At 40.6% G+C, this 113,768-nt stretch overlaps 4 protein-coding genes and 1 non-coding gene across 11 annotated transcripts in view; 4 read left to right on the top strand and 1 right to left on the bottom strand.

The window, feature by feature from the left end:
• Window positions 1-13,017, top strand: part of usp43b (ubiquitin specific peptidase 43b) — an 86,726-nt gene extending 73,709 nt beyond the window's left edge. The window contains exons 9-16 of the mRNA XM_016675478.1: window positions 757-860; window positions 5,181-5,258; window positions 5,358-5,487; window positions 6,116-6,458; window positions 6,875-7,033; window positions 7,130-7,318; window positions 8,430-9,524; window positions 10,595-13,017. Coding sequence (XP_016530964.1) covers window positions 757-860; window positions 5,181-5,258; window positions 5,358-5,487; window positions 6,116-6,458; window positions 6,875-7,033; window positions 7,130-7,318; window positions 8,430-9,524; window positions 10,595-10,605 — 2,109 coding nt within the window. The 3' untranslated portion in view covers window positions 10,606-13,017. The remainder of the gene's footprint in view (window positions 1-756; window positions 861-5,180; window positions 5,259-5,357; window positions 5,488-6,115; window positions 6,459-6,874; window positions 7,034-7,129; window positions 7,319-8,429; window positions 9,525-10,594) is intronic.
• A 4,062-nt stretch (window positions 13,018-17,079) lies between these two features.
• On the top strand, window positions 17,080-51,216 carry grb2b (growth factor receptor-bound protein 2b). The gene is made up of 6 exons (XM_007560306.2): window positions 17,080-17,278; window positions 20,220-20,465; window positions 38,859-38,956; window positions 45,150-45,272; window positions 45,674-45,842; window positions 48,963-51,216. Exons 2-6 carry the CDS (start codon window positions 20,388-20,390, stop codon window positions 49,146-49,148), a joined length of 654 nt encoding a protein of 217 aa, XP_007560368.1. The 5' UTR covers window positions 17,080-17,278; window positions 20,220-20,387; the 3' UTR covers window positions 49,149-51,216.
• A 5,282-nt stretch (window positions 51,217-56,498) lies between these two features.
• Window positions 56,499-56,580, bottom strand: trnas-aga (transfer RNA serine (anticodon AGA)). The gene has a single exon. It is a non-coding gene; the product is annotated as a tRNA-Ser (tRNA).
• A 1,812-nt stretch (window positions 56,581-58,392) lies between these two features.
• Window positions 58,393-83,230, top strand: LOC103143675 (nucleosome-remodeling factor subunit BPTF-like). 6 transcript variants are annotated; one of them, XM_016675471.1, is made up of 32 exons: window positions 58,393-59,148; window positions 60,033-60,855; window positions 62,282-62,502; window positions 63,888-64,055; window positions 64,152-64,313; window positions 65,488-65,700; window positions 65,808-65,887; window positions 66,534-66,877; window positions 66,974-67,105; window positions 67,193-67,322; window positions 67,808-67,943; window positions 68,034-68,273; window positions 68,344-69,835; window positions 69,927-70,051; window positions 70,594-70,722; window positions 70,847-70,997; window positions 71,127-71,250; window positions 72,003-72,255; window positions 72,685-72,837; window positions 73,134-73,267; window positions 73,370-73,454; window positions 73,538-73,758; window positions 74,442-75,555; window positions 75,650-76,968; window positions 77,075-77,157; window positions 77,993-78,218; window positions 78,299-78,759; window positions 78,846-79,022; window positions 79,282-79,474; window positions 79,764-79,848; window positions 79,923-80,109; window positions 82,414-83,230. In XM_016675471.1, exons 1-32 carry the CDS (start codon window positions 58,653-58,655, stop codon window positions 82,451-82,453), a joined length of 9,897 nt encoding a protein of 3,298 aa, XP_016530957.1. In that variant the 5' UTR covers window positions 58,393-58,652; the 3' UTR covers window positions 82,454-83,230. The 6 variants fall into 6 exon arrangements, with proteins under 6 accessions (XP_016530957.1, XP_016530959.1, XP_016530958.1 ...); XM_016675473.1 differs by having other exon boundaries at window positions 58,653-59,148; window positions 64,155-64,313; XM_016675472.1 differs by having other exon boundaries at window positions 58,653-59,148; window positions 73,137-73,267.
• Window positions 83,231-84,102: 872 nt separating this feature from the next.
• LOC103143674 (importin subunit alpha-1-like) lies at window positions 84,103-88,684 on the top strand. Of its 2 annotated transcripts, none has more exons than XM_016675436.1 (11): window positions 84,103-84,212; window positions 84,440-84,555; window positions 84,639-84,779; window positions 85,399-85,487; window positions 85,579-85,847; window positions 85,943-86,028; window positions 86,822-87,085; window positions 87,176-87,409; window positions 87,954-88,136; window positions 88,220-88,369; window positions 88,450-88,684. In XM_016675436.1, the coding sequence occupies exons 2-11, from the start codon at window positions 84,499-84,501 to the stop codon at window positions 88,537-88,539; spliced, it is 1,563 nt and encodes a 520-aa protein (XP_016530922.1). In that variant the 5' UTR covers window positions 84,103-84,212; window positions 84,440-84,498; the 3' UTR covers window positions 88,540-88,684. The 2 variants fall into 2 exon arrangements, with proteins under 2 accessions (XP_016530922.1, XP_007560363.1); XM_007560301.2 differs by having other exon boundaries at window positions 85,943-86,037.
• The last annotated feature ends 25,084 nt before the right edge of the window (window positions 88,685-113,768 follow it).

Below are 113,768 nucleotides of genomic sequence, written 5' to 3'. Positions count from 1 at the left end.
ATGCTAATTTTTTGAAGAGAAGGTCTGTGAAGTTATCAGGCATAGTTTCCTTTTGGTTGTAGGAAGATGTCAGCTTGTTTAAGGCTTTCAGCAGTTTCTTCATCCAAATGTCAGCTTTAATGTGGAGCTAGCTTGTTTGAGCCTCCAGGTTGCATCTCATTAGCTGCTTTGGTGATTAAGCTAATTCTACTTGAATTAGCTTACTCACCATCAAACACCTACAACTTATTGATTTCGATTCTGTTGCCCAAGTGACGGAAAATCCAAAAGTTTTGTCCATTGAAGGAGCTAAATTTGAGATGTACTAAACTGCTAACATTAGCTAAAGCTGAACATAGGCTAGGATGCTGACAAAGCAGTGTCCTGAATCAGCATTAGCTTAAAGTTTTAGCTGTTTTTAAAGCGTAGACATTTTAATATTTATTACTATAGCATTGTATTTCACACAGTTTTTATTTGGAGTTATTTTGAGAAGCTAATGTCAGCTAACGCAAGCGGTTGTCCTCCTATCACTTCCTGTGTTTTCCACTATGTCATTTCCTCCAGTGATAATGCTGATGCGGGGAAAAAAGTGTTTCCATTTTATTTTACGACTTCCTCCTAGTGCAAAAAACTTTTTATTGATAAACATGAGCTTTGTTTCCTTTCATTGTCGTATTTTCCATTTGCGCTACTGAAACGCAGCTATCGTGTTGTGGGAAGCAGAAAAGCAAAGCTTTTTGGTGTGCTGACCGTGTGTTTGTTGTGTTCTTTCAGAATATCAGAGTGCTTTTCAACATCCGCGTGGTGGGAGGATCCACATTCCACAACTACCTGTCGCCTCAGGACGGGCGACCGCTGTACCACCCCGCCGTCGACAGGTGAGAGTTTGAAACCGCATGATGCGCCATAGAGCTGGATGTCCGGACATGCTCCTGCGTTTTGTCCAGCGTGTTGACTCGAGTTTTCAGTTATCTGCCAGAGCGGATCAGAGTGGCATGTCATATCTGCTGTGAATCGCTGGGTGTTGATTAGCTTCCTGCTGAATCTGTGTTGCAACATGTACTCAATCCCCTCATGCTGTTTTTTTTATTTTTATTTTTAAAACAATTTTCCATAAAACTTAAGTGATTGTGGTGTAGTTTTGTAATATTCTCTTTCCTTTACTGTTCACTGCGTAATATGCAAAAGATGCTTAATGTTAAAAAGATATATGTGATTTGTCTGTTTATAAGAAATTAAACAATTTATTTGCATATGAAGTGCTATACATTGTTCACCTGTTCATTAGAAAACTCAGTAAATTTTCTCATATTTACTGAGTTTTCTCTCCAATCTGAAAGAAGTATAGTGTTTTAAACTACTACTCTTCCTGTGCTTGTTCAGTCAAAACCAAGACTAAGGTCAAAGGTCAGAGGGAAAAAATCCCATCAAAATTCAGCGCTGCAATGACATGACCAAACTTTTTTTTTTAAACCAACTACATGTAATATAATCAGCCTAAAGTGAAATTAGAATATCTTGTCTAATTTGACATAGTCTCTCTTTACATCTACCAAACCCCCCACTCTGACTTTTTGCGTCTCCGCTGCGATTGTGAAATAAGTTGCAGCGTCGTTTCTTCACAAATGCAAATTCGACGGCTCACGGTGGCAGAAAGGGAGTTGCTGATTTTTTTGGCGTCATCTTGAAAGAACTTCCATTTGTGCAGCTCAAGAAGAGTTCATTCACCCGCTGAATGGCACTGATGGGAGCAGAAGCTTTCAGGATCTTTTGAAATGCAAATGCGTCGCACGTGGTATCCTAGAAATCCATGTGATGACAGCGTTGGAGCCCGAGATGCTGTCCCCGAGTAAACCCAAATAATGTGTTGGGAGAATGGAGAAAATCACCGATGATGTTTTAGTCTACTTTGGTCTTTTTCTGCAGCATTACGTGCTGTAAAATGTGAATGTTGGAGATGTAATTTATCTTATGTTACTCATGTCAGGGAGTCACTATGCTGCAACTCACCACTAGTTGTGTAAAAGTTTGATCCTGAAGCTAAAAAGAGTTTGGCTGAAATGCAGTTAAAAATGAAAAAATAATATTATTGTGAATTCTTTCTCTTTTGCACACACAGTAAATTAAACATAATATCATTCAGCTATTTATACTTTTTAGGCTAATTATTTTCTGTTTTGTTCATCTACGAAATGTTTTTAGTGTATTTCAATCAGTAAAAATGATTGCAACAAAATTTCTTTGAAATGGTTCAGAAAGTGAAATTCAGAATTGCAAAAATAACGGAAAATAAATAAGAAATTATGACGTCGCTCAGAGCATAGAATTAGACTGAATAGATCTGCCCTTATGGATCAGGCCACTGATACCCAATTCATAATTCTTTTCCACATTGAGACCGATACAGATATTGATATCGTATCGGAGCATCTCTAGTTAGTCAGATGAACTGCTGTGACGTCCATCCCTTATCCACGTTCCATCACTTCCTAGTTCTATCTGGAGTCCCAAGACCTTTGCCAACTTTACTGAAACATTAATGAAGAGAAAAACAAGAACAGCTCTGTTTCCCAAGTCTTGCGTAGAGCTCAGTTGTTGATATGTGCTGCTGTCACGTTTTCTTTACAGGATGATTTCAGGTTTTCCATCCGGAGATGGTCTGACGTTTGTCCGCTCTACTCAGATTGTCGCCTCCACTGACCAGCCGTGCCCGCTGCATATTTCAGTGCTTCCAGACTCTTGTCTCGCGCCTTTATTAAACAGCCGTTGCATCACATAACACCATGGTGTTCTTCACTCTGAATGTAGAGTACCTTCATGGATTATTTACAATTTCCTGCTGTAGCATTCCGGTTTTCTTAATCCGAATTATGTTTTCTGAAAAACAATTAGTTATTCTGTAACCAATAAAAAATGTAAAATTGTTCCCAACTATTTGAGTTTTTAGAGTATTTTCAAACTGAATTGCAGCAGAGAGTTTCTAGTTTAAAAAAAAACACAAACTGCTCTAAGAAGTAATGCTGCACACAGATGGAATATTGTATTTAAGTTGCTGGTTGTGTCGCTGGAAAAGATATATGTGTGAATGTTATGTATAGAGTGGATTTTAGATCCAATCAAGCTTTATTTCTGAAGCACTTTAATATACCGCCCAAGGACCAAAACACTGCATATTAACAACAGACATTAAAAAAATGAAAGGAAATAAAACCTTAAAATTATTCTGGGGTTGTAACTACAGAGTCGTTGCATTAAATCCTCGTCTGTCTGTTTGTTTCTACGTTTTTCAGTGCACATTAACTGTTGTTTTTAGTAACTCATTCCGCCTTTCAATTGGCCCTCGAGGACAAAAAGTTTGAGTTGAATACAAATGTGAAAATCAGACTGATTAAACAGGTGTAGAAGCAGCCGCGCAGTAAAAACATAAACTTGGAAGGAAAAGTCAGAGCAGATAGACGAGTTTTAAAGCTGCAGTGTGTAATTTTTATTTTTTTTAAAAAAAGTTTTATTTGTTACAATTCTCATTATATTACAACAGTATCTTGAAAAAAGGAGCTTGGAAAAAAAAATCAAGCTCCTCTGTCTTCTTCCTGCACTAAATGCAGACATTCACCACTCAGTTAGAGACAACCAATCAGAGCCAGGAGGCGGGTCTCAGTGCTGTCAATCATGCTCATGCTGCAGCAAAACAACACAGCCTGTCACAAATGCTAAGGCTAGTTAGCATAGCCATAAATGACAGCGGATGAGCGGTTTTCCTGGAACATTAAGTTGCTTCACCGCTACTAGCTCATTTAGCAGTGCATTCACGAGGAGGATTGACAGCATTGAGACACTCCTCCTGGCTCTGATTGGTTGTTTTTGACCTGGAGCAGCACATTAATTCAGGAGCACAGGGAGAAGGCGTAAAAGATTGATCTTTTCCCAGATCGTCTGTCTCATATTAGACTTTTACTACATTATGACAATTTTAACAAATATAGAAAATATTTTCTCTAAAAGTTACATACTGTAGCTTTAAGAGCTCATTTAAAAACAGATGGAGAAGAAACTATCAAGAGTCGTTCTACATCTTGTATCGTTAAAACCTTTTCAAACATCTGATTCAATGTTGTTAGATCTTAAAACCAGATTAGAAACCCTCTAAAAAAAATATTCTGGCCATTAATTGAAGCTAGAGCCACATTTTTCCTAAGGATTTTAGAATGGAATGATTGGCATTTTAATGTGCAAAGATGTGTGGGATCTGTAGCTGTTTTTGGGGGTAGGCTAACTGCATGGTGACAACGCCTGAGAGCAGACTGATAAAGATACCAAGACTAAAATGTCCTAAAGTGGAGAAAAATCTTTAAAAACATCAAAGAAGTAGGAGCAGAACCTGCAGGCTTTAAACGAGCAACAATCTTTGGTAAAAAGGAACCGAGTCACAGACTCCGAGTGGGCAAAAAGTCATTCATGTCCGACAGTCCGAGTCCCGTCAAACAGTCAGAACCTGGAAGAAAAGAAACGTCCCTGATAGTTTTCTACTTTTGTCAAATTATTTGTTATTATCATTGTTATTCTTGGCTGAATATGTTTTATTTACATTGAGTTTGCGGCTAACGCAGGTGACGGATCCCGCTTCTTCTTACATTTTTCAAATTCTTTTCTTGTTTTTATATCGACGTATTCTGGTCCAGAATGCAGAGCTGTAACATTACTGACACCTAGTGGTTAAAAAGCGTTAATACATTACAGAGCCTGTCACCAATTTACAAAAAGATCTCAGTGGTTTCAGGTTCCTAATAATTTATTCAGAGGGTTTTTTGTTTTGTTTTTTTACCCTCCAGGATGAAATAATGATTAAATAAACAATTCAATAAATCTTGGAATCGTGAACTGAGTGGACAGGTGTGAACGTATTGTCTTTTTTTTTCTAATACACAAAACATTTCCACTAATAATAAGTTAAACGTCATAAGCAAGTTAGATTTCAACCTGATACTTTTTATAATATGACAGAGTAATTTTTTTTTTCTTTTTTCATTTTGAGAATAAAGTCATAGTATTAAAGAATAAAGTTGGTCTGGGATACTGAATCTCAGACCAACCTGTGTTTTCCTGGAACAAAAGCCAGAAAATTTGTTAGCCACATTTGATTAGTTGAAGCAATAAAAGGAAAAAAACTCTAGATCTGAACTGCTTCCTTCGTCCCTTAGGGCCCTGAAGCTGTGCGGTTCTGGAGGGCCTCCTCACGTGAAGCTCATCATCGAGTGGGAGCACAGAGTCAAAGACTGGTCAGTGCGTTTTCCTCTGTCCCTCTGTGATGCCTCGTTGCCTCGGTTTGTATGTTTTTCTCTTATGTTTTTTTTCTCGTTGGTGTTGCTGGGTGCCAGCCTGTTTGGTAACATTCATGAGGAAGTGGTGAAGGACGGAGACAGCGTACGAAACCTGCAGCAGCAGCACGTCCAGCAGTTCAGCTGCACCCTGGACGAGTGCTTCCAGCTCTACACCAAAGAGGAACAGGTGGAACTGGACTTAAAAGACACTCCACTGCAAAAACACTACATCTGACCAAGTTTTTCTTTCTTTTTTTTTTTTGTCCAGTTCCTAGTGTAAATATTGTAGTTCACTGAAAATAAGACAAAAGTAACTTTTCAGAAAGATTTAGGAGCTTGTTTTAAGTCAACAATTCCTTAATATTGATTTTAAATATCTACTAGTTCCACTGGCATTTTTTTACTTATAAATGGAGAAAAATGTCTGTCATAATTGAAAAAATTTGCTAGTGGAACTAGTACTTTATTTTTTTAAATCAATATTAAGGAATTATTGAATATAACCAAGTCTGTATCTTATTGAAAAGTTCTGAGCAAGTTAGTTTTGTTTCATTTAAAATGTAGTAAGATATTTCCTCTAGACTTACTTGGTAAGATTTTGTGTTTCTTGTTTTCCTTCTGCTTTACAATCATACACTGCTTTGTCTTGGTCTGTCTCCTGAAATAAACATTACATTTTGTGACTTGACGAAATGTCAACGCATTCAGCTGGAATGAGCACGTTTGATAAGCGTTGGCCTCTTGTGGATTTGCTTCGTCCAACTTGGTGATTTTTGTTTTCTCTCTCCGTCTTTCCGTGCCTCTCCTTCGATCAGCTCGCCCCAGATGACGCCTGGAAGTGCCCGTACTGCAAGCAGCTGCAGCAGGGCATGGTGAAGATGAGTCTCTGGACCCTGCCGGACATCCTCATCCTCCACCTGAAGCGCTTCAGGCAGGTGGGCGAGCGGCGGAACAAGCTCACCACCTTCGTGCATTTCCCCCTGGCGGGACTGGACATGACGCCCCACATGGTGAGCCGCAACAACGGCCCCCACCAGCGCCCTCTTCAGGCGGGCTGGAAGCACTGCAGGCAGCCCGACCTGGCTACTCCAGACTTCCTGTACGATCTCTACGCCGTCTGCAACCACCACGGAGGGATGCACGGTGGTCACTACACAGGTCTGGACTCCTTCTAGGGCTGAAACGAATAATCATGATTAATCGCATTAATCATGATTACCTGAGTTTATGTACTCCAGTTGACAATTAATCGATTACTAAATTAGTTTACGATTATTTCAACAGTTAATCATATTAATCATGATTAATGGCATTAATCCTGATAAATCTGATTAATCATTATCATTGGTATTAATTACGATTAATGTTATTAATCGTGATTAATTGGATGATCATGATTTTCTGCCTTTTTTGAGTTTGTTACTCCAGTTAATGATTAATTGATTACTCAATTAGTTTACGATTAATTCAAGAGTCGTATTAATCATGATTAATGGCATTAATATTAATATTACCTATTAATATTAATGGATAATATGATCCTATTATTAATATTCCTGTCGCTTTAATTGCAGCCTTTTGTCGAAACTCGGTCGACGGTCAGTGGTACAGTTACGACGACAGCACCGTAGAGCCTGTCCCGGAGGCCGAGGTCTGCACACGAGGAGCCTACATCCTCTTCTACCAGAAAAGAAGCACCATCCCCCCCTGGTCTGCCAGTTCCTCCCTCACTGGTCTGTTTCTCTTCTCAGTGGTTTTGTTGTTTGTTTGTTTTTTCATATTCTTCTATGTATGCAACAAAAAACAAACAATTTGGTGTTTCTGTTCAGGTTCCACCAGTTCATCCACCTCTGACCACTGGCTGGTCCGGCTGAACGGGGGAAGCAGCAGCGGCGGCGGCGGCGGCGGCAGCGCGGTCTCGGGGGTTCCCAGTCCGGCTCTTTTGGAAGCGGGATTTGCTCTGGAGTCTCCTGAGTTGCCGGTGTTTGGAGACGAACCCAACAGAGGAGTAGAAGGAAGTGAGTGTTTGTATTAAAAAGAATGAAAACTGCCTGCAGTAATTTATGTTGATGCCGTTTCACCGTTTTCCCGTGTTTAGGTGTCGGATGTGAACTCACCCTAAACCTCAAGCCACATTTGGACCAATTCGGTAGCTTTGGTAGTCCAGCTAAACTCAGAACACTCAGAATAAAATTACCTCATCTGCACCAAATTGTAACAATTGTAACAAGTTACAGACAGTGCACAAATATTTTTAGTCCCTAAACTTTTGTTTGGGTTTTTTAGTGGGTTTTTATGTGACTCACCAGCACCAAATATTGAATTTTATTGAACTGTTCCCTCAAAATTTCCTAATTGTTTTGTTTTTTTGCATTAAAATCACTGATGTTCTTTTGCTACTTTAGAATTTCACAATATTTTCCCCAGTAAATCCGTTCAAATATCTACATATGGAAGAAACAAAATGAAAGAAAAAATGACAAGCAGATTGGACACAAGCATTTTTATTCTCTAAATAACTTAAATATCTCGATTTTTGTTACTCGCCTTGTCAGTGACAGACTGTGATAAAGTGTAGAAGAAGTAAGAAACACTGCCACCTGCAGGTCAGAGTTAGCGGGTCTCAATTACCGAAATTAGCAATAAACTCTCTGTCATACATGGGAACTGTTGATTGAGTTGTGCTGTTATTTGAAGCACCAGATTTTAGTTTAAGTATTTTAGAGTGTGTCTTAAGCATCTAAAGACACATTGGCTGGACTTTGACTGAGCTATTCTAAAGCATTTTGTAGTTGTCTAATAGTACGGTTTAGATAACTCTCTAGCCTCTAACTTTTTTCTTTTTAAGCTTTAGCCTATATTTAGCTCATCATCAACTCCGACCAGCATCCAAAGAATGTGTATGTAATGTTTCATGGTGGTGTGTTCAAGGTGAAGAGCAGTGTTAGCATTTTGCCACACTTAACATTTCGCATGTAGACCCATTTTTATTCCAATTTTGCATTACTTTGTATCAGTGTATTTCATAAAATCATGGGAATACCTCTGCAAAGGACTGTAAGTGGTCAAATAATTTGAATATATCAGCTTTTTGTGAGCGCAGACCTGACATTTAATGTGTTTTTCTAGATGGCTCCCATCAGATGATGCGAGGTACTAAGGTTAGGAGCTTAAGCATGAGGTCACCTGCCAAACCCAAGGACGCTCTGAACAAAGTTCTTCCACTGCGTTGGTCTTTTGGGTCCAAAGACCGCATCAAGCACCCGGCACAAGTCCACCCTGGAGAGCTGGTGGAGTACCTGGAGTCTGGACGCCGGCCCAGATGTACCAAAGACCCCATCATCACACTGGTGGCCACCCCGCCACAGAGGAGAGTCCTTGACGTGGGACAGGACTGCAGCTCGCCCAGCGGCAGCAGTCTCAGCTGTACGGACAGGCTCAGCTGCGACGCTTGTTACTCTCCCAAAATCCCAGAGGGGCAAAGGCGAGCCTGTTTGGAAAGAAACACGGGCCAAGGATCTGATAACGAGGGAAACCTCCGTTCAAGAGATGATGATGGTTCGAGGCAAGGATCTTTGTCTAAGAGATTGAGAACTGACCAGGTCAGGGCTCTGGACTTCCACCTGCAGAGAGGCGGCATTCTGGGTGGCCATATAAGCCACAGCGCTCCTCCGAGCAGAGAGTCTACGCTTAGAAGAACCGCCGTTCAGGCGATCGGCCTCACCAGGGGCCAAAAAGACTTATCACAGATGATGGAAGGCAGGAGGAACCCAACAGGAGAAGAGGGTCAGAGCCAAGAAAATCTCCTGTCGTTTTTCAAGCCGGTTTTGACAAACAAAGACATTCCTAGGTCCCCAGGCAAGGAACAAGCGAGACAAATAAATGGCCACGAACGTCTGGGAAAACTGGCGAGCAGTAATTTAGCCAAGCTGTCGCTTTCCAACGGGACTCTTCCAGCGCCGGGCAGCAGCTTTCCCACCTGCGACGGCCATGGGTGCAAAGCCCAGCTGGTCAATGGAAAAGCTGTGAATCAGGAGCCAGTGGACATCCAGCGGGCTCACAGCTCCAGCAACATCCAGACCAAGCTGGACTTCACGTTTCGCAGATGTGCCTCCCTCCAGAGGAACGGGGAGGTGGGGATCCCTCAGGCGCACCGTGTCCTGCTGTCAGACAAGCCTGGCTACTCCACGCTGCAGCGGACGCGGTACAGCACCACCTCCCTGGGTAGGCAAAGGGGCTCCATGAACTCTGGCAAAGATGTGTGGGACGCCTCGAAGTAGATTCCTATTTAGTAATCTCACACTGAGAAATGATTAATCTGAGTAAATTTATTCTGTGGGGGGGCCAAATTGTTGACACCCCTGCTGTTAATATGGTGGTAGTGGCTAAGCTGGTATGGAGTTCGTCGTGTTGTAGATGGGTTGAATCCCTGCTACATCCGTCTCTTTATACCACTGTGACACCGTCTTCGCCCCAGGATAGCTGTGGCTACAATGTAGCTCACCACCATCTACGTGTCAATTACAAAACTTTGTCGATATTCAGCAAATGTCAAAAAAACACAATTTCACAATTGCCGCGTTTCCAGTAAATAAGAAATGCAACTTAAGTCTCACTTGAATAACTCTGTTAATAACAGTGTTATCGCGTTAACAGAGCCATCCTCCTCCTATGACTTCCTGTTGCCTCATTCGTCTTTTCCACCAGTAGTAACAAACGGTTGTCGATCGCATGACTCGGGCGATGCGAAAAAAGTTTTGTCCATTGTAGTTTTTGTGAAATACTCAAATTTTGATATGGCCAAAAAAACCTTTTTATTGAAAAACGTGAGGTTTTTTTTTCAAAATCGGCACGTTTCCATTCAGTGTATTTATTTTTGAAACTCCAATTTGATTGTAGTATAAAGAAGCTTTGGAGTCCTCGGACTTGAGAAACCACCGTGGCAGCAGGACAGTATTATTTTCTATTGCATTTGGGTTATAGAAACATATAACCCAAATGCATAAACATATATGTTTGTAGAAACATATGAGTGACATGTATGGGTATATGACTGACAGGTTCCAAATATGTGTGTAGGTGAAATGTTTTTCACCTGCCTGCTGTGTGTGTTAGCAGGATAGATGTGGGTCGTCTTTATCGCATGAGCCATTAGCTTAATGAGTAAGACCTTTGAGTAATATATTTACTGGAAGGCCTTTTCCACGTCTTTACTAACAGATTTGCCTGCATTTTTTATTTTTATTGTGACACTTATGAAACTTATGATTGTGTTTTTTTTTTTCCTACACCAGTGCCCATGTGACAGCCAAGAATGACAGCCAAACAAAAGGACCGCTCACCTGGTTTCCCAGAGAAGCGCCCCCTGTTGGAGGCATTGCTTACAGCAAACGACGTCTCTATTTTATTTTATTTTTTTCCTTTTTTAATTTAATCTTTTCATTGTACTGTTTTAGGTTCTTACCTGTGTGTGTCTTAAACTAAATCTATGCAGAGTTATTAAAAAGTCTGAGGGAAATTACTAGGTTATTTTTTCCCTCCACTCACTCTTTTCTGACACTGTTTACTGATTTTTTTTATCATTATTATTTTATGTTTTACTGTCTGTTTGAGTTAATCATCCACATTTGTGAAAATGAGAGCGATTTGTGAATGCTCTACGCTTGAACTTCCACGCGAACTCTCAGGAACGCAGGAAGTTGTTTTTCGATGAGTGCGGTTCGTATTGACGTTTAAGAAAGAGATATTTGCTCTACTGACAGGCCGGCTTATTAAAAGACTACAAAAAAGTACTAACACTGGTCTAAAAATTAAAACACTGGACAGAAATAGTTTGCTGTTAGAGAGTCCATTTTTAAAATGATTTATTTATCAAATTAATATATACATATATATTATTAATGCACTTCTTAAAATTATTTTATTCCTTTTGTTTTAACAGGCGACTAACCTGTCGGATGGCGTATGGAGGCGGTGGCACATGCTATTTTTTTAAGCGTTTGATACATGGAGATGTGGAAATTTACCCCATAAGCTGATCTCTTCCTGACTTCTGATGTTTTGTGGACGAATGCAGCGAGAATTTGTACGTTAGAAATTATTATATCAGAAACCAGCAAATGTAAAAAGAAAAACAAAAACTAATCTCGCATACATCTACCCCGTTTATTGATATGATGGAACTTTTTCACATTTTGTCACCTTTCATTGGAATTTTGTGTGTCGGAGCAACATAAAGTGGTGTCTTCGTTTTAAAGACATTTTTATTTTTATTTTTTATTTTTTTTGCCTTCACCTTTTAAAATGTTGCTCTTCCAGAATTAACCCACATGTGACACCAAATAAATGACCCTGTTCCTTCTGAAAATAAAGTCTCCCCCCACAGCCTGATGCTGCCCTCACCTGTGTGTCACAGATCTTAACTGACCAGAGCAACTTCTTCCACCCGTTTGACCCTGAGAGCAGCACTTTTCATGGCTTTTTTTTTTTTTTTTTTTTTTTAAACCATCAAATCCAGAGATCAACTACTTTTCCAAAAGCGGTTACCTGTAATAGATTTTATTTAGGAGTATTAGAGTAAAGATGACTAAATGTGGATTTAACATTTTTGAAAAATAAGTGTAAGCCATTTTCTGCCCCACTTCATTTTATGTTGCTCTCTCAAATAAAATCATTTTAAAAAATGTCTAAAATGTGACACAGTCTGGAAAAGTTCCAGGCATGTGAATACTTTTGCGATTTTTGCATAAGGTCCCATAAGTTGGTGTGATGATAGGAAAATAAACACACACACACACACTCATACAAAACTCATTACAAAGGCTTCCAGCGTAATCTCTCCATAAATATGCAAATGGATACGAGTTAGCTGATGGCTAAGAGATTCCCAGACAACCTGCAGAGCAATAAGAGAGAGATTTAATATTCAAACCCAGTTGTAAAGATGTAAATGTGTGAAATGCAGTGACATCCTGATTGTTTCTTACAAAATCTAACTATCACAAAGGACTGGATCCAGAAGCGGCCTTTGGAGGAGCTTTTTTTTTTCTGTTTGTGATTGAAAGAGGGAATTATTCTGTGTGCACAAATTCGTTCTGCAGCCGTAAAAGCAGGATAATCACGGTTCATCGGATTCTCATAACTTGTTGGGGGGAAGTTGTCGGTTAACCAGCTGCATTTGTAATGCACATCGTTCACAGTCTTCAGTCATAAATATTCTGTGTCTGTAAGGTTTTTTTTTTCTGTCAGGAGTGAAACTCAAAGGGAATATAACCACGGTTTAGACTAATTTTCAACCTGAATATTTTTCAATTTTTTGCTATTTTACGTGCTTCCTGAGCTTTCGTTTGCCACCGAGGAATATTAACGAGCGTCTCTGGCTGTTTGCGTTGTCGCACCGACGCTTTAGCAACAGTACAAAAAAGGAAGGATGCGATGAGATATTATTTCGGAAATTTGGTTAGATTATATTTTAGTAACTTTTTTGGGGAAAAAAAAAAAGTCTACATTTTGTACCTGATTTGTAACTGTGTAATTAAAGTACCAGACTAAAACTATATGTTTCACATGACTTCATATGGTCAGAATGTTACATGGAGGAAAGTGGGTTTAAATTTGGACACTGCACACACAATTGTTTGTGTTGGATCGTCCATTATGTGTGCAGTAATGCAAGTTTTAACGATTGCAAATTAAACACAGCCTTTCTCACAAATGTCTTCCGTGTAAGGTGTGATTTGTGATGCATGCTAATGTTTTTAACGTGAGCATAGAGTTTTATGCAACAAATATCTCTGTACTACATGCCTGTTAACCATTTTTCTAACTCTACCCAAAACGATCACAGTTGACAGGAAAAAATAACCCGACATAATCTGTGTATTGCCCGATTTAAGCAACAGATGCTGCCTATTTTTTTTCATTTTGCTGACTTTATACAACAGCCATGGTTTTTCAAACTGGTGGTAGGTTGTCTTTATTTGGACAATTATTTATGGGGTAAATTCAAATAAACTGTGATGTAGAGCAATGAAGTACCAACAGCCCAAAGGATTCACAAGAAACTGTAAAAGAGACGTACAGCAGAGAAACTGAAAGTAAACCCACTGTAACCATTTTCCAGATCCAAGTTCAAACATTTTATTTTGCCTTGTACCTCACTTCTTTTAGTCAGTGACGAAGCCTATTTTAAATTGATGTTTTTCAAGAACAGCATTTGTTTGCATCACTATAAAACACAGTGTCACAAAGACAGTTACCTAAAAAAAGAAGAAACAAATTGTTTTTTATTGTCATTTTTATCGTTATCACAATAGTACCATGAAATATCGCAATAAAATTCTTAAATCCATATTGTCCACCTATATCGCCTATGACGACACATTTTAAATCAGTCAGTCACCGCAGCGTTGCTGCATCTTGCATGTAATCTGGATGTAATCTGTTGGCACACCAGTAGATCCAGCTCAGCTCGAGACACAATCAAGAACAAAAGTACAGAACTTGGTTGCATTGTGAATTCCCACGGCGGTAAACGCACCGTTCTGTTATCCAAACAGCATTAGGCAGAAACAAACCGAGTCATGTAGCTGTTCCTTTAACTCCTTTTCTGTTCCGCCTCTTCAAGCACACCGCATCACATGTGTTCCCAGTCGGGCTGCTGATTCAGCTTTCAGTCAGCTCTTCTTTCACAGTCAGCCCTCATCCGCCCTCCACACACCACCAACAGACCGTGACGCATCTTACTTCACGGACATGTTCCAAAAAACAGATTTGTTGCCACCGTTAAGATAAGATTATTCTCATAAAACTTAAAGCTAGTTTGGAACACTTCAGGCTTAATATGTTGCGTTCAGTTATTAAATCTTATTATGGCGAACCTTAAGTTTAATAGTCATCTCTGAAGAGTTGTTGGCTAACCTTTTTACATGTGATGGCATCTGCAGTAGAGGAAGTTTGTCTTTATCTCCTGTGGTAAGGTTATACAGTTAGGTTACACAACAGAGCAATATCACACGTCAACCAACCACGTAGGGTGAGGTTTGCTGAAATTCTGGCATGGTTGTGACCTCGTAATGTACAGGACGGCATGTACACCATTATCTACTGTTCAAAAATGCAACATTAAAATGCAAGATGTTTTCTTTGAGATTCTCGCTGAATCTGGTTTGTGGAGGAGAACAAATCACTGGTAGAGTTTTCACAGGCTGCCAAATTACAGTTCACCGCTGAGCGTAGTTACTTTAATGGTCCTCCACTGTTAGATAAAACCATTTTTACTGTTGGGTGTATGAAATATTCATGCGATGAGTTGCAAAAGGCTTCCTAATTCTCACTGCCTAGCGCAACAAACCCACACGCTGTATGAGGAAATGCAGGATCACAAAGACGGTGTGGTTTATTCTTTCCCATTAGCCGCATTGCAGGAGCAAAATATCTGGATATGTATACAACCAGAACTCTCACTCAAGATTGTTTGAAGTGTCAGAGATGATTTTAACACTTAAAACATACGGTTTGAAAGGCAAATGTGTCCGTCATTGTGTTTAGACTCTGACAGACGGTGTTTCCTGAGGACACACGGCTGTTCAGTGGTGACAGATGGCTGTTTAGTGGCGAGTGTGGTTGGCCAAAGAAGTTCTTGCACAGCTAAAGTGACCGGGGTGGCATGTGTTACAGCATCTCTTTAGACCAATGTGAATGAGATGGAAGAAAGTTGTGTGGTGCTGCTTCCTCTTAAACCTACCCTACTGCAGCAAGAGCAAGACACAGTCTGCGGCACAACCTCTTTATCCAGCTACTGGTCTGACAAACACGTACATCAATTGAAATGTTGTCTGCATATATAGAACTGGACACCCTGAGAGACAATGTACCTTCCAAAATATTGATATAGATTTAGTCACTCACTTAACACTTATTCAAATGTAAGTATTGAGGTTTTTCTGACAGGTCAAAACATCCCTCTCCAACTAATTGTGAAGTAGTTGGAGAGGGTTATGCGATTTTCATTTTTTTTTAAATGGATGGAAATCTGAAAAATATGTTGGAGATATATAATGGGAGGCATTATGCAAAATTTAGTTTTGAGGCTTTATATTATGCTATTATGACATTCCCTCATCAAACACACACCTGGAGTGTTACTTTGATTCATTCATGCATGTTTAAGCCTAGAATCTCCCTTGTCAATCATTCAGGAGCCCCTAAACGCCCTCTTGGATCATTGGTATAGCTGAGTTTCTGCCCTCCATGGCACCCATCCCCCAGCATCCTCCCCACACAGCTCCTTCAGACTAGCAGCAGCAGCGATAACAACTGAAGATAACACAATGAGTTGATTGTGCTATAAAAGTGCCTTATTTTGCAGGGTGAAAAAAAAACAATGTATGATATTGTTGTTCTGGCTTCTAGTTCCATCCATCAGTTTTATGCTGGTTCCCAACCACCATCAACCAGGATGGTGTATTCATTACTGGTTGGGGTTAGAGTTAGGATGGCCTATGGCAAACTGCAAACAGGACCTGTTCCAGCTTTCCTAACATTCTGAATTTCTTCATTGCTACTAGCCCATAAGGGCCAGATTTGAGGAGTACATGACTACAAAATGTATTTTAAGCAAAAGTAGCTTCACAGCATTATATTTTTTACCCATACTTGAGTAAAAATATGTTAAAATAGTGATACTCTTACTTGAGAAGAATTTTTGGGTACTCTACCCACCTCTGGATTTAATGAAATCCATTTGTAGCGCACGCAATCAAGCAAAACAAAGACCCTCGTCAACATGAAGGAACCCCAACATTCCACTTGGGGGCAGCATTGTAAAGGTATTCCAACATTTCCTCTGTTCCAGACCAAAATTAAAAGCAGATGTGCAAAGAAAAAAATGAAAGCAATATAAGACGACCAAATATCCCTACAGCGATCAGATAACATATCATTAGACCCACTCAGTTCGCTTATTTTCTGACCGAGGCTATTAAAACATATTTGAAGCACACAAGAGAAAATTTCAGTGGCTCTCTTTGGAGTTAACTGGCAGAGAAAGTTGAGCCAAAGTGTAACCCACTGTAATTCCTTGTAATTTGACACAAACACATGTAATGTCTGCTGACTTCAACTTCAAACTTAAATAAATAATAACACAAACTACAATCAGTTTATATCATTTTTTTAATCAATTATATATATATATATATATATATATATATATATATATATATATATATAACATATATATATATATATATATATATATATATATATATATATATATATATATATATATATATATATATATATATATAAAAGCAGGTACGATTATTCTTTTTTCACTCGCAGTGCATCATATATTTCTACATGAACAAAGTAAGTGGGCGGGGCTAATACTTCTTCAGTCACGGTAATTGGTCAACAGTTTAGTTGCTGTCCAGGTGAGCCAATCAGATGAAACATAATGACAGTTGTTTCATCAGTGACAGTATTACAGGAAATATTAAGCAGTTAAGAATTGGAATAACTATATAATTACATAGAAAGCTTACAATTTAAAGATTTGATTAATGGTTTAAAAAGAATTAGGTATTTTAGGAATGTTTGACACACAAATTTTAATTATACTCGTTTATTATTTATTCAATGTAGATATCGCATAAAAACACATTTAAAAATGTCTTTGCTATTTAACTTATTTATTATTATTATTAAATTGTGACACTTTTATCCAACGACCCAATCATACAGATTGACAGGGAGGAGCTGAAAAGCAGTTAACTGCTCGACGGAAGGAAGCGGAAATAAACGTCGAAAACCTTATGCTACCAGCTAGCTTCGGGCTCACAGGACAGGGCTGTAAGCGACGTTGTACATACTGTGGGGGTATCTCTTAAGAGGAAGCTGGGAGAGCGTCAGACACAGCAAAGGTTTTTTTTTTTTGCTTTTTACTTGGGCAGCTTCGAAACGGAATACTACAAGTGGTAAGACACTCTTCTGTTTCTCCTGTTTACACAGACAAAACGTGTAGTCCGGTAATTTCTCGACGCTTAGTCAAGTTCGGCAGTGTTCTGAGCTAGCTGCGCCTCTACGCTAGCAACAACAGCTTGCGCTATGAAAAAAAGGTGTTTTCTTCCCTTTTCACGTTTGCCAGAATTTCCCCGGTAGGGGCCTAAGTTATTTGTTAATGTTTCGTTTTCTCGTCGTTTTCCCTTTCACCACATCTTCCATAAAAACGTCGTCGTCAGTTTGCCGCCGGTTGAATTAGATGGGAGTAAGTTTGAGAATCACATCGCAGTTATTGTTGCCCGACCGTTAGCCGGCATGCTAACTCTAACGTTCTAGAACAGTGGGCGCAGTCTATTCCCTGGAACGGAATCGATCTTTTCTTCTTCTTTTTTTTCTCATTTAGAGCCCCAAAAAGTCAAGAGGAAACGGTTCGTACGTGCCCTGTTGTCTAAAACGGGACAGACACCATCCTGCCCGAATTTATCCTCATGGCCTGGGAACCGAATGCTGATGGCGTTTGAAATTTTTGAGGGTATTTTAATGATCCGTTTCTCTGTCGAACCTCGGCTGCCAAACGTTTGTAACGGCACAACTAATGTTGCTGTGTTCGCTCCTTCCTGCTAAAATAGTTTTGCATACCGTTCTCACATCACGACATGGGTTGTTTTTATTTATTCCACGTTAAGAGTTATGGTTTGAACTCTGTTGCTTTTAACTGCTCGGTGACAGTTTGTCTGATATCTGCGTCCGCTTTAATGGACTTATTTGCACCAGAGCAGTATTAGTGGAAGCTCATCAAAACGCTACCCGAGGCGCACCGGGAAGACAACATAATAGGATAACGCACCTTTTATCCCCTAACTCGGGACAACTTTTAGGTTTAGTCACCATATCGTTCTCGGCTCTGTTTCACAATCAGCTGACCTTTTTTTTTTTTTTTTGGTTGTGTCTGGTGGTTTCTGCTCAGGAAATGGTGTATTAATTATCTCTGATTGTAGTAAAAATGTCGTACTTTTTTTCTTTTTTGACTGTTGACAACGGAAGTGGATGTCTAAAGCAAATCATAATTGGATGCAGCGATTGGAGGGACTTGTGGAAGAGTTCCCAATCACAAACAAGCTCTGACCTGCTGATTCTGTTTACAGGAGATTCCAATTTTGTCTTCCAAAGCTCACAAATCTCAACATTCTTCTTTTTGGTCGAGCCAGATCTTTTCCTAACTTGGTTGTGCATTAATTTGCCACAAAATATACATTTTACTGTAATTAATATTACATATCATTGCATATCTACACAGAACATGTGTGTTCTCTGCTTTGTGTCTGTAATCAAATATCATACATTAAACCTTGTTTCTGCAACAGATGTCAGTATTTAAATCACATTTTACAGAAAATTAGTGCAGTATTCATCAGATTTAGCCTCATTTTTACTTCCTTGCAAGCTGATTTAGTCAAAGTTTTTCTTGTTTTCCACACGTGAAAATGCAATATGAGTCAGATCACACGATTGTCTGCAACCGAAACTGTCTGACTTGATGTTTACTAGAAAAAAGAAGCGGTTTTTTTTTTTATTATTATTATTTTTGCTGTCGGTTGGATTAACCATTCCTTCATTTCCTGCAATCACGTAGGAATTTAAAGTGGCCTTTATGTCGAGCTTGATTATTAATAATTGATGTCTGGACTACAGCCAGCGTCACCCAGTGTGACAGAGAGAGAGAGAGATCTGAATCTGTTGCGTTGCTGCTTTTTCAGAGTTGGCATGATTTGCAAGATTAGACTTTTAGTTTCTGATTTAAAAATACCACTGTTCAAAAGCGAAATTATCTGGTTCTGTTCATCATAAGATTTCTTCTTTATTCTGAGTATTTTTTGCAGTTTTACTTAGAAATGTCTTGTCGATTACGTTTTCGAGGACTGTCGGATATTAGTGACCAAAACGACACTTAAAAACTAAAAAAGTGACGATGTGGGCATGAGGTCCTAATGGAACAACAATCTTCATTCAAAACATGCAGCATCAATTATTGATAATGTTATCCTTTCAGTTATAACAGCGATTATGGATACAAAGTGTCTTAGAATTTTTGGACACAGACCGAAGCAGAAAATCTGCTAAACTAACTAAATTTACTAATCACTTTCAAGTAAATGTGTCTTTATCTCTGAAAAATTCTCTATAGATTCATTTGTTTTCTTTCTTTCGAATAAAACTGGGTGTGTAGCAAGCTAATATTAGCCGGTTAAGCTATCAGCCTGTGGTAGTTGCTTAACAGAGATGCTGCTCAGTTTGCTAACTGTAGTCTTTTTAAAACTGCGTAATTTTAAAAGCTGTTATGTTTGCTCCTTTAGTTCCTTTTAGGTTTTTTTTTTCCTCTTCTTCAGCCAGCTGGCTGACGGTGTGCAGCAACGTGTGGGATGCGTCACACTTCAGTAGGAAACTCTTAACTCCCACCATTTCCGCTGGCATCTCATTTAAAGGAACAGTACATAATATAACGGACACATTCCCACAAAATATCGCTGAACCCGTTTTAATCTGGAGCTTCACTTCCTGGAGTGAAATTTAAATGTAAAATTTTTAACTAACAAGTTAGGTCTAGTGAAAGCTTGGGAGATGCGTCTCTTACCAACCGTAGCCACATTTGCACGCACATGGCTGCAGCAAATATGACAAGACGTCACTGTGAAGGATATGAAGGATAACAAAGGAGATGACTAACTGAAAATGTTTGATAACCAGCTGCTCTGAAATGTTCAGCCCAATCATAAAGGTCCACTTTTAATTTAATAGTTTCTCAAAATTTGGCTCCCATTTTTTCACCGCTGATGTTTCCTTATAACCACATGCCCTCGTGCAGTCACTCCGCAAAACAGAAATCTGAGCTGTACCTGCGCTGTCCTGTGTTTGCAGGTGCTGTCCTGTGACCTTTATGTAAGGTCAAAGCCCTACAGGAACGGGTCATCGACGGGAGGAGAGACTCGGAGAAAAGCTGACGACCACGGAGGCCAGGACAGCGCGTCGGTTGCCAAACAGAAGAGTAACCACAGCCGAGTTGTTTTGCTGCGAGTCACCAAGACCATGGAGGCCATCGCCAAATACGATTTTAAAGCTACTGCCGACGACGAGCTTAGTTTCAAACGCGGAGAGGTCCTCAAGGTAAGCGTCGGCTCGTTAGTTGGCTGATGAACAGACTTATGTATGTTAGGAGAACATAAAATGTTGGAGATGATTCACCTGGTTTTGTTTTGGATTTAAATGGAGGCTTGACAGCAGCGGTGTTCTGAGAAAAGCTGCACTGAAAAGAGAGAACATTCTCCCTTGTGCTGCTAATTCTAGCAACTTTCATGCAGGATAAGTTTTTTAAAAAATGGCTGGGGTTTCTATTAGATGAAAACGATCAATAAAATAGAAGGTAATTATTGTACAAAGGAAGCCAAATTGAAGTTTAGAGACTATTAACAATTTAAGGAGTTTTTCTGGATCTACTTAACAATTTATGCTTTCTGATGTATTTGTTCACAAAATAAGATTTAAGATTTCACTTGAATTCAGTTCTGAATCTCCTTTGCCATCTTTAAGGATCCTATTTTCTGTTCTTGGCTGTAAGTTTGATCAATTTTTCTCTCTGGAGAATCAACTGTTATCTGTAGTAAGGACAGAAATAAAAGGACTTCTGTTAAGCTTCCAATTGATTAAATTGGGTTAGCTTAAGAAGAACACATGTGAAAAGCCACTCAGCTCTGTGGGCTTTTAATGGAATCTGTCTGAACAACAAAATGCTTCTACAGGCAGCACTGGATTTACATTGATGCAGGAGGAGTTTGCTCATTGGTTTGGCTTTTACAGAAAATTATACACTTCAAACAATGTTAGATTTAAAATATTTTTATGTAACACTGGGCGTCGATTACTTTACTGTTCTTACAGGGGGATCAGTGCTGTTTCAGCAGAGAGTATTGGAAAGACTTCTTATCTCAGCAGGAGGCCTAAAAGCACAGAGAAAGTCAGCTTAGGAAACGCTGAGCCAAACAGGACTTCTACCATATTTGCCTAAGTGAAGAGAAAGCATTCTATTCCTCTTAAGTTTAACAGCTTATGTAAAACTGCTTCTTCTTTTGTTTAAATTTTTTTTCTAACTGTCCAAAAAGTTGACAGGGAATATCACCTTTTTTCTTTTTTTCTTTTTTCTTTTTTTGTTGTTGTTTCAGAATTGGACATTATGTATTAATTGGTTTCTGTGGAAATGTGATCAGTGATTACCAAGACTGTTTGGTCTTTTATGTCTTGTTGGAAAATAAATTGAAGTAAAAAAAAAAAATACAGTAAAAGGATATTTAAAGGGTGCACTGATAAATTGGCCTCAATTTTCTTAATTTTGTGTAATCTGATACCGGCTGTTGCTTACACAGGGTATCTGCACATCCTTAAAAATCTTGAATTGATCTATCTAAAATTAAGGCCTTAAAATATCTTAAATGTATTGAGAGAAAAAAGTTGGCCTTAAATATGTTAATCAGAAGTCTTAAAATTTGTTGTCAGAATTATGTAATTAATTTTATGTAGGTTCCTCCATTTTTGCAGGACTGTTGCGCAAAACAGTCAGACATCTTCACTAGGCGGTTGAGAATACTGCTTAGTAGCTGCTAATTTATTATGCGAGGTTAAAGCTAGCTAGCTTACTTCCATCCATCATAGGTAAAGGCAAATTTATCACCAGTTGGTGGACAATGACGTCTTAGCCATTGGACAACTCCTTATGCTAACCCATATCATTGATTTATTTGCAGTTTTGTGCATTCCAGTCGCAAAATGGGTCTCAAATTTTCTTCAGAAAGGTCTTAAATATGAGATGGTGAAATCTGCAGAAACACTGTACAGGAGAAACCTGCCTCATCCTTCAGACTTCATATTGCAAGTGTGCAGTTAACACATCCCAACTTGGCAACCCTATTGCTGTATTTTTTTATTATTTGTTTTTTTGTAATACAAAAAATCGGCATTGGTCAAAATTGGAACTGGCAGGTCAGGTTTTTGAAAAATCAGTGGTTGGCCAGAAAACTGCAGTCGGTGCACCCCTAGATATATATGTTGACAAAATGTGACAAAAGATGAAAACAATTTGGTTATTTTTGCTTTTTTCTTACTAGTTTGGAAACGCAAGTTTCCAAACACTTATAAAAAATACTTAGACTTTTTTGTTTTTACTTTTTATCTGTAGAAGTCAGCCAGATATTTGCAGAAAAATCCCTAACACTGACACACACTTTTAAAAAACCCATCACATTCAGAGCCATGGAGTTGCAGTATGTAGAGATTTTTTTCTTTCTATTTTTTTGAGCCTTTTTAGTGGGATGAGTGAGGATGTTTTAGAACTCCTTACTGTAGTTTCTATTCAGAAGAAACTTTTTTTTTTTTTTTTTTGAAGGTTGTCTCAGCTCATCTCTTCTGCCTTCAGTTTGGTCACGACTTGAGCTCACATAAAACATAGTCGGCATTAAAAGGGATGCTTGGTTTTTTTTTGTTTTTGTTTTTCTCCTCAAGTTTTTCTGGCTTCCAGTTTAGTAGCTTGATAATATGATAATCATATTAATAAAACGTATAACCATTTCCAACTTTGACTACTCCAAATAAAACTGTAATTTTGATTTGGACAAATCAAATTCCTCATGGAGAACTGACCACAGATGGGAACAGCACCAAGAAGTTGAGGTTCAGCCTTACACAGCCTTATGGCGTGTAAGGCCGTTTTTTCCTCCGAGACCGTCCACCCTGCGTCCTGTGGGTCCATCACCAGCGCTATCTGCTGATGCTAATACTAAACAGCTCCACTCCCAATACAAAGAGTGCCTCTCATAAGAGGACGACCCCGTGTTAAGGCTTTGCATGTATACAGCATCCCTTAATCTCACTCTATTTTCAGTATCACTCAGAGATGGTGGCTACGTTACTAACATGGGCTCTTATCTTGATGGTGCATAAATCGACCTTTTTCCACCCATGACGTAGAGGCTTAGCAGATATTCACTTTTACCAAAGACGTGGTGTCATTTGATCTTTACGTAGTTGCTTTTTTTTTTCTCTCTCTCTCTTTGCATTAGATGATCTTATGTAATTTTTGGTTTTTAAAGATTTAATTTATAGAAAATTGTGTTTCCATAGTTCAGAGTGATGTCAGCGAGCCCAGGGCTGCCATCTCTTGTTTTATTGATTTTATTTATTTATGGGTTTTGAATTCAGGTTAACACAATGATGAAATGTAAGTGTCAGGCAATTATTTATTTATTTTTTAATTACCAAAATAGTCATAATGTTACAAAAATAGAGTTGAAATGATACAAGAATAAAATCATAATATTAGCAGGATGAAGTAATTTTTTTGAAAACTCCATCACGAAAAATAAATTAATCATACAGGCTTTTCTCACCAAAACGACTTTTCTTGTAATTTTAAGACGTTCTGTTAAAATTTTGTCTTCATTCTGTTGACACCATAGCTACATTTTTGTAATTAAACAAAAACCCTCATAGTCTAAACAACACCTTCAAGTCTGTCGATTCTGTTTGTATTTGTGTACTGCATGTACTTTTTTTTTATTTTATTTTTTTTAAAGCACTGTTGCCTCACAGCAAGAAAACCTCCAGCTCAGCTCCCTTCAGAGCGCCCAGGTTCTTCCATCCATGCATACATTGTTTGTTTTCCGCATCTCTGCAACCAACCTAAAAGCTGGCTGTTCCTTTTAAAGCGAAAGAAGACACTATTTTCAAGCAGGAAATTAAAAATTGACATGAATTTTATTTTAATCTGTCTGATCTGATACTTTTCTCATCGTCAGTTTTGTCAAACGTTTAGCGTCATTCAGAGATTTATAGGTATTGGTAACGCTACCAGCTACATGTGTTAAAAGTTTATATTCACATCTGTGTTAAGGAAGTCCAGGTTCCCCACTAAACGGCAATCGTATTGCATTTCTTTCCCGTTTTACAATCATGACGTGTTGTTGGTGCGTATGCATACTGTATACAAAGCACATTTCCATCGTTATCTGTACACGACAGGCAGATCTGTTGAAAAACCCTTCCTGTTTTTTTTTTTTTTTTTTAATTTAATTTTATTTTTATCTCTTCAATCAGTTTTAGTCGATAGGTTGTTAAAACCAGCAGGTTTTCAATCTTGTTTCATTACGACGTTGTGCTAAACAACCTTGAAGACTTGCGTTAAATATTCTTACAGTGCAAAATGTAAAAGTTTAAGGCGTTCTGCCATTAGTTGAAGCAGAGTAGCTTGGTTTCACAAAATGACATCTCATCATGTGTGGACAAAAAGGGGAAGTTTCTTGCCTTTTGAGATCCTTTTTTTTTTTTTTTGGTCTTTCTGTGTAAGTGTCTGGTCTCGCTTGCAGATGTTTCCACAACTCATTTGCATGTTTGTATATTTAACCATTTTCTACCTTTCTCTGGGTTTAGGCCAAGTGGTTCAAGTTGCCTGTGTGTACACATTCAGTTGTAAATTACATAATATACCAACCTGCCATTATGAACATTTGAGGTCGACTTGAGCCAGATGTCTTTCCACATTACTGTCAATTTCATCCAAGGAGAACAAACTTAATCAAAATTTAGCTTTCTTTTTTCTTTTTGTTCATTTGCTGTGTGAGCAAATGGTTTTGGAGTCGCACAGAAACAAGCAAAGTGTAGGCCACAGTGACGTCTTGTCGTTGCCTTGAGCGTTGGACACTTGTTCTCATTTCCTCTTTAAATAAATAAAGATTAACAGCCTTTATAGCTGACCGAATTTGCTCCTATTAGCAGATCGCTGAACCATGCCCTGGCAGCATGTCTTACAATCCCTCTTTATCTGTACGGAACCCACTATTAGTTCATATCGTTATATAGGATCTGATGATGAAATGGGACATTAGTTGTTTTGTTTTGTTTTTTTCTTTTCTCGTGAAGCAGGGCTGAGGTGTGACTTGCCCGTGGACTGAAGGGTTTGTTCCTTCACTTCCTGTTTGTTCTATTTGGCACTATATCTGAACATAACACTTTTAATTGTGTGTTCATTCAAAAAAAAAAAAAAACAAGGAACAACCCCCCACCCACCAGTGACCTTTTTAGTTTTTTAACCTCCTACCTCCCAAACACACAAATGACCTTGGACTTAACGGTACAGGGATTGCCTGAGGAAGAGACAAAACATTTCGAAACACACTTTGAAAATATCCATGTAGGCATCGATCTAATCCTTAAACTTTAGAAACTGAACAAAATATGACTAGATTAGTGATTTTTCAGCTCTTATGCAGCAGAAATGGCAGTAGATTTATTTATTTATGTTTTTTGTACAGCTTTTAGGTCAGTGACCTGATCAGTACTTTAGATGTTTAAAAAAATCCTATGTTGTTAACAGCTTTCCAGTTCCCAAGAATCATCAGGGTCTTCCTAGAAGTGCTTGGCCTAAAAAAAAAACAAAAAACTTTAAACTTAATTAGCAATGGAGCTAGAGATTCTGAAACCAGGCTAATACAGGCATGCTAGAATAACTTATCTGACTGTAATCATTACTGAAACCTAAAGTGCATCGATGGGTTGTTGGAATATATATATTATGTCCCATTGAAACCTTCATGAAGGACATTGACCTGTTTGAGAAACCTGAGCCAGAGTCGGTGAAAATCTGAATTGCGTATTCGGTGTACCACGGCAACCCGTCGTCTGGTCCGTGTAAGCTCTTTGGCTTTGCTCCATTTTCAAGTATTACTGCTAAACCGTCGTCGATTTCTCCCATCTTTGTCTCGTTGCAGCTCAACAAGCTCTGGTTAATGCTACAGTTTCGCTGCTTTCACATCCTCCTCGATCTCTTTTTCTCTCTCTGTCTTCCAACCCCCAGCAGCTTCCTGTATCTAAAAGAAAACTCCCACCAACTTTACATGCACACTGTAGAAGTTGGTGGAGTTTCACATTGCAACGTTGTGTCTCTTGAAGCTCTTTCATAATCACTTCTTGGAGCCACAATTTACAAATCGGCGGTTATAGAATTACATTATTGATAATGATGGCGCTTAAGTCCATTGCGCTCCTAAGATCCCTGTTTTTGTTTTTTTAATGATTCATCTTTGCATGTTAATGCTTTGCATATTGATTTGACCTCTATTGTACTTGATGAGGAGTAACAGATCAGCGCTGCCTTGTATGTTTGGAATTTCTTTCGAAATCTTAGTCTAATTTAAGAAAGGTTTTTACTTTTTTTCTAAACTCTACAATTTCCCACTCTTTTGCTGAATACTCTTTTTAAATAAGTCGCATATTATGCTGTTTAAAATGGATCCTCAGATTCTGCAATTTCCATCTGTTTCAACACGCGAAGCAACAGCTGTAACGTTTTCCCGTCGCACTTTTGCACTAGAACGTTGCTTACTACTCTCCCAACCAATCAACTTTCACGTTGCTGCACATTTTTATCAGCAAAGAGACGGTTTGACGCATCAGCTGAGTTTCCCAGGGCTTGCTTTCTCTTATACAGAAATCCTGTTATCTTGCATAAAATAAAATTGCATCTTTTTTTGATAATTTCTTTTTTTTTTTTTTTTTTTTTTTTTTTTTTTGTCTTTTCGTTATTCTCTAGATTAGACCAGCTAAATGCCTGCCTGAATGATTCACTTTTAAAGCAGTACTGGGAACATGTAAAACCTCAAATATTAGCTTATTTTAGTAATGGCAGTGCTGTTTGTTTGAACCTTTTTCTGCCTTGTCTGTGTAGTGAAAGCATGAGCACAAAGTCAACACATAGCATGAACAATTGTGCATTTAAGCTTTTTTTTTTGCACCAGCAAATACCTACTACTAAGGCTAAATGGCTGCAAAGCCAGGCAACACTTCTTTTTGAGGTAAAATCTGTTAGCTGAAATTGCTAAAATGCTCTTTTTGGGTTTTTCCCCCCCGCTACATGTTTCTTTGTATCTGCTAAGACAAAGCAAGATTGAGTATATATTGTTGGGTTTGAGCTGTAAGTAGCCAAGTGGAAGATCTGTTAATCACTGAAAGATGACCAGCACAGAGTACATGTCCCCTACAAAAATAGGTTCTACACAGTACCTTCCAATAGTTTTCACACCCTTTGAACTGTCTCACTAGTTCTCGTTACAACCTCAGATTTCATGTCGTCAAGAAGTACAGCATAATTGGGAAGTAGAAGAACAGTTAGGTTTTTGCAAATTTCGTTCCCTGTTTAGTAAATTTTGTCTTTCTCTGTAGACTGTCACGTGTTCCCCAACGTAAAAACCAATGAACATACCAGAGACATCAGAGATAAAGTTGTGGAGAAGTTTAATGGGCTGGTTAGTGGTGGGGGAGTATTATCAGAAGCAGCCAAGAATTTGATAGTAGCAATAGAGGAGCGGCAAACATCCACACTACAGCAGGAACAGTCTGATAGCCATAGGGGTGCACCACTGAATACTCTGATTTCCTTTAATTTTGGATAATGGGCAATCATTTGATACTTGCATGTGTAGCCAATCTCATCTATTTCTGCAAAGGTCTGAAAGTAAGCCACTGTCCCCCTACACTTTGCAAAGAGAAAGGGCTGCTTTACACACCCACCCTCCAGGTAACGCATGCACCGTTAGACAACCGTACAAGCTTTGGCTTTTCATTCCATGAATCTGTTGGCACTAGAAGAAAGCCATAAGAAGTTCCCTTAGAAGTCCACCCACTAGACGCCAAACATGTGGAAGAACGCGCCCTGCTTTTCAACCTACTTGTAAAACATTATTGCTTTGTTTCCACTGCGCAGTACAGTATGGGTTGGTGCAGTTTGGTATGCCATTTTATGGTCCGACGTATTCAGAAGAGTGTTTCCACCAACAGTTGGAACTGGACAAATGTCCAACGTGGCATTATACTAGTGTGACTTTAAAAGTGATCCAGTAGTATGTCTCTTCTTGACGCAAGCAGTGATGGCTTTTCTGTTACTGAATCAACAGACTGACGCCAATAGCGTCACCCTAACTCTACCATTTAGAGTTGGGGTACTGTCTTATCTACTGTCTTCATACAGTAAAAAACACTGTATGAAGACAGCTTATTGTTAGTTATTGCCTTGGGCAATCTTTTCATTTTTTGGGTTCTAATTCAGGTTTTCTGTATAAGTTTTCTTGAATTACAATTGAAACGGATAAAATACCTTACCAAACCGCTTGGTGTAAATGAAGCAGATGTGTGGTAGAGAACTAAGCACTCCATGCCACTCTGAACACTCAAAGCCCATAAGAGACGCTTTTTCTTCCCCATAAATAGGACGGGTTGTCAGTGGATGCGAAGCTTGATTAAACTAAATGCAGCACAATCCTGGGAGAAAACCAGGTTGAGACTTCAAAAGACTTGATAAGGATGGAGGTTCCATGGAGGGTTACATCAAAGGACATTAATGGTTTGGAATTGTTTAGTCACAATTTAGACCTAAATCTAATAGCGAAACACGAGCAAAGCAGAAAAATTGACTTTTTGACGTTTTCCATCCAATCGGGCAGAACATGAGGGAGTTACGAAGAAGAATTGAGTGTGAGAAACATGATGCCTCTCCAGACTGGCAACTTTAACTGCAGCAAAAGGTGCTCTACAAAGCATTGACTCTTGTAAGAATATATTAATCACTATCCACTTGGGTCTATCATAAAATCCCACGAATATGCAATGAAAGCTTTCACAAAGCACAGGAAAACGGACTGAAATGCACAGGTTGGCTGTTCCTGACTGAAGTAAAAAAAAAAATAATAAAAAAAAAAACATAAAACATCTCATTGTTAGTCATTGCCTTGGGCAGTTTTTTCATTTTTTGTGTTGCAATTCAGGTTTTCTGTACAATTTAACTTTTTTTTTTCTTCTTTTTTTTTTTTAAATGTATAACCTGGGTTCACAGAAAGTTCCTCCACATCCTGTCATCGAGTTCTGCAGAAGCCTGTTAAGGACACGTCACTTGAAATAAGGCGTGTTGAGGCAGGAACACTCTTACACATGCAGTGAAGTTGTAATCAATTGAACATTTAAAGAACAAGACTGTTTCAGTGGGGAAAAAAATGAACTGCTGGTTTGCTGATGTGTAGAATGTTCATCAAAAAGTTAAGGGTGTGTCAATGAACAATAGAGGGTTACAGCAAAATGTTCTGTCAATTTCTAGTCACATGTTTCACTATGCAGAATAAACACTTTAGGTGCTTCAACACCAGCCCTGTTTAGTCTGCTTTAGTCAAACTCTAATTTGTCTAGAACTTGGTTGGGGAAGTTTGAATGTTCAATCAAACTCCGATGTGCCTAAAAACCTTGACGTTATCTCTGGCGAGGTTTGAATGCAAAAAAAAAGTAGGAATCAAACTGTAGTGCAGGGCATTCTGGGTAAATGCAACCAAAACGAACACGCGAGTCTTGCCCTAGCACAGAGGTTCTCAAACTGTGAGACGCCCCCTTTAGGGGCGTGGGGGGCGCTGTGCCATTGCAGGGGAGCGCGGGAAGCCGTCTGGATGAAAAAAAAACAAAAAAAAAAACATGAACACTGTATGCGCTGGGTTTTTACCTTAGAATGACCAACTCTGTTATTCCTCTGTCAATTTGATACAGTAGGGGCTTCCACACTTCCCATATGTGTCCTCTGTCACTTTTATCAGCAGTTAAAACTGTTAATCCGTTAACATGTCGCAACCTGTTTTTCCGAGTCGCCTTTAAATGCAACATGAGCACTACGATGCTCGCGCTGGGTTTACACCTGTGCGGCAGCGACAGAGACCTGCTGCTGCTGTGCAGAGATACTCATGTGTGTTAGAATCATGGCAGCAAAACACAAAGAACTTTTCAGTTTTCCCCAAACTAACAGACTGAGTTGAGTGAAGCTGTTGCAGGTAAAGTTAGCTAAAAGATGACTAGCTAGCTAATATCAATACAGCACCTTAAGCTTGTTAACAAGTAGCTTGTAGGCTAGTGGTGGTGTTGTCTGTTCAGCTACGATTCATTTTGTCCCCAAAAAAGTTGATTCCCCCTGTTCGTCTGGAGCCGGGGCTGAGTATTACAGGGAGTCTCTAAGAATCCACCCTCCACCCCCTCTTCGCTGACACACATCGTTCAACCAGGCAGCTATTTGTAAGCCATAGGGGGCCCCAGAAATAGTTTGGAAACCAGTGGGGGGACCCAGGAGAAAAAGTTTGGGAACCACTGCCCTAGCAGGAGAAATTGCCCATCTTGCAACCGCTTAAATCTTGACGCTGCTCCATTTTTGTTTTCATTTTGTGAAGATGGAAGTTGTCTTCAGAGGTTTTTTGTCGTTTCCTTGTCTGGTTCTTGGTGCAGCGCCACCACAGGCGAGGAGGAGAACAGGTCTTTCAAAGTGTTTGGTTTGTTAGACACAAAGAGAACAGCACCAACTGAGAATGTAACAAATGTTGCAATTTTGGTCCCCAATTAAACAGAGTTTAAAACCCCCTTAGAGGAATGCCCTCTCTTCTTTTCTTAACCTTTAGGTCCCTGAACTGATCACAATGTGGTTCTGTTTGCTTTGTGTTGCTCTTGCTTGCATTTTATTTGCATGTTGTGCCATCTCTTTTTTGCTTTTCTTTCCTCTTTCCTCAACAGTCTTTTTTTTCTCCCCCCCCCCCCCTGTACTTATCCCCTGAGTGTCAAACCAGAGAACTGTAATTAGGTCTCATCTCCATATCACTCCCTGCAGATGTGCCATGAAGACGTCAGCTGCTGTATTTAAAGATTAAATTATTCGCTCTGCATGTTCTTTACACACGTTTCCTTCCTTTTCCATCTAACGAGAACAGTCCAAACAGAGACTTGTTTAATGTGTTTTTTTTTATTTATTTATTTTTTTTCTTTCCCTTCATAGTTCGATTTACTAATCTGGCTAAAGTGGCCTATATTTTACCACATAAATGAAAGTAGAATGGTCCAGATTATGCAGATTTCAGATGCTAGCATTAAAGGCTTGTGGCGCTAAAACAACAGCTGTTTAGTAAAGCTGCACTTTGCATCTAACAGCTACAAGATTGGTGTTAATACCTTCTAAACCCAGCGGTTGCTCCAATACAAACACACTTGACATCGATTTAAGGTTGTGTTTTGTTTTTGTTTTTTTCCTCACTTCTCAATTTAGTGTAAAGTTCACCATTCGTTCCCTTGCTTCTAAAAGTGACCGTGTGTATAAATTGCCTCAAGCTGAACAAAGAACAGAACGATGGCTGTATTTAAGTTCCCCTGGAGAAAAGGTTGTATTCAGTTTGTTTTGGCCGTTTAGTTTAAAGGTGTAATGTTCGCTTTTTGAAGCTGTGACTTTGTGGTCTAACATGGCAGTGGTCCATTGTCGTCTTGTGTTTTTTTTAGATGCATCTCAACATTCATCCTAACACCTCCAGGTTATTTTAAATCGGCACACTAATGCTTCATCACCCATTTTGAAGACTTAATCCCACAGGCATCGTCTCTTGCTGTGCTGACTGGTGGCTGTTGTGGGCGTGAATCATTCAAAGATGTGAAGCTGTCACTGGGATCCTCACTGCTGTCTGTACATAAAAAAGAATCACTTTGTTGTTGTTTTATTACAATTGTTTGATGATGAAATCTCTTACTTCTTGCTAATCCACAGATCAACTGAAGATAAAATTCTACTTTCTGTCCTTAAAGCTGGTGTAATTTTTACTGAGCAAAAAAAAAAAAAAAAAAAGTTTTAATAGGGTGTTCATCTTTTTATTCATCTTGATTTCAATGTTAAGCTTGAGAAAATTAAGGTGTATAAAAACGTTTTAGGTCAATTCGTTTGTTGTTTACATGAGTCGAGTCGAGGTGGCGTTCCAGCATGGCAGCAGATTCATTCTTTTAATCCAAAATTCAAACTCCTAAGTAGTTGGCTGCTGAGTGCAAAGGTTGGGTCAAACAGGAGCTTAGCTTGTCTTCTATTGGTGCGCACGTTTTTATTGAGTTGTGGGCAGTTAGTGTGTCAAAATGCTACGCCACAATTTCCTGCAGGACTTCAGTTATACTTCTTTGTCAACGATGTGGTGCGAGTTGAGTTTAGGTTATGTTTAGGGTAAATTTCAGATTGAAAAATAAAAGGAAATCAAAACAAATTTCTTGTGAAGTTAGAAAATTGTGTGTGTGTGTGTGTGTGTGTGTGTGTGTGTGTGTGTGTGGTGGCTTTTTTTCCTGGCACTTCTGATTATAAAGCGTGAATCATAAACACTTGAGGTTTGTATAAATAGTGATAGGTGAGATGTTAGTTCATTCTCTCATGCAGTTCCAGTTGAAAAGGATGATGCTAGCTTTCCTGTTCTGTTTTGGATGTGGTTTTTTTTTTCTTTTCTTGCTTCTCCTTTTTTAAAAAATACTTTAATAGACAAATGGTTCCAGTCAGCCACAAAGATTTACTTTAAAAAGTGGCAATCAAGTAACTGTGTTCTCCAGTTATTATGCTAATGCTGCTTAGATAAAAAAAAAAACAATGAAAATAAATTTGACCTTGCACCATAGCTATACCTGACACCGTGAAATTGGCCTTTGTCTCTTTAAGAAGCTCCCACCCTTCCATAATTTCCTCATAACAATGCTTTGCTGTAATGCCGCTTCTTAGGAGCGTTGGACTGAGGAGTAGTTTGTATGACAGCTTAAGCAGACGCATACTTTCACCAGGTGTTTGCTTATTGCTGCTGGCGCTAGTCTGGAGTTAGCTGCCTGGGGGCGGAGCTTGTCTTTGGACTTAAGTTGTAAATTTTGCCACTTGTATTAGTGAGTATTTCGCAGTATGGAACCTTAAAGGATCATTTTAAATAAATGGGGATTTTTTCTTCCTTTCTTACACTGTCTATGCTTATTGTCAATCGCATTACATTCATAAAAAATCAGCATTGAATCGCTAGGCAATGAGAGATTCGCCTCTCTAGTCAGCCATGATGGCTTGTTGAGATTCATTAACGTTAAGTTCAGTTTTTAGGGACTTTTAAGGCATTTGTTAGCATCACTGCGCTAACAACTTTTAATCTTTCCTAACAAAAACAACAAAATGAATTTGATAGCTCAACATCAGCATTACTTTCTAAACACTGATGGCTGTATCTGGTAGCACCATATTGATTTTGCTTCAGCAAAATTATACAAGACATCAGCGTAAATATTTGAACTCCCATCGGTAACGACACAAGAAAAATGACGGACTAACATACGTATATCTGAATGATCGCTTGTCCATTTTCTTTTTGCTTACAATGAAGACAGAAGCATCTTCCAAAGCCTTTTTATTGGGAATTTTAAGATCCAAAATGAAAGCACTCTTAAGGCACCGTGGAAAAGGGAAAATGAACTAAAAAGCAACACTAATAAGCAGAGGTTTAGCCATAAACCTTTAGGGTCTGTTTTAAGATGATGCTGCTCAACACATAACCCACTGAAGAAACGGCTCTGACTGGAGCAAACGACTCGCTGCTCCTGCTGCTAATGTGTTCAGTTATCTTTGTCTGGTCCTTCCATTATTACATATCACACTGTTTTGTGACTCCAATTACCCGAATACAACTGTAAAAATTCGTATAGCAGCTGCAGTTCGACTTTACATATAAAAGTTGCAACTGCTGCGCCGTCTGAGTAAATGAACAAGCACTGCTTTATGGACATCAAGATTGCTTTATCGTGTGCAAACAGGCGACATAAGGAGCTTTGACGGGTCCATTAAACCCAGCGTTTTGGACGCGGTGCGCTTTGGACTGGAAGCTCCCAGTGAAGCTTTAGCTCATCTGTCTTGACGCTTGGACCTGACCTGCTGCAAAAGTCTGATTAATTCAAACTCAAGGTAATCCCTGCTCCTGGTTTGATTCAGGTTGTGCAGATGTTTCTTTTATCTCTGCAACTGCAACTTTTACGTTGAGTGCATCTCTGAGCAACATGTAGTTCTCCAACGCCTCATGACAGTTGCATGAGGTTGCCAGGAAGGACAAATATAGATCTGGTGTAATAGTCTTTTACTCGGCGCTCATATCCTGCCGAAATCTAAACAAACGCAGAGGTCCCTAACTCTTGCCGGGCAGAGAATAAACACGGGTCTATTGTAGGGTAAACTACAACAGCCACACACGTGTCACTGACCTCGCAACAGAAGGAGACAAAAGGAAGGAATCATTTTGTGCTGCAACTCTCTCTCCTTTCTTTCCCCATATCACTCAAAATTTGCTAAAGCCGAAAAAGATCAAACTGGTGTCTCTGCATGTGATTCATCAGATTATTCGAGTGAATATTTTCGCAGGACTTCCTGACTAATAAGTTCTACACTTGAGTCTGATGTGGCACATGCTCATGTTTGACACACACATGGGTTTGTGGCTAGAAATGCTATATTATTTTTAGATTGCAGGCTTCTGAGGGAAGGAGGAGGGGGGGGGACAGTGGCAGCTGTGGAGGAGATAATCCCTGGCCGAGACCTTAGCCTGTCAAAGTGAAACTCCTACAACTATTGTGCTTCAACCAGATTAAAAAGGACCCAAAAAAACTAAAAATCAGATGAGGGAATACACGAGTGAATGGAAGTGGTTGGGTTTAGAGCTCCCAAGTTCGTGCAAAACAAAAATCCAGTTCCTGTCTCTATTTTTATTTTTTTAAAGAAAGAAAAAAAGCCAACCTAGCAAATATTATTTCTCTTTTTTTTCCCTCCCTACCCCCATATGAACCTGCGTCACGGCTTTTTTTTTTTTTTTTTTTAAATGCATAAAGAAGTGGTCAGAAGTTTGTGCACTTTGCAAAATGCTCTGCATATGATCCCATCACGTACGGCGTAGAGCGAGCTGCTTTAGTGCAACTGGAACACAAGTTATATTTTACAACCTCCGTAGCAAGACTGGTGACGCAGAAGAACAAGTTTTTATGCAAACCTGTGCACACGCACGTCAACGGGAACTGCGCTGGTTTATGTAATGAGGTGAATTATTAACAAGTTCTATCAAAACGTAGAGGAAGCTTCCCAAAATTAGCCCAGCGCTTCAGGAACCGCTTGACAAAACTTCCTCAGCTGGTGGAAGATGATTACATCAAAAAACAAAACTTTGCCATATATGTCGAGTTCTGCAGTGTGTTGCTGTAGTAACTTCAGAAATATACTCCATGTAAATATTATTTAAAACTCCTCTAGTGTAGAATTTAGTGGGGTTTTTTGACAGACATTCCCCTTGGCTTTTACTGCATTCAGAATGCAGTAAAAACAGCCTTTGGTTTTCCCTCCTCAAGGTTGTAACTCCAACACATTTTAAGCCTAAAATATATGAAAATTATTCAAATATTCCACACATTTTCCTCTTTCTCAAGGCTGCCAAACCCCCCCGCTTCCTCTCTCAGGGAAGGCAGACTTCATGAAGAACCTGAATCTTTGGATTAGTTTCACTTCAGCATTCAGAGCTAAAGCCAGGCGGTCACTCGGAGCGTCACATGATGCTCATGACTGTGCGCTCCAGGCACTGGACTAGCCCTCAAGTTTAGCTTTACTGTACACAGGAGGACTTTTTTTTTCTTATAAAAGCTGGTAAATGTGCACCTTGGAAAATGATTTTGTTGCCAAAGCACAAAAACAAATGTTCTGACAAAATGTAGTGGCTCCCAAACGGGGACAGGACCTCACTTGAGGTCACAGATATGGATGTGTGGGGTCTTTGAGAACCTATTGAGAAAATAAACTAAATGCTAAAAATGGCAATGAGCAAACATGTGCATTTTCTAAACGGTGTGAAAGATATGTGAATAAATAAAGGCAACATATTGGCCCTTGATGCTGACTAGGTAAAAATTTTGGTTAGCTCAACCAAAAGTCAGGGTCACGAGCCTCATGCTTTTTTTTTCTATCAATTTAATAAAAAAAAAAATAAATAAATAAAAAAAAGCTCTAACCTGCTTATATTTTTTTTTAGCCTTTTATGATATGCAGAGGACAAGTTGGGAGGGAAAAATAGAAAACTGTTTGGATTTAACATTGTACACTGTTTAGTATCAGGACAGTGATTTACTTTTATAATAACTAGTTATTACTGCTATAAGTATATTAACATGGTTGGGATCGCAAACCTTAACAAAATGCTTTACCTGTGAATGTCACGTCTAACGGTGTTTACATGCAAAATGGCAAAGAAGCCAAACAACCAGCACCTGTCAAGGTTTAGCTATTTGTAGCGACCTGAATGAAGAGCCAACAGGCTCCTGTTAGATGAGATGCTTGTTTTGTAAAATAGTTTCTTACACTTCAGTTTAATTTTCATGCTTAAACACGTCATTGGAACTAACTTTGAGTCTTCAGGCAATAATAACTTCCACACCGAAGAGTAGGGTTAGTGCGACCTAGTAACTCTTACATATGTTGTTTGTGATTTATTTCTCTGCGACTTTTTGTTTTTTAGCTTTCTTTTACTTGCATGTGAAAATGTCTGTTTGGCTCAGACTGGACCAAAGTACCTGCCCCTATCCTATCTGGTACCTCTCTTTACATTCTAAATAGCCCCCCCCCCACCACTGCCAGTAAAGTCACTGTCTCGCGTGTAAATACGGACACATGTACTTTGACCCACTTCTGCTTATGGCTGATCTTTGGTTCTGGTCCAGGGCCACTCCCTCATCCTGTAATGCTGGTCTTATGCAGAATTAGCAGCTGGGGGAAGACCAGGGACAGCTGGCATTCTGAGGGGTCAAAGGAGCAAATAGACCACAGTCACTCGACGGCACATTAACCAATCCAACAGCTGGGATTGGCAAACCGTAGATTATGCATTTAAGAGGCAATAGAATGAGAAAATGGCAGATTTTTTTCCCCTTTAATATAATGTTTCTTTTTATTTTATCTTTCTTGTTCACCCTGTTACACTTCTGCTGTTATCAAAACAATGCATTGGCTTTATTTAGAAAAATCCCAGACCTCACACTCTGTCTCTTAACACGATAAGCAGTGAGTCTAATTAGGACAAAAAAAATGCATTCCTCCTCAGGGTTCATAGTCAGTTTTGGGAGAGAAAAAAAGGAATTTAAGTTCTGGATAAGAATTGAAGAAAAAAAAACTGAATACAGTTCTCTTTATTTTAGGGATGCACCGATATGAAAATTTGGACTGATATTGATATCCAATATAAATATTGCTTTTATGGCCAGTAATTACCTTTACTGTATAACTTTCACTACCCTTTTGACACTTTGGGGCAAAAAAAAAAGAAAAAAACAGTTCTGACTTCACCACTGCTTCTATGCTCCAGTTAAACTCCCCACAATCCTTTGCTGCATCACCAGCAGCAAAGGATTGTGTGTGCGTTCCATTTACCTTAAATTGCCCAAATTGGGAATATGAAAATAAATTTGCTTAATGGAAATGTGTGAATTTAAAAAATAAGTCTTCCTTTAGTATAAACTTTAGCACTTTTGGTTTGTTTGCTGTATCGAAAGTGTATTTCACAAAACTGTCATACCGTCTCTGCATCACACGAGTCACGTGATCAACAACCGGATGTTACTGCCGGCGGAAAAGACGAACATGACAGGAAGTGGTATGAAGACGATTGTGCAGTGATTTTATTTTATTTTTTCACGTCTTATCGCATGAAGAAACTTACTTCGCATACAATTTTAATTGCATTTTTTATTTTAAAAAAAAATGGCTACCGGCCGATGCCGATGTCACTGATATATCATGCAACCCTACTTTATTCCCTAAAAATTGTATCCCATTTTTCAATACATTTGTCTGTTTATGCCAACTTTTATTGAACCTCTTCTACTTTAAGTGGGAAAGTATAGAATTAAGACATGAAAATGTGTAAAAAGCCAGGGTTTTTTTCTTTTGGATTTTTATTTAGTGTAGTGGAAAATTCAGGAAAGCCAAGCTAATCCATCAAAATCTCTCAATGAGGTAACAGGAGCAGACAGACATCAGTTAAACATGTCGTTTAAACTTGCATGTGATTTTAGGGCCGTCTGTCGTCCCTGAAGATATCTGGATTCCTACATGCTACATTTGTCCATCTCACAGCCGTATTTCTCGAAGCCTCGTCTGGCACCTCGGTTCCTTCTGCTGTTTTTTTAAATTTTTTTTATTATTATTATTTTTCTTCTTTTTGTGTGTGTGTTTGGAAGGCTTTAGTAGCCGAGATGGAAAATGGAGCAAAGGGAAGGAGAAAATGTTAAATGCAAACTTGGCTCTGTAAACTGAAGCGACATAACATGGTTCGTGGAGGTTGCATCAAATGAATAAAACATTTCTTTTTCTGTTTTGCATTGTAAAAGGATAGCTTCCAGTGTTTCTCCCTGGACAGTTTGACAGACTCTGCTTTAAAAAAAAAAAAAAAAACTCGAGTAGCTTTTCCTCAAAAGTCCGTTTTTTGAAACAAATTTCTCCACTTCCTCCTTTCATCAGTTCAATTCAGTTGCCATATTGTCATGTCTAGCCTTCTGTTTATCCAGGTGAAGACAAAAATTTCTGTATCTAATTTTTTTTTTGCTTAGACAAGAGTTTGACTGACTTGTTTTTTTGTTTTGTTTTCCCCCTTTCTGTGCTTTCAGGTGTTAAATGAAGAGTGCGACCAGAACTGGTATAAGGCAGAACTAAATGGGAAAGATGGATTCATTCCCAAGAATTACATAGAGATGAAAGCCCATCCGTAAGTATTAAATGTAGCTGTTGTGTGTAAGAAGTGTCATTAATTTTCCCTTTTAAAGCGTTTATCAGAAAGAACCCTGCTGCATTTGGTTGATTGTAGATCTGGGTGACATTATATAAAAGGAACACATCAATATTTTCACCGTGATTTGTGGTGTTAATATTTTAAAATGCATTTTTAATCGTTGTTTTCAGCCATACAATGCGGTGGCTAACGGTGAATCAGACTTTGAAACTCCTTCCAGCCACAGACAAATGTGAAAAGTCCAGCAGTAAAAGTGTCTTCTAATCACTCTGATAAAGCTTATGGTGCAGTGTGGCTGCTCACTTTTTAAAATGGTATGTTAGCTTAGCAAAAGTATTGGCAAATAATGAGCTCTGTTTTGGAAAAATGCTAATCTGACTACTCGGTGTGTGTCCTCTGATGCTGAGCAGAGCCTTTTAAGAACTGGTTTTACACGTTGGACACAGCATTCATGTAGATTTAACATTGAGAAATCAATATTTATCAATCTGAGTTGAAGTGGAACAGGTAAAAAAAAAAAACAACATAGATTTGAATAAAATGTTTGCCATAGCAGCCAGTTTACTCACTCCTTGTTGACGGCATTAACAAGCCTCTTGAACCAACCCGTTTCTCCATTAATTTTTTTAATAGTAATAATTCTCAAAATATTAAAAGAACAGCCAAATCAGAGCTTTGCAATTTTGATGACACAGTGGGCCTAGTTTGTTTTTGTTTTTTTTCTCTTGCATGAGTCTCTTAAAAAGATCGATAGTTACTTTTATTTCTGCGTCTATGAAGGTAGCATCTCTGATTGTGAATGTTGTACTTTTTTCAGATAGTTTGATTATGCTTTTATTTTTTTTTAATTGTCACCATGATGCTGCATCTTGCTTTTCTTTTTTTTTATATGGAGAGTTTTCAAAATGCTTGATTAGTGACGGTGACTGATTGTTGCTTTGAGAATAATAATAGATGAAGATGGCTTGATGTGTGAATTTCTATTAAATATTGGCATCCGAAGCTGAAAATTCTACAAGACGTGCTTTAAGGAGCCAACCAGAGGTCCCTGATAGCTTTTGAGCATTTTACATGGCAACTTCCGAATGCAAGAAATTGGTAGCATTTGCTGTCGCATCAAATCATCAAAAACACACATCTGTTGATAAAAGCTTTACGTTTCGGACTAAGAACCAGTTGCATGTGAGGTATGGTTTGCCTGCAGCCTCTTCAGATAAATCTTGGCAGGATTCTTGGACACGTTTCCCTCTGGACCCACATTGAGTGCCAGATTACCTCTCTGTTTAATAATGTGCTCAGAGCCTCTTACACTTAATTGAATATTGACCTCACTGCATCGTTGCTGTGGTGCCGTCAGAAGTAACTTTGTAGAAGGATGGCTCTCACTCTGCTGGGCGTGTCCTCCTTTACTCTCTTATTTCTCTCTGTTCGTCGGTGCTGGTGGCCAGTTGTTGTCTTGGCAGTAAAATGCTTTTACCGCCACCCCTTGTATTTTACAGTAAGAAGAGCCTTGGTTCATTTGTTTATATGTAGCCTGAGATTTATCGCAACAAAATTGGATATGGTTGCTTTCTGTAGATGTATTGTTTGGTTTTTGATAAACATTTCTGGTTGAATTGTGTATTAATAATTTAACATGAACTCGAACGTTACAGCTAGACAAGAGCCGATAAGGGAGATTAATTGTTTTATTACTTTGGGTAAAAATATCATTATCAAAATATTTTAACAATAAAAATGTAATAAATCTTGTCACAGATGTAATGTCAATATTTTTTATTTATTTATTTATTTTATTGAACACGGCCAATAATGGTGTTAGCAGTTAAAAAAGACTTAAGAAAATATTTAAAAGCCACTTCAGACTGAAGTTGTCAGATCAAATTAGTCATTTTTTTAGATTAAATGGTAGGTTGTGTTAAGATTTTACATTGAAACACTGGATAAGTTGATTTTGCTTTTTCCACAAGACATCACATCTTGCTTTGCTAATATTACCTAGCTAAGTAGCAGAGCTTGGTTATTTAGCACTCTAATTAACATATTGTATTGCCCCGGATTTTTAGCCAATTTTACCTTTACCTTATGATTTTACCTTTATGTTAATAAAAGTAATGGCTGACATCCTGTAGATTCCAGCCTACAGACATGTTACAAGATCAGTTATGCTAGCTTGACTTTGACAACCTTAACATGCAGATGTGCTGCAGGATTTTGTGTGGTTTGGTTCAGAAAGAAGAAAAATAAAGGTGGCCTTCACCAACTCTGAAAATCCATCAGCAGCACAAGTGTTTAAATTAGCTAATCGACCTCCTCTGTATTCAGTCACTTATTAATCGCAGAATAAACATCAAACCAGAAAACATAATACTGTAGCAGACTGAATGTTCTCATGATAAACAGTGGAGCTGTTGTCAGTAGGGCTGTTGTAAACGAATATTTTAGTAATCGAGGTACTCGAATCATTCGAGGAATCGTTTCAGCCCTAGTTGTCAGTCACTTGCTATGAAAACAGGTCTCTGTGTAGCGTAGTCAGCAAAAACTTTGAGGAAACAAGAATAAGTGGTTTTGACTTGTTCATGGGTTTTTCTGTGTTATTTTCCCTTTGCTGTTGCACACTGCACTAAATTAATACCAACATCTCCAGTTTTCATTTTAACGGAATCAAGATATTTCCCCCTCCACTCCTAGAAGATGTCTTCATTTAACAGGAATTTGACAGGAAGTAGGTTGGAAATGGGAGAAGACGTGCGGCAAATGGCCTTAGACCGTGAACCGAACCCAGGACAACTGCGTTGATGTTGAGGAGTACAACCTCTGCTTATGGTGCGCTTCCTCTACCAGCTCAGCCACACAGCAGCCCTTTAAATATGAGAAATGAGATGTACCAGTGCGATAGAGTTTTGAAACAGGAAAGGGAGGAGCAGCTCCGCTCCAATCATCTTCAGAGCTTTTATCTGGCATTTAGATAAATGCCAAGTATATTTCTTGAGCTCTCTACTTCTGATCAGAAACTTTGATACGAAGAAGGGTGAGGGTACATGGTGAAATCTGAAATCTATGGCATAACTTTTTGCTACATTTACAGCTGCATTTCTTTTACTGTGCATCTGCACCAACTTTGCCCAATTTTTAAGTTTTGCTTCATCATTATTTTTTTTTGTCTTTCTTTGTCCATTTGGATGGTGAGGAATGTCCGCCATTTTGAAAAATCTGGAAAATATTCACAGTTTTTATGGTTCATAATATGAATATGCATTAATCATTGGAGATGCCCATTTTGAAAACTTGTTCAACAAAAAAATGTTTCAAGATCAAAAAATTATCAATAAGTCACTTCTTTTTTCTTTTTCTTTTATTTCTTAGAGGACAAAGGGGTTCCAATTATGTATTTGTTTTAACACTAAAACAAATTTTCCTGTGATCATGTTTTTTTATGTTTTGTTTTTTCTAATAGCAAACCCCTTGCAACAGCTGTGCCAACATATGCTCTTGTATCCACATGTGAAATATTAAATTATCTGCTCCACTACCTGTAAACATCAGCTGCATAAAGACGTGAACTTTCACTAGACCATTTTGTTAGATAATTATTCTTTGAAGTGACACCTTTTGAACCTCTGGCTCTGGTAGTTGTGCTCATGACCTGGCCTGATGTCTTTTGTTGTTGTTTTTTTTTGTTTGTTTGTTTGTTTTTAACCCTCAGTTTGTCTTGTGGAGTTTTCCAGTCGTATTAACAATCTGTTCCAAGTGTACCAGGCTTCCACACGGATCTATAGACATGCCTACACTGCTTTGCTGTGTAACAGAGCACAATGGTGTGATTCACCACCCAATCAGTCATGCCTGTCTGTAGACAGATCTTTGACCCTGCTGAACAATGATTGCGTTTTGTGACTCGTGAAAACTTGTGTGTGTGTGTGTGTAACCATAACAGTAGCATGTTGCCGATTGTAGTTCTGGTTTTAAACGTCTTTTCTTTTCTTTTTTTTTTTCCTTTTTTTAATTTCGGGTGCATTAATTGCTCTATCAGGGCCGATCTAACAGGGAAAGGGAGTATGTGCAGACTTTCTGTCCTGCCAAGTTGAGATGCAAAGTGGATTAAGAGTTGGCCAGTTCATCACTGATTCCCAGCGACGTTTGAGGGAGCCAGGATCCCAGCTTTTAGATGACGTCTGGTTATTTACACAAGTGTACAGACTTAACATGATTTGTCTTGGTCACAAATCTCAGAGCGGATCAATTCAGTTCACACCACTTTTAATGGCTTAAACCTGATTTAAGCAGAAATAATTATGTTGCTCAGCTCATTGCAGACCTTGAAGCATACAGGTTGTTCTGTTTTTAAATCTGCGAAGCCATAAAACTCACTTTGCCATTATCGTTACATAACTAGTCTGGCTGTGGGTGTGTTGAAGGACAGCTTCATTAGAACAGTCGGTGCTGGGCTGGTTAATGCTGTAGCTTTTCCAGCTATGCCTCAGACAGACATGCACATGTTTCCAATGGGAGGAAATCACTGATTCTTATCATTTGATTTAAGGCTGCAGCTAACGATTAATTAGTAATCAATTATTCTGACGATTATTCGATTAACCGGATTTATTTTTTAATTGAACATTTTGTAGGTTTTTCATTTAACCACATAAGCTTTTATTGTACAATATTAGAAATGCATTAAAAGATGCAAATAAGGACTTTCTTAAAAAATGAGAAAATGAACATTTTATTGCCTGAAATACAACAACATGGTATTGCTTTTGATGCGTGTTTGATTGTTTGATCATTTGTAGCAACGGATGCACCTGCAGCAAAAAAAAAAAAAAAAAAAAATTCTTTATTTTTTTTAATGGGTAGCAAAATGTACATAATAGACTTATAATTTGAACCAGGTGAAGCTAAAAAATGCCAGTTAAGTTCTGAGGAACACATTTCTAGACAAAGAAGGTTTTTCGTCTTAAGTGCAAAATGTATCTATTTTGACTGTTCTTTCAGCAAATTGCCGTTTTTGGAGTCTTTTTTTTTTCTCCATGTAATGTTTAATTGATTATTATTGACAATTGTTTCTATAATCGATGAATCATGATTCATTTGGGGGTTTTTTTTCCTCTAGTTTGATTGCATACATGTTACAACATGGTGGTGACATCAGTTCAGTTGAATTCTGTTTCAATTCATCACAAATGTCTCCTCAAGCTGCTTCCCTAAAATGTTGTAACCCAGATTCATAGTCATACATAGATTCCAAACCAATACTAGTTATAAAACGTTAAATTCAGTTTATCATGCCAGTTTGCCAGTGAAAAGTTTTTCTCCACCTGCATCAAGTCACTAATGTGTGAAAGAGCATGTAGAAATGGTAGACATTTAATTGAATCAACTTAATTGAATTAATCTTGATTAATCAATTATAGCAGTAATAGTTAACTGTCAAATTAATTGTATCCACTGATCTTATCTGCTTTTGAAAAGGTGTAAAGAAATCAGCCACAGGCTTGTTTGTGAGAAATGACTCAGGCCCATCCGTGGTTAACAATAGTCACCTCACTGTTGACAACTTAGCAACTGTGTTGCTATATTTAGCAACTTTTCAGACAGAAACAAATCGGTATCGTCCAGAATCGGAATCGGCAGGTCAGGCTTTTTGAAAATTGGTGGTTGGTCAGAAAAGTGCGATCGGTGCAGGCTTAAATTTCAGCAGTCCCTCCTACTCAGCATGACTTGGAGTTTGAGGAGATGGCAGACACATTCTCTGAGGGGGGAAAAATAAAATGCAGAAGCTTGTTCTACGCTAAAGAAGTAAATTATTGGCAGGTGTGGCTCCGTAAAGGAGTGAAACGCAGCTAAATACCCGAGCTTTGACACGAAACCGAACCAATGTGAAGCAAATGGACTCGTTTCCTGTTTGAACGTCAGCTCCTCCCATTTTTTTCTGCAGTATTTAAATCTTGGGTTTATGGCTTCCTACCTGTTGACCAGCAGGATTTTCTTACATTTTTTATCTCCAAAAATGGTCAGCCTGAAGCTAAATCTATTTGTTTGTATGCAGTCAAATTTCTACAGTACAGTGATGGAAGTGGCTTTCGATGACAGTAAAATAATAATATTTGCACCTTTTTCTTTTCTTTTTCTCTTTTTTTTTTTTTTTTTTTGGCATTTTCTTCTGCAGGTGGTTCTTCGGGAAGATTCCCCGCGCCAAAGCAGAGGAGATGCTAAACAAACAGAGGCACGACGGGGCTTTTCTCATCCGAGAGAGCGAGAGTGCGCCAGGAGACTTCTCCCTGTCGGTGAAGTGAGTAGAGCAAAGTCAAATGTCAGATGTCACACACATGGCAGATATGAGTCAGGGTTCAGTTTCCTCCGAACTCGGCTTTTATTTCCTGCTTCTAGCACTTTATATGTTGGGTCTAAGAACTTTATTTGGCGTGGCTGAGTCATTTCCTTAACCTGGCGGTGCCGCCATGATGTCACCGATGTTTCTTCGATTTGTTTTGAGTGCCAGACTTAAGACCTGTAATTACTTTCCAGACGCTTTTTCGAACCATCCAGGCAGATGATTAAAAACAAAAATTACTCTGTAGCATGCAGTGCATCTAAACACCACTGTGGGATAATTGGTTTTTGCTTCTTTCTTTATTTCCTTTTTTTTTTTTTTTCACCGTTTATAATTTTACACCCTTTATCTTTTTCCAGGTTTGGTAATGATGTCCAGCATTTCAAGGTCCTTCGTGACGGGGCTGGGAAGTACTTCCTCTGGGTGGTGAAGTTCAACTCGCTCAACGAGCTGGTGGATTACCACCGCACGACTTCAGTCTCCCGCAATCAACAAATCTTCCTGCGAGACATAGAGCAGATCACCCAGGTACGAAATGACACCCTGTGACGGTTTGACACCGTGTTAACAGTGTCAAACCGTTCTTGTATAGTGACGGAAACTAAACATTAGGTTTTTTGTTTTTTTTTTGTTTTTTAACCTTTTAACAGTGGTTAAAAGGTTTGCAGAGCATTCCTCATTTAACCACTAAGTCAGATTACATTGACATTTAGACATTTAATTAACTTGGTATAATTTATTTGCTTTGCAGAAGTATTTGTAACCTTAAATTTATAACTTTTTTTTCCCAGTGTGTTTTATAATTGTATTTTTTATTTATTTTTTTAAATTATTTTTATTGGATGGACCAAACATACAGGGCTGAATTGTGATATGGAAGGAAGTACAGATGCACCACTCCACTTTTTCTCCCTTCTGATACCGATATTTGATGTTTAGTATCGGCCGATACGATCCGATACAGCAAAACGTTTCTGAACTGACTGAGAACGTTTTATTTTTTAAACTCAAACATAAAGGTACTGAATTCCAAATTTATTTAATAATTCTGCGCCAGCACAGCACATTTAAATACACCAGCTGCTTCACAAGCTTGGTCAAACATGTAAAACCAACAACTTTACTTTGTTTAGTCAGTGCAATCAGGAGTAGAACAGCCAATGTAAAATGAATAATAAAGTGACACTGGCAGAAACAATAAGTTGACTACCTTTGGTCAAACTTGCAAAAATAAACTACAGCAAACCTTTGAAATTAGTCAGAAAGAAATTCTAAATATAATGTAAAGTAAATGATAAAGTATGATGTCGCTCAGAGCATAAAGCATAGAATTACACTGACTAGATCTGCCCTCACGGATCAGGCACAAATGTCACAATATACCACCTAGATATTTTTTTCAATATCTGGACTGATAAAGATATTAATATCGTATCGGTGCATCTCCAGAAGGAAAACGATACAGGGGCTTTGAATATTCTATACATATTTTAAATCTGAAAAGTGTGGAGCTTAAAACTGGACTTTATCTGCATCATTTTAACACCTACATGTGAAACCGTTTGTGGTTATTCTGACTGGCTCGTTGTTTAGTGTCGAACTTTGCCCCAGACTCAAGTTTTGTGCAGCCTGTTCTTGTTTTTCTTCCCATGCTCCTCCTGTGTTTAGCTCCATTAAGTCTCCCCACAGCGCCAACGTAAAGGTGGGAACGTCTTCCTCATGCCAAATGTTTCTCAGCTGAAAGTTCAGTTCCGGTCTCGTCTGTCGACGTCCATTTTTCATTTATCCTCATTTTTGTTACGGTCCTCACATCACACAAAGCCAGACTTCGTATGATGTTCTTTAAGCAACAGTTTTCTTCTTGTTCATCCTCGCAGTCAAACTAGATCATTAAATTCAAATGCCTTCCCACACTCCGGGTTGTTATTTAAAACATTTTCAAACAACATATTTTTCCCTCCATTTCACAATTAGACTTCCTGTGGGTCAGTAACACAAACGGCCAATAAAAAAAACACATTGAATTTGTGGTTGAGGCAGTGAAAAAAGTGCAAATACTTTTACTGGTTTAATGTCTTTTTTTGTGGCGTGTATGGTTTTACGTTTCTTTAATGATTTATTTAAAGTGTACTTATTGATAAAGGCCTGAGCCTCGTATATAAATATAAAAATGTATCTTCTGTGTATTGCGTATAGATTCATCCTTGAGAAAGAAACATCAGTCACGTACTGCACAGACCACAAGCCACAAAATGCTAGCAGCAAACAACTTACATGCACATGCTCTATATAAATCTTCATACACTGAGAATATATTTAAATTTGGTGAAGATCCTGGAGTATCTCTTTTTTATTTCTTCCAAAACAGTTGCTTTAGAAAAAAATGACAAATTGTTTTGCATCAGATTTCAAAGACGGTGCAGATTCTCCGACCAATCATATTTCGAAGCAGCGAGGGATTTTTTGCGTTCCGCCTAAATCTCTTTCACAGTTTGAACTCCTCCTCCGTAGTTTGAGGGTGACCTGCTTTAAAAAAAGGTGGGGGGCAGAAAACACCCCTGGAAATTTAGTGGCGGTTAGGTTGCAGGCTGCAAGTTTGAGGGCCAGCGGCAGGGGAAGACAGAGAGGAAGCAACTCAAACCACTCAGAAATGAAATGATGCTGCAGGTGAGACAAAAGGAAAGACTGAGTTCGTGTGTGTGTATATTAACAACTAACACACACACGTATATTGTGAGTAGGATGACAAAATCACACCTTTTTTTTTTTTCTTTTTAAACAAAAGTATAGAGGTTTTTTTGTTTTGTTTTTTTTAAACCGAGGGTGACTGCAGCCCATTTCATGTTCTTTGTTTCAGATTTGTTTTATTCGGTTCAGTTGCATATTATAGATTTCACATTAAATGTGAAAGAAGTCTTGAAATTATCTTGTTTGACATCAAAATTAGAGTTGCACTGATCCAATATTAATCTGTTTTGTTGCCAATATTGGACAAACATTGTAGATTGGTTGACGATGTGCCCGATCCATAAAGACAGATCTGTTTAGTCTAATTCTATGCTTCATGCTCTGAACAACGTCATGCTTTATTATTCTACATTATATTTAGAATTCCTAAATACTCTTTCTGAACCATTTGAAAAAGGATTTGGTTTTATATATTTCACCAAGGTAATTGACTTGTGGTTTTTGTCAGTTTCACTTTATTATTAATTTTACATTGGCTGTTCTACTCATAATTGCACTAAACAAAGTGAAAGTTGTTTTTACATGTTTGATCAAACTTATAAAAGTTTGTCCATATAAGTTGTTTGCTGCTAGCATTTTGTGGCTACTGGTGTATTTGAATGTGCTGTACTGGTGCAGAGTTATTAAATAAATCTGTGCTTCAGTACAGTTATGTCTGTGTTTTTAAAAAAACAAACATATATTTTTTTGTCAATTCAGAATTTTTTTTATTTTTATACCTAACCTTGTATCGGAAGTGGGGGGGAAAAAAGTGGATCGGTGCATCCCTGGTGAAACTTGTCTAAGTGTACTCTCTAGTTTTTGACTTGCTACACATTCAAACCGTCACTACAGAACCACCATCATGTTTCTCACGTTATTTTTCCATTTTCATTTAACGTCTCTCTCCTTCCTCTTCAGCACCCTACATACGTGCAAGCGCTCTTCGACTTTGACCCGCAGGAGGAAGGCGAGCTGGGCTTCAGACGGGGCGACTTCATCCAAGTCCTGGACAACTCCGACCCCAACTGGTGGAAAGGAGGCTGCCACGGCCAGACGGGCATGTTCCCCCGCAACTACGTCACGCCTGTCAATCGGAACATGTAAAAAAGAAAAAAAAAAGAAATGTCAGACCAACACAACAGCAACCATCACCACCATCATTATCATTGTTCTTGACCTCATCCACCCCGCCATCCAACCTGCAACCAACCCCCTGCCTTCTCCCCCTCCCCCTGCCCGGGCCATCCCATGGTGACCATAAAAAAAAAAATGAACACGAAGAAGGCAAAAAAACTGGAGAAAAAAAAAAGAGAGAGAGAGAAAACAGGAGTAGAGCTTCCGTAGGCGTAGCTACGTGGGCAGCAGCAGAGCGGAATCGACCTCTATCCGCGCCGAGAAGTTTGCCTCCCTGCTGAACGCCTCGGCGAGGACCGAACTGTCTGAGGGAAATCAAAAAGCAGGAGGGAGGGGGAAGAGAGAAAACAAAACAAACAAAAAAAAAACTTAACTAAAGCGTAGTGCACCAACCGTGAAGATAACCAAATGATTGAACCGCTCCCACAGCTGCTTCTGTCTTCTCAACTTCTTAACATTCTGCCTGTTTCCTTTTCTCCTTACTTCTTTGCCGCATGTTGTTTTGTTTTTTGGTTTTTTTAAAGATCACATCAAGGAATCTACCAATTAAAAATCGTAAGTCGTTTTGAAGAAAAATGGAGAAAAGACTAAAAAAAAAACTGTTTTAAATAATGTACAAAAAAAAAAGAGAGAAGCGAAGCCATCTACGACATCGCAGCTAGTTTCCACGTTCTAGACCGTCGGCATGTGAGCGTTGTGCGTCTGTCGGCTTTATAAATGAATCACGTATAGAGAAAGAATCCATTTTTTAAGAATATATATTATATATTTGTATGTTTGTCTGTTTTACCTCCACAATTTTTTTTTTCCATTTGTAAATTATGTTCAACCTTCTCGTTAGCTTAGATAAGACCTTAGTAGCTCTAGAATGTGATAATTGTCGACATTGATTTCCCTTTTTTTTTTTTTTTCTTCCCTTTTCTTTAACTTATCCGAGGTCGCTCGGATAGCGCCACACGACGTTTTTCTTAGGCTTTCAGAAAATTTCTTGGCTTTGTCATGCAAGTACAGTAAAGTTTAGTCCTCTGAAGGAGTTTGGTCTGGTCAGGAAGCTAACGGCGACCGGCAGCGGGAGCCAGCAGCGCTGGAAAAAGGCCGGCCACAACCTACGCTAACACACCGATCGCGAGCCACGCCGGGGTTTTTTCTGTTTCTTTGGGCAGTGAATGTAGCTGACCGCACCGACAGACAAATATGAGGGAAGCACGGTCGGAGAATCTGAACCATACAACCACCACAAGGGATTTCAACAAAAAAATAAATAAATAAAAAAAAGGAAACAAGACATGCTGAAGTAGTTAGTGTTGTCAATATTCATTTATAGAGAGTTTGAGAGAGTGGTCTATATGTACAGGTGGTTAACGGTCATATTCAGACACATTAAATGCATGCGTTAGCAGACACTCTCCTGCAAAGCAACGAAAGGGGCTGAGTTCAGATAATCGCGTCGTGAGACCTGCAGGTGGCAGATTCACACTTTGGAAAACTGAGATTTTTTTTTTTTTTTTTTTTTTTTTAATGCTAAAAGTTGAGAGATCAGCTGAAATAATGTAAACATTTTTTTTGTTTTTGTGTTTTTAATGTGGTGTGTGGTCAAGCACTTTTTTCTTTTTTCGAACATTCTTTTTTTTTGTCCGTTCCAGTGTGCGTTTTGATTTACTGTTTTGTGTTCACCTTATTTTCGTTTCTGTTTCTCGTTCTCTCTGGATAGTGCCTTTCTCTCTGGTGTTTGTGTCTCTGATCTGCTACTATGAGCCCCCTGTCCCCACCCTAAAAACACCACCACCACCACCACCTCTGCTCTGGATCTGTATTAATAATAAATGTAAATAATCCAAGATGTCCCATCTGATTTTAAAAAAGAAAAGAAAAAAAACAAACTCGGCCTCCTGTCCTCCTACATCAGCCCACCTTCACCTTCTTTGCCCTCACCATCAAGGAACTGTTGTCTCTTTCTCCTTGTCTTGCATAATGACACTGTTTTTGCTTTTTTTTTTATTTGCGTTTTTTGTTTTCAATTAATAAAATGCAATTATTAAAAAGGTTGTCTTTTATTTACTTTTTTTTTTACCAATAAAATTCTCCTGTTGCTAAAAGTAAAAATTAATTCCATATAACTACTCATTTAGCAAAAACCACCAAAAACCTTAGACACTTTGTTAGTCTAAAAGAAAGTCTAAATTAATTTTAACGTTGTAAATAATATGTCGCCTTAGCCATAGCATGAAGTATTCTGGTTTTGGAAGCAGCAACTTCACTGAAGTAAAAGAATAAACAATTTCTGAAATAGTTAAGATTCAGAATTTTATTGCTTTTCATTTTCTGCTCTTTTTTCCCCAATAGATGATACATAATTTTCCTTATATATCATTTAAAATGGCACCCAGTATGTGCCGATATTAAGCTAACCATCTGCCTTAGCTAGCCTGCAGTCCACTCCTTTCCAGTATAGTCCAGGGGTGGGCAACTCCAGGCCTGGAGGGCCGGTCTCCTGCAACTTTTAGATGCGTCTCTACTTCAACACACCTGAGTCAAATAATGAGGTCATTAGCAGGACTCTGGAGAACCTGATTGCACTTAGGAGGTGATTCAGCTGTTGGATTCAAGTGTGTTGGACCAGGGAGACATCCAAGACTTGCAGGACACTGGCCCTCGATGACCAGGATTGCCCACCCCTGGTATAGTCTGTAGTGATTGAAGTCGCTTCTGTGAAGGGAGTTATGTATTTTCCACCTTCCATATATACATATTACCATTTTATAGCACAATCAAGTAACTGCTAACTTCAATTGTTTATTATATGTACCAAAACATAACTTAAAAGAATTTTGACTTTGCAATATAGTCTCATCTGACTCTTTCAAATTAGCCTCTGTCTCTTTAAGGCCCTCCCACACCATCCAACATTGAGCGTTCATGATGCCGTTTACGACTGTATAGAAGCTCATTAGCTTACACAACTCTGCCCAAACGTATCAGATATTTCCCCTACTTTAGCGAAACTCTGGTAGAAAAGCTCATCTTTGAGTACATTTTATTTCCATTGGCTGGAAATAAAATGGAAATAAAACCTGATCTTAGCAAAGATCAGGTTCTTGTTTTTAAACTGAACCCTGAAGGATCAACACCACAGCAGGCTTTGACAACCAGGGGTTTCCCTAAAAGTCAGCGCAGGATGTTGATGCACTTACAAGCCTTAGTCTTACTTCGGGTATTACAGTATGCATCACTAAAGAATTTCATACGTCGAGGTAGAACTTGTACTTTTTTTTGTACTTTTTTTTTTTACCCCGTCACTCTATTCCTAAAAATTAGTGTAAGAATCAGGCTACAACCAATAAGGGTTTTTCTTGTGCCTCCTGATCCTGAGACTGAGATGATTCAACAGCAGATCAAAAGAGGAAGCTGAATTCTTTTTTTTTTTTTTTAAGTAGAAGGTTGCATTGCTCTACATGCTGCTTGTCGCTGCAACCCTGCAAGATGCACCAACCACCCGTCTGATGTTCCATATGCGTCACCTTTTTCTTCATAATCGGCGCTCAAGAGGTCAGATTCTGTTACATCAGTGCTGCTGTGCTCTTTGTGGGCCTCTCAACTGGAATTATTCAATGCGTTGTGGCTCTGAAATAATGCCATGCTGCCCGAGTGCATCTATTCATCTCTTTGACAATCAAATGGACGAAGTCATTCACACCGCGGCCTGTGCGATCGAGATGAAAGCCGATTTCTGTCCCGCGGCGTGTGTGTGAAATGATAAAACGCAAAGATGCCTTTACTAAAGTCTGAGGCTAAAGTAGCATTTCTGCCCCGGGGAGGAGGAAGGTGGGGAGGAGGGTTTGCCTCTGAAGTCTGACGACGCTGCCATATGGTGCCTGCTGTAGAAGTGGAGGGCAAGGCTTTAAAACCCCCTGCCCTCCATTCAGTCGTGACACGTTAAGATGATTTGAGGATTTGCAAGTTCCGAGTTTAGAAGATTATTATCACTATGTGAACCAGTGCACGTTTGTGCCATGGTTATGCGAGTTTTGTTTTTTTTTTGTTTTTCTTTTTCAAAACCACACAGTGGTTTCCATGTAGGATTTTTACATACCTTGAACTAGAAATTAACCCTTTCTTTGCTTTTTAATTCACTATCAGTACAAGCTACACTATTCTTTGAAGGTTTGTGAGGGTACATTTATACGGCAGGTCTTAAAGCTCAAAAGCGCAATTCTTCTTTTTTCTTTTTTTTTTTTGAGTGGTTGTTCAAACTACTGAATGATGCGACCACAATCGGACGCTGTTTGAATGGTTTGCAACCCGCATTGCCCAGAAGAGGAATGTAAGACGTCACACAGCAGCGCACCGTTTACAGAAGTAGAGATGGATTCAACCATACGTGGATTGATTTTACAGTTATTCAGAGCTGACAGTGTTGTCACAAGATCCTAACAAGAAGGAAGCTAATAAAAAGAACAACTATTATCAAATGACCTTTTGTGGAGCATTGACTGCACCTTTGGTGGGCAAGTCTGTTTAGTCGTGTACTCGGAACTAAGAGTGTGAAGTGTGATGCACTTCAGTGATACAGACGTCTTTCATAATTGTAATTTTCAGACATTGTTTATGTCCTGATTTACTGGATCAGACTTCTTCTAGACCAGAATTATGATGGGTGTCATAAAAGCCGGATTAAATGTGACATAACCATTCAGACTGCACGCTCTTTGAAAACTGATACATATCCGATTTAGTTCCACGTGTGGAAGTGGAACGGATCAGATTTTTTGGAGGTGAAAAGGTCAAAGTTGGGCTGTCCAGACTGACGTCAGAAAGTCAAATTCAAGTCTCTGTGACCGTAGCCTTTGAGAGCCTTTGAGAACAAATACCACCATCAATACCAAGGAACCCTTGTGGTAGGTGATGGCCACGGTCACTTGAAAAGGAGATTGAACTTCCTGGATTAAAAACTATTTCCCAAACCTGAAATATTTCAAAGAAGACTGTTCAATTCATTATCTGTAAGCAGCACAACTGCAATCGTGGCAGTCCATCGATAGAGAAATCCAGGAATTAATCCGAGCAGCAGAGGGACCCACGGTAAGTCTGCAAGAGAGCTGCAAAGATACTCAGCTCAGGTGGAAAGATTTGTTAACCACACAACTGTTAATTCCCACAAATCTGACTTTTATGGAACAGAGGTGGAAAGAAAGTCACAAGAAGTCCTGGTCAGATGAAACCATGATGAAACTGTTTGACCCACATGCAAAACACCTCAACCACACTGTGTTCCCACTGTGAAACATGGTGGCAACATCATACCGTGGAGGTACTTTGACAGGATAGGGGAGGTGGTTCAAGCTAGATGTGGGCCAATAGAAGGGAAATGCTCTGGACCGCAAAGGATTTGACATGGGAGGTTCAGAAACATACCCCAAAGGATTTGTCGTGAAAGTTGGCTTCACAAAGCATTGACTCTAAGAATCTATACACAAAGGGACGCCACCCTTGATTTTCATTTGTAAGCAATGTTGAAAGAGATAAACTTTGTTGACTTATGATTAAAATAACTTTTTTTTAAAAAAATCAGCTTTAAGGGTCATCGTAATGCCACCAAAGAACAAATTTTCTGCAGAACAATGACTGCTCTCACATTGAACCAGAAGTGCAACTGTAGCTGTCACCACACCCTGATCCTCTTGGAGCTGATTGGCAATGGTTTTCCCATCCCTAACCATCAGGAAAAAGGAGGATGGCTATGAGTCATGACCCAACGTAAATGATGGAACACTGAAAAAGAAAAAAAATTTGCATGGAAAAAACACAAAAATTCTCACAAGAGGATGTTAACATTTGCTTGGTTAAACATTCTCCAGTCTGTTTCTTGCCACACTGCTGTCAATAACAACACATGGGTAGACTGCAAGTGTGCCAGCCACGGGGGGGGGGGGACTTAAATCCCGCAATCACAAATCCATGCAAACAATAGACATGTCTGTAGAGGTGGAGGTGTTTGATACGCATTAAAGTTATCAGATCACTTGCTTGAGCTGCATGAGTGCATGCATTTATCTGGCACGCAAAGGTTGAGACTTTCCACGCCACTCCCCATCAGCCCCACAGGTACAGGTGATGAGCTGCGACTCTTACATCACGACATGTCTGACTGTGTTTGGACTGACATGAGGCCAGCTGTACTCAGTACAAAAGCTCCATTTAGGACACGCATTTTCCGGCTTAACCAGTCAAAACACTGCAGCGTGGTTCTTCATCTTATTAAATAAATCTTTATGCAAATTACATGTGTACTGCAAACATTGGATTTATTGTAGCCATGTCAGGGAGTGTTTTTGTGCCTGCTAAATATCCCAAATAAGCTTTACAGTCAGGAAGGAAAAGCCATTTACAGTACTTAGTCAAATAAAATTGGATATTGGATGCAGTTCACTTCCTGGAATTTCTTCTTTTTTTTTTTTTTTAGCCACATACAAATTTTAGTACTTCTATAATAATTTCTGAAATTAAAGTTTCTTCATCCAAGATACACTGAAGGTTTCTTCATCTCTGTTCAGTGATTTTGTGTTAGTATACTACTGCCACCTCCTGACATTTCTGCATAACTACAATTTTTTATTATTACGCAAAAACACTTTTATAAGTGTTGATTGCTTTCTGTTTGGATATATTTAAGATATAACGGATATCATTTTTCAATTTAAAATTTTTAGGATTATTTATTTTTATAATATTATTGCTATTTTATTGCTTTCCATTAAGAGAAGATATTTTTTCATTTACTGTAGAACTACCAGTGTTGATGAATGGTGAGTCTTTATTGACTTTGCACAAAGATCAGATATTGAGCATAATCGGTGCCGGTGCCAGCCAATTGTTGCCGATTTCCGAAGTAGCACATAATAGCATATTGGTAACCATTTTTGTTGGCGCTGCTGTTTCCTGTTGAGTCACATGACCGTCTTACGTATCCTGACGTAAGCTGTTAGGACTTGTTAGGAATTTTCGGAACATGAATTAGAAATTCCTTAGATTCTGTTTGGACTTTGTAGGGTTTGTTAGGGCCCTCAAACGTGGCTGTTTTATGCAACAGCGAAACGTGAAGCATTTTGAAGGTGCTTCCTAGTGGAGGCGCTATTTCGTCGTGTATTTGTTACAAAGGGACAGCACATTCCGCAACTGAAGAGGTTCATTTTCTTCTTTTTAGTCTAGTATAGGGAAATTAATCAGCAAACAGTAACCCGTGCAATAAAATATGTTTATTATGTTAAATCGTAATATAACAGTAGTATGAAAATTTCTTTCATAAACCAAAAAGAAAATGTTCGTTGTCGGCAGGATTCGAACCTGCGCGGGGAGACCCCAATGGATTTCTAGTCCATCGCCTTAACCACTCGGCCACGACAACACATGAATGAACGGTGTACATGTTCCTGTTGAATCGATAGTTAATTGAGTGATACATTCAATATTTGTATTATGTTCCATAAACAAATAAGATGTAATCGCACAAAGCTGTTGCGTTGCATAAGTTTAAGCTATACATAAGCAGTTCGTATCTTAACTTTTATCAAACCAAGTTCCACTTCTGATAGAAAATTTATTCAGTTAGCCTCTTGACAGTTCTAAATTATTGCGTTAAATACCAGATTGAAAAACATGTAAATACATTTAAGGTTACTGTGCGGTTTCATTTTATCATATTATTTTATTTCCGAAGCCTCTCTGTATTGTTTTTCAATAATCTATTCTCTCACACACATTCTTGTTATTCATACCCAACAATTGGGAAATAGAGGATATGATCAATTATCATTGTTGGTGCCAGATTGCTTCTCTGTTAGATCGCTGGTCACTTGTTACCAAGGCACCAAGATACTTACAGTATGTCAGAAACTGTTTACATATTGGGATTTTCATGCACAAAAGTCCTCCTTTCTTTGTTCTGAAAAAAAGAAACTATTCGGTGACTGTTAGGTTTACAGAAAAATTGAGATGCTGGATCAAGAACAATTATGGACACTAGAGTGAGGTTAGAATCTGGTTTATTTAATGGTTTGAAGATGGATGCAGGCAGTGTGTAGGCGGTCCAACGTGTGCTCTATAGAGGAGAGGTGATGGGCTAATATGCTTTCATTTGCAGAACATTAGTGGGGATCACAGAGGTAAGTTTCACTGTAGCGGATGAGATTGGGAGGTGCAGCTGGAAGTATGCACACCTGCAGAGAGAGAGAGAGATAGAAAAAAACCCACGCACACATATTTCTGCACACATCGGTGTGGAAGTGACAGTGAACTGGAGGACCAAAATGTCTCATTGATTGAGGAGCACAGAGCAGAATTTGCCAAGTAGTCCTTTTTTAGTATTTACAAAAGGCGCTTTGTGGTGCCGACCTGATGGTAAAAGTCTAAACTGTTTGTGTCCAGGATGTGTGGGGTCAGCAGAGATGTAAAATGCCCTTTTTTCTTACCCCAGACCTATGGTCCTCCTTATGAAGAGGAGAATATCTGTTTTCTGGATCGTCAGTGCAGTGTTTACCTCAAATAGGGAAGGTTAAATTGCTTTGTGACTCACTCACATGGAGCAGGAGATAAACGGACAGATTGGAACCTCAACTTTTTTCTTTTCTTTTTTTTTTATTTGCAGACATTGGTCAGTAATTCAAGAAAAAGAGCTGAGCCAAAAAGCTAAATTCTATATTTCCCTGTGTAATTTCATTCAATATGAATCACGACTGAAAGAAATATACTTGCTTTGTGTTGTTGCAAAATTTGACTTTCAAGAAGAAGAAAAAATAAGTAACAACCATCATTAACAGTATTAATGATGGCTAAAAATATTGTAGTAAAATATTTGAAATTAATTTATAAGCTTATTATATGTTTCTGATATAAATAAATCAACTTGACAGCAAATCATGACATACAGTGTGTTTTGTGTCTACACCGAATTATTTATGTTTGTTTTGTTTTATGAAATGATACAATAATGCACAATTGTGGTGTTCTGCCGCCACCTACATGAAAATACTTTAGAACTGGCGTCAGTAATCCAGCTTCCAAGATCCATTTATTATTATTTTTATTTATTTATTTATTGTAAATGCATCATGCCGTTAAACAAAACCAATGATGATGATGATGATGATGTAAATAACAATGTGAGAATATTTTAGTTACCGCTACATTGTTGCCACTGAGCAAGAAGCTGTATCCCCACGTGACACCTGTAGTGAGGCCCTGCTGTTTGTTCAGCCAGAGAGGCAGAGAAGAAAAATGGCGGCCCTAGGCGAACCTGAACGGGACGCCGGGCTAACGTTTTGAGCTTTCACATTCGAAGGGACACGGGGGCTTCGAGGTGTTGTGCCGATTCTGGGGTCCGCGCTCGTTCGGCTCCGTAGGGACACCGTTTTCGCTCGCATTCGCGTATGCCATTTGCACGCAAACCTTGGCATTCTAAAATAATAGATTTCGCCTATCATGAGAGGGAAAAGGGGCAGGCCGCCCAAACCGCTACAAACCGATGAGGCATCCCCAGCTGCAACCCGGGGTCTGCGACCCAGGAGGAACCTGAAGCCCAGGTTTAGAGACAGCGGGGATGAGGACGCCGAAAGCCCGACGAGGGAGCCCCCCAAAACGGCCAGAAAGAGGAAGGCGACGTCAACACGGGGCAGGGGACGAGGCAGAGGTGGCGGTGGAGGAAGAGGAGGCAGAGGTGGTCGCGGTGGAAGACGGACTGTTGTGTCCAAAACAGTGGTGTACGACGACCACGAGAGTGACGAGGAGGACGATGCTGTGAGTTTACGGTCGGAGGAGGACGAGTTTGTTGAGGAGGCACCTCAGTCCGAGGAAGACGAGGCCCTCAATGAGGAGTCTGACTGCCTGGAAGATGATGTGCTGGACGAGGAAGAGGATAATGCCAGCTTCTGCACAGAGAGTAGCTTTCGGAGCCAGAGCACTCACGCCAGCACTCCGGGTAATCACTGCTCACTGAACGGACCCTCGGCTCTGGAGGTCCCGTCTGGGTCAGAGCATGCAATAATAGGAGCTTGTGTACAGTGCAGGAAGCAGTAAGGTTATTGTTCAAAATGGAGAATGCACACTGTATGCAAACAGGCCGCATTGAAGCCACTGCAGGTGGATTGAAGCATCAACCGTATCAGTAGCCCGACCCGTTTCCGTCGCCTGACGTTATCGTGTAGTTCACATTCATTTCCAAAAAGAATCTGAGGGTCTCTGTAGCTTTAGCTGTCATAGCCGGAGCTAATAACTTAGCTTATAACAAGCTAATGTTAGCACTGAAGGTAGCTGTTGCCTACTGTGTGACAGCTATTAAAAAATAAAAACAAAAACACACTTCATATTTGCAGCCCACACTTTTCAAACCTTTGCTTGAAACAAGAACTTTAATTCTGTTTTGTTTAAATAGCCGTAAAGAAAACAAACACACACAGCTAACTAACACTAGCCTAGCTAGCATGCTTGTCATTTTCTTATACTTTGGCAGCTTTCCTTAGACAGAACAAGTTACTTTATTTGTTCGAGACTCTGGATAGTAATTACACCTAATGTCTTTGTAGTAAACCTGTCATTATAGAGAGGTTTAATTAGCGTTAATGTTGGCTAATTTGACAGCCACTGTGCTGTATGAGGATGAGGCAGCCTCATTAAGCTAATGATGAGCAACTTCAGCCATAGTAGCTCTTGTAGAAGCTTCCAGCTTTGTAGAGTTTGAAATGTCTTCAAAAGCATTTAAGTGATGAAATGTACTTTGTTTCAAGCAGTTTTTGAATAATTTCTTATGTTATTCTGCAATGATGTGTCAGTGTAATGAAATATTTTTTTCTTTTAATCCTGCAGGAAAGAAGAAGTTACGGGCTCCCCGTCCTCGCACTCCCATTCTGGAAGACAAGGAAATCCCTCCTCTTGAGCTTCCAGAGACCTCCGAGGATCTCTTGGTGCCCAGTGTGGAGCTGCTCAACATCAGCTCCATCTATGAGGTGCTGCGGAACTTCAGCTCGGTCCTGCGTCTCTCCCCATTCCGCTTCGAGGACTTCTGCGCCGCCTTAGTCGGCCAGGAGCAATGCACGTTGATAGCGGAGACGCACATCTCCCTGCTGAAGGCCATCCTGCGTGAGGAAGACTCCTCCAACACTACTTTTGGTCCTGCTGACCTGAAGGACAGCGTCAACTCTACTCTGTACTTTATTGACGGCATGACCTGGCCCGAGGTTTTGCGGGCGTACTGTGAAAGCGACAAAGAGTTCCACCATGTTTTGCCGTACCTGGAGACAGACGAATATCCGTGCGGTTCTCTCGAAAGCAAGGTTAAGGTGCTACAGTTCTTAGTGGACCAGTTCCTCACTACTAACATTGCCCGCGAGGAGCTCATGTCCGACGGCAGCATGCAGTACGACGACCACTGCCGTGTGTGCCACCGTCTGGGAGACTTGCTGTGTTGCGAGACGTGTTCTGCTGTCTACCACCTGGAGTGTGTTAAACCGCCGCTGGAAGAGGTTCCGGAGGATGAATGGCAGTGTGAGGTTTGCGTGGCACATAAGGTGCCTGGAGTCACGGACTGTGTGACCGAGGCACAGAAAAACAGGCCTTACATCCGCCAGGAGCCCATCGGATACGATCGCCACCAGAGGAAATACTGGTTCCTAAATCGAAGGATTGTTATGTGAGTTGGGGCAATCACCGCCTGTTTAGCTTATGTTTTTGGTGACATTCTCTGGTAATCCATATTTAGGTTCTTCAGATATACAGAGGTATTACAAGAGCTCAGCATTTTCTGCAAAGCATTCAAACACAAGAGAATGTGTTGGAAGCTTTTGAAGTTCTTAGAAACTCAGATCAACTGTATAATCAGAAGACAATAAAACTCTAAGAACTTCAAATTAGCAATCCATGACATCCTGTTTCCCTGGGAAACAGAGGTTAATTTCTTATTTCTGGTATCCGCTATGTTGGAACCATAATTATTTGTCCACTCTGGACAAACTGCAGGTAAAACAAACATCTCCAAAGCTCATTGTTAGGGAACCAAACCATGATTCCAATCAGTCATTACACACCAAACTATTGACAAGGAGTGAGGCTTGTTCTGGTAAAGGTAGGCAGTTTGCTAAAAGCTGCTGTTACTTTGACTTGAAATGTGTGTTTTGGACACACAAGAAGAAGATTAAACTAGGACATAGAAAGGTAAAAATGAGAAAATAGATGTCATGCTTACTGTTAGTAAAGGTGGACGGTTTGTGGTGCTATGAGACTATTTGTCTTTCAAAAGGTGTGGCAACCTTTCTTACAAAAACAAAATCTGATTAACTATTGCCTGTAAAACAAAAATGGGTTATCGCTGCTTTTTATTTATTTATTTTTTCTTTTGACATCAAGATTATGATCAAAAATTGATGGTAAAAAGGACAGGAAAAACAGTTCACCCAGACATGGTTCTCCCATGGCAATCCTAATACACTAACCTAAATCCAGACCCAAAATCCTTTGGACGTGAGAGCACAAGAAAAGACCTGGAATTGTTTTGAATAAATGTTCTCAAAGTAAGGGTTGGATTGTTCAAAACGTTTAGCTTTCTATGCATGGTTTTCAGGGCTGCACACCAATTTGTCCGTGTTTGTTCTTTATCGGCTGTTTTATCATATGAAGTTTGGAATCAAATAGATTTAGTTGAACACATCCCTGCGAAGAATGAGACAAAACCTATGGTGATGAGTTTAGACGCAACTATGTTTAAACTCATGTTGCTAATGTGCAGCTACGTTAGCTTTTTGCTGATGTGACTGCAAGTTGATTAGCTACAATTAGCTAGTAAGTAATTGTAGCTAATTATGTTATACATAATATGTACAGCGCTACATTAGCTTGTTATTATTTTATATATGTTTTATGTATGTCTGTACTGTTACAAAATTAGCCTGTACAAAGTCACTTAATCCATAAAATTTATATGGGGCAAGTAAAGCCTGGTGGCCCACCAGACTTATAATACACTGGGGTAAACCCTAGTAGACATCCATTGATATTTTGGCAGGGATCGAATATTTTCACAGATTAGACCCGTCCTAACATCCTCCATTGTCTCTTCCCAGTGAAGAAGATGGGGAGTGCGAGAAGAAAAAGATCTGGTACTACAGCAGCAAGGCACAGCTAGAGGAGCTCGTCGAGGGTCTGGACAAGGAGTACTGGGAGACGGACCTCCACGCCACCCTGGAGGAGATGAAGGAGGAAATGCACGCTCACATGGACATCACAGAGGATCTTACCAACCGAGCTCGTGGAAGCAACAAGGCCTACCTCACTGCCGTCAACGGTACGCCGTAAACCTGCTGCCCTCAGAACTCGAGGGGGAAAACACGTGGCACTGTTAAGCAAACGTTTGATTTGCTTGGGATTATGTCTGGCTCAAAACGTTTAGGGAAAGCACACATCTATGTGCTCCACCAGAGGTCTGAGGTATTTTATCAACGCCGGTGACAGTTGGGTGTTGCTCTTTGCGCTCCCTGACATAACGAGCAACTGTTTTCCACTCGGCCTTCCTCTAAGACGCTACAGTGGTTTGAAGACCTTTTCAGTTCTTAGCCAGCAGTTTCCGTTTATGTTTGGCTGCCCTATTATCTCTCTCTTTCAGCCAGACTTCCTTTGTGTGTCGCTACAACACTTAAATCTTGTCAGCAGTGAGATTTCTTGGCACCTTTGGCTTAAAGGAACACTTACGGGGGGTATCTTTCATTGTCTGAAGCGTGCGCCTGCTGCAGGCTGCTTCCTGGCATCAATCTCATGTGTTGATGCACATGATCATCCAGTAAAGTTTTTGGAAGGATAGGAGTAACAGAGTGACTTAACTCACTTTTGGTTTACTCATACGTACTCAGAGCCGCACCAGTCAGAGATCACATGGCTGATTTCAAATCCAAGATCTTTGTCAATATATGTTTTAGCTCATCGGGATTTATCTTGAACAATAAATCACTTTCAAAATATAGATTAGCTTCTGAGAAATGAGACTGGATTACAGAGCTGCCAGTCTGCGTTGATGAATAGCTACAAACCCAGTAAAAATTTAAGTTCATTACTCTGAACAACTGCAGCTGTAAAGGAGTCTCTTGAGACTATTTCTGTTCCTGCTAATAGCAATACTATTATTCCTACATTACATTACTACATATTACTGCCTCAAAGATCGCCTCTATGACAGATTGTGCTGAAACTACAGGGTGTACTTACTTTCAAAATAATTTTCACGAAACGGGAAAACTGCATCAGTTAAAATTTGATTCTGCAGGTTTTCAGCAATTTTCTTTTTTCAGTCTTTATGGAAAGTGAGCAAATGACAGCGTGCCGCTTTTAAATATTTCATTCCATTATGAACAAAGCGCAGTTTTCAGTTAAGATGGTCATTTTCAGGAACCGCATTACATGGTTTTCACCACGTAACAACGTAGGGATTAAAAGGAGGGAAGTAGATTAGTTGTCGTACATGGCAGATTATTGAAGTCCGAAAAGTCGATCAACAAAACATAATTTTGCTTCTAACGACGATGAACTAGTCGCAGTTTCAGACCGCCAACATGGATTTGATTTGCCCAACAGAAAACAATGCCATTTTTCAACAATTCCAATGATGCCTTCAAATGACATGGCCTGAAACGGTAATGGTGCTTCGGTTTCAGTCTAATTGCTTCTTTTCATCTGCAGAGGTGTCCGCGGAGCGTTTGAAGATCAGGCGAGAGGAGCAGGAGGCAAAGAAACGGACGGCGGAGGGGAAGAAGGGAGCAGAAGGGGACTCCGTAAACACGACCGAGCTCCCGACGCAGAAAAACAAAGCGGAGGACGGCGAGCCCACAGAAGACACTACTTCACAGGGTAAAATTAAAAAAAGAAGATAGAATATGCTCAACCAGTTTATGTTTTTCAAACAGGTTTTGAGTGAATCTGTGTCGATATGACTCCGTACCACAGCAGCTACCGCTCAGCCTCCTGCAGAGGAGAGATGCGTGTCCGATTCCTCCGCCTCCCAGGACGCAGCTGCACCCAACACTGAATCTCGAGAGCCAAACAATGAAACGGCCCAATCTGAGAACCACGAGGACTCCACTCAACTGGCAACAAAGGGACAGACAGGTACCCCCTCTTCACTGCCCCTGAGTCATTGTTTGTCCTAAAGTCAAGCTTTCACACCCTGCTCAGGGTTTTCCCCAGAAAACTTGCTAAACCTGGTTGTACGGGCGCTAGTCATCCAGCGGCCCACCATGTATTATCAGAAGACACTATTAACGAGACCTAAAGTCTTAAAAAATCCAAATGTTAGAATAAAACTAGTAATGCTTAGCCTGATGGGGATGAATGTAAAGCCTGGTGACCCGCCAGGCTTATAATACACAGCTTCCTGGCTGTTTGCACCTAAACATGTCATGATTTGTTTGGTAAACATAAATCTGCACATTTCTGAGGGACACTGGATGCTGCGTGTGTTGAGATGAGACCAAAATAGGGCGTCTATAAGTTTCATCACAATATTTTGTGATTCTGTTTTGATAACAATAAACCTGAGGATAACAATAACTATTTATTATTACTGCTTTTTGTGTTTGTGAGGCAGTAACGATAGAACAAAGTAATAGTGCCAAAGAAGTTTGATTTGATTTGTATCACTAAAGCTCACAAAGTAACTGCATTTAATCATATCTTCAAATTTGTTGAGCAGTGGAGAAGATTGTAAAACTAACAATCCCGACAATATCTACAGTTTTTTTAAAAAAAAACCATTATTAAGTGGAATTGATCAAATAGCGATATTTTTTTTTTTTTTTTATCGTGACAAGAAATTTATCGTGATAAATAAGATTTTTGTTTACAGATACCTCATAATCCATTTTATTTGTGGTTTTAGTTGTATGTAGGTTTTTATTTCAGTTTTATTTATTGTTTTGCTATGTTTTATTTTGGATATTTAAAATATCTTCCACTTCCAGGGTTAAGAGTTTGTTACAAAATGAAAGATTGTTAGTCTTTGAGAGGGCGAACTTGTATAATGTTTTCAGACATTATACTTTAAAATGGTCTGAAAACAACATGATTATCGTTTATCACAATAATTACTCGGACAATTTATCGTCCAGCAAAATCTGTTATTAAGTGTGTATTTCTGATCCTCAGCATGTTTGAATTGTAAAGATCGCTGGTAATCCTGATTATTTTTATTGTTTACCATAGCCTGTCACCTGCAGCTGGCTTTTTTAGAAAACCTGCTTTCACTGTTTCCTGTTTTCGGTTTTCTTTAATATAAATAATGTAGACGAGCAGCAGAAGTCGGAGTCCACATGCAAAGACGCAAAAGGTGATGAGTCGTCGTCACCGAGCCAGAACAAATCACAAGAGTGGCCGTGTCAGCCGGACGCACCCAGCGACGGGGACCCACTCTCTGCACCTGGGGGCCTCAAGAAGGTGGAGCCCCCCGACCTGGCCGACAGGTCCTCCAGATCCTCCTTTACTAGCCAGGATGGGACCGGTAAGCACAAATATGGAAAATGAAACATCGAGTCTGATTTGAGTTTCGGCTGTGTCGAATTGTTCTTGTCTTAACGATGTGAGGGCGACTCGACTTCTTTCTGCCAGAGGACTACAATGAAAGGATGAAGAAGGAGAGCGGAGCAGGACACGAACCGAGAAATCTAATACAAAAAGGCAACGAAGAGGTGAGGCGTCCTGGGGAATTCTTTTTGTTTGTTTTAAATTAAATATAGAAGCGTTAATTTGACATTTTTCTTGTACTTTAAAAAAAAAAATTTTATTTGTAATGATTGCAATATGTCTGTGGAACCAAGTCTGCTGTTATAAATTGAGCAAAGTTGTAGTAACAGCATCTGAATCATGCTGCCAGCCTTAAAGTGGAATAAGTCACGTGTAGAAACGAGCGGAGCACCGATTGCAGTTTTCTTGCTGATCACTGATTTTTAAAAACCTGCTGTTTTTGCCAATATGTTTTTTTTTTTACTAAGAAGTCACTCAATATAGCGACAAAGTTATATTGGACCGATTACAGTTTTCTGGCCGATCAATGATCTTTTAAAACTTGCCAATTCCAATTTCAGCCAATGCTGTTTTTTTTTTTTTTTTTTTTTTTGGTGTTTTTGTTTGAGAAGTTGTTAATAATGGTGACAAAGTTGGCACCAGTAGAGAGACTTCTGCTGAATATACACCTGCAGATGTCTGATTAGATCAGTGCATACGAACAGTTTCACATCGGCCGGTCTCCCAAAACGAAGGAAACTGGTGAAGATTCAACAGAAACTGAATCCTCCTGCTGATGAACTCCTAACACCCGTCCCGTCTCCGTTCCAGTCATCTCCCGCTGCCAACACGTCGCTCCTCACCTTCCTGAAAAGGGACCTGGCGGTGAATTTGGACAACCTGTTCAAGTTGGGTCAGGAGGGCAAATACAGGGTATACCAGAACCAGTACAGCACCAACACCTTGGCGCTCAACAAGCATCAGCACCGCGAGGACTACGACAAGAAGCGCCACCTCTCGCACAAGTTCAGCCTGACCACGGCGTCCGAGTTCAAGTGGAACGGCTCCATCCACGGGGCGCGGAGCCTGACGGTCGCCACGCTGCGCCTCACCATCATCCAGCTGGAAACCAACGTCCCCGGACCGTTCATGCACCCCAACTGGGCGTCGCACAGGTGCGTCCGGGTGGCTTTTTCTATTAAATACAGAGAAACGTGAATGTTTGTCTGTATTATGTCATTGAACGGTATGTTTTTCTTTTTTCTTTGTAGGACCAACTGGAACAAAGCAGTACAGATGTGCAGCAAGGCCAGGGAATTTGCTCTGGCCTTGGCCATCCTGGAGTGTGCAATCAAACCGGTCGTCATGCTGCCCGTCTGGAAGGACTCTCTCGGCCACACGAGGTAAAGGAGGAGCAAGGCTCAGCTGGGTGTTTCACTGATGCATGTCCTTGTCAACACTGTTTGTATGTTTCGCGTCGCGTCCTTCAGAATGCACCGGATGACTTCCATGGAGCGGGACGAGAAGGAGAAGGTGAAGAAACGAGAGAAAAAACTTGAGGATGAAGAGACTTTGCAGCAGGCGACGTGGGTGAAGTACACCATCCCCATCAAACACCAGGTAGAGTACGGAGATATTATTTGGCTTGGAAAGGAATTTATACGAAAACATGTTACACTTTTCAGACTTTTTTTGTGTGTCTGTGAGAAAGTTTAAAAACCGCATTTCTTTTTATGGAAATAACATCATATCCAGAGCAATAATTGATAAGACTGTACAAAAAAATATAAATATACATTTTGCATTCAAGATAAAAAAAACAAAAAAAACAAAATCATCTTCTTTGTCTGTAAATACCCAGAGCTCTTCAAGTGGCATAGTTTTAGTTTCACCTAGTTCAGGTTCAAATGTAATTGCACTTTAGGCAATAAAACCTATAAAAGAAGCTTAAGTGGTTAAATGAAAAATCTGCAGAATGTACCGTTTTCATCACAATAATTCATTACCAAAATAACAGTTAGTTGCAACCCTAATTCCATGCATACAGATCCTTGTTGCACATATAAATGTTTTCTAAAAAAGTGTTTGTTTGTTTTTCTTCTAAGGTGTGGAAGCAAAAAGGGGAAGAATACAGAGTAACAGGATATGGTGGTTGGATCTGGGTCAGTAAGACGCACGTGCCACGTTTCGTTCCAAAGCTGCCGGGGAACACAAACGTAAACTACCGCAAAGAAATGGAAGGTAAGGCAACTTCCTCCAAATGTGTCCGTTGTCCTCTGTCGTATGTTTTTACATTTGAGGATTACGCTGGTTTTTGATTTATTTATTCAGCTAAATCGAGAAAAGAAAGTGCAACACCTTCCATGAAGACAGAGGATTTAAAAGAAACTGAGAAGCAGGTTCCTGAGAGTGCAGAGGTCAAGGAGCAGGAACCCGACTCATTGTCCCAGGATGCATCTGTGGTTAATGGCAGCCAACCTCTCAGCAACAATGTAGAGGACATTTTTGTAAAAGATGAGCAAGCAAAGCCTGCTGGTGAAGAGGAGGAAAAAATGGATGTCGACAAGAAAGGTAAAAATCTGCAATTGTGAACGGGGTTTTAATTCTTTCGTCAGCTAACCTCTGAATCTCTTTGTCCAAGATGAAGTCGAAAGCAGCTGTCCTTCCCCGGCTACCGCAGCAAGGGAAACGTCGCAGGCACCGGAAGAACCCAAAACCGAGGAGATCCCCGCTAAAATCTTCTACGACGTCGTGAACGTCAGCGAGGGTTTCCAGCTGCGGACGGCCTACAAGAAGAAAGTAAAGCCGTCCAAACTGGACGGGCTGCTGGAGCGGCGGGTCAAGCAGTTCACCCTGGAGGAGAAGCAGAGACTCGAGCGGATGAGGCAGGCAGCCCTCTTGTCCAAGACGACGACCGCGAAACCCACCGCTGGCGTCAAGATGGAAGGAACAATGAACGCCAAGCAGCAGCCGGCTCTGTCCTCGAGCGTTAAAATGGAGGAGAAGGAAGAAAACCTACGAGGGCAAGATCCTGTCGTCAAAAAGCTCGACTTTGATGAGGAGAGCACGAACTCGAAGGCGGACGTCAAATCCGATTCCGCCGAGTCCGGCCAGAGTAACTTGGCCGAGGTGAAGGCCATTGACTCTCATAAGGAAGTGAACGGAGAACCGGAACTCAACAGCATCAACAGTCGTCTGCCGGAGACGATGGGGAACAACGAAATAACAAAGAGAATCGGAGAGAACGTCAAGAAGCGGGGGTACGACGAAGTGGATCAAAGCAGCGGACAAATGGACTCGGAAAGCAAAAGCAGTCTTTCACAAATCAACGGCAAAACCGTCTCTGCAGACTCCGTCTCTCCGGTCCAGGGCGACGCGTCGGAACCCGAGAAAGAGCCCGTCAAGTCTTTGATGAACGGGAACCTCTCACGAAACGATCTGTCCAGCGCAGCACACCTGCCACCTCCGAAAATCCCCAAATTGGAGAACCATCTTGAGGACAAGGCAGAGACTCTGAACAGTGGCGATTATTCAGCTGTAAAGAGTGAGGGGTCACTGCCTGTCAAGCTGGAATCGTCCAGTTCGTCTTTCCACAACAGTAGTACTACAGGCAATTGCTCATCTAGAGAGGATGTAAAGACCTCAATCACTAACGACTCCTCAAAGGAGCCTCAGAATTCTTCTATGCACGACACATCCAACAGCTCCAGTAAAACTCCCTCAGCAGAAAGTAGCTCGGTTTCCTCCGGTACCGTTTCTGCTACCCCCCAACTGGGCGTAGTGGCACCCGTCTCCCTGAGAAGAAAACCCAGCGACGCCAAAACCGCCGCGCCCGCCTCCACGACGACTGGTTCCATGACGATCAGTAAAGAATACTCCACAAGAGACAGGGTCAGACTCCTGCGGTTCTCCAGGTCCAAGAAGGCACGCTCTGGCACGGCGCTGCCGTCCTACCGCAAGTTTGTCACCAAGAGTAGCAAGAAGAGCATTTTTGTCCTGCCTAATGATGACCTGAAGAGGCTGGGGAGGAAGGCGGGCATCAAGGAAGTGCCCATCTTCAGCTACAATGCCAAGCCGGCCCCTGATATCTGGCCCTACCCTTCGCCTCGGCCCACCTTTGGGATCTCGTGGAGGTCGGTGACATGCACAGATTGTACAAGTCTTATCTTTCTTGCTTCGTAAACATTTATTTATGTAATATGCACACTTTTTTTTTTTTTTAAGATACCGTCTTCAGACAGTGAGGTCACTGGCAGGCGTTAGCTTGATGCTAAGGCTGCTGTGGGCCTGCCTCAGGTGGGACGACATGGCTGTGAAGCCTTCTGCTGCGGTGGGAACGACTCGGAAAGGTGAGAAAAATTCAGCATTTGCTTAGGGCTGAAATGATTAATCGGATTAATCATGATTAATCGATTACTGAAATAATCGTCAACTTAATTTAGTAACTAATTAATCGTTAACTGGAGTTTACAGACTCCAAAAAAAAAAGCCAGTTACTGAAAGAACAACACAAACAATGCAAAACATATCCATTTGCATTTAAGATATTTTAATTTTCAAACTTTTGCAATAGACATTTCTTTTCTGACATTAAAAAAATATCAGTTTATCATTACAGCTGCTTCGCTACAGTGATGAACTTCCTGTCATGTCAGTTTGGCAGACTGTTTCCTTTCACTGTAAATGTCTCATTTCAGTCTGTCAACAAGTTCTCAGTTGCATTTTTCTTCTTCATTTTTCTTTCTTTATTCAATTTTTATTCCAAATAATCCATTTTTTTAATGTTCGACTCCCTTAGAGCCGTAACTCGTCTAAACTAACGAGGCTTCTTGTCCAAAAGAAGACTTTCTCCTCATAAGTGACTTAAAACTAGGAACCGTTTTGTCTCTAGAAACTACAGACACAGACATAATCACGACAGAGATTATTCGACGGAGGGACGTCGGGCCCCATGGCATTCGCTCAGAGTACTGCATCAGGAAGATCATCTGCCCCATCGGAAACAGAGACACTCCCAAAGGTAGGAGGTTTTGGGGGGAATTAAGTACCACCAAATGTAGATTTTGAGAGTAATCTGGACAAAACGCACTATAAGAGAAATAATATAAGACAAACCAGAAGCATTTAACCCTTTCTGTGATTAGAAACTCCAACTCCTCAAAGGAAAGGTCTGCGCTCGAGTGCCTTGAGGCCTAAAAAGCAGGAGCCGGCCAAACAGACGGGGCCTATCGCCGTGGAGACGTGGGTCCCTGAGGAGGAGCTGGAGCTTTGGGAAATAAAAGCCTTCGCAGAGAGGTTAGAAACACACAATCCAAATTGTCAAAACTATGAATATATTTTTGGGTGAAGGAGTCATTTTCAAAAGGACTGTCTCTATCTACTCTGCATTTTTAATCTTTTTTTTTTTTTTTTTGGGTTTTCCAGAGTGGAAAGAGAGAAGTCGCAAGGCTTAGATCCATCCAAAACCGGCGGGACTCTGAAGACCGCAGAGGAAGTGAAGGCCCATTTGGAGAATCAGCTGAAGCAGGCCAGACTGGCGGCTCAGCAGGTGACGACATGACACAGCTACGGCTGCAAATTGAGACTGAACACTGCGTCTGTCAGCACTGTGTCTGCGCAGCCTTGGAAAATCTTAATGTGTCTAATATTAAGGTCTTAACATGTCTTAAAAGTCATTAAAGAGAAAAAAAAAAGTTAGCCTTAAATACTTTAATTGGAGGTCTTAAATTTGGTTGTGTTGGGACTATTTAATCTCAAATGGTCACTTTACTAAAGTAATAGACTCAGTCATTTTGTCCCAAAAGAGATTTTATTTATTTATTTGTTTGTTTGTTTGAATATTTATTTATTTATTTTGCCTAAATCATCATTTGGCAAAAAAAAGAAATGAGGTGTCACTATTTTACTTAGGTAACTACATATTAAATGTAGTTTGATTATTTTTTCTTTCAGTCATTTGCAGACATCTTCAATGCGTTCTGTGACTCTTGCGGCTACTGCTAACTAGCTGCTAATATAGCCTCCAAGGGTAAAGCTAGCTAGTTTATTTATGCCCATCATGGCGAAGTGCAAACTTATTGCTGGTTGACTGGACGATGTTCGTCCTGGCAACGGAAGTTAGCCAATGGCTAACACAGACAAGTTATTTATTTGCAATTTCCTTCTGTACGTTTCTGTCACGATCCAAGTCTTGAGCTCCATTCATAATGGTCTTTAAAAGTCTTAAATTTGAGATGGCGACACCTGCAGAAACCCTCATCGCCAATTTCTCCAGGTCTTAACTGGAAATGTTTTTTTCAGAAACGTCTCGAGCAGCAAAAACTCAGCACAACCGCCACTACTGCCACGACCACCACCACCAGCACAACCGCAGTCAGCGCTCCCAGTACACCGACCTCCACCGGCCAGAGGATGAGTCCGATGACACCTGGAGCCAAGATGGTCCTGGCCTCCAAACTGGGCTCCCCGGCTCCCTTCCAGCAGGACAAGAACTTCCACCAGTCCTTCGCTTCCTGGGTGAAGCAGGGCCAGAACAACAGCAGCAGCAGCTCAGGTAAGGAGTCATCTAGTATCATCGTCACAGACATTCATGTATGAGAGACGGAGTCACCAAAAAGTGTTGCTTTTCAAGCCCAACCATTCATACAACGTCTTGTCTCTTCTTTTTTTTTTTTTATAATCGTTCATCACATTCCATGTCACCAATCGAAACTGCCTTGCCAAAAAGATAATTTCATAACTCTCGGTGTCCACTTTCAGTCCTACGAAAATCAGCAATTTTGTGAATCTGACGTTAGATCCAAACCTGACGTAGGAACTGAAAAAGAACAAAAAGTAAAAATAAAAAATCGAACTTTTAAGCATTCTGCTCGTTCTTGCGGACTTGGACCTCACAGTGGACACCTCGGCTGAAGGTCGGCCGTCGCCGCGGCCCCTTTGTCCGGGTTACACGTGACTCCAGGTGGCGTGGTGTGTCTTGCAGCCTCGGCGGCCGGCAGCATTGTCGCCGCCTCAGAGCAAACCTTCCAGATCGCTGGCGGCCCAGTGACTGTGGCCGGCCACGTCCTCGCCGCCAAACTGCCGCTGCCTGCTAACAGCAAGATTGTCACACTCAATGTGCCTTCTACTCAAGGAGGTAGGGAGCATGAGCGCCATCCGCTTTGGCAAGGCCGGTGGGCTGCGATTGCCAAAACAGATGGGAAAATTGTCCTGTGGAAGGCCTAAATTTGTTTTACGTGTTGACCCTCAGCATGATGAGTAAATTGTCCCCTCGTGAGTCTGTACTGGTGGAAATGTGCATGCCAGTTCAAGAGTCTTAAAACCACATAGGTGTTTATGAAACACACAGACACACACACACGCAGAGCATGCCTTTACACATTTGTATATTAATCTGTGACGCTCCTCTGCTGACATGATGGATCTTGTCGGCAGGTGTAGTTCAACAGAAGGTTCTGGGCATCTTCCCCTCCGGACCTCCAGCAAACCTCCGGACGTACAGCACATTACATCCAACAACTGGGAACATCAACCTCAGAGCCGCGACCTCCAGCACCCAGCAAAAGGTCTTCTGGTTTCATCCGTTTTATTGTCATCCAATACGCAGAGTGTTTTTCTTGATAATCTTAAAGGTTGTTTTTTTTGTTTTTTTTTAATGTTTCTTCTAGGCCACAACAACAGTAAGCCAGACACCCGGTGCAACAGGGAACCAAATGACTTCAACGGTTCGAAATCCAACAGGAGCTCAGCAAGGTGACTTGTCAAAAATCTACTTTTTTTTTTTTTTTTACTTCTAAGCCATACAGAATCAATAAGTGTGTCAAATGTGATCCCAGGTCAGCCGACTGCAGTCCAGATGGGTCACACTCAGCCTGCAGTCACAGCCGCCCCCGGTACGCCTCCCGCTCCCAGAGCTGCAGGCCTGCCAGCCTCTTCGGGTCCAGTCGCCTCGACTCCCGGACAGCCCTCTGCTGGCTCCTCTCAGGCCCCGAGGCCACAGCAGGGCCAAGTAAAACTCACCATGGCTCAACTCATGCAGCTGACGCAGAGCGCACAGGTGAGTTTGTACTGTCTTTCCTGTCTGCTTATCTAAAAACGGAGCTGTCGCTCCCACTGTGAAGGAAAGTTAACCATGCATCATCCACTTAAAAAAACAAAACAAAACAAACAAAAAAAACTTAAATTATTTAGATGTGATGTTAAAAATGTTGAGTTTTTGCAAGATCTCAAGTTACAGATGTTTTCTGTAAGCCTTTAGTTGAAGGCTGGCAACTTTTTCCCAAGATGGCAACAGAAGCTTCTGGACTTCTTGTTTAGTCTTGGTTAAAACAATTTCTGTTATTTCAGGTGGATGAAATTATCCTAATGTCCAAGTAACTTGTGCAAAACAATAAAAAAAAAACCTTTATGAAATGTTTTGAATGTATATAATCTGTATGAATTCCTATTTTACACATGAACAATTGGTGGAGATTGCAAAAGTTGAGGTGGAGGTCATATGTTTCGATTCTGAAAGATTTGAGATGGGTGTGGGAACTTGGAACAGTAACTCTAGTAGGACTGACTGGCCTTGTAATTGTAATAGTGACTCCGGGGTGGCAGAAAATTTATCTTGGAGATCTTGGAAAAAGCGACTCGCTGTGGGGTTGGAGTCTCTAAACCTTTTTCTGGGCTCAGAAAGTTTGAAACTATGTCTTAATTTTCATTTGATATTGAGAATATTATTCTGACATTTTTCAGGGGGGGAACCCGGGTCTGACTGTGGTGATCCAGGGTCAAGGCCAGACCCAGGGACAGCTTCAGATCATCCCGCAGGGTGTTACGGTCATCCCCGGACCCGGTCAGCAGCTAATGCAGGCAGCCATGCCCAACGGACAGATCCAGCGCTTCCTCTTCACTCCCATGCCCCCATCGTCAGCCGTTTCGACTTCATCCCCCATGAACGCTACCCCTACAAAGCCCGCCACAACTCCAAGCCCTCAAACCCTAACATCTTCTCCTCCTCAAGTGCGAGCCGCAGCCCAAGTCCAGACGACTCCATCAGCCTTAGCCCAAACGCAAATGGCCGCGCCTCTTCCTGCCCCTACACACGTCGGGAGCCCCTCACCAAAGCCGAGCTGTGCCCCCAGCCCAGCTTCTGTTCCTGTCCAGAACCAAGTCACGTCCCCTGTGACGCCTACACCTCAGGCCTCTCCACGAGGACACATTACAGCTGCTTCATCCGTCCCCGCACAGGCACACACGTCTTCTCCGGTGCCTTCTTTAGCACAGCCTTCCACACAGGTGTTAACCCCCCCACCATCAGTTGTTGCACCCCCGCAAGTGGTGAGATCTGTCGGTGATTCTCCACAAAACCTCAACCCAAGTTATAAACCAGGCTTCTCCTCCACCCCCACACAAATCCAAGCCATCCCACAAACACCGATCTCCACCCTTACAGCAGGTTCACCTCCAGCACAAACCCAAACTGCAAGTTCCCCTCCCGTACCGGGACACACTGCCCTCCAAACCCAAGTCCAGTTCCAGCCCCAGTCTGTCTGCTCACCTCCAGGCTTGACCTCAACCCACCTCCAGATGCAGACCTCGAGTCCAGTGTCGGTCAGGCCAGCTGTCCAGGTTTCACCCCAGGTTCCCGTTTCCGCCTCGCTACCTTCGCCTGTCCAAATACCAACGCCGGCCCTGGCGCCCGTCTCTGCTCCCGTTATAGCTGTCGTGTCCACCCAGGTTTCCATCCCTTTCCCAGCAAAAGCTCCAACCCAAATACAGGCTGCGCCTTCTGCGCCCCTTCATGCAGCCATGGCAAGTGCTGTTGTCACACCGGTCACAGCCACGTCTACCATACCTTCAGTGCCAGGTAAAGAACCAAAATCCAACATGTCATTGTACTGTTTTCTTTTTTTTTTTTTTTAATATTCACTTCCCTTTGGGGTTTTTTTCTCCTTTTGTAGCTCTGATAGAACAGAGGGCAGCTCAGCCCAAAAACTGGACTCCATCATCGTCTTCTCAGGCTCCAGCTCAGGCCGCAACTCCAGTCACATCACCAGCCATGGCCTCCGTTCCTTCGTCTTCTCCCTCACTAGTCTCCATCCACTCGCCCATCGCTCCTTCGCCTCAGACGTCTCAGACTCCACACTCCCAAGTGCTGGTCCAGCATCCTACCATTGTATCTGTGCAGCAGGTGTCCCACGTGGCGGCGTCAGCGGTGCAGGTCAGCATGAAGGGGTTACCCGTTTCCTCCGTTGTGTCGGCCGTAAGGCCCGCGCAGATCCAGACCTGCGGACAAGTCCAGCAGATTCCACACCTCCAGCCTCAAGTTCAAGCTCCAATTCAGTCCCAGATCAGAGTTCAGTTCCAACCGCAGGCTCAAATACAACCACAAACGCAACAATCGCCACAACCCCTTACTCAGGTTCAGTCCCCCCCCATGCAGCTCCAGGCCAGGACGCAGCCTCAGTACCACCCCCAGGTTCAAGCTGCGTTTCAGACGCAACCTCAGCCGACGCAACAGCCTCTGATTCAGTCGCAGCCTCCGGCGCAACCTCAGGCCCAGACTCCGCTTCAGCCGCAGCAGATCCAAACCCAGCTCCACACCCAGGTCCAGATCCAGCAGCAGCAGCAAAACCAGATTCTCGCCCAAAGTCCGCAGAAACCCCACGTCCACGTTCAAACCCAGGTCCAAACGCAGCCTCAGTTTCAGGTGCAGTCGCCACCACCGACCCAAGTCCCCCAGCCACTGCAGGTCCAGCCCCACGGCCAGGTCCAAGCTAAGCTCCAGGTCCAGTTCCAGCCTCAGAGCCAGCCTCAAGTTCAAGCGCAGCCTCAGCTGCAGGTCCAGTCTCCCATCAGGCACCAACTCATCACAGTGTCGGGCCTCCAGCAGCCGGTGCAGCTGCTCTCCGCCCTGCCGCCTCATGTCGCCGCCCAGATCCAAGCCCAGATCCAAGCGCAGGCCCAGCAGCAGGGGGGCACGGTCCCCCAGCAAATCAAGCTGCAGCTGCCCATCCAGATCCAACAGGCAGGGGGCCAGATCCAAGCCCACCAGATCCAGAACATGGTGACCATACAGGCACCAGCGAGCATTCAGGAGCAGCTTCAGAGACTGCAGCAGCAGCAACAGCAGCAGCAACAGCAGCAGCAGCAGCAGCAGCAGCAACAGCAGCAGCAACAGCAACAACCACCAAAGAAGAAGAAACATAACGAGGCTAAAAGGGAACCCAAAGACCAGAACCTGCATGTCATTAGTCCTAAAGATGGCATTCAGAAACCGGTGAGACGCAGTGGCACAACAGTTATTCATGTTTTTTTCTGTATGAATGAACTCTCTCTCTAGATAAGTTGAAGGTTAATGGGATTTTTTTTTTTTTGCTTGTCAGATGGCAGTAAAGCAAAATGCTTCAGCAGAACAACTAAAACAAAGGAAGAGCCTGGCTGCAGCAGAGCGGGAGGAGAACCAGAGGTTGGAGCTCAAGTTATAAGCTAGATATCACTATTATTAATATAATACAACAATTAAAAAATACTTTATTCATCCCAAAGGGAAATGAAACTTTGCAACTCATATCCAACCCGATTACATTTACTCAAGTAACATTTTGGAAAAAAAATAAATAAATAAAACATTTAGTAGTAATTTTACTTTGCTGTACTTTGTACTTCTACTTGAGTAATTTTACTACGTGTCGCTGCTCTTGAGTGAAATTTCTGGATTCTTTTGCCCACTGTGAGAAACTTCACTGACTGAAGAACAAGCTTGCTTTTTTTTTTTTTTTTTTTGCAGTTTTTTTAATAGCTGGGGCTGAAATGATTAATTGGAGTAGTCATTGATTAATCGTGATTAATTGGTTATTGAAATAATCGTCAACTAATTTGGTAATCAATTAAACTTTAACTGGAGTAAAAAAAAAAGGCCATTTACTGGAAGAACAACATATTCAGAGCAATAATTAAGTCAAAACTGTACAGGAAATATATACATTTTCCATTGAAGATAAAAAAAACTTCTTTCTTTGTCTGTAACTGTGTTCTACCCAGAAGTGGCAGTTTTAGCTTCAAGTTCAAATGTTTTTGCATTTTAGGCAGAATAAAATGTTTATTTTTTAATTTAAAAAATGAATTATTTATTTGTATTTTTTTGCGTATTTTTAAATTGGAAAAATCTGCAGAATGTGGAATGTTTTCCTTATCCGATTGATCGTCATAACGTTTGATTTAAAAAAATAATTGTCAGCTGTAGTTCCACACAATTAAAACAGCAAAGCCACAGCTGAGGCGCTACCTTTCTCTCCCCTCAGAATGATCATGTGCAACCAGGTGATGAAGTTCATCCTGGACAAGATCGAGAAGGACGAGAAGCAGGCGGCGAAGAAAAGGAAGAAGGAGGAAGTGGTTGAGCAGAAGCGCTCCAAGCAGAACGCCACCAAGCTGACCGCTCTGCTGTACAAGCACAAAGAACAGCTGAAGGCCGAGATCCTGAAAAAGAGGGCGCTGCTGGACAAAGAGCTGCAGCTGCAAGTTCAGGTTAGTTTCCGGAACTAAACCGGGCCAGGATTTCTAGAAATTGCGATTCCAGACTCTTGAGAAGTGATTTGTCTTCCTAGGAGGAGCTGAGGCGGGACCTGGCCAGGCTGCACAGGGAAAAGGAGAAGGCGCGCGCCGCCATCACCCAGGCCGCCGCGGCGACCGTCAAGGCAGCCTCCTCCCACCCGTCGCACTCCTCCCACGGCTCCCACTCCTCCGCGTCCTCGTCCCACAAGCGGAAGCGGGAAGAGGAGCGGGACAAGGACAAAGGCAGGGACAGGGACAGGTACCACGAGAAGAACAAGAAGCGGGACAGGGAGAAGGACAGGGAGCGACACCGAGACCGGGACAAAGAACGGGAGCGCGACAAACACCGGGACAGAGATCGGGACAAGGAGAAGGAGCGGGATGGCGATGCGGAGCGGGATTCCGGCTCGCTGAAACACAAGAAGAAGAAGAAGAAGCTGTCTTCTACCTCAAAGGACCACAAGAAGGACACCAAGCTGTACTGCATCTGCAAGACGCCGTATGACGAGTCCAAGTGAGCTCAGAGGGCCTCCCCGCCGTATGTTGGTTCAAATTCGGTCCGAATTCTGCAAAGAAAGAACATTCTCTCCTCCCTCGCAGGTTCTACATCGGGTGCGATCTTTGCTCCAACTGGTTCCACGGCGCCTGTGTGGGAATCACGGAAAAGGAGGCCAAGAAGCTGGAGGACTTTGTGTGTAACGACTGCAAACGCAGCCAGGAGGGGCAGAGCAACGAGGAGCTGTACTGCATCTGTCGGACGCCGTACGACGACACGCAGTAAGGATCCGCCACACGTCTCACTTCTGTCCATGGCTGCTTGTCGGTCAGTGAGTGCAATCAGGATTAGAAGAACCAATGTAAAATAAAAATTATAAAGAAACTGACAAAAAAACAGCAGGTTGACTGACTTGGTCAACTAACCTTTAAAAAGTTAAATAAATAAATATTAAAGCACGAGATCTGAAATTCCGGCTGGGATAGTTTGCGTCTTCTGTGTCTTCCCATAAACCCTGTGTCGTCCAATCCTCACCCACAGGTTCTACATCGGCTGCGACCGCTGCCAGAACTGGTACCACGGGCGCTGTGTGGGCATCCTGCAGAGCGAAGCCAATCACATCGACGTGTACGTGTGTCCGCAGTGCCAGTCCACGGAGGACGCGATGACGGTGCTGTCGCCGCTCACCGACAGAGACTACGAGGGGCTGAAAAGAATATTACGGTCATTACAGGTACGAGCTCTCTCTCTCTCTCTCTCTCTCTCTCTCTCTCTCTCTCTTTTCTTTACAATCTGAACTCTGGATTTTTACCAACTGCTTAACGTTTGTCATGTCATCACCACAAACTTGAATATATTTTCTAGAGATTGTGAAGTCAGTGTTAATCAAAATAGATGGACTTTGTATTGAATGCTTTTTTCAGAATTTTACAAAGTGTGTAAAATGTGATGCATCTTTTTCTGACAAATGTGTCCTTTACTAAAAAATAAAAGATACATTTTGCCTGTTTGTTTTTCGTCAGTCTCACAAAATGGCGTGGCCTTTTCTCGAACCGGTGGATCCCCACGACGCGCCAGATTATTACCGCGTGATCAAGGAGCCGATGGGTACGGCCTCCGCTCGCCGCATGCCTTTTAGTGAACGCGACGCTCGTTTCATACTCGTTTGTCTCTCTTTCAAGATTTTTCCACAATGGAAACCCGTTTGCAAAAGCGACATTACCAGAAGCTCACAGAGTTCGTGGCGGACGTGACCAAAATCTTCGACAACTGCCGCTACTACAACCCCAACGACACGCCCTTCTTTCAGTGCGCCGAGGTGCTCGAAGCCTTCTTTGTACAGAAGCTGAAAGGCTTCAAGGCCAGCAGGTAGGAAGTTCTGCTGCTCCTGCCGAACCGAGGTTCTGAGGATTCGCTTGTTTGTGCTCGTAAAGATTTCATTTCTTTATGGAGAAACTCTGCCATGTTTATTTTCTAACTTCATCCGTGTTTTTATGTCTGCCTGTCTTTTTTTTTTTTTAAACTACAAGCATGTGTGGCGCAGCTTGAAGTCATAGAGTGTGATTTATTTCCTACATGTGCATATGGTCACAGTCATTGCCTGGAAAAGTGTCCATACTATCAGAAGGTTTTACATTTTGTTGCGTTAAACCACAAACATCAATGTATTTTATTGGGACTCAGTGGTGGGCACCGGTAACTGAGAAGCTAGCTACACTAAAGCACTAATCATAAACGTTGGTTCCACTAACCACCACACCAACGTGGTATTTATGTAGCGGGAGCTAATGCTAACTAAAGCACTAATCATAAACGTTGGTTCCACTAACCACCACACCAACGTGGTATTTATGTAGCGGGAGCTAATGCTAAAGCGCTAACTTCAATTCAAGCAGCAATTTAATTTTGACCTTGTAATTTGCATGTTCTGTAATGCCTACACATTGATTTTATTGAGAGAGCGTGAGGAGAGGAAACCGAACTGCCGCGTAAACACTTTTCACCCACGGTCAAAATAAGAGTGCACATATAAACGTTGAACTTGAAAAATTCTTAATAGTCGATAAACAAAACTTCATCACCAATGTCAAACTTTACTGAGCTGAAAGTTTACAAAACAAAACAGCCAATTAAATTAGAGCTTCAGAGTTTATCCAGAAGAAATTAATTTAGGGGAAGCTAGGTGTGCTAAACGCTTTTAAAGTGCTAAATGAGAAATTGGCTTTGGTGTCAGCATGTTAGCAGAAGAGTGCCGATAATTGTGAACTGGAAAGAAATTGTAAATGTTTTTTTTTCTATTTATGAATAGATATTTTCAAGTCTTACCGCAGCCAGCGGACCTCTGAACCAGTTCTTAACTCTTTTGCAGTCTCTAACTTTTTTTTTTTCAAGGATTTCCCTGTTTTAAACTCTGCTCTTCAGCTCTTAGCATCTTTTCTGTTCCCACAGAAGAAAAGCAGAGTTAGCCGTTGTGCTAATTGAGGCTCATTTGCTTTAACGGTGACCTGTCAAAAAAACCTGCTCCTATTCCTGTGTAGGGTTTTTGTTTGTAGAAAGAGTTGAGTGTAATTTCTTTTCCACTTCACAATTACGCAATAAGTTGGTCCCAAATAAAATCCCTGTAAAAACACTGAGGCGTGTGGTTAAAACGTGACAAAATATGAAACACTTTTCGCAAGGCTCACTACGTCTCACCGTCTCAACACTGACTCTGGTTGCGTCTTGGACATTTTTTTGCATTTGCATCTGTGTGTGTGTGTGTGTGTGTGTGTGTGTGTGTTTGTCCACCTGTGCTGCATGCCTGTGATTTAAGCCATTCCATCTTCTTTTTGTTTCTTGCAGATTGTCTGATTCTTAAGTGTGCCAGTCTAGCTGGAGTCTGGACTGGATGCTGGGGGGTCTCTCTGTTGACACTGAAATAAACAAACAAAAAGAAATTAATTATGTGTTTCCAAAAACGGCAAAAAGTCTCAAGAAAAGCCCCCCCCCACACACGTGCACACACGCAGACTCACAACCACCAAATGTGCTCTTTGTTTTTTGTTTTTCTGAGGAATGAGTTGTAATCATAGCGGAACAGGAAACATGGCAGCCATTTTGTTCTCTTTCAGAAGAAATTAGGATACCGGCGTTTGTGCTCAATCAAGCGTTTTAAATGCTTTTTACTCACAAGCGTCTATTTATTTCTGGTCAAACATCTCAGTTGAATTGGACATGTTGCAGGTGTTGACTAAAGTATATATTAAAAAAAAGCTGCATATTTTTTTATAAAGGTATATTTATGAAACATTTTTGTATGTTACTTCACCTTTAGTTCTGGATGTTATCTACATTTTATGATGTACAGTGGTTGTGAGATTATATGTCTGACTGTATTTGACTCTTTTTTAATAATAATAATAATAAAAAAAAATCTCATTTTAGATTATTAATATTTTATTAGTCTAAAATGGTCTGAAGAGAGAGAGAGAAGTGCGTCTTCCTGTTCCTCGACTCGCAAGGTTTTGCGGTCATGAAAGGTCTGGTCTCGAACGGAGACGTTCGTGCCAAGATGGCCGCACAACATGGCCACACAACCCCCCCGAAGCGTTTTGCATCTTCTGTCTGACTAACTGCAGCAGTAAAGAACCTGAAGAGCTCTCAACTCTTCCCCTTCTTCTCCACATCCTGTAGGTCTCATAACAACAAGCTTCAGTCTTCTGCCGCCTCTTAGAAAGCATCGCACGTTACGCAAACAAAATGCACTTGCCAGGAATCTGGCTTCTTTCTTTTTCCTCCCTCTCCGCTCTCCCCCACCCCGTTCCCGTCGAACTGTGACTCTGATGGACGCAGGGTTGGTTGGGGGGGGAGGGGACCTGTCCTCACGAAGCGGGCCAGCGCAGAGAGAGGCGAGAACAACTGAGGCGTTTCAGATGGAAGTTTACCTCGGAGAAAACTCTTATGGAGCTCTCATGTTTCCATTTATGTTTTTATTCTTTTTTTTTTTTTTAAGTCAATTTTCACCCTCAAACTGTTGTAAAAAAAAAAGAAGTCTGGGTTTTTCTTTTTTTGGTCTTCTCAAACAGGGACCTGCTATGGAAACGCAATGACTGAGTTTATCTGAGCATCATGTTTCAAGAGTTTTGTGTCTGAATTCAGATGTCACAGTGGAGCAATGTTTTAATCCTCACGCATTTCCACTCATCGTTCATTCTGAAGCGGCATGAAAGACGGTTTTAAGTACTAAAGTACTAACTATGTGGACATCAGTAGTCTTCTTGGTTAAACGTATATAAATATTCTACTGAGAGTATGATAATAAGCTATTGTAAATGACTTGCTTTGCAGTAGTGACTGAGAAAGAATGAAAAGATGTATTTCAAGGTTTCCTGCCCCTGTTTGTAAAAATTCATTGGATTTTGACTTGATTTTTTTTTTGTTTTGTTTTCTTTTGTATTACAGCTGAAGAAATATTGATGTATATGAAACTTAATAAAACTTAAAAGACTAATTTGTTCTATTTTTTTCCCCCATACCTCCACCCCCCAAAAAACTTTAACATGAGCTTGTTTACTTCACTTTTGTCTCCATATATAGTCGCATAAATATAAACTCAAAGAAATATACACCAAATTCAGTATGTTAAATTGGAGCCAGAAATAATTACAAAATACTTTTTTGTTTTAAATCTAAATTAATGGTTTAACTCCATAAACTGAAAAACACATCTGCTTCAACTTAGTTTTAATTTTGAGAAAAGCGCTTAAAAAATATTTTTGTAATACATTTCTGTTTGGTGATTTAAATGTCTAAGAAAATGAACTGTTGCTGAGAATTTACATACTTTTTCCATATATTGTAAAATTTCTTCTTGTGACATAAAATGACTGAAAACTTCAGATCAAGTTTGAAAAACCTATTAAACCACTTTCATTTAATCGTTTCAACAGAAATGCTTATACATATGTTTTACCGTTTGAATGTAATTAATTTTATTTAGTGATATTTATAGTATACATAAAATACCTTTTTTTAACAGAAAATGCTATCAATAGCTTTACAGCTGTTACAAAGCTTTATAATAACTTTACAGTTTTGTATAAAGAGGGGGCTTATTGTAGGCTTTAGAACAAAAATAAATAAGCCGAACTGAATTTTGAGAATAGAAAAGTTTCTGTTAAATAACTTCCTGGTAGAGAATTTTAAATATCACCGTCGAACTCTCGATCCTGGAACAGTTTGCTCGCATTGTGACAGTAGGTCCGTATTCAGCCTGAACTGATCCTGGATCAGGGCAAACTGGAGTCCACATCTCGCGATGTTCTCGTGAAGTGACGGTGTTTCCGGTGACGCATGTGATTTTTTTTCAAAACGACCAATGAACACCGGCGAATGAATGCTTTGACTCGAATGGCCCAATCAGAGGACTTTTTTCTGGAATTTAAAGGTCTGTGCGGCATTTTCTAACTACACATCTCCTGCTCCAGCATTGGGTAAGTGTCCGACTGCTACTTCTGATTTTTATTTTTTTAAATATTTTATATGCTTTGTGGTTTTTTTCACGTTGTATTTACTATTTTCTTACTTAATTGACAAATGTAGTTGAATTTAAAATTTGAACGTGGTGTGTTCTTATCTTGACATTTTCTCGTGCCTTAGAAAATGCACGAGGTCTTGTTATTCAAGCGAAATAATAAGCGACATAAAACTGTTTGCACAGGAATTACACCACTACAAGACCTGTTCTCTGCACTCCCTAATCACACACACACACACAAAATGTCCGAGAACGTCGCACGCCTGAACAAATTCAAGAACAAAGGCAGAGATGCTAACGTGAGTTGTATACGACTGAGCAAAGCTAGAGTTTACCAAAATGCTGAATCCATAATTACACGCTTTATCTGAATTTAACGCAGGAGCTCCGACGCAGGAGAGTGGAGGTGAACGTCGAGCTTCGTAAGGCCAAAAAGGATGACCAGATGTTCAAGAGGAGAAATGTGGCCGCTGCCCCGGATGAGGCGACGTCTCCCCTCCAAGAAAGAAACCAGAACTGCCAGGTGAACCTTTTAGCATATCTTGCCAAGGGCCTAAGCGACATAAGTTTTCATATGAAGTTAATGTTTTTGGGTCCTATTTTTGTCCTACATTACTGCCAGACTAAAATGAGTAAATTAAGGGGGTAATTCTTCACACTAATTTGGTCCCGAAGAGAAGGGATCAGGTATATTATAAACGACAATGTGAAATTCACAATTGCATTATAAAGCGTCACTCTGATTTTGATGGTAAATATATATATATATATATATATATATTATAAAATGTAGCAGTTTAGTTATAAAATATTGTTGGCCTCCTAGCATAACTTCCTAAGTCAAATTTTAATGGGCTTTGATAATCATTGACTGAAATGTGGGGACAATAACTTGCACATTATTTTTGGACTTTAACAAATATTCAGGCAGGGTGATGTAGCAATTTCAGGGGATCAGTATTATGCAAATATCTCAATTTAACCCAAGTATGACCTGGGCAACTATGCCATGAGGCCAACGATGTGCAACTCCAAGCAGGATTTTTTTGGTATTTGTTCTGATATCTGCTTATAAAATGTTGTGTGTGTGGCTGAATACTTCCTGTTTGTTAATCCTCTGTTTTTTTTCCTTACCTGTGCAGGCATTCAGACAGTGGACTGTCGAGGAGATTGTTGCTGGAGTGAACAGTGGCAGTCTCGAGTCCCAGCTGCAGGCAACCCAGGCTGCACGGTAATTCATAATTTATTAAAATAAAGCTGCAAACCAGAGCTTTTTTTAAATTGTATATAATAAATTCTTAACTCCAATGTTTCTGGTGCAGGAAGTTGCTGTCCCGTGACAAACACCCTCCCATCGACCAGATGATCGCTTCCGGCCTCATCCCCAAGTTCGTCTCCTTCCTTGCCCTCACTGACTGCCCTCCGATCCAGTTCGAGGCGTCCTGGGCGCTGACCAACATCGCCTCGGGGACGTCTGCTCAGACTATGGCCGTGGTGGACGGCGGGGCCATCCCTGCCTTCATCAGCTTGGTTACCTCACCCCAGCAGCACATCAGCGAGCAGGCAGTCTGGGCTCTTGGAAATATCGCTGGTAATTAGCAAAAATGTGTGTTTTTTTTTTGTTTTTTTTCTGTGCATAATTATTTTTGTTTTTTCTTGTGCATAATTATTTACTTCTCTCTTCAGGCGACGGGTCGGCTCTTAGAGACAGGGTGCTCAAGCACGGCGCAGTAGCCCCTCTGCTCACTCTGCTGGCAGTCCCTGACCTCACTGTGTTCACTGTGAGTAGTATTTTCTTTGAAATTTGTTCAAATTCATGAGTGACATTGCCCATCCCAACATTTTCAAATTTTTTATTTTTTTTCTCCAGCTTTTGCTTTGAATATATTAATGAAAGTTAAAATGTCAACCAGCCCCTCCCCTCCGCATTACCAAAATTCTACTAAATTGGTGTCGAACGTTTGTGCAGTTAACATTTTTGTTAATATTATGTTAAATCTTTCCAGAGGTGAAAGGTCAACCACCCCCTCTCCTCCTTCAAATCAGACAAAATTGTTGTCCCGTTGATTACGGTCGTGCAGCAAAATTCTTTTCTGTTTGTGCTTTTGTATTGAAGATATCAATGAAGGTTTAAAGGTCAACCAAATGTTTGTGCAGTAAAAATGTCACTTGTGCTGCTATCATGTTGGATATTTTTTAAAAAGTCTTGATAGGTCAACCCTCTTTCACCCCCCCCCTCTGTTCACATTTACAAAAATAATCTGCTCTGCTACATTTGTAGCAAAAAAGGCTTCTGCTGCTTTTGCTTTGACTATAGTGATGACTCCTGCAAACTTTTTATTTTTTTAATCTTTAAAATGATGGCAGCACAAATGTTTGAAACCAGTTTTGTAAGATTTTCATCTGTAATTCACCTCATCCGCCTCTAGGTGGTGTCCTTATCTAATTAAATCTTCATTTCTCCATGCCAAACTGACATCTGCCTTCTGTTTTTTTTTTTTTTTTTTTCCTTCTGTTTTTTTTTTTTTTTTTTTAAATTCCTTTTCCCTCTTGATCTCTTCACAGCCCGGCTATCTTAGAAATGTGACCTGGACCCTGTCCAACCTCTGCCGCAACAAGAACCCGTCCCCTCCTGTGCACGCCATCCAGCAGATTCTACCCGCCCTTGTCCGCCTGCTGCACCACGACGACCTGGAGGTGTTGGCCGACGCGTGCTGGGCTGTTTCCTACCTGACGGACGGCTCCAATGACCGCATTGAGATGGTGGTTGAAACCGGCGTGATTCCTCGCCTGGTGAAGCTGCTCGGCTTCCAAGAACTGGCTGTAGTTGTACGTGCCAAACTTCACAAAACTTGCCCTATTCTCCACAGCTACCACGTTTCTCCCGGCTCTTAAATAATCCACTTTTTGTCCTGTCAGACTCCAGCGCTCCGTGCTCTGGGTAACATCGTGACCGGCACAGATGAGCAGACTCAGGCTGTTCTTGACGCCAGCGCGTTGTCCATGTTCCCCCACCTGCTGCGCCACAAAAAGGCCAACATCCAGAAAGAGGCAGCCTGGACTCTGTCCAACATCACAGCAGGGAAGGACACCCAGATCCAGGAAGTCATCAACGCAGGCCTCGTTCCCTACATGGTCGACATGCTCGTGCGGGTACGTTCTGGGGACAGTTATCGTGGTTCAACTAAAACTAACAAACTGAAGTTGAAAACATTTTGGATAAAAACGGTAATTACTAGGGGGGGAAAACTAACTACGAACTACAGGACATTGTGTGTTTATCTAAAACCTACTGAAATTCTAGATCCATCTTTAATTTTTGTGTTTATGAATCTATTTACAAGTCTATTGAAATGAACCATATTAAACTAATAAAAACTAGCAAACCCACTCCAAAAACTAATTCAATCTGAAGTAGACAGTCGAAATAAAACTCAACTATTATGAAAAACCTAAAACTACTATAACCCTGGTTCTTGGTCAAAGACGGCAATATGCAACTAGATTAATCAATCAGTCAGAATCGGTTGTAAACTGAATAAAATCTGAAAACTCTTCAATGCACAAAGTGGAAATTTCTTATCTTTCAGATCAAATTATTTAGTTTGGTGCTTTTGAAACCTTCATTGAGAACCAGTTTGGTAAAAAATTTGTTTGAGGTGAGGTGGAAAATGTTTAATTTCCTCCGTCTCTGCAGGGTGACTACAAAACCCAGAAAGAGGCAGTGTGGGCAGTAACCAACTTCACCAGCGGGGGCACTGTTCAGCAGGTGGTCTACCTCGTCCAAGCCAACGTTCTTGAGCCGCTTCTGAATCTGCTTTCCTCCAAGGACAGCAAAATCGTCCTCGTCATTCTGGACGCCATCACCAACATCTTCATGGTGAGATGTTGAGACCAAGACGCATGCATGAACGCCACGGCTTTCTGTGCAGCTTCTCACGTTTCAAATTTCCCCCATGTCAGGCCGGAGATAAAATCGGAGAGTCGGACAAACTGAGTCTGATGATCGAGGAGTGCGGTGGCCTGGACAAGATAGAGGCGTTGCAGGCTCACGAGAACGAGTCGATCTACAAAGCCGCACTCAACCTGATTGAGAAGTACTTCTCTGAAGAGGTGGGTAGAGATGTTCGACCATTAGCCTAGCCTGACGTGTTAAACCGTGTGTGACGTGTTCCTATCTGCTTTCGTTGAAGGAAGAGGAGGTGCAGTGTGTGATCCCTGAAGCTACTGATGACGGTTACGCATTCCAGATCAGTGAAAACCAGAGCACGTTTAATTTCTAAACGACTTGTTGCTTTCACTCTGTACTGTAACCTCCCACTGCTACGGTCTGTCCTGTGTTCATGTGACATTTGCTGATATTTGTATGTATTGTACATACTCCTTTTACAACAGAACAAATGTGTAAATAAAGCTGTTGGATCTTGTTTGCCAGTGTTCACTCTTTTTGTCTTACTTTTATAAACTGCATTAAACTTTAAATACTGACCAGGTTTAGTCAAAGACCTCATCTTGCAACAAATTTTAGAAATGTGTGAAACATTTTTACACATTTGACATGTCATTAACTTCCATCCCTTGTTGCACGGTAAGTTTCCCCCCGCCCCCACACACAAAAAACAACCTTACTGTGTATTTCTGGTCTAGCTTCTAGTGTAAATATATTAGTGCACTTGAAATAAGACAAATGAGTAACTTTTCAGAAAGGTGTTTAAATCAATTTCTTAATATTGATAAAGTATTGGCAGATTATTGCATTAATAACATGAGAAAAATGTTTTTGTGACATCTCAGTGGAACTAGTTCATCATTTGACTTAAACTCATATTTCTGAAAAGTTACCTGTAAGTCAGTTGTTGCCTTTCACTAGAAATTGGACCAAAATAATTTTGGTCCATTACTTCCTTTTTTTTTTTTTTGTGTGTGTAGTTTCTCAATTGACAGAAATGAACCAGATAAAAGTTTATTCTAATTGGAGGTGGAAAAGCTTCCATGTTTGTTTAAAGCTGCATTATCTGAGTTCCCAGCTTTCAGTCTCAGGTTCAATATCTACCTTCAGAACTTTCCTTTGAGATCAGTATCTCAAAGGAAAACAATGTAAAAGTAAATGCTTTTACATTGTTTGTAGGAATGTACAGAATATTCAGAGTAAATGTTGGCAAAACAAATCCATGCAAACAATTTTTTGGCATGCTCTAATAGTGTTTCAAACACAAAAAATGCTCATTACTTCCAGTTAAAAGAAACATGCAAGATGAAAGGATGGAGAAAATCTGTGAATATGAATTTAAGACAACAGTCTCTTTGATGGGTTTAGATCTGGACTTTGAATGGGCCATTGTAACATGCTACCAGATGTTTTAATCTGGTGTCAAATGTACGGCTCCTGGGCCATTTGTTGCCTTTGGAATTCTCCATGTGTTCTGTGCCCAAAATTCAAGATTGGTACGAACTTGATCCATCAGCACATGCAGCAGCAAAACTCACAATAAGATTATTTTCTTCATTTTCATTTTGTGTGGCAGATGAGTGCTGCCCCTGTGACAGAAGGTCTGGTGCTCTGGGGTGAGTCATCTGGAAGTTGGACCTCTGTGCCAGTCTCAACTCTTTAGCAAATTACTAACAAGATTTGAAAAGAAGAGCTATCCGATTATTAAATCAACCAATCTTCATATTAATTTAGAAACTTTTCCCTACCCCTGTGAAGAAACGCATCCGCACAGCATGATGCTGCCATCTCCGTGCTTCACTGAAATATGTGGTTAACTTCCGCCAAAGTGGACTCTACAGTATTTAGAAATTAGGTGACTTCTGAATGAAAAGTGGTTCCTCTGGACTTTTTTTGTTGATGTGTCTGGAAATACAATTGCGCGTTTTCATTGGGAAAACCGAAAATTATTGATTTGGGATTTATGTATTTTTAAGATGACAGATTTGTTTGAAGGTAAGTAGGTGTAGCTCACCGTCGCCGCACAAGCGCACAGTGACCCCTGTGTGTGAGTCACGGTTCAGCGCCACATGCTGAAGAAATGCCTGTCTCTCCCCCTGAGAGTGCTGTCGTCACCGGTCAGCTCTGGAAGCGGGACCTACCCCGGAGGCTCCGCACTTCAGCCGTGGAGGAGCTGAGAGGAGCCCGGGCCAGTCACACAGGCTCTCTCCGAAGATGTGAAGATAAACACCGCGTTACAGCACCGCGTCCCCCTCACTTTCCAGCACCGGAGGAGACATTTTTCATTTTTTTCTTTTTCTTTTTTTCAGTTAAAGCAGTCAGCTGCAGCGCTTTTTATATTTACGTTCTTCCCTCTTTTCTCCCCTCTTTCTTTTTTTAATTTTTGGCATTTATGAGCGGTCGCTATGGCAGTTCTGTCCACATCCGGGCTACAATGCTTTGACTCCATTATTGTCTAAAACTGGCGGAGAGGTTCATTAAACCTTATTATTATTATTTTTTTCTACATCCAACGACACGTTTTTAGTAGGCGCAGTGAAGGCTCGGATCAAGAGGAGATGTCTAACCAAGGAGTCCGGCGGAATGGCCCCGTCAAACTGAGATTAACAGGTAGCCAACAACGCTTTTTAAATCCCCAAATATATTCCCACACACTTAGCTAGGGGAGGCTGGGTGTATTTGCTGGAGGTGAACAGTTCCCATGGGCCATGTCTAAAACTGGCGGAGAGGTTCATTAAACCTCAAGAGGGCTCTCCCGTCTTGTTGTTGCGACTCTTTCTACAAGAGCTCCACGTTAATTTAATTATGAATTTATTTCACGTTGCTGGCTTAAATGCGGGAACAGGCGAGACGGAGCACGAGCGAGCGCTGCATTTTGATATTATTGTTCTTGGAAATAGTCTGAGCCCTGCGATTGTCGCCAGTATCCACCTCCACCAGACATAACAGGGTTCCCGGGGTTGCGCTGCTCGGTGCAGTGCAATGCGATGCAATGGTTTTGTTCTGCCTATTTTATCTCTACTTTGGGCTTAATGAGGAGTGGGAAAAAAAGATGAGCACATTAAGAAAAAAGAGCACGTGATGTATTGCATTTCCAGATACTTAAACACATGTGTGCCTTCCAACTGTGGCACCGCTCTGCTTGACAGACGGACGGCTTCCCATTTAAAGTTGACTAGCTTGGGTTAGCCTAGCCAGTTAGCTCTAACCAAGCCTTTCTGCCAGAACAAGGCTCGGTTTAGACAACAAACAGCTCCACAGGTCACGAGAGTTTATAACTGGCTCTAAACAGTGTGCAGTGGCCCTTAACTGTCTTCAGACAGGCAGCTGGCTCCTTTGTTTGTTTTCCTAGTTAAAGCAGGTTATTATTAACCCTTTCCTGCATAACAGTAGATGTTTTAGGAACATTTTCTGGAGAAATGTTTTTCAAAGGAAACGATTTGATGTGGAAGAGCATTAAAATACATTTTGATTTATGTCAATATTGATGTCTGTGTGGGTTTCAAAAGCTGTATTATTTTTTTTTTTAAACCTGAATATACATTGAAAAGTTGTGATCGGAATCAAAGGCAATTGGTCAGTTAAAAATAAAAAATAAATAAATAGTATTATTATTATTATGAAAGAGCTACCATTTTCAGTGCTTAAGATAAAGATGTCAGTTATGAAGCATGTAGCAACACGAAAATTTAAAAACAGAAGAAGAATACCATATTTGAGTACAGTAAGGGCAAATTTACAGCATAGAAAAATACAGAATAGTTATTAAAAAATTGCATATCCCAATTTTTAAAAATTCGAAAGAGTAAGAAAATTTAAAAATGCACAAAATGTGCCTGCATATTTGTGCATACAAAACAACAGGGTTGATGAGTTTGATGTTAGTTTTGTTGGTTATAGTCTAGGAGAAAGCACCTTTGATAAGGCTCTTTAATACACCTAGGATGCAGTAAAAAAAACATCTCTAAAATGTGTAACTTAAAAAAAAAATACTATAATCGGTAACAGAGAATATCCTGCTTTGAAACAAAAATGCATTGCATCTTTAAAAAAACAATCCTGCAATTAAGATGTACTTTTATCTGTTTTGATTGGAATCCAATCCTAATTCAGTAACACATAAAAGTATTCACTACAGCAGGCAGCAATTTGAAAGCTGCTTCCTTGTGTATATGATTTGATTTAGATCTACTTGTATAAAAGCCACTTCGTTTGATAGTGTTGATGTACTCTGCCCCCTACAGGCTAATGAGTGCAAGTCAGTAAAATATTTCCTCAAACTTGCAGGGCAGTTGTCAGTCAAAAATGCTGAATCATCTTTTATTGTCATCATACAGAAGGACAATGAAATTTGTTTCAGTAACAAAAATAAAGACAAACAACCAGCATAAGTCGAGGGCAGACAGGTGCCTGATCTTATATTTTAACAGTGCTTTTATAATTTGACACATCATATATTTTACACCAAATAACTCCAGACTCGTATAATTTTCACAGTTTTGAAAATTATACGAGACTTGATTTTAGAGAGTCGCGATATATCAGCCTTTTTATCTGCATTGGTTAACTTTTGATAAATCAGGATGGATGCCATGAGTAAAACTGGGCTGGTATCAGTAAGCGATGTTTGTTTCCATCTTGTTTCCCTTTATGTATGTGTTTCTGGGGAGGGAATGTAGGGCGGCCATGTGATATTTGTTTTTTCAGAGTGTCAGAAGGATTGGGAGATCTATATAAATTTGCAATACGACTAAATATCGGTCACTGCTGATGGCAGCCCAGATTTTCATATCGGTGCATTCCACATTGATTTTACGTTGGGGAAGAAATTGCAAATCTTCTGTCCATGATTGTGGACATCCATGGCGCCATATGACCTGAAATTTATGCTGTTACTCCTTTGCAAATGTTTTCGTATTCATAGAATATGACAGTTTTTGAAACCAAGACAACGTGCTTTGCAGATTGCTGTGGCTGCATAAATTTGAGTTTGTTTTTTTTTTTCTTTTGGTTTATAAAACTGAAGTAGAATAAATCGCAAGTGCAACTACATCCGTGGAAGTGGAGCTGGTGACTGTGTTTGTTATTGTAGAGGAAGCAGGTCAGTGTTAAACTGTATTATTATTGTTATTATTATTAGATCAGCAGTCCCGCCTGAACCAGTGGCCCGCTCTCACCTCTGCGTTATGATTCATTGTGAAACATTAACATGTGATCCCTCTGCAGCCGCATTATGCTGTGCTGTTCTCTCTCTCCCCCGCTCTCTCTAAACCACTTGGTTTGTGCCTTTTTCAAACAAACAGGGAAAAGAAGGAGAAGAGAAAAATAAGGGTTTACATGAAAGCAGTTTGGTGTTTTGACTGGGACGGGGGTCACACAGCTGCCCTTTATTTGATCTACAGCCAGGTCGTGACCTAAATGCCTTTTAAAGGGGCTGTCTGCTTCCACCAGGAGGAGAGGGGGGGCAAAATGAATGTTCAACCCCGCTGCGGTTTCTGTCTGATAAAAAGCAGAAACTTTGGGTAGTTTTAGTTAACATGGTCAAGGACGGCAAGCTTTCGACCGTGTTTGTGGTTGTTCCGTGTTCGTTACTGAGAATTTTCACGCATGACTTAGGGGCACTGCAAAACACTGCAAGGGTTTACTTTAGAGAAAAAAAACTCCCAACATGTTCCAAGACAGAGAGAGGTTGAGAGTCAGCTTTGCTGTACGTCTTTCAGCCTTCCTGTTATCTACCAAAAATATTGCTCTCTATTGTTCTCAAAGAAGCAGTTTACTTTTTAAATGGCTTCTTAAGCACTTTATGGATCCTAAAAAGTTTGATCTGAAATTGGACTCTCTTGTAAAGATGTTTTTCTAGGCACAAATATTATACAAAATGTAATTATATTGAATTCTCATAACCACATAAGACCATAAGGGATGCACCAATATGGAAAATTTGGGCCGATATCGATAGGTTAGTATTTCTGTTATGGACGATAAGTAGGGTACACCGATTGCAGTTTTCTGGCCGATTACGATCTGTAAAAAGCCTGACCTGCCGATTCCGATTTTAGCCGATACTGATTTCTTTTGTCTGAAATGTCGCTAAGTTCTGCAAGAAAGTCGCTAACTTTGCAACAGTAGCCACTGACATGATCTGGTGGGACGGTCTGTCAGTCAAACCGGAGCAGAAGAGGACAGCGGCTGATTTTTAGACCTTTGCCGATAAGATCGGCTTCACATGGAAGCCATGGAAGCCGATCTTATCGGCAAAGGTTGATCTTGGCTGATCTCAGAAAATGAAGAAAATTGGGCAATATTATCGTATATCTCCGCAACTTTTGGGACAATTTATCATCTAGCAAAATTTGTTATCCCGACAGGCCTACTTATCGTAGCTTCATATTTTCCCATTATAGCACAGTCCTAATTCTCAGGCCTTAATATTTACCCTCTCAGTGATTGGTGTTCTGGACACATCGCCTTCATATCTTTCTTACTTGAAAAATATTCAGAACCAGAGCGTTTTGTCATGAATTCATTTCAGTGCTGCCCTGGTTGACCTGCAGTTCTCTCCTGCTGGAATGCTGGGAATGTGAGTGCTGTGAAAAATGGCAGGAGCCTGCAGACCAGCTCTCCTTTTGATGCTGAGTAACCCAGCACAGCACCTTAAACACCCTCGCTTCAGGAACAGCTGCACGTCCGGATCATTCTCATTCGCTCGCATGTATTGTTCTTCTGTGGCCTGCCACCATGACAAATGTTGCTGGGTGTTAAATTATCCCAGAAATGATTGTGATAAATGACAATATTGTCATTTTGAGATCATTTTCAACTGTAATAATAAGAATGGCATATTAATGCAAATATACCCTCTCAAAATTGAACTAAATTGAATTTCTGAAGATTTAACACTGAAACTGGAAAACAGGTTAAATAATCCAAAGCAAACAACAATAATTAAAATGGATTATGAAGTTTCAGTGGTCAAAATTACATTTCAGAAGATAATAGTAATCAGTCAGCTTAGACCAGGAAAACAGGCAAAAGTAGCAAGAAGTGCAAACTACTTCGAATTGGGTGTCAAATGTTTGCAGCGTCTCTCAGGATGCAGACTTTTCAATAATATTAAACTGGAGCATCTCTTTAACAACTGTTGTCCAGATGTAAACTATCTCACTTGTTTCAGTTTATCATGCGATGTATTGATTAATTGCTTATTGGGACGGGCTTACTCACTCTTGCGTTTTCTCTTGGGTCTCAATTAGGTTCCTTTGAACCGTACAGGGTCGGTGTGACAGAACCTCGACACTGCGGTTGTCCATGCTGAGGCGAGGCTCGTCTGTCGAATGCGCCTCTGCAACACGACTTCTGGGTTTTCTCATTTTTTGGATCCTGACACGTAGCTGCTTATTAGCGTCTCCTCAGCGAACGACGCGTCGCTACATCTGAAGCAGCTCCTATAGCTGTTTGCCTCGTAGGCGTCCATTTGAACCAGATGTTCCAGATGTTTGCCAGCTTCTAAACTTAAAACAAACAAAAAAAAGCTTCTAAAACCAACACTTTGGAGGGCGACTCGTCCCCCTCCTCCTCCTCCTCTTTTTCCTCTGCTGCCGTACAGCTGATCACTTCTATGTTATGTCACATGTAAACAGAGCTAATAGCATTACATGCTCCGCCGTCTGGGGCATAAATTACACCATGAAAGCACGGCTCATTGCTTTGTGTGATCATTCATAAATTCTCCTCTGGCTCTTGGAGTGTAGTAATTGAGTTGGGGGCGTGGAGGTGGAGGTGTGCTTTCTGTACAGCTTCAAATGGGATGACATCACTGGAGGCAAAGCCACACAGAGCGTCTTCCTTCGGATGGGATTAGGATTTTGCAATGAAAAAAAAAAAGAATCTGAAGTGTAGAGACTTTTTTTTTGTTTTGTTTTTTGTTTTTTTTTTGCTGTTCAGCTCCACATTCTCAACGTCTATTGTTGCTCCGTCCGGGGGTTTCACGTGTGACTCGTCGAGCATATGGTTTGCTCGTCTGAATTCTTTGGCCCGATGCGGATTGGCGGAGAGAGCTATCTCAGTGGGATTCCCTAAAAGTCTCTACTCACATTCCCACCTCTTCCTCTTCCCTCCTGTTCTTTCCGACTGTAAGCGTCTTCCCCCCTCAGGCTGAAGCACATTTCAATATTTCACCTCCCACCCGTACCGACTGAGTTCCTACGCACTCCTAAAGAGCATCTTAAAAAGTCTTACATTTATGGATCTAAAATTAAGGTCTTAAGAAATGTCTTAAATTTATTTTAAAAGTTAAGTTTGGTCTTAAATTTTTGTTGTAGCAGAGCTATTTACTTGTTCATTCTCTTTTCTGTCTTTTCTGTCAGGCAAACATCTTCATTATGTTCTGTGACTGGAAGATATTTGAGGCTACCGCTAACTAGCTGCTAACAGGGCTGGGCAATAAATCAGTAACAGTATGTATTGCAATACATGTGGTCAATATCAATAGGTAGTACATATGATAGGACATTCACTGAACTCTGATTCAGAAACACATGGCATTCTGGGGGATGTAGGCGGAGAAAAGAATTTAGCCGCTCAACTTTCACTGCTAGCTTAAGCAAGGCTGGTGTCACCAACTAACTCACTCACTCTTTGGTTACCTAGCAACAACCTGTTGAGTCGCCGTTTTAGGTATCATCACCATGCTTAAAAATTAAACATGGAGCAAAAACTGGATAAAACAGTAGAGGTAATGCTGCTATTGTGGCTTTGGTTCAGATATTTAAAACAAAAAATACCAATAAATAATTATCATAATTGACTGATATGAAACGCTTAAATACGTTTTTCAGCCATATTGTCCAGACTCAGCAACTAATAAACCCTTGCTAGCTGGCTAGCAAGTAGTAGTAGTTAGCCAACTAGCTAAATATCTACTGCTCGAGAGCCAGCTGCTCTACCATTAATAGGGGCAATTAGTATTGATCATTGTTCTAATTGATCTAGTCAGCCAGCTCGCAAAAAACAGAAGTAGCTTTTTTGGCAGCTGGGTCATTTCTGTTGCAAATCCCTACGATGCTACGTGCATTCTGGGCAACAAAACCTGGCACTACTATATAAATTGCGCAATTTTCTTTCCTTTCATCCATAATGGTCTTGAAAAGGGTCTTAAATTGTCTTAAATTGAGTTGGTGAAACCTGCAGAAACCCTGTCTCCACTCTCCAGTCTGTCATGCTTCTTTTTTTCTCCCCACGTTTAATTGCCGACTATTAGCAGTCGATGATGCTGCAGCTGTTTCTGCAAAACTGGAGGTTGCCAGTGCTGTTATGTTTGGAGGAAAACCTTGCTTTAAAAAAAAAGGGGGTCCTGTTTGTTAGATGACTGACAGTTGAATGGGCACAGATGCCGCCTGAGAAGAGAACAGACTTGTTTTAATGATGCAACAAAGGCTCTTGGGGTTTCACACTGGCCCCACTGTGTGGTGTGGCCTGAAAAGGCTCGAGGTCTCTCCTTTTTTGTGTGCTTCTTAGTCTGACTGTAGTCCACAGATGAGGGGGGTTGTCTTTGGATCTTTGTTGGTTAATTGAAGAAGATTTCCCTGCAGCTGGGCATTGAAGGTTGGGAGGCAACGGGGGGGCTTTCTGTAGAGGCACAGGACCTGACGATCAAGGAAGTTTTAATGTGGTCTGCCTTTGCTCTGGGTGCATTCATGTGGTCTCAGTCAGAGCTGAGTGTTTTTTTCTTTTTTAACAGAGTGGCTGTATGGAAGTGATTTGAGTTCATCTGGGTGTTCAGACAGGATACGTCGTAAATACGCCGTGATTAGCTACATGTGGTGAGAGGGGCCTCAGTGTGGAGATGCATTTTAAGGGCAACGTTTCCTCCATTTTCTTTTTTTCTTTTGCTTTGAGAAAAAACATGCGAAAGTAAACAAAATGATCTCGAGCGATGAGGGGGAGTTGAAAAAATGACAGTGGGAAGCTGAAGCTGTTATGGAGCATAATTGGTAAACATTTGGTTTCCCTCCCGCTGAGAGCCTCCCGACAATTTAAATAGTTTCACCAATTAATTGACTTGCCGGAGTTTGGGTTTGGTGTTGGTTCAGCTGCGCCACGGCGATGACGAAGCTTTCCACTCTCGGTCCTCCTTCAGAGGGATTGCTCCCTGGCCTGAACATTTGTCCAGACGTCACCTTTGGCAGAACATTCCACCGTTTGAAGTTCACTTTTAATCATAAAGGAGAGGTGTAGCGCTTGTGTTACTCAGCGACATGCCAGAAACGTCATAACGCTGGGTGGCTTACGGCTTTAGCCTGTCCCTCTGTGTAAACAGTAGCCGATGAGCTAGCTGAGTGGATGCCTTGTGTGGTTTATGGAGGCCAGCCCTTCCTGCCAAGCAGATCATCAACGCGTCATTACGTCTGCTTTGTTGAAACAATTTCAGAACCATCTGATTGGAAGGAGACCTTAGACGTAGCAATACAGATCTAATTATTTTGTTTTATCCTTTTCAACTACGCACTAACTTTGTCATGGTGTCTTTGATGGAATCCCAGTCAAATATTTGTGGTTGTACCCAGACAGAAAAAGTGTGAGAACTTTTGCAAAGTGATGTATATCGAGCTATTGTTCCAGAACAGATTGGTTTCTGGTCATCTAGTAATTCAACAAGCTGTAAAAATTAGGGATGCATGGGGCGGCGGTTTCAATTTGGGTGGTTGCCCAGGGGAGCATCAGGAAGGGGTGGGGTACCCAAAAGCTAGAAAATACAATATCTGTCTGTTGTCCCCTGATAGTTGTATGCATGTATGTTGGAGTAAGTTTCCGTTAGTTGCTGTTGAGTACTGGAAGACTGCATTACCTGTTTTCTGCTTTCATTTTAATGGGTTGGAGTTCAACAGAAGGAGGGGCTCATTCTGGGCACCATTCCTGCAGGAATCTGATTCTTGTGACGTATCGGCATCAACGTCGGTATCGGATAATTTTTGAAAGAATTTATTTGATTAGTTAAACTGGGCCGATATTAACAACCAGTGTGTTTGTTTCCTGCTTGTTGCTTTTTTGTTGTTTTTTTTGGAAGGGAGAGGAATGGCTGTATATCATATCAGTAAATATCGGTTATCGACCACAACGGCAGCATTGATATCGAACGGCGATATCGGCCCAAATTTTCAAATCAGTGCTTTCCTTTTTAAAAATGCAACAATCTATGAAGAAATGCGTTTAATTGTTATTTAATCACTAATCACTTAAGTTAAATACCTTCAGTCTGCACTGATAAATTAAAGCTGTTTGGAGCGCCATTGCTGTGCAGTCTCTAAAAGGCTTGCTTCTATTTCCAGAGCCTATGTGAAGTATTTCAAAATAACTATAATTAACCGCAAAGAAGCAACCCTTAACTTGCGACAAACCTTCATATTCAACACCTGACAGAAACCTTTGATTGTGCGTCTGAACCGGACCAAATTTACAAGTAGAAGACATCATCTGTGTCTCATTGCAATGAAAAGACAAAGTTCTGTGTAACCTCCTTGGATATCGGTTCTGAATAATGTTGCTTCGTCCCCAGTCAGAGGGACAGAGTGTGTTTTATGTAAAGGTCCATCGTCCTTCTGTTGGGTTTGAGTGAGACCGTCTTCAGAGGCCGGTTCTGTCAACCTGACTGTGGTTTTTAATGGGTCAGAATTGGATTAGTGGTGAATGTGAGGGAAGGGAACTTCCACTGACGGCTAAATGGATATTCGGCTCCTGGCTTTACTTTTATCCTCCCTGCTTCACTGTCTGCATAATCCAGCTGCGGCTTTGCCCCCGTTTCGGTCCCATCTCTTAAACTAGAAATCCCTTTGAAGTTGGACCTGTCGCAATTAGCAGTAAATCAATTAATCGCATAACAGATGACAGCATGATTTATAGTTTTTCTCTTTTCTCTCTTTCTACCAAAAACTCAATGACTAAAGTCTTCAATCTGGTGCTTTGGTCTCAACTAGCTTCCTTTTTTTTTTTTTAAATAAATTTTATTTACAGAGACTTCTTAATTTATTTTATTTATTGTTTCTGTTGTTTTCTTTATTCATTTAGGGTCAGAATGTTAAATGTTCATTAGAATTTGAAGAGAATTAACCTGTGGCATTATCATACCATAACCATTTTACTACATCTCAAAATAACAATATTATCATTTATCACAATAATTTATGGCACAATTTATCGTCCAGCAAAATTGATTATGACTGCCTATTTGAAGTTGCACTCTGTTTAGTCCTGATTGTTCTAGAGTAGGGGTGTCCAAACTTTTTGTCACATCAGTCAAAATTGTTGAGTTTTCCTGGGCTAAGAAAAAAACCCCTTAAATCAAGCAAATAGTTGTCCAGTTTTTATTTGAAGGACAGGATATTTTTTGTAGATCCACAACATTAAAAATAATTTTTTGTGTTTTGCTGTATTAAATCTTTCAGCTTCCAAAGTCGTTTAGTCTCGCTTGAACTAAAAATTTACTGCCAATTAGAAGAACAGGATTTCTGTCGCTTGCGTTCAGAACCGCTTACTACGTTTAGCTGAGTTTAACGTGTTCAGTAAAAGCCGATTTATGTGCAATAAAGTCGGGTTTCCAGAAATGGTCTCTGGATAGACGTGGTTCGAACCTTTTATAAAGGCTTGTTTGTGAAAAGGCGAATACTTTGTGTTGTGGTTAACAACATAAAATGATGTCGATAATAATTATTAATCTGGTTAAAAACAAAAAGTTTAATTCTTGAACAAAAAAATCTGACCAAGGGGCACAAATGGTTATTTCCACTAACTCATTTTCTTTCTTTCTTTGCAAAATACTAATACTTTTTGACATCTTTTCCTTTCTTGTGACATTACCACCACAAACTATCACTTATTAGTACAGAACTCTGAAGCGGAAAACGAAATGACATAAGCATTTCTGAAAATGTGACATGTCTTTGAATTTTTCTCATTCTACTCTGACGCCACCAAATAAAATCCAGCCAGGTGCCTTTACGTGAAACACGGTGGTGGCAGCACCATGCCGTGAGGATGGAACTAAATCTGGAACGCATCAGACTGAGCGCAGACTTGCCTTTCATAAGAACAAACAAACTACAAACATGCATCTGGCTCTACAGCGGAACAGTTTGATCAAACTACATCCATTTATTAGACTGAGCCGATGGCTTCTTCCTAAAACCTGATAGACATGAAGCCATTTTGCAAGGAACAATGGGGAAAAATTGTCTGTCTTTAGATCTCCTGCAGCTTTTTCAAAGTATCGATTTAGGTGGCTGGTTACAAGAGCATGACGCACTTTTTAGATTGTTTAAGGAAAAGAACAACATTTTGCGAGTATGAATCAGCAAACAGGGATGTGCTCAGGCTCTGCATCTAACTATATTCTTTCAGGTTTAACTCTGCATAACATATGGAAGGTCCTCCAGTCTGCCGTGTTGCCGACTGAGGGGTCGTTTATGCAAACACAACAAGACGCCAACAGCTGTATGTTTGGATTCACACAAGATCGCATTTCAAATGGAAGCTCTGCTCAAATGGAGCAAATCCACAACAGGATTGTTAAAAAAAAAAGAAAAGAAAAACAGAGATTAAACGCACTGTAACCTTCCCCCGCCCCACCGCCGCACATGGCTGTTGTTACTCATCCACTTGAATATCGGTTTCTCTATGAGAGCGAGTTTCATTATGTGTAACCATCTGGTTGATAAAAGTTGTGGTTTGCTTCACAGGAAGACGGTAATGAAGCTAACCTGCAGATCAAAGCTGAAACAGGAGTGCCTGATGATTCACCTCTTGGGCAGCTTCTTCTGCAGACACTGTTATCAGTCTTATTGGGAAACGCTGGTTCCGGTGTGTCTGACAGAGCTGCAATAGATGTGGGAATGATGGTTGTTTTCCTCTTTCTTTCCTCTTTAACAAACCATATGTTAGAATTTTCCATTTTATTTTCGACTGAAATAAATTTATCATCCATCCAAAAGTCAAAGATTTATAATTGACGGCAAGAATTTTAACTTTGGATAGATGTCAAAGTGCTGGCTACGAAGTGCCTCTTTGAAGTGTTTCATGTCAACCAAACACCTTTAATTTGGGTTTCTATGTAACATTAGCAGCATACGCCTGCTAATATGCTAATGCGCTAATAGTAGAGCCAATTTTTGTTTTAGCTCTTTTGCTAGCTTTGACAACTTTTATCGCACTTGGTTTCCCTTAAGAAATCAAACAAACTAATATACTTGGCTGTTTTGTAAGCTCTCTGTTGAACATAGTTCGACATCTGTGCTGAAGTTTTGCTCATTGCTGCGTTATGTTATGAATTCTTCAAGTAGTTAGATGTTTGTGTTGATGCTCTCATTTTGAAGTGGATGAAGACTATTTATACGACAATCCCATTTCTTCTCTTTTTTCCAATAACTTTATTACAAACAAAAAACAAAACGGAACAAAATAAAACATAGAAAATAGTGAACAAGATATAAATACAATATCTAAGGACATTATAGAACATGCAAAGTAAAATATATCAAAATTAAATTCTGCTCAAATACTGTCTTTAAAGGGGACATGTAGTTCTGGTGTAGCAGAACTAAACTTTTTAGTTTGCAGCGCCATCATTGTAATAGACCAATGCAAATTAGATCCGAGATTTGAAATGAATGGGAAAGTATACATTGTTTTAAACAACCTTTACAAATAAACTAACCTGTCTGGGTTCAAGAAGCACATTTTTCTTCAAGTGTACCTGTAAACTCTTCAGGTATTTGTACATCTAGAAACTGGGATTTTTACCCATTCCTCCAAAACAATTCTAGTTCAATTAAATTGAATGGAGAACATCTCATCAATTTTTAAGTATTGAGACAGATGCTCAATTATACTAAGTGGGGGAAGTTGAATGTCCTTTAATTTAAAGCAATACATTATATGAGTAGGGTATTTGTCCTACTCTGCCCTAGTCTCAAGTCTTTCGCTGCCTTCAACCGACTTTCTTAGGGTTTCCCTCAACACCTCTACTTACACCAAGGTAGGGTAGAGTGGCCTCTTCGGGTAGGGAATGTGGTCTTGAGACTGGGGCAAATGGAGGAGTTTAAGTACCATGGGGTCTGGTTCATGATTGATGAGAAATGGTGTGGTGTGGGGTTGCAGAAATTCGGAGGCTGTACCGGTCTGTCGTGGTGAAGAGAGAGCTGAACCAAAAGGCGAAGCTCTCGATTTACCGATCAATCTACGTTCCCATCCTCATCTACGGTCATCATCTTTGGGTAGTGTCCGAAAGATCAAGATTGTGGATACAAGCGACCAAAATGAGTTCTCCGCAGGATGACGTGCAGAAGGGAGTATGTTTCTTGGCTGGCCTGGGAACGCTTTGGGATTCCCCTGGAGAATGGGAAAAGGGAAGTCTGCGGAAGTTGTGAGTCTTTCTACTTAGGCTTCTTCCTCCGCAACCCAATACTGGATTAAGCAGAAGACAATGGCTGGATGGATCTTTATGTTTTTCAAGATTTGTCAGAAATCTTGGGAACCAATCAATTTCCCTCCCCTTCACTATTGTTCCTTTTGTTTACTACGTCAGATCCCAATAAAACACATTGAAAGTTGTGGTGGCAGCATGACAAAATGTTCAGGCACCAAGAATACTTCCAGGGTATTTTATTTGGGCCGGTCATGCCACTTGCTAATGGTTGCTATATGGATGACTGAGCGCATTGTGAAGGCTGATTATTGCCTGCAACTGCATGCAGCGTCATTCAGCTGTGCCTTTTGATCAAGGGACCACCCCCGTGGGTTAATCATGACAATTTAAGAGAATGCTTCACAATTCAAAGTACGATGACGAAGTGCTTTAGCAAATTGCACTGTAGCGTTTCGTGTCTGATTAATGCAAGTTGTTGGGAGCATTAGACGGTTGTCTAAGTTCCTTTATTGGCACGTCAGACAGCAGAAAACGGGGAAACGTGGCTGTGATGTAACAATAGCTCTATGGCCGAAACTTCCAAGGAAAGTTGGAGGGCAGGGAAGCAAAGTAGCAGTTTTCTGGCAACGACCTCTACTAAACAGGATGGTGCTACTACTCCCGCAGCTTGATCCTCTATCTTCCTCAGTTACATCAGAGAGGACGAGGAGGCCAAGAAGCGAGGAAAGCCACGCAGCCGCCCACAACAGCCCAGGTCCCAGCCAGTGGTGCTCCGCTCCACTCGTTGTTTTCACTTCAGCCCCAGCCGTGATGGCACTGTGGAACACTTTACTCGCCTGGATGACTTTCTGTTGGACACGTTGAGGCGTACACAGTGGAAAGAGAGAGTGATGTAGTCTGCAGGGGTAACAGGAATGCCACTGCAGATTGCCATTGTGGCATAGTTTCCCACTTTTCGCAGCTGAAAACGGGGAGAGGAGTTATGCAATTACAGTGGACTGTATCTTGGAAGGAAAAGGTGACGTTAGATGGATGAAATGTTCTCACACTAAGAATGTAGCCAGCCTCTTTCCCCCCCTCACATGTGTGGATATGTGTGTTGAGCTTCTCTTATGTTGCTGAACAGGTTTGTTAAAAGAATTTCGAGTTAACTGTATGTGTCTTATTGGAGTTGCGTTGCTATTGTGGTTCTTTGTACCTTGTCTTTGTTCAGGGTCAGGTTTGGTTGCAGGGCAGGCTCAGTTTAACGTCACTGTTTTCTTCAGGTTCTTGGGTTACTGTGACTACATTTCTTTGGGTTTAAATCATTTTTAAAGTTAGTTTCCTGGCTGTCTTTCTATAATAATCACTGTAATGTTATAGATGTATCCATCTTGTTGTGACGGACATAAAAAGTATTTTTTTGTGTCTTTAATTGTCTGTGATTGTTAGAAAACTCAGTGATATGCATCAAGAAAACTGATGTAGTTATTAGAAATGCACCAATTATTTAACCAAAAAAGTTAAGAGTCGGACAATTTTCCCTTGATTGCCTGTAACCGGTGATCAGCAGGTCAAATACTAAAAATATTAATATTTTCTCCCCATTGAGTAAATGCATCATAACTCTTAATTTCTCACCTTTTTTGTTCCATAACTCATTAACAAAGAGCATGTACTTTGAAATTTTTTTTAATTCTGACAAAAGATTAAAAGTCAGATACATGTATTCATGGAACATTAAGCTCATCATTCATTAGGCTATCAGCTTATAATGTGGTGCTGAATTTGAAACTACCACTTTCAATTAAAGAACTTGCAAACCTTTTTATTGCTAAAATGTCTGATATTTTTTTAGCCCCTCTATAAATTGTACACTTTCTGTATATTTTTTGTTAATTGCCGAACATCAAATTAACCCAGGTGTGTTTATCACCCGCTCATTCCTTCTCAAATTCTCGATTCTTGACGAGATTGCTCTTTCGCTTCCTCACACCGGCCGCATGCAAAGATAATGGATCCATATCTGATTGAGACTGTTATTTTTAACTTGGAAAGTACAGTATTTTTTTTTCCTTGGTAACCCTTTTTTCTTCTATTTTTTCCCCCTCAATAAAGATGATGTACTGGTGTATTCTGTTACTGCTGTTCCTTTTCTATTTGTCTAAGTCTTGGAAATTACAGCTCTGTAGAAAGGTATTAAAGGATATTCCTGGCAGTTCAGGGTTCCATGATCACTTCGCTTCCAATGACTTAATAATATTTGTGTTATGTGACCAAGAGAAGTCTCATCAGATTTGAATATTACATAAGTGGATTTGTTAAGGTTTAAGGAGCAGGCCAAGGAGATGTATTCCTGTGGTTGTAAGTCGGTGCGCAGCTTTTGCAGACCTGGGTTTGGTTTCTGAAATTCCCCTCTTCTGCCTGGTTGCATTTTTCAGTCATGAAGTTTGTCCCTGTAAGAATATTTTTTAAAAAGGTCACCTACTTTTGAAGGAAATTGGTTGTTAATGATTTACACAGCATATTTTGACAATTAAGCCGTTCCCGTTTCTGTGACACGTCCAAACTAATTTCTAGGGGAAAAAAAGTTTTATTGCCTGGAAAATATACTAATTAGCTCTGTCTGTATTTGATAGTTTCTGTATCTTTGACCTTATATATTAGGGGTATATCAGCTGAACAAATAGAAAATAATTATTTAAGCAAATCTGGGCCGATTATCGGTACACCTCTGGTAACATTAAAGTAATTGGGTGCACCAATAAGTTGATCGGCCAAATTTTCTCAATTTTGAAAGACAAGTGATCTTGTCTTACCTACCTCAAATCTTATCTACCTCTAGTCTGAAAATGAGCCACTGTCCTCTTTAGCAACAGTTATCCCACTGTAGCCCAACTTAGCAACTTTATTACTATATTTAGTGACTTTTCAAACAAAAAAATCAATCACAATCTTCAGGTTAGGCTTTTTAAAGATCAGTGATTGGCCAGTAAACTGCAATCTGAGCCCCTCTGAAAGTAGTGGAAGAGCTAGGCCTAGCCAGTAAACTTCACCGTGTTCCCTGTGTGTATTAGGATGAATAGCTTCATGTCTGCGAGCTCGTCATGCGTGGAAGCTCCAGCTCCAGCGCTCTGCTAATATTAGCCCCCATCTGCTGCGGGCCCGGTGATAATGATCTACAGAGACCATGTGCAAGACTAAACACTGGAAACGGATCAGGAGACGCTTCAGACACCAGATGACACGAGATGAAGAGCAGCTCGACTGGTACGCTTGTCTGCAACAACTTGGAAGTCCGCGCTGTCACCTTCACTCTCCTTTCAGGCGTCGTGTCCAAGAAAACGCCGGGGAAGGAGTGGAGAGGGGAAAAGGAAGCCCCTTTTGTTTATGGAGTAACAATGTTGCGCGTGAGATGGGAGTCGAGACGTTCAGACAAACAGGCAGACGAAAGGTTGGGGATCGAGGGGGAGTAGCCGGTGGGAGTATGTTCCCTAAAGATGCCTCAGACTGTCTGGTGGTGCTGGGTCAGTGCGTACGACTGCAGGAACCAGGTGGACAGGAAAGGGAGGTTCAGCACACGGTCAACCTGAGCTAGAGGCCTGAATAGATTTGTTTAGGTTCACACAGAGTTACAGTTTTACGCTAGGAGACGAGTGGCTGGTTCTCTGAAGGGGCTCCTTCCTCTTGTTAAGCCGCGCTTCCATGTAGTTTAGACTCAGACATGGACGGGAATGGAGGGTTATTAGCAGCCAGTCGTGTTAGTTCCCACAACCCCACTTCCTCCTCCTCGTAGGCTCCGGCGTAATGGTTAACCGCAGCGCAGCAGAATAAAAGGAGTCCCTACTTCCCCACAGTGCTCAGTTCCTTTCCCATGATTCCTTCTTTTTTTTTTTTTTTGTCTTAGCGGGTGTCAAAGTGACTGCAAAAGTAGCAGTATTTTTTCGGATCACAGGAAATGAAAGAACTTTCTTACTTTCATCTTGACTTGATTGCTGCCATGGCGACGCTCTCTCCTCTCTCTCTCTCTCCCTCTCTCTCTGCCTGTCTCCCTTAGATGTCACGTGACGGTTCTCTCCCCAGGTGTTTGGCCTGCGCCTGGCAGCCTTCATTGATTCGTCCGCACAGTGAGACTCTTTGTGCGTCGGCCTGGGAGAAACTCTCTGCCCATCCTCTCCCCACAGGTGGGGACGTTAACTCCGGTCGCACTGTTGCTGCTGTCGCCAATCAGAAATAGTTTTTGATTAAAGACGGCGAGGGAAGGAACTGCGTCAACGCGGGGCTGATCGTCGGCTGTTGGGTTCGCTCGGTTCTGCTTTCCCAGCTGTCCTCTGGGAAGTGGTTCTGTTTGGACTCCAGTGTGAAAAGCCATTATGTGATTTAGTAAGGGAGAGAGTAGCAAATCCCCCCTTTTTAGCTACTTATAGTTGTATTTCTGCTTTGCAGCTGACCAAGTTGCTTTCACGTTTGACAATATGCAATTGGAACCAAAAGCATTGTTTTGTTTTTGCTAACTTTTTTTCATTCCTGCCATCATGATGAATGTCTTTAAGCCAACGAAAACAACAACATTTTTTCACTTTTGGTTTCATTGTGACTTCAAATATCTTTGCCACTCAGTGGTCTTCCTGTTGTCTGCGCCCCGCCATGACTCCCTCCCCATCTGCCCTCATCCCCATCCGTCCACGCTGCGAGCAGAATGAGAAACGCGGGCAGCACAGAGATACCCTTCTCTCAGCTTTGCCTCAATACTTGCCGTCACTATGACAACAGAGGATTTTAGAGGGAGGAGTGCGGGGGTCTGGGGTGCACAGGGCATTTTGAATTGGCGTCTGCCTTTTTTTTCTTTAGGTGGTAGCAGGGAAGAAAGTTACCCGTCTTGAGTGTAAAGGCATAAAGTGACCTTATTGTTTTGTACAGTAATCATATTTTTCTTGTTTTGTAATCCAGGGGCTGCAATTTCTGGAGGGAAGAGGTTATGCGATAGAGCTGCACAGCATATCGAATCACATTTGTCATTGCCAAGGACTGTTCAGATACAGTACTTGGCAGGATATATTATTTCAGGTGCTGTGCGTTCATACAGTACTTGCCAACAATAACATAACACCTTGGTATCAATTTTGGGGACTAAGATAAGAAAACTCTTGCAGAAAAATGTTGTCACTGCAATGAGGGCACAAAAGAATAGCGAGGAAATATTGCTTAATCACTAGTCAATATTATGATCACAACTAGCAGTGATGCGCACACGTCTGCTAATGCGCTAATAGCGGAGCTAGTTTATCATTTGGTGCGTTAGCCAACTTTGAAAACATTTAGCGCACTTCCTCCCCAAAATAAATTTTTCTGGATAAATTCTAAAGTGCTAATTTACTTGCATGTTCTTTAAGCTTTCAGTTGAATAAAGTTTGACATCTGTGTTGAAGGTCTGGTTGGCCACTGTTAAGAATTTGTTGCTGTATTTAGAGACTTTTCAGACTAAAAAAAAAATCAATATTGGCCTTTATTGCAATCGGCAAGTTGGGCTTTTTAAAGATCTGTGATTAGTTCGAAAACTACAGTCGCTGCACACATAATTATGCAGTGATTTTGATTAAAGTTTGTTTAATTAATATTGTACTGTAACAATTATATTCCCCTCTGTGATAGTAATCCAGTGTGCTAATGACTGTAATTGTAAGTCTGTGCCATTTAGCTAGTTAGATTAACAGGAATCATTTTTCAACTAAAACCTGGCCACTGCAGGTATCACCTAGCTGTTAACTTTAAGCTAATTGTGTAAAAAAAATCTTACTTCTGAAAGTATTTCTTTGTAATTACTCCAATGCTAAATATTCATAATTCTTTTAACGGCTCTTTAGGGGCTTCCTTTCTGCTGATGTCAACACTCTTGAGTTTTTTACTGGTTTTTAGCTCTGTAACTCTGCCCCTTGTATGTTTTCATAAGGAGTTTATTTAGGTATAATTGTAGTGTTGCCTTCCTGCTGTGTGGCTAGCTTAGGGCTGCTAATGCATTCACAGGAGGGTCTACATTTTTTCCCTCCACTTTAGTTTGATTTAGACTGAGGTGGCTGCTCTTTGCTTCTTCTTCCGTGTTTAATTGTCTTTTTTTTTTAAGTGTATTGTGGTCTTGCCATTAGGGGTCCATTTCTGCACAGGAGTTGGGATTTGTCAAGCTAATTTTTGCTAAAATTCAACCAAAATCTACACCTGAATTATCTAGAATTTTTTGTAATCTTTATCTCGTCAGTGATTTGTGACTAAATCTACAACCTTCTACTGATTTCCACACCACCAATCATCTCAGACAAACGCAAGGCTTTAGCTCATTCCCTTATCTGTGTCGACAATGAATGAAATCAGTGGAGTTGGAGAGAAGAGCAAGGTGTCTCTGCACCGCCGAGCACTTGCCCGCACGCTGCGGGCAAGTGCTCGCCTGCGTGTTCGCGAGGAATGCGACAGAAAGTGATGCATACCAGATGTTTGAGAAATGAGGTGGGTTTCACTGGAACGTAACACATTCCCAGGGATGTTTGTGGAAAGATTCTTCCTCATCTGACGAGCATGTTCTGCAACGCCGCCGCCGCCTCCCCGCCACCCTTACCCCCAACATGGCCGGGCAGCCCGCTTAGTCGACTGTTTATCCGTCTGCCTCCGTTTCTTTAATCTCGCTCGGGAGTTGCGCTTTAGTGGGATTTTTACACCGCTTATGTGTAAATATTGACATGAGTGAAGTTGGTGATGTTTGTGGACACGGTCCTTTAAGAAGTATGAGAGCCAGCACTGTTTCAGGTCCAAGTTAAAGTGATTCAGAGTGACATTTGACATGGTGTTAGTGTCTGGGTATGTGTGGCATGGAGTGCAGGGCCAGAGGAAAAGGCAGGGACTCATGACTGAGTATCTTAAGCTTAAACTTGCTACTTTGGGAATGTCTTTTGAGCATTTATGTTGGTAAAACAGTGGAGTCTTGCTTGAAACGTCTCCCTGACCCGTCTGTTGTGTTCCTTGATCTTTCTGATGCTGTTTGTTGATGAAGCTTCTCTAATAAGGTTTTGAGGCCTTCACAGAACAGCTGGATTGATGCTGAGATAAAATGTTCACACAGGAAGACTCAATTTACCAGCTAAAACCCTGTCTCCATTGTCAAGTGTCACTGTGCGCAATCCCAGTCCTCAAAGACCATTGTTCTGCAACTCCTAGATGTCTCCCTGGTCCAAAATATTTTAATCAACCCAAGGTAGATGAACTACCTTGGGTTTGTCTCCAATGGGAAGGCGTTCATTGTGGGTTGGCTCGTTCAGTTGACGACGTTTACGTTCTACTTGGGGAAGAACAGCGTAATGCCGCTACCTTAGAGAAAAGGCAGTTGATCATGGGGTTGAGCATTTATCATATTGTTTATCATTTATCGTGATATATTTCTTATGATAATTTTGATTTATCGTTGTCTCGATAAATTCCAATTAATAATGTTAAAAAGCCCCCAAAAACTCTCTGTGAAACTTTATTGTAGGAATGATTCATTTTGCTATTTTCTCAATTTTGTTCAATGAGTATAAATAAACATCAATACATTTGAAAATATGATTAAATGCAGTTACTGTGTGTGGTTTAGTGATACAAATCATATAATAAATGAGTTTGTTTTTGAAGAGCAGTATTTGTGTTTGTGGTTCAATAATTGCTGTGTCATGCAGTTTGAGCCATGCAGTTACCTAAAAAAATAATAAATAGCTCTTATCGTCACTTTTATCATAATCACAATAGTACCCCAAAACATCATTATTAAACTTTCTGTTCACATCGCTCACCCCTAGTTGGTCACACAAATTTTGTTTGTTGGTGTAAAGGTGCATTTTTCAGGTTTTTATTAGTGAAAAAAATGTAGTTTTGCTCCATTAATTTGGTTTAAAGGAGGTGTACATGATTCATCACTATAAACACCTGGTATTTATTCATTTTCTTCACCAAAAGATAAGCAGGAGTGATTGCTTGCTAATCTGTTATCAAGTGACGGCGAGCAAAGTTTCAGAGGTACAGACGATAAATAATCCAACGTTATTACTGCCAACAACAGCTGGACTGTGAGAACCAGTTTATACAGCCTAAAAGCAGCAACATGTGTCAGGTATCATGTAGACCTTACGGGTGAAAAAAGGTGAAACAGCAGCGATTCGTGCCGGTGAATCATCCCAGCTGCAGGTTCAAGAGTTGCCGCGCAGATGCTACAATCGGGGAAAATCTTTTTCAGGGTTTCCCCCAGTGTTTTATAAGCCTGGCGGGCCACCAGGCTTTACTTGTGCCCCTACCAGGCTAAGCATTGCTTGTTTATTTTAAGTCTTTTTAAAATGTTTGCATCGTTGGTGTTCAGATATTAATTTTCCAATCTTTCAATAACACATAATTATTGATTGATATTTTCAAATTTCCTGTCAGCTTTTAACTCAAAAACGCAACGGGCTGCTGGAAGAATGACTGCCCTGGCGCCCAACCACCAGGCTTAGCACGTTTTCTGAGGGAAACCTTGCTTTTGTAGCGGCTCATCTTGTTTTTTCTTTGTTTTTTTTTACCATGGTTTGTTTCAATCTTAGGCGCTTTGGAGCCTTCCCAGTTTCAAAAGAATATGATTAAAGAAAACCACTTACTCCTTTCATAAGTCTGTGGTGACGCTTTCAGAGTGCATCATCTCTTTAGAACCAGGAAATTCAGACGCGTTGATAAGCCAAACCACTTAAGTTTCTCAGTGGGACTTGAGGGGGAAAAAAACAAAACGTTTCCAGTGTTTCTGACTCACTGGCTGTAACTCTGAGCCCCAGACACCCAGGTGGCCGGTGAGCTTCCTCATCAATCCATATTTTTCACCGGTGGGGGATGTTAGCAGCTCTGCTCCGTCACCTCGGCAACCGCTTCTACATTACTTACAGTAGAGAGGCAGAATCAAACTCTTTGCTGCAGGCTAGCTGGTTGTGATGGAGAACTGGAGAATGTAGATTTTTTGTTAGATTTTATTTTTGTGAAAAAATAATTTAGTTGGAGCAAAAATAACCTCCTTTAATTACACAGTTTCCTATCAATACCAATGAAAGCAATGCCAATGCTTTCATACTGGAACCTAATGATTTTGATTTTTTTTCTTTCTCTTCTAGTCCTGTGTGCCAAAAACCTGGCAAAGAAAGACTTCTTCCGTAAGTAGCCAACTTTTGCAACTGCTTTGTTTAAACTTCTCTGCTTAGATTTCTGTTTCATTCATCTCTTTGAGGTGTTGCCTTTTTAGACTTGTGGAGATTCGACATGAACACTGTGAAGTCGTCTCCGTCCTAGGAATGAGACGCTGAATTTAAACTCTGGCGAAGACAATGACGGCTCTCCAGGGTCTACATATTTTTCCACTGTGTGCATCGCCTGTGTCCTACAGGGTTTTGTCTCTTTAAATTACATCATCTTAATTCTGATGTCGCATAAACAGGTGTTCTTACACTGATATCCTGCTAAATCTTGAAAATAAACTTATCTTTTTATGGCGGTAACTCTCGAGGCACGACTTCTTCAAAATGCAGATTGCCTTGAAAACCCTCAGTTTCAAGAAAAAAACAAACTAAAATTAAAGAAAACTGCAGGCTTTAAATCTGTCCTGTTGCTCTCAAAATGCATCATCTCTGAGATTCAGATACACTGATATCCAAAGTTTGTCTGTTCCTGTTTGCTCCAGAATGGGTAAACTTTAACTTCATTAAAAAAATAAACGTATTGTTCTTAGCAAAGTCACCAGTAGCACAATTATTGGTGCCTCTAACATTTCATTGGAAATAAATGTAGAGGAACTTTGTGTTTCCTTTGACTAAATAATTGTGCAAAACTACAACGGAAACACTTTTATCGCATCACACAAGTCATGTGATCAACAACCAGATGTTACTACAGGCGGAAAAGTCAAAGTGGTGGACAGATGCATGTTTTTTAATGACTTATCGCTTAAACAAATTTATTCACGTGTGAATGGAATCACCTCAATTGCAAAATTGTGTTTTTTCAACATTACCAGAAAAACACATTTTGCGCATTTGTAATCGAAACGGCTATTGTGGGTTGTGAGTTTTAAATCAAAATCCAGTAGATTTGTATTGGGACACTGAAAATGCATTGTCGCTGAATCTTCAATCCATGTC

This window comes from Poecilia formosa, unplaced genomic scaffold (assembly GCF_000485575.1).
Source record: "Poecilia formosa unplaced genomic scaffold, Poecilia_formosa-5.1.2 Scaffold114, whole genome shotgun sequence".
Lineage (NCBI taxonomy): Eukaryota > Metazoa > Chordata > Actinopteri > Cyprinodontiformes > Poeciliidae > Poecilia > Poecilia formosa.
The sequence above is the reverse complement of the archived record's forward strand: the minus strand, read 5'-3'. Positions and strand labels throughout refer to the sequence as shown.

What these genes read in the sequence shown, in the direction of transcription:
- grb2b (XM_007560306.2), top strand. Translation starts at nt 20,388, where the DNA reads ATGGAGGCCATCGCCAAATACGATTTTAAAGCTACTGCCGACGACGAG. An exon ending in ATAGAGATGAAAGCCCATCC is followed by an intron (nt 38,957 to 45,149) that starts GTAAGTATTAAA and finishes TTTCTTCTGCAG; the next exon opens with GTGGTTCTTCGGGAAGATTC. An exon ending in GACTTCTCCCTGTCGGTGAA is followed by an intron (nt 45,273 to 45,673) that starts GTGAGTAGAGCA and finishes ATCTTTTTCCAG; the next exon opens with GTTTGGTAATGATGTCCAGC.
- LOC103143675 (XM_016675471.1), top strand. Translation starts at nt 58,653, where the DNA reads ATGAGAGGGAAAAGGGGCAGGCCGCCCAAACCGCTACAAACCGATGAG. An exon ending in CTACCTCACTGCCGTCAACG is followed by an intron (nt 62,503 to 63,887) that starts GTACGCCGTAAA and finishes TTTCATCTGCAG; the next exon opens with AGGTGTCCGCGGAGCGTTTG. An exon ending in ACGCCGTATGACGAGTCCAA is followed by an intron (nt 78,760 to 78,845) that starts GTGAGCTCAGAG and finishes CCTCCCTCGCAG; the next exon opens with GTTCTACATCGGGTGCGATC.
- LOC103143674 (XM_007560301.2), top strand. Translation starts at nt 84,499, where the DNA reads ATGTCCGAGAACGTCGCACGCCTGAACAAATTCAAGAACAAAGGCAGA. An exon ending in TCCAAGAACTGGCTGTAGTT is followed by an intron (nt 87,086 to 87,175) that starts GTACGTGCCAAA and finishes TTGTCCTGTCAG; the next exon opens with ACTCCAGCGCTCCGTGCTCT. An exon ending in TGGTCGACATGCTCGTGCGG is followed by an intron (nt 87,410 to 87,953) that starts GTACGTTCTGGG and finishes CCGTCTCTGCAG; the next exon opens with GGTGACTACAAAACCCAGAA.